The sequence below is a fragment of the Podarcis filfolensis genome, assembly GCF_964270895.1.
Source record: "Podarcis filfolensis genome assembly, chromosome: 3".
In the NCBI taxonomy this organism is placed as follows: Eukaryota; Metazoa; Chordata; class Lepidosauria; order Squamata; family Lacertidae; genus Podarcis; species Podarcis filfolensis.
Window position 1 is genome coordinate 44,592,604 of NC_139606.1, and position 144,179 is coordinate 44,736,782.

At 40.9% G+C, this 144,179-nt stretch overlaps 1 long non-coding RNA gene across 1 annotated transcript; it reads left to right on the top strand.

Annotated features, from left to right (window-relative positions):
• Window positions 1-7,204: 7,204 nt before the first annotated feature.
• LOC310760257 lies at window positions 7,205-99,714 on the top strand. The gene is made up of 4 exons (XR_014546858.1): window positions 7,205-7,292; window positions 35,730-35,890; window positions 96,154-96,253; window positions 99,067-99,714. It is a non-coding gene; the product is annotated as an uncharacterized lncRNA (long non-coding RNA).
• Window positions 99,715-144,179: the final 44,465 nt, after the last annotated feature.

Here is a 144,179-nt window from a genome sequence, read left to right on the forward strand (position 1 = left end):
AGCAGGCTATATTCATGCAGTGGCACACCAAGGAAGTCATAAGGAATCAGATACTGAATCTGTATTATATTGGTGTGCTATAAATCATGTGTCTGGATCTTGATAAAGGTATTCCCATGGTGTGATTTTGCACATTATCAGCTATGACAATAATTATTGGTTTTTTATTTTTATTAAAAAAACCACTGCTTTGAAATATATTTTACTGTTGTGCTGTGTTTTATTTAGTATTGTTGTAAAACTGCCCTGTGATTCAGACTGGGGGAAGGATGGGATATAAAACATTTAATAAATAAATCTGGATTATTTTTTACTGTGGGCCTGATCCTGTGCTCCTGTGTTGCCTTCTCTCCATTCTGATATGGCTGGTGCTCCTTGTGTGCATGGCAGCTTTTCTGACTCATCTTGCACTCCCCAAAGCTATTATTGATGGTTGATGGATACGCTGGAACAGTGTGGAATGGGAGGCTGTAGCAGGATGGGATAATTTGGTAAGACTCCCTTGCACAAGCAGAGTTCATACACACATCTTTGGATCCATAATATTCACTACAGTTCATTTAAGGAAGTGTGGTATTTGCTTCTCTTTATTTTCCTGATTTGGAAGATTACACACAGAAATTCTATTTGCCACAGCAAGCAAATTTGCATGCAGGAGTTATATGAGCCTTTCAGCGCAAGATGAGATGCGAGATGAATAATGTGATGTATTTATTGTATTGAAGCTAAAAGTTTTAGTTACTTAGATCTACAGATTTCATAAACAAAAAAGTGCCACTTACCTAATGAATTTGGACACACTTCTCACTATTAATGGAATCACACAGCCTTTGCTCGAGGACATTGGGAACTACACATTCTTGTTGATGTTACTCAATAAAACAATTAATGCAATCAATTTGGTGTGATGTGTGTCTTGTCTTGTAAACCACTGGGTCGTTAACTTTAACAATGTCACTGTGCTCTCACTATCAAATTCAACTAAATTAATGTTCACGGAATAGGTATGAAGAATTCATTTTGCAGAGAGAAAATGTTTAATGCACTGATGACATTAAAGAAACAAGTCACCTAACCTTCAATTTGTTTGGAAGGGTTTTGGCAAGAACTGCATATCAGTAGAAGGCAAATAAGAAGAGCAGAATGCAGACCTAATGGCAGGCAGAAATAGCTCTTGAAGAAAAATGGGTTCTAACAAAGAAGACTCTTCTTCTACACAGTCTTGTAAAGTCTGCAGGGAGGGAGGGTGTTGCTGTAGGTCAAGGGTGGCTAGCTTTTGTTCCCCAATATATTGTTGGGCTTCAACTCTCAGCATCCCTGAATCCCATTTGTCATACGGGTAGGAGCTGTTGGGAGTTGGAATCCAGCATCCTCATAGCCACAGGGTAAACAAAACTGCTGTAGCGATCAGGCTTTGTATTGGGAGGTTTTGTGGCAGTTGCCCGTAGTTTCACAATACCTGAGATTTGGCCATGGGCTCCTGTGAGAATTCTAATGAAAGACATGAGTGGGACCTACAAAAATTCTATTTCTACCTTGCCTTAGTACAGTTGGGCAGGCATACTCAGCCAACAGCTTTTGTGATGGAGTACTCTGGGCTATGGCTGCTTGCTTTTAATGGGGTCTGGAAAGGATTTTTAAAAATATGATCCTGATTGCCTGTTGGCACATTTCTGACCTTTGCTTGGGTCTTCTATCTCCCAGGTGGCCTATATTTTGGGCTATTTGGATAATTTACTTGCTATGGATATGGGAAAAAACACCTGCTTAGATGTGTGCATGTGGGAGTATTGGAAAGTATAAGAGTAGAGATGGCCCCCGACTGGGAAAGTCATGGTGGTGAAACTATGAATTCCCTGAAATGGGAAACCTGGAAAACCCCAAACTCTCTCCATGAGGAAAATGGTTAATTTATCAGATGCAATTCCTGGGTGAGCTGAATTGCATTGGAGAAACATCTCATTTGGAGGTTCATACTAGTTTCTGTGGGCACAGGCTCAAATCACTCAATCCACACTAGTCTGAATAGCTACTGGTCCCTCATGGCTCAGGTGTATCAGGAGCCATGTCGTCAGTAGGGATAGTATTCCCCACCTCTGTTTTGCACCTGGAACTATATTGCCACCCCACAGTTTTCCATGGGATGCTCAAGCTCCAAATATGCCCCAAATGAAGCCCCTGTGTTTCCTAAGACCATTTCTATGCTGTGCAACAAACTTGATTAGCCATGCTTCTCATCACTTAGCATCTTCACTTCGGTCTTGGAAATTGCTTTCCCCTTGAGTATCTTGCCCTTCTCTTCAGCCATATTCAAGTTTATCTATTGTTTCAATTACGGTAATTTCCCTGGTATGTGCTTGGGTCCATGTTGTTCAGTCTTCATACCTCAAGCTGTTTTAGTCTTTGTGGAAACACTGTGTGCATTGCAGCATTGCTCCAACTCCAGCTAGTTCCTCCCTCTCATTCCCTTGTCTCTTCTCCATGTTCGCTGTTTTCTTTTGGATAGTTAGGAACCTTAAAGGAACATGAAGCTGTGCTCTCTCTTGCATTTCTGCTTTTTGAACAGTTTTGCAGTCAAGCTTGCTGACTAAGAATGCAAATATGTGCAAAAGAAAGATTTGATCTAAGCATAAATGCTCCTCTATCACACTGGCAATACTTTAAGTATGCACTGCTAACATTTTGCTAGCTTTTGTGAAATAATGGCACTGCGTAGTTGATTTCTGTGATACATTTCTTTGGTTCAGCAACCTTGTGCAGAATTCTCTTTTCACACTGTTATTTCCTTTGTCTCCCCAGTCTGATTAATCATTGGTTCAATGTATTTGTATTGACTGGGTCGAAGATTTAATAACTCTCCCATGTCAGAGCTATGTACAAGCCCTTCCCAAGGGCATTCACTGTACCATCTCTGCTCGCACTGTTTACCCACCCAGCTACATGGTTTAATATTAAAGGGCAGACGTAGCATCCCTTTCCATCTCCTCCAGTGCACGAGAACTTGAAAAACATAGTAAACATTACAAAGAAACTTCAGGATAACTTGGTATATCGTTCAGAATTCTTTCTGACCTTGTTTAATAGATAGCTATGTACTCCAAACTTGCTCAGAAATCAAATTAAGTTTCAGGGGTCTTCTCTACACAACAAGTTTGCTGCAAGTAAGTGCTAAGTTAAAAGTGTTATGTAGAGTCCAAATTGTGAAACAGAAACACCTGGGACATGATGAATACTAAGGCTGAAAGAAAAAAAGGGGAGAAACTGCTCCTCCTAATTCTTCTCAAAATACTCCTTTCTGAAGTTTAACAGTGAAACTTTTCTGGATACACACATTTGGTAGATACTCTCTCAATATTTAACACTGAGCATTAGCATTTGACACCCAAAGACTTCTTACAATAGGGAGCCAGCCAGACTGACTCTAGAATTTGGAGGTTCCTTGACATCCATCTCATTGTGAAAAGATCAACACAAAATTGTTCTGCAAAATTGTTAATGGCCCCATGTTTCATCTACACATCAGATGAAACTAACTCCCACTGTTCACATTGAAAAAAGGGGCTTCTGGAGGCAATAAGAATGTTGTGTAGTGCATTACAGTGGTGTCGCTTTCAGTGCTGTTAGCTGCAGTGAGGCTTGCTGACTTCATTTTTGCGGGGGGCGGGGGCGGGCCTGAGGCCTGAGCATATAATAAATGCTTCCACTACTACCACCTTCACCACATCTCCTTGTCTAGGAAGTATTATCAGTTACTTGTTGCAGTCTTAAGTATTCAGCTTCTGACTCAAAGTGGCAGCCTTAATGTTCCATTATTATAATTTTCTTTTGGAATTGTTGTAAAGTAATCTTTCTTTCTCGTATTCAAATATTTGCAGACAATTAGCATGCATCACAGAGGTAGCTAGCTCTGCATAAGTAATAGCCACAATGTCGACTATGTCTTTCATGCACCCTGGTTTTTGTGTAAAAACATTGTGGTACTTAGAAGGCTATATTTATAATAAAACTAGTTATTCAAATGTTGGCTCTGTCTTTAGTGGAAGTGATGGCCTCTTAGCTGAGGAAGTGTCTTGTCCCAGTACAAAGCATCAAGGTAACAAGTGAGTTTTTCAGTAGGGCAAGGAGCCAGAAACTCATTAGACAACAACAATACATGCGCAGGTAGAAATGTGGCAGCAGGAACGTGGGAGCTATTCTGTATATTGTGTCTTGCTGGACCGAAGTTGTAAGCTCTTGGCACTAAGGACACAAGTTTGTTTTGTTGAGTCAAGATAACCAGAGAGAGTCAGTGAAGTTGCTGGATGAGGTCTTAGGGAATTGAGAGTGCTTTCCCACTCCCAAGTCAGAGTGCTATCACAGAGATTGAGGGTCTTGGGAATGAGCGGACTTTGGTCTTTCAAAATTCAGCGGTGCTCTGTGCAGGGCCAAAATTCGGTGCACACTTCCACCTCTCCCCTTCCATTCTGCTCAATTCACTAAGTCATAGTTGTGACACCTTGTGGTTCCCCCTAGGCTTGGCGCTCAGTGCAGTGGAACCTGTTGTGTTGCTCAAATCCACCTCTTTCTTAGGAAACAAGGTCATCAGTCTGAGGAAGATGGAAATGATCCATTAGGAAAGAGGGACCCAGTTCACAAGTTCCTTTCTACCCAGGCATCTATTGGGTACAACCCACAGCCCCCCAGCTCATTCTATTTTATAAGTGGTGGGCTGGGGGGGGGATATCATCTCAGTTTTACAAGCCTAGCTGGTATATTAGTATGTAGTAAGAGCATAACAAAAGACCTGCTGGATCAGGACAAAGGGGCATACAGCTTAGTATCCTGTACCCAGAGTGGTCAAGCAGATACTCATCGGAAGCCTGCATGCAGGACCAGTGCAGCAAAACCCCTTCTTCCTTGTGATTTAATTTCTTTAACCAAGATTATAATATTGTATACAATTATATATTAGTTACTGAAAAACTGAAACACATCATAGTAAATTGCTGTAATTTCACAGCCTTCTTTCCTGATAGGGGTAGGATCCCCTATTTTCCCTTTCCTCTCTTTTCTTGTCATGGTTGACAGCTGCCATTGGCTTTCCTGACAAACTGTTGAAACAAAAAAATTGCTTTACATTTCCGTCTGTGAATTAATGTGGAGATCAGGTCAGCGTCTGCATCAATATTTCTTACTGCCCAAGGGATAGGATAGTACTAATCAAATCTGGAAATATACCATCACCAGAAATTGAACATGGCATGTTGGTCTCATAATGCCACTGTCATATGAGTGCTTACAAATGTTACAAAGTTGCTTTGTGTACTGTAAAAATTGGCAGAGAAAATAATTATCCCAGTAAAAATGGCTTTTAAAAAGCAATGAGTAAATAAATACATATATTTATATGCAGTGGGGTTGCTGTTAGTCAATTAGATTTGGCAAGATGATGACATCACAGATGATAAATAAAGCTAAGGGGGCAATGCCCCCATTCCAAATAGCTTCAATTGACTGCAGTGACATCATCACTTAACCAAATGTGATTAACTACACCATGGCCTCACTGTTTCCAGAACGAAAAAGGTCACTACAAATGGGACTGAAGCAATAGCTATGCAAATCTGTGACTAGCAGCAAATTGGCTCAAAAATTGTGAGTGTGTCTGTAGCTCTCAGGAAACTTTTAACTTCATCAAAAAGTCCCTTTTTGCACTAAAATTCAAATCCTGAATTCAGCACAGCAATCTTCTGTATTGTATTTTTATGTATCTTATTTAGCATTTTGCCTGCTTAAATGTGTAGAGGTTCTCAGTGCACCTGACCTCTAGCTGTAAGAAGTTCTTTAGCATGAAAGAGCTACTGGTCACAGGTTCACAGTTTTTCTCTGCCATGAACTTAACAGATGGCCTTAGGTGAGATACTCTCAGCCTCGCTCCCCACTGCCTTCCCCATTCTGGATAATGATACTGACCTGATGCAGCTTTTGCAAAGATTGTGGCAATAATTCATGTGAAGGACTTTGAACACTCTAAAATGCTATATAAATGTCAGATATTATTATGCTGAAAACCAAATGTGTTTATATATATATATATATATATATATATATATATATATATATATATATAACAACCTGTATCTTCTTTAGCATGTGAAATCCTTTAAAAATTGTTTTCACTTAAAAAGTAAGTGGTATAAGTTTTGTAGCTATCATGCAGAACCTATTAATGCAAGAAGTGCTGACACACACAACAAAACAGGCATAAGCCAAGCTAGTTTACTTCTGATTAGAAGTAAGACTTTTATTCCAGAAGTCTTCTAAAGCAGAAAAAGCTGGGGGGGGTTATATTTACCTAGGCTATAGTTGTGCAGGCCAACCCTACAAATGTCTACTCAAATGTAAGAACCTCTGAATTCCACCAAGAGCTTTCGTCAAGCATTTATCCTGATTTACTTTCAAAGCTTATGTTGAGGTTAGATATGCTTGTTCTTTTTAAGGATTCATTCCAATTTGTTTGTAGATAAATTAATGAGTGTCATTCTTTATACACTTGCATGACATCCATACATAGCACCTTAGGGTGAAGGGAGGGTAGGTGATAAAATAATAACAGTGCTTCCTGTCAATCATTAATTCACCTCAAACTTTCCAGTGCATTTCCTCATCACTTTCCTAACTGCAAAAAATGGATTTGTTGTGCCTGGGTGACAGAATGCTTTAATCCACTTTAATTGTGCAAACTGTACAACTGTACATTGTATGTACATTTTGCTTCATAGTTTTCCTTCCAAGAGGGGACTTCCTTCCTTCCTTCCTTCCTTCCTTCCTTCCTTCCTTCCTTCCTTCCTTCCTTCCAGCTAAGAATATGGGGCCCTCTTATAGACAAGGATCATTGTGCAGTTGCTCCAAGTACACCATTATAATCCAGCCATAGAAATACAAAAAGAATTGTGGGACAAATAAGACCGAAAATGCAATCATATTTTCCTCTTTCTTCATCTGGTAAGCTCTCAGCTTCCTTCCTACTTTGAGCGTACCTTGAAATAACAAACAATTTGCTTTCCTAATGGCTATTTGTTTATTGCATTTGTTACTTTAAAAAAGAGGAAGCTAGATTTAGAATTAGAACACAAAAATACCTTTAAAAGCCCTTCTGATTTAGCTCACTGCAGTCAGTTTAAAGATAGGCATTTGAACAACTCTGGGGTATCTTTTTCCCTTTAGGAATTTCTACACAAGAGAAGAACAGAAGCCACATATTGAGGGAACCATCAGAGCCATTTGGGTGATTGCATTTCTAGATTTGACAGGTAATTTTGGACATGACCATAAACCTCTATATTTTATTAATCCATTCTCTGCAGGATGGGATTTCTTTTTCAGAAAACTGTGATTACAACTGCAGACCTACTTTTTCATATCTTTTTGTCTGTGGCACTTAATATGCTCACAGTAAGACACCATGTACAGCCAATACACCCATGGGCTCAAATACATTGCTTCATTGAGCTGTAGCTTGGTTCATTCAATGGTTTTTCAATCTCTTGGTGAATTTGTTAAATAAAGCGTGCAATCTTTTCCTTATTTCCTGCTTTCCTCCCATCCCAATATAGCGATAATACAGACAGCTGCTAATACTTTAAATATGGAAGCTTTTCTTTTGAACAGTTATTACCGAGAAAGCCAGCCTCAAATGCCATTTAATTCTTCTGATTGCTTAACATGGCTCTGTAAAACAGGCCATCTTAGATGTTGTGATAGTTATAATTGAGCGTAAAATTCTCTGCAAGGATAATACAGTAGGTTACTGGGATTCGTGAGGAGTTAGCACAAGATAAAGGGGTCAATGAAGGGTGAGTGGAATTTGATAGGATGCCCAGTATGAAACTACAGCTAGTTACTCAGTTCTTGATATCATGCCTTGACTGGTGGGGGTAGGAATCCCCCTCCATCAGGCTGTTCAAGGCTTTAAATAGTCATTCATAATAAGAATTGTGATAGAATGATATGATTTCACCACACAGAAGAAACAAATCTGACAGCTGAAAACAGGCAAGGTATTAATCTCAGAACACCACATAAGGCTTTCTTTTCTTCCCATTCTGCAGTAGGAACAAAACCAGCTTCTCTTGTTTTTATCCCAGCTCAAATGTCATTGCTCAAGGAAAGGGTGATGAAGGAAAAGGAGAGAGAGAGAGGATGAGATGTGACAGGAAAACAGAAAAAAATGGAGCCCGTTTGTCCCTCTCAGTCTGCCTGAGGCCTAACATAGTAGACGGCTTCACAGTGATTACAATTCAGCCAAAAGAGCCCAACAGAACAGCTTGCATACTGCATTTGATCATATATCATGTGGGCATAACTGAGTGGAAAATTTCACAAAGTACAGTCTCATCACTGAGCGAGGCAATTATTATGTTTTTTGGTGTCGCATTTGGCCTTTGATATTTTCTGACATGAGGAGTAGAAAGGGACAACTCTATTGTCCATAGCAGAATGGGTCTCTGCTCCAGTTTCTTTGAAGAAACCATCTTTTGGCACGTGACACATGGAGTCAGGTTTTATTCTCTTGGAGAACTCTTTTAAATACCACCATAAGGTTACAAGGGCTAAGTCTCCATTCTGACATTCCTGGAATGGGAACATTAATGGAAGAGGACTCTCAGGACCCCAATTCATACCTTATGCCAACTGTTACCTTCTTCTTTTGCTGCTGCAGAAACCTATGCACCCTGACTTTGGTGTAACTCCCACTGAACTAAGTAACTTTATTCGTTTTCAATAATAATAGATTAAGTTTATTTTAATATCAGTTAAGCTAATATTATAGGGTGGATTAAGCTACTATTACAGTTAAACCGCTGGGTTTATCACAGTATATTTTTCTGAATAAATTCTGTTGGCCTTCATCCCTAGTTCTGATGCCATAGCAGACAATAGAAAATCTCTAATTTCCAAAGGGAAATATAAACTTCCCAGATGCTATTTAAGAGCCCTAGAGCACCATAAAATAGCCTTTCCGTTTATGTTGCACAGATTTACCAACCAAGATTATTTGACCTTACTTTTGTAGGGTACTACTAATCATGGATTAGTTTCATACATTTCACCTGTATGCGCATTTGCCTGAATGCAACTGAACTTAAAGTGGTGAGAGCACATAAGCCACAAGTCCACCAGTTCCACATCAGACCTTACTGTGTTGAAAAGGAAGTTCTGAGGGGAGATTCTACGTATGTTCACCTAGATGTCCTTAGAACCCCTTTCAGAACTTCTCTCTTGATGAGGATTGTGAACACAGTCCTTCCCCTTTCAATTTTTAGCCTGCATGCATTCTTCACCTCAAATGTCTGAAAACAAAGCCTTTATTCTCTCCCTATGCTTTCAGGATGTCCAAAGCTCAGCTGACATATTTCCCCAGGGAAATATTTGTGCATATGCTGTCTCTTCATCTAGAGGAGACACATATTCCCAAAGGAATAGTTTTGGATATTCTTTGCATGCAATCTCAGGTTACCCTCATTTCACTTTTTTTTTTAAAAAAGAATGGAGCTAGTCCTATCAACATTCTGAAGATGGTAGACACTTACATGGAATGGAGCTAGTCCTATCAACATTCTGAAGATGGTAGACACTTACAAGCATTTAGGAATTCAATTAAAAATGTCTTCCAATTGGAAATATTTTTCTGTCTTTGGAAGATCATACAGTTTGAGCATCAAGCACCACCATTAACCCAATATAGCTCTCCCCCACTTTGCTAGTTAATATATCATTTTCTTTTTGCTATATCAAGCTTGGATAGCTCATTTCCTATTATTATGTTCTTTTTCACAATGAGTCCTACTGAAAATTTGCATAATGGAATTGTAGAGCAGGTCCAAAGGTAAAAAGAAAAGAAAAGTCTAGGTGTCTCTGATTATGTGGAGTAAGATATTCACATAGATTAAAACAGAATTGAAAGAGCACGCCTTTCTTCTGGTTGCTTAAAAGTTAGGATTTAGATGATGATGAGATCATGGTAGAATCAGATATGACTTTTTATCCTGGGCTAAGTATAACTATCAGTATAAATTGGAGATTTATATTGAATGTATTTCAGAAAACAGATAAAGACGCTAAATCAATAGAAATGTTTTTAAACCTGAGTCTCTTGTAAACAAATAATGTCCAAATTCTTCTGTTTTAGGTATTGTATCACTTTATTCCTTTTTTTCCTTTCATTCAAGCCATTTGTATTCCATGTCCATAATTTTAAAGCCATGATGTCTAACAATTAAATAAATTCTTTTTCCTCTTTTTACTTCTCTTCCTCTTCCTTATCTTCTTCGCTTTCCTCTTCTTCGTCCTCTTCTTCTCCTCTTCCTTTTCTTTTCTCTTTACTGTCTCGCTCCTCTCCCTCCTCCAACTCTGCCGAATCTCCTTCACCACCTCTAGCTCCCAACACTTCTGCCTCTTCTCCAACTCTGGTCAGCTCTCTGTATCTTCTGAGAAATTTTCCCACATCTTCTGGTTTAGTCAGTCTGTGCCTCTTCCCTTTATATGCAAATGTCACTCCTTCTGGAAATTCCCACTTAAATTCTATTCCATTTTTCTTCAATGTTTGTACTAATTGTCTGTATCGATCCCTTTTTTTCAATAGTCTCACCGGCACGTCTTTAAAAATAATTATATAATTTCCATCAATATTTAGACGCTTCTCTCTATTTCTTTGCAGAATCAGGTCTCTCATTTCTTTGTCCCTAAAGATGATCAGGCAATCACCAGGGAATTTTTTGGCTTTGGTCGTTCTTATTTTTATCCTAAATGCATTTTGTATCGTTTTCTGCACATCTTCAATTTTCATATCCAGCCATTGGGCAATTTCTGTCGTCAATTTTTCTTTGATCTTTTCTCCCTGAGTTTCTGGCACCGATCTTAATCTCAGATTAGACTCCCGTTGCCGAAGTTCATTCATCGCAACCGCGTCCCAGAGCTCTTCCTGCGTCCTGTTCACTTCAGACATTTCTGCTCTTATTTTTTCCTCTTCCTTTCGCACCTCTCTCACTTCTAATTTTGTCCTTTTCATTCCTTCTTCCAGGTTTTGTGTTCTTTTGACAATCTCGGTGTTTTTCTTTGCGATTTCCTTCATTTGGTCTTTCAATTCATTCACTGTTAAGTCAATTTTATTATCCATTTGTTCTAATTTAGTTTCCATATTGCCCAGTTTACTCTCAAGATTTTTCTCACTGCTTTTTATGTCTGATTTAAGTTCTGAAAACATCTTTACAATATCTGCCTTCCATTCCGATTCTTGTTTTGAACCCTTTCTCTCTCCTGGTGTTCCTCCTTCTATCTTTTTCTGGGTATGCGACATTTTACCTTCCCCTTCCCTTTTTATCTTTTACACAAATAATTAATAATATAAACAGCAAAACCAATACTTTTGTTTTACCCAACCTTATTAGCTATCAACAAACTATTTTTTGTTCAATATACAACCGGAATAAAATCCCTAAACTCAATATCATTTAAACAGTTTCCGTATCTTATACATCTATATCGTACACCAAGTCCAAATATTTTCAATTCTGGTAGGGGAAAGAGTTAATTAGTGTGTAAGCAACAGTCGAATAAATCAAAAGACCCTTCTGTAACTTCTTGCCACTTGCTTGGCTAAATCCCAGGAGTTGGTTGCGTAGTTTAGAACAATAACAATTCTTCTATCTTTCCCAAGAGTCACTTGCAAAAATCTTTAATTCCAATGGCCCAGGTTCCAAACAAAATGAGTGACGTAATTCCCAAAAAAAAACCAAAAAAGACCCAGAGAGCAAACTCACTAATATTCCTTATATAGGGAAAAAGCAGACGAAGAAGGGCATATCCACAAAAATCCGTTGCAGAGGAGTAGAAGAAGTAACTTCCTTTGGTAACTAATTAGCCACCAGGGTGTTCTCTCTTGGCAACAAAATGGCGTTTTGTATCTCTTGCTTGTAGCTTCAAAGAGACGGGGGGGGGGGGGAGACTCAGCAGTAACAAAAATAATAGCTTTACTGTCCCGCAGGTTCTTTAAATATCCCAACAGAGAATTTCAAAAGAAAAGGGGCAGGTGTCCATCATCATTTACTTGAATTACATATATTTAAATAGTTTCAAATCAATGTCTCCGAGTCCGCAACTTTTACTACGCAGTTTTTTTAAAAGTGAAAGTAATCTCACAGTCTCCTTTTCTCCTTCCCCCCGCTCACAAAGAGTTCTCCGAGCGTCTGTTTTTAAATGCTCCACCACAGTTCCTTTCTCTTTTCGCTTATTACACAGTCAGTATTATAGGAGACTTTCCTCTTACAGTCTCTCCGATATATCTTTAAAGAAAACTTTACCGCTTGTCAAAACTTACAGTCTTTCCGCTCCGTGAATTCTTCTGTGCCCAAATCCAATTCCCGGCAAGGCTAACCTCCTTTTTAGCACCCTGCCTCCACGAATTAGTCCAAATTTGTCCGAATCAATCATAAAATTCGCCGTTATAAAATCCCAATTCGTTTTCTTCTTGTTTGAGAACGGATCGCTTTGTGCGCAAGCTCGGGGCTTCGCTATGGGGAGATAGAAATGGCTTCCCGCTGCCGACGTCTCAACCCCGCCACACTCGTCGCCCCCAAAAGGGACTACTTGGTGGCCGGGGGAGAATTTAAACGGCAGAGCTGGGACCCCTGCCTCTTGGATTCCCTTCCAAGAGTGTTTGGGGGGCTGCGGCGCCCTTGCAAACCCCCCTTTTTCCTCCCGATAGCTGGATACTCTTGCGAGCAAAAGATCCCGCTTGCTTCCACTTCGCGATCCGCCGGAACTCATGTTAAAAAAGCACATAGAAAAATTTTGGTTAATAAAAAATTGGGAAATGAATTTGTTTCATCGGATAAAAGCAAGAAGAGAGGGGTGGTTTTGTATATAAAAAGTAAATTAGAGGCACAGCAACTATTCAAAGACGAGGAAGGGAGGATTATAGCAGCACAAGTCAATTGGCTAGGCGAAAAATTAATCATTATTGGAGTTTATGCACCAAATGGATGCAAAGCAGACTTTTTTAAAGGATTGGAGGAAAAACTATTTGAATATTTGGATCAGAAAATAATAATAATGGGAGACTTTAATGGGGTGGTCTCAATGGAAATGGACAGACTTCGGGCTAAAGGTAAATCGAAAGAGGGGAAACTACCAAAAACCTTTTTTGATATGGCGGAAAGAATACAGATACAGGTATCTGACGAAGTGTGCATGCACATGAAAGCTCATACCAAGAACTAACTTAGTTGGTCTTTAAGGTGCTACTGGAAAGAAAAAAAATTTTTTTGTTTTAGCTGAATTGGTAGAGCATGTTGGGCAAAAGATTCCTGCATTTGAAGGGTTTGGACCAGATGGCCCTTGTGGGCCCTTCCACGATGTCAGGTGATTGATAGGTGTATGTGTGTGTATGTATTGGGGGGGGGGTCCCATCCACTGGACAAAGTTGGCCCATGGGTTGGGGGGATTGAACACTACATGCATCAGTTGATATGCAGAGTTCAATCCTGCTTTCTAAGGTTGGAAGAGTTCTCCATGGGGAAGGTGGTCTCAAACAGGACCAAAGGCTAGAGGAAAAGACTTCACCATAATTAAATAAAATAAGTGTATTGTGGAATCTAGTTGTGGATGACCCTGGAAATCTTGGGCACATTTTTAAAACTGTCTGACTCTTCTTGTTTTCAAGTCCAAATTAGGGTTGAGCTTTCACAGTTGTTCTCCCTCTGCTTTGTTTTACAGTGGATACAATATTAATCACCTTAGAACACAGTTACCCTAATAGCGAAAAGGGAACTATTATCTGTTGTAAGGAATGCTTTGCAACTCTATCTATCTATCCCTTTCTCATTCATTTTAATTGCAAGGCAATATTTTACATTACTGGATAAGGAAACTTTAGGATGTTTAATTATTGAGCCTATAAAACTACTTATGTTGTAATAAGGTTTGCCTGGGTTTGTATTCAGGTTTGTAGTATTTGTGTGTAGGTATTTGGATATAAACTAGGCAGCTCTGCCCTGTAGTCCTGCAATTCTTGTTTCCTCTTGGTGTCTTAGTCCAGCCTTAGGCAGCCTCCACTGTTGCCATTACCATACTGGAAGTTGTACGGTACATGTGCAGTATGATTCCCCAGATAGAAACAATAAACTTCATAAATGTACCAGAAACAAAGGGTGGGACACAATGTGGCACAAAGTAAGAGGGGCTTTGAATTATCAATAAACATAGGAATGGTTTTTTTTTTGAGGGGGGGGTTCTGAGACCCCAAAAACTCTGCTTAAAAGCTTAATCTGCATCCACAATGTTTTTTTAATGGTACACAGGTGATATAAAGTACACAAAAGCCCTATTCACACATTTACTCACACGAAGCAGCAGAAGTGGGGTGATGCCTCTGGCTCCAGCAATAACATTATATTGTTGTTGCCACGTTACCTTAGATCTTCAGGTATTTACTGTGGAGGACTTTGTGTGGACAGCTACTGATGCAAAGCTATCCCTTTTCAGACTCCTGTGTTCAGCATGGGAAGGCCATGGGAAGCACGGCAATAGGACATAATTTTGAGGACGGGGCCATTGCTACTATGTGTGAGTGTCCTGCATAAATGCATGAACAGAGCTAGAGTTAAAATGGGCTCAAAGCAGGCACATAGATAGGAAGCTGTCTTATACCAAGTCAGACCATAGGTCTTATCTAGCTCAGGATTGTCCACACTGACTAGTAGTGGCTTTTCAATATTTCCAGCAGGAGATACTGGGGATAGAATCTGGGGCCTTCTGCATGCACAGCAGACACCCTGCCACTGAACTGCAACTTAGTTCATCCATCAGGGTTTTCTCTCAGGGTTTAGCCTTAGGGAGCTGAAATGAATACAATATGGAGTTTCCCTTGGCAGCTTACCTATGCGGGCACAAGAAACCAACTGCTGAAGAACCATAGACAAAAACCTTCCTTTTTGAATCCATTAGTAGCTATTCCTCAGAGTGTGCTCCCTTCCTTCTGTCTGGGGTTATATCATGACACATGGGAGGCAGAAGGAAGTGGGAAGAGCAGCTTCTGGAGGGCAGGAGGCCCTCGTCTTTCAAATCTCAAGTCCCACTGACACGAGTGGGAGCTGAAGGTGCCTGGTACCTTGCAGGACCGCAGCCCTTCAGAACGGCATATGATTAATACATGTTATGAATATCTATTAAATGTTACAGCAGGTTGGTGACACTCAGCCGTATCGCTCATTTATTACGAGCAGCTCTTCAGTTATAGGCTGAACAGGGGGTGAGAGAGCAACTGCACTGCAGTCTTAGATTGATGACACTTCTAAAAATTGTCCAAGCATGTGTGCAAAAATCTATCAAAATAAGAGTGTAATAAATGAGAAGGTAACTCTTACAGTGCACAAAAGCTGCAATCATGCCTCATTTCTCCTCCTCTATACAGGGGGAATAAACAATAGTCTACATAGGTAAATAACGATCTTGAAAGAAAAGATGGTATAGAGGAGGAATGGCACAGCCGTGTCAAGAGTCGCTTCTTTGTCAGGGTCAAGTTCTCAGCCTGGTGTGAGGAGCTGAACTGTAGCCACATCCAAATTGGGCTGTTAGAGGATTTCTTGCCTCAGGCCCCTCAAATTAATGTGAATAACTTCCATTAATCAGCAGGGAGCTATTCTGAAGAGTTAACACTCTGTAACGAAGGTTGTGGTCCTGCAGGACAACTAGATTGACAATAATGGAGAAGAGGCTGGGTTACTTACACCTGTCAGCAAGATCATTATGAACCAAGCCTCCAAGCCATATTGTCTGCTAGGCTGGGTACATGTCATATATTGAAAGCATATTCTCCTCTCCCCAAGAATCCTGGGAACTGTACTTCACCCCTCATGGAGCTATAATTCCCAGTACCATTAACAAACTACATTTCTGAGGATTCTTGGGGTTGTGCTTTACATGTTTGGTATTTGCACAGCCCTAGTCGTGATGTTTATAGATCATCTCCAGAATCAGAGACAGCATGCCTCTGAATACCAGTTGCTGAGGAAAAACAGAAAGAGAGGGCTATTGCTCTTGTATGCTGCTTGTGAGCTTTCCATAGCCATAGGTCTTTGGTCTGACCCAGCAGAGCTCTTCTTGTGTCTTTAGGGATGTTTCAATATCAAAGCATCTTACCTATGTTAGATAGAAGCACTGTACTAGTTGGTGAAAGGATTGTGGCACATTTGCAATGAAAACACCCTCCCAAATCATTACCAGCCAGTCTCTTTGAAAACTTGAGATAATCTTTGGAAATGGTAATGGTTTGGAAGAAATGTTGTCTGGATTCCCTGCAATAAATGAGTGATGAATAGTGTCAAAGCCAGTTTGATGGGCTGCTACACAAAGGCTAGTGCAGAAACACTCAATTAACACGTTTAGCATGGAACTGTGCACTGCTTGGTTGCCAGTTTGACAGTGTCATTTAATAGGCAGCATATGTGGCCTTATGCTGTACGCTTTTGCCATGGCTAAAATGGAAGAAATAGATCTTCACAAGCAATTTAGCACAGCAGAAGGAAGGAAATGTAGCTGTCTGGCATTTGTTTTCATTTCTGAATCTAATTGCAATAGATTTTGGACTAATGACACAGACTATGACATCCATGTTCTATACGTTTTGCAAAAACCTGACACCATTGGGGAAGAAAAGCTACAATGGTTTTTATGATTACACATGATAATACACACATAATAAAATACCTTTCTAAATAAAGCTGATCTTGCCTTTGACCATTAATGCTGTAGTGCAGGAGTGCAGGGCTGAGAAATCTGTGGCCCTCTATGTAAGGGCCAGCCAGTATGGCCAATGGTCAGGGACGGTGGGAGTTGGGGGTTCAATAATATCTGCAGTCATGTGGGCTTTAGCCTCACTTTATGCTGATGGGAAGAAGAAGTGGGAAAGGGAGTGGCAGAGAGACAGAGAGAGGGAGGGACGGAGGGCAAAGGGGATGACTTTGGACTCAGTTCCTGCCCACCATCTGCATGAGGACCCATCCTCCACTGGCATGCAGACCCTGACAATTGTCTCAAGATAATGCAGTCCTTGATGGGCATGGGGGAAGATTCCCTACCCTGCTCTTAGCAAGAAGCTATGTTTGACACACTTGAAATAGCATACCTGCTTAGTTTTGGCATAGTTTCCCCCACTCAGTTACATTTGTCCCTAGACTGCACCACTGTGCCTAGAATGCATATTATGTCACTGAACCCTCTCTGGCATACAAAGTACCTCTTCCACACATATGTGGAGGAAAAGGGATTTAGCTTATCTGTCTTGGTAAATTTTAGTTTTCTCTTTGCAGATTTTGTCTATCCAACAATCCATAGCTTCAAGTGATAGAGCTCCGAAACAGGTCTGTCACCACAGTGAGAATATGCCTTTATTTCAATACAGGCGCATTTGTTTCCTCTTTAAACTGGGCTTCCCTTCTTTAATGCTGCTATAAGATTGACATTAAAGGAAAAGCAAGAAGTAAAATAATCATTTTCATTCATCTGTTTGGTAAAAAGACAATTAAATAAATGCTCTGGCTGATGAGATCTAAGTACTTACGCTTCTTCATGATGGAAAGTGAACACCCACTTCAGATTAATATTTTGTCGTGCAGAATGAATGTAAAGGTGCATCAATTTGTCTTTACTGTCTGTAATGGAACAAAACTCGTTTGATCAAAAAGTACAAAACCTACATTTACTAAGCATTTTGATCCATTGCCCCTCTGCCTATGATGAACACAGTATTTAATTTTAAATGACCCAAATAGCAGAATAAACACCTCCTGGGTGCAATTTGTAACCATTTCCTGTAAATGCACATGCCAGAAATATAAGCATCCATTTGTATGCTTGAGTCTTGCCCATTGTGGCTAGTAAAATCTAGAAGAGAAGGCATGGCTGGTTGGGCCAAGGAGCTGATTAATATCTCCTTGTGTGAGGGGGGCAGTCCCAATGCATGTGAAAAAGGTGCTAATAAGACCATTCTCTGGATCTGAATAATTATAGACCAGTCACAAATGTTCCCTTCCAGGGCATGATTCCCAAACAGGTCCAATCACTCTGAAATAGATGAAATTGATTTTCTAGATCCATTAATCGGGTTTTGGCACTGAAACTGTCTTGGTCACCATGTATGATGAAGTTGTATGATAAGGCACCTGTTGATTCTCCTTGGTCTCCCAGTGACTTTTGATACAATTAATCATGGCATCCTGGAGTGGCTGTCTGACTTCGGAGTGGCTGCTGCTGCTTTGCAAGAACAAGACTTGCTGAAGCAGAACCAACATGGTTTATGCAAGGGTGAGTCCTATCTCACTAATCTATTAGAATCCTTAGAGATTGTCAACAAGCACATAGACAGATGTGTTCGAGTTGACACTGTACTTGTATGAAGTATACTTGAGTTCTGCACCAGATATGGGGGAATCCTGAGTGAATCAGGATTCCTCTTTGTGTGAAGGAGCTTAGCACATGTGTATGACCCCTTCACACAGCTACTGAATGCACAACAGACAGGGGGTATAGCAGGTGGTTGTATCAGTTGTGGAGGATGGGACTAGGTATCATGTTCCTTCAACAACATCAAATGTGTTTTCAGAATGTGAAGCAGATCACCTGAAGGCCACTTACCACATCAAAGCGAGCTTCTGTTTTCCATGCTTACCTTGACACTCAAAATATCTCATTGTAGTTGCTCACATTCCAATTAAATAGTTATAACAGCAACAGCAACAACCACACTGATGTGGTGAAAATAATCTAAAAATTCATGGTGAGTTTTACATGCCGAAAAATAACTTAAGTAACTGGCCTGAACTGGTTAGTAATTGCAGGAGTTTGCAAAGCTTTTGCTTGAAGCTTTCTGAATAGTCTACTAAGCGTGCAACAATAAGTAGGAGTTTTATTTTTTCTGGGCTTTAGTGAGCCCGTTTCACACCTCCATGTGTAACTCTATGGAGGGTGAAGTTACTTCAGAAACATGGCAACATCATATGATTTTGTTGCAGAAAAAAATGCATGTATGTGGTGAATGCACAGGTCTATTGCACCACAAAATACATGCCAGTATTTTTCCAGTGGAATAGTTTACATGGGATACATGGGAATTTTCCTACATTTGTTTATTTGAGTCACTCTTGGCTTCCTCTTCATTACATTCATTCCCAGAGTGGGTTGAAACATACATGGAACTCATATATGGCATTGGTGTTTGTATATGGCAGTGATGTCAGGCCTGAGATGTCTCCCTTTCTCTGTCCCTCTTCCTCTTTCTGAGCTCTGGCCTTCAAGTAGCTTGGCCCACAAAAGTTTAGTGGACTTGGTCTAGAAGTTGGCCATCACACCGGTAGAGTAATAAGGACTTTATTTCTATAGATAACCTTCACCCCCATCTATTTTTGGAATGCCAGAGAATCAATATGTTCTACCCAGAACCTTCTTATTTAAACCATCTTTAGGACGCTGATTGTTCAATATCAATTACAGCTCTTTTGCTTCACCTGGGAAGAATAAGAGATGAAAATAGTGTCTAGTTGAGCAATTACTGGGCTATTTTGAAAAGGTATGTTGAAGGACCTTTTAAAATTTAATGGAAGTCATCACTGGAATGCAGATTGGTTATCAAGATATCAACCATCTAATAAATCAGTTACCCCCCAGCTGGCATCTTTTAGGTGCATTACTCATCTTCAGCAAGTGTAATTGAGGATAAAAAAGCATAACACCGATGGAGGCCTCTTCTTCATCTTCAGAACTCTTGTTTTAATTCTTGAACCGTCAATGGAAAGAGAATCTTCTACATTTAATTGCACATCTGTTGGACATCTTAAGAAGAAAAAGCCCTCCAGTTTAGTTGAATTAGGGTTGTGTGTGTATATGTAAATGGAAAAATCCTGTTAAAATAACTCTACCACATTCATTGATTGTATTCCTAAAAACTTAGATCTACCAAACTGTTTTAATAAATTAATTCAAAACTAATGATGTAGGATCAGTGAAGTTCGGAGGTGTCAGCTGAAAAAAGAAGTGCTCTCTAATAGAGCAAAGCCATACAACCCATATCACCTGCTCTAAGTTTCTGGACACCAGCGGTAGCCCATACAGTAGCCGCCATATATTGTTGGACTACAACTCCCATCGTACCTGGCCACGTTGGCTGAGGCCGATGGAAATAATAACTCAGCAACGTCTGAAGAGCACCATGTTAGCTATGCTAAAAAATATTAAAGCTCTCTAAGCAAACATGCCACTATAATTCCTACTTGAGGCTAATTCATCTTGAAGGTTGGTTTCAAAGTTTGTTGAAATAGTCCCAGCTGCTTCAGTTCTATCTTCTTTTTCAGAAGAGCTTTGACATTTGAGGAAAGCATTGCGTTGTCTTCCTTTTTTCGTCTTTTCCTCCCTGGGGTTGCCTGTTGCTCCTGGGAACTCTTTCTTCTGTTTAATGAGATATTTCTTGTCAGTTGCAAGGAGTAACCTTGATGATACCTTGATCTCTGTGTCTGTCTCCATATATCCTTTTGTTGCTGCTGCTGTTGAATGGTGAAGATTTCTCCCAGAAATCCTTCCCTTTCATAGAACCTTTTCTAGAGTGTCAAGGATTGACTTCCAAACATCTGGTGATCATTGATATTTTTATTAGCGAGACATCAATGCTTTTTAACCTGACTATAGAGTATGAACCAGGATGCAGTCCCTGGAGCTCTGGAGGGAACCCCACTTCCTCTTAAACAGTTTTCTGAGTAATTATGTTTGAATATTTTTAAACATATGTGAATCTCAAACCAATGTTTGATTGTTTGACAAATAAACATCAAGGCTTCCAGGGTACTGACATGGGGCTCATAGCACAGTGAGTGCATGTTTATTGACATTGAAGGCTCCTCACTTCCATTTTCTTCAAAGGTTCTGAAGAAAAGTGAGTGCAAATAATAATAATAATAATAATAATAATAATAATAATAATCCATGCTCATTTCGCTCTGTACATTCCATCCCCAAACCTGTGAGTGAATGCATTAATGCATTAATATAATGAACCTGCAGCGTAATGTCTGAATCAAAAGCAGAGTTATCTTTTGGTATATTGCTCAACTCTTTTGTTTGTAAAGTTATTTATTAAAAAGAAGGCACTCATGAAGCTAGTGTCTCGGATTGGCCATCTCCTTATGTTAAGTATCCTTGGATTCAAGGATATTCTGGTGAAAAATATGCAAGGTTCCTTATCAAAAGAAACACCCAGTTTTTCTTCAGAGGCCATACTGCAGTTTCAGTATCAAACGTGGGAGTTAATGCTAATAATTAGAACCAGAATTTCTCACCCATTTTCTTTAGACCTTTCTGCAAACAAGGACTTCCTTCATTAATTAAAAAAATATAATCACTGGGCCTTGGCACTCAATTATGTCCAGAAACATCTGAATAATGAATTTTTTTTTGCCAGTTCTAAATATGGCTCTAGTTTTGAGCCCTAAAAATTCAGATGTTGCATTGTAAAATTGTGTTAATGCAAAATCTGATGATATTTGAATTTTTCGTGTATTTTTTGTTTTCACATTCTGAATTCGATTTGCATTAATTTTACATTAGTTTAAGATTGATGGGGCACTACCACAGGATATACCTATTTAATTATGAAAAAGAAAATGTAGTCTATTGTTTCATAGGTAAACAGAATTTTAGCAAGTCTGACTTTTCAAACTCTATAGCACTTTGCCAGAATCCCTGTTATAGCCAGCAGTTAAAGTTATAGGTTCTACAATGTTGAAAAGCTGGCTATCCTGGCATAGAACTATACTTTAAACCTTGGGAAGGGAAACTGGCTCTCCAAGTGTTGCTGGACTACAACTCCCATCACCCATGACCATTGGCCATGCTAATTGGGACTGATGGGAGCTGGAGTAAAAAAACAACAACCTAGAGTCACAGGTTCCTTACTCCTAACTTAAGCAACAGTTTGAGCCATTTTGAATGATTTATTGTTCTGGGTTAGTACAACATAAATCATTTGGCTGAATCAAAAGCATTATTTCTGGTAGCAGCGCATAGGTTCAGAATAGTACATGATATTTCTTCCTGTACATCATAATTAATTGTACCAGCCACACCTAATGATGCTTACTGGTTTGATTCTTATTGATGTTATCCACCTTGGAGATTTCTAATGAAATGGAAAGGATGGTTTTAAAACCTCTCAATCAATAAGAAATAAAAAATAAAACACTTCTATAACTTACTGGTCTTTTCTGTGAATAAAATAAAAGCACCTAGATTATTTGGTGTAGAAGAATGTAAAGTAGCATCCACTTAGTGACCTGGCCATGCACATCAGCAGATAGTTTCCTGAACATGGTGAAACTGACTGCATCGAGCATTTCATAGGTGATAGCAGTAATATGTTAAATTGAAATCTGTTACTTTACGGATGTTGTTAGTGTTGTAGAGAAGCTTAAAAGACCCAGCTGAATGTGCAAGGCAGCTTTTAGAATTTAAATTGCAGACATGAGAAATGCAAAGATTACAGCATCATTTGTGCAAATGACCATAGAGGGTGACTGGCAATACATGTAGAACAATTGCTGCGAGAAGAGCTAAGGGGTGTAAGGGGACACAACAATTACATGGAGCCTAAAAACATCTGGCAACTATGATGTGTACATCTATCAGCACAGCAAATTTGCAATTAATTGTCCTAAAGATGGATGTTTGAGGAGGCGGCAAAAATTGGCCTGATATGCTGTGTCAAACATTTCTGCCAAGCTTCCTTTAATGCTAATAAATCATAAAATGTGGCCTAGACAAGCTTTTTCATATTTAAAATGCCCCCCTTTTTCTACTTGTATGGGGTATTCTGATTTAATTTCTGTATGATAATGTTACGGTCTAGAAGTTGCCATCTGTGACCCCACATACTTGTGGATCATGTAGTAGACAGCAGTACAGGCTTAACAGGAAAGCTAAGATTTGGAAAGGGTGGATGGAAACATTTTTATTCAATATTTCCTCAGAGGCCCCGGTTTAAGAACAGACTTCCGGAATGGATTAATTTCGTAAACCGAGGTACCACTGTATCTAGAAAATTTTGTATGGATTTTTAAAAAAGAAAAAACCAACAGAGACTGGGTGAAATGTGGTTTAATACAAAGTGAAAGCTTAGTCTGAAAAGCACAGCTTTTCACCTTTAGGCAAGGTTTATAGCTAAGATGACTACAAAAGCAAATATATTCTGTGAGCCTGTTTGTATTGCCCTGACAGATTGTAATTTGTATTTACCAGTTCAATATATTAAAATAAAATGCAACCTTCTCCCTTAAAAAAAAAAAGATTTTGAACAGAAGAGGTCCTTTAAGTAGGTGGAATATTGAAATGATGAAAAAAGTTTTTAAATTCTTCATAGAATAATCTAAAGGAGTTTTATCAGAAAGAGATAACCCATGGTCTATGCACATATTTTAAGAAGAAACATTTGGAGGAATATTGCAATAAATGGCAAAGAGTGCTATGCATTTATTCACTTCCATTGGAATAAGCTTTCTCAATTACCAGAATGAATATGTCCCCAGTTTCACTGTATCTTTCTCAGCCGCTAAGTGTATTCCAAAGGTTATTGAATGCATGTAAATGCAAGCTCTGAAACACACAAAAGCTCTAAAGATATTCCCTCTTCATCATTCTAAAGTTCCCCAAAGACTTAGGCATTTTAAGGCAGAGAGACTCAATTTTAGTCAAAAGGATGCAGAGCCAAAGCAAAGACCCCGAGCTAAAGCAGAGAGTGGGAAACCTGGGGTGGGGTGGGGGTGTGGCCGGATGCGCCCCTCTAGGAATTTCTATCCAGTCCTTGGTACTTTTCCCAGGCCACATCCCACGTCCCTAGTCCCACTTTCTTTCCCCAGACCAGCCCTCCTTAGCACCCTCCTTAAGAACTCTGGCCTGGCTGGCATTATATCCTTGAGTTGTGAATGTGAGTCTTGCTTGCCTTGATGGAGGGTGCTGAACAGTGTGTGTGTGTGTGTGTGTGTGTGTGTGTGTAAACCTCTAACTTTTGCATGGGTGGAATGTAAAAAAAACATATCTGTTGCTCCTCTCTCTCTAACCTCTGGCCCCCACCCCCCACTGGTGGTTGCAGGAAAGTTGTCCTCAAGGGAACGTGGTCTTCAGATTGAAAATGGCTCCCCATATCTGTCTAGAAGTCTTTCTGTTTCACTGTCTTACAATGGCAATCACTCAGTTTAGGTAAATGTCGCAAGTTAGCAATCCACAGCAACAAGGATTTTGTAGCTACCGTATCTAGAATGCTGACACGCTCTTCTCAAGATGGTACTATGAAGTTTTCAGGTTGCAAAATGATTGCCTTTAATCTTTAATATGGTTAAACAGCAGGAGGTAAATAGACATTTGAACATAGCTTTGCTTTTTATAAGTGGCATTTAATATGTTCAGAATCTCCTAGACAACGTCTCTTCTGTCCGATGCTTTTGGCTTTTAGGGTTTTAATTTGTACTGTATGCTAGTGGAAATAATGGAAAGTTCAGAAGATTTCCTCAGGGGGAAGCATGGTGTCTTGAGCCGGACCATCTGCTTCCAAAATGCAAAAATAATTAAAGGACACATTTCACCAGGACCTTCTCTCATGAAGGTCCCATTGAAATGAATGGGAGGTGCATATGAAGCAGCATCTCTTGTGCAAGTGCTTGCTCAGAAAGTGTTATCACTGGATTGTGGCCAATAACAGATCTTTATGAAAGAGAACTATGACTTAAAAAATTAAAACAAATGTTATTTCCCCCTTCACATTTGTGTTACAGCTGCCATAGCCGCCCCCTCGCAAACTGCTTTAACAATTACTTCCTCTGCTCTGGGAAACCTGGGAACTGTAGTTCTGCGAAGGCAACTTGGGAATGCTGGGAATTCTTAGCATCCTCACTAAACTCCCATTTTCAGAATTGGAGCTGATTTGTAGATACGGCAGGTGATTTAGAACTTCCCCTATGCTGCTGGAAAAACAACCTGGGATGGTATTACAGAGATTTGATCACCTTGTGAAACTAATACTCTGTTCTGAAACATCTACTTCTAACCATGACATTTTATATTATTCCATGTTTGCTGTGGCCATACAAAAATGCAGTTCTGCAGGTCAGAGCTGGTGGGTAGGAACAGAGCCGTCCCAGCCATTAGGCAGGGTGAGGCTACTGTCTCAGGGCACTTCATTGGTTATTCTTTGACCCTGACTTGTGGCTTACTCCTTACACCTGCTTCCTGGCTTGTCCTTTGGTTCTGGCTTCTTTGCATGTCCTCACAATGAGTGTGTGCTATCGTTCCTGGCTCACCTAAGTCAAAAGTACCACTCATACCTTTAGTATGTACCTTTAGACTCATGCCCTTTAAAACATTGCTCTTTTTATTTTAAAAAAAGCAGGATGAATTTCTAGCCTTACTATTCAGCTGTAAGGCTCCCAAAACTTTTGTTAAATTACTGGTTCATTCTGAACTGAATGCCCATGGGCTCTTGAAAACAGTGTGTATCTATTTTTTTGTTCCTTTGTTTCTTCATTAAAAGAATCAAGGTCTCTTGCCCCTGAAATGAAAAAGGGAAAAAAAACCCCACAACACTATCACAGTCTTTCTCTGCACGCCAGTCTTGTGCTGATAGAGAACTTTAGCTATCATGCTGTGTCGTTCTGAACTAATCCTCCTTGCTAAGAAAACTTTGATAGATTTCAGCTTCCTTTTATTTCCCACCCAATAGCGATCATTGTGGCGCAAAATAATTTTGGAGGTTCTCGGGTAAGAAAAAAAGTGCTATTAAAGTAAGCTTTATTGATCTCTGTTGCAGGAGGTCTTATCACAGCTGACACCATCTGCGACTGCAAAAATGGCTTTTAACCAACCATAGAATAGTTAGTGCATTTAAGTGAAGATGGGCTTTTTCCTCCTTTTAAAGAATCAGATACAACAAACCTATCCTGGTGTGAAATTATAGATTCAAATGACTTGAAATTTATTTCTTTAAAGTTCATCCATTATTGTATTCATTTTCTCTCTCATCTTATTTTGATTTCTGAGGCTTCTTAAAAAGAAAAGAAAAGAAAAGAAAAGAAGAAAAAGAGGATGGGAAGAACTTAAAAAGTTAATTCCAGCTTATTGCAAACACATGGGATGCCTTTGTTAGGATGAGGAGGGTGAGCATATGGGAATTCTTCAAGGCTGCACTATACCATATGGCACATTATGTCTTGTGCACTGCATTATACTTCAATATTCTCCACCTAAATGGAGTACTAAATTTGCAATAAGGACGTCTTTGCTCTTTCGGTTCCTCAAGAAGTTGTCTTGCCTTAACTCTGATATGCATTCAGGCTTTGTGAAAGGGACTGCTGTGGAACACTGCCATGCTCTAGGCACTATGCAGAACATAGGTGACGTGGCACGCTTCCATTTTGGAAGTGACTTCTGTCAGACAAGGTTCACAAATCTTTTGGGCCCTGTGCGCACATAGGAAAACCAGAGAAACTGTTGCCGGCACCACACACCCCTCACAATGAAGCACACACTGCAGCCTGTTCCACGGGCTACAGCTGAATACTGCTTTCACTTTGAAGTTCATCTGGAGGGGGCAGTGGGGAGAGGACACTGGGGGCGGCAGGGAGGCCTCTATATTCTCATGTGTGCCTGTTGATGCCATGTCAGTGATGCCTGCTGTAGGCCACTGGCCTGTGAAATGCAGTTTAGAATATTACGGATTCACTCAACCGCATTGCCATGGCAAGTCATGTAACTTTTTTCCATTTTCCATGAACCAGAAGGCCGCAGATGTTGTCCGGCAAAACAAATCTCTAGGCTAGCTTAATGAGACAAATGACAAGTCGTTATTGAGGACACTAAAGTTCCCCAATAAAGGTTGGATTTCTGCTCAAAATCTATTAGGGCACTTTACGTCCTTCTCTTTCATAGCCTTCAAAACCTTCCATAAAAAATGTGTTTACTGCTGTCTCAGATGATGAAGTCAGATTTAAAGGTGTTAAAAAAAAAAGTTTTCCAGAGCATTTTTCCTCTGTGTTTTTGTTTCAGATTTTACTGCTTTGAATGCAAACACAGATGAAACTAAGTATGAGTCGTAACCAGAAGGCTTGTCTTAAAAGATGATGCAGTTATACCTTCCCTTAATGAAATAAGATGTTACTTTCTCAAAGATAGATGGCTTACATTAGAACCATAAAATCAATAGGAAGGTCATGAATCCCAGTTTTCTGAATCAAGGTAACTTTCTTTATGTTGAAACATCCCAAAGATGTAAAAAGAGCCCCGTGGGGGTCAGTCCAAAAGCCTACATAATACAGTGTCTGATACCCACAGTAGCCAACAAACAGGACAAAAGCCTTCTCCCACTGCTTGTTTATTTATTTAATTAATAAACTTATGCCTACTTTTTCAGAAATCTTCTTTACAAAGCAGCTTACACTGTGTTTAATTTTTTTAACAAGCATTATGATACATAAAAGACAGATGGAGAAGAAACTTTTATTCCATAAATTAATCAATTGAATAAAACAGCAAAGCAACATTAAAACCCAGAGCCACACAAAATGAGTTTCTCCAGATATGTTACCCACTAAAAGCCACTGAGAGGAGCTGGGAGTTCCATGCTCTCTTAAACATTGCAAGAGATGAGGCCTGTCACACTTTGAAAGGGACAGAGTTCCACAAGAGAGGTGCCACAGCGGAGAAGACTTTACTACAGGTGGTCAGCAGTCTTAACAGGTGGACACCTAAGCCAAACTTCTGATGTTGATCTTGTGGAATGGGCAGGTTGACATGACAGCACACCATTCTTCAAGTAGCTTGGGCCAAAACCATCTAGGGCAAGGTGGTGTCCATATTTGGTAGACTATCATAAAGAACTATAATTTCCAGAGTTCTCTGGGAAGAGAAATTCATTGTTAAACCACTCTAGGAACTGTAGTTCTGTGAGGGAATTGGGGTTCTTCTGTTTTTTTTTTTTATAATATATTTATTAAAGTTTTCAAATAAAGCATATATTAGATAAGCACTTATCATTGTCCATTTAACATCTCTCAATTGTTACATGGGACTCCCCCACACCTCCCGCATACACTTACATCATTATTAAATTAGTTTCAAACAAATTATCATTTAATTCATCTTAATTAATAATCTTAATTTGGTTTGACATATAATTCAACCTTAAATCTAATTTAATGGTAGACAATTGTCTGCACTGGCATCCAATTCAGCACTCAGCCAAATTACAATATTTTTGTAAATAAATCTTAAATTTCCTCCAGTCTTCTTCCATCCTTTCTTCTCCCTGGTCTCGAATTCTGCCGGTCATCTCGGCTAATTGCATATAGTCCATCAGTTGCATCTGCCATTCTTCCACAGTGGGTAGCTCCTGAGTTTTCCAATTCTTGGCAATTAATATTCTTGCTGCTGTTGTTGCGTACAAAAAGAATGTTCTGTCCTCTTTTAACACACTCTGGCCGACAATACCCAGGAGAAAGGCCTCTGATTTCTTAGTGAAGGTGTATTTAAACACCTTTTTTAATTCATTATATATCTTCTCCCAAAAGGCCTTCACTCTAGGGCAGGTCCACCAGAGGTGAAAAAATGTTCCTTCATTTTCCTTACATTTCCAACATTTGCTATCAGACGAATGGTATATTTTAGCCAGTTTAACAGGGGTCATGTACCATCTATACATCATTTTCATCACATTTTCCTTCAACGCATTACATGCAGTGAAGTTCAGCCCAGAGGTCCACAACCTTTCCCAATCTTCAAACATAATATTATACCCAATATCCTGCGCCCATTTTATCATTGTTGATTTTACCATTTCGTCATGTGTGTTCCATTTCAGCAGCAAGTTATACATTCTTGAAAGTACCTTAGTCTTAGGTTCTAACAGTTCAGTTTCTAACTTTGACTTTTCCACTTGGAATCCTAGCTTTTTGTCATTTTTAAACACTTCTTTAATCTGAGCATAGTGTAACCAGTCTCGCACTTTGTCTCTCATCTTTTCTAAACTCTGCAATTTCCAGTTGTCACCATCCTTTTCTATTATCTCCCAATATTTTGGCCAGTTGGCCTCCATATTGGCTCTTTTCCGAGCCTTAGCCTCCAGGGGTGACAGCCACCTCGGAGTTTTATTCTCCAGTAAGTCTTTATATTTTGTCCAGACATTAAAGACTGATTTTCTGACAATATGGTTCTTGAAGGCCTTATTTATCTTAGCTTTATCATACCATAAATATGCATGCCATCCAAACGCATTATTAAAACCTTCCAAATCCAAGACATCCGTATCTTCAAGAAGTAACCAATCTTTTAACCAGCAGAAAGCTGCAGCTTCATAATACAACTTTAAATCTGGCAGGGCAAAGCCCCCTCTTTCTTTCGCATCTGTTAATATTTTAAATTTGATTCTGGGCTTTTTGCCCTGCCAGACAAATTTAGAAATATCTTTCTGCCACTTCCGGAAGCACTCTGTCTTGTCTACAATCTGCAGTGTCTGAAACAAAAATAACATTTTTGGCAATACATTCATCTTGATGGCAGCTATTCGGCCTAACAAAGAAAGTTTTAGTCTTGACCAACTATCCAAGTCTCTCTTAATCTCTGACCAACATTTTTCATAATTATCTTTAAATAAACTCAGATTTTTTGCTGTTATGTTTACCCCTAGGTATTTAACTTTTTTAACCACATTTAGTTCTGTCTCTTTCTGAAGCTGTTCCAACTCAATATCTGTCACGTTTTTCCCCAAAACTTTAGTTTTTTGCTTATTTAACTTAAATCCTGCCACTCGACCAAAGTTTTGAATCAGTTGTAGTACTCTTTTCAAACTAGACTCCGGCTCCTGTAATGTCAGAACTAGGTCATCTGCAAAAGCTTTAAGTTTATATTGTTTCGCTCCGACCTGAATCCCTTCCACCAACCGGTCCCCCCTAATCATATTCAGGAGCACTTCCAGAACCGAAATAAACAGTAATGGGGAAATCGGGCAGCCTTGTCGTGTACCTTTTTCAATTTTAAACTCTTCTGTAACCACATTGTTAACTATCAGTTTAGCCTTTTGTTCTGAATATATTGCCTCAATCCCGTTCTCAAACCCCCGTCCCACTCCCATTTCTTTTAAATTCCCCTTCATAAATTTCCAAGAAATGTTGTCAAAGGCTTTCTCCGCGTCTATAAAAATTAAAACTGCTTTAGTGTTTATGTTTGTTTGTAAAAGTTCCAATATGTCTATGATGTTCCTTGTGTTAGTAAACATATGTCTGCCCGGGAGAAAGCCTGCCTGGTCTTTATGGATTATCTCACTTAAAACTTTCTTAAATCTTCGTGCCAAAACATCTGCAAATATTTTGTAATCCACATTTAAAAGGGAGATGGGACGGTAATTCTTGAGTTGTGTCTTTTCAGTTTCTGACTTTGGAATCAATGTGATAAATGCTTCTTTCCACGATTCAGGCGCCTTCTTCCCCTCCATTATTTCATTACTGACCTCCAACAAAGGTTGTATCAAATAATCCTTCAATGTCTTGTAGTAGTTAGAGGTCAGTCCATCTGGCCCTGGTGATTTGCCCTGTTTCAGACACAGAATGGCCTGTTCAATCTCTTGTCGTGTTATTTTGCCATTTAAAATTGTTCTATTTTCTTCTGACAGCTTTGCTAATCCATTTCTCTCCAAAAATTGTGTAATCTCTATTTCATCTTGTGGCCCTTGAGTATATAACTTTTTAAAATACCTCTGGAAGCACTTTCTAATCTCTCCCGGGTTCTGAATGTTCCTTCCTTCAACCTCTAAATTTGTTACTGTATTTAATCTTTGTCTCCTTTTCAACTGCCAAGCTAGCAGTTTCCCACATTTATTTGCCGATTCAAAAGTTTTTTGTTTCATTGTTTTAATCTTCCATTCTATTTCCTGATTTATCAGCTTGGAATATTGCGCCTGATAAAGTTTAATTTCTCTCAGAATCGGTTGGGACTTCGGGTTAGATCTTAACTTCTTCTCCAACTCTTTGATACTTTCCAGAATTTTATCTTTCTTTTCATTTTGCAGTCTTTTCTTTAAGGAATTCTGTTGAATCAAGAACCCTCTCATCACAGCTTTACTTGCATCCCAGATAGTTCTTTTTTCCACCGTAGTGTTCAAATTAATCTCAAAATAGTCCTTTAAGGTTTTTTGGGCCTTCTTTACAATTCTTTGATCTCTAAACAGGCCATCATTCATCTTCCATCTAAAGGAGCCGATTGGGATCAATGTCATATCCATTCTCAAGGCGTTATGGTCGGAGCATGTTTTGGGGCAGATTTCCACCTTCCTCACCTTAGGTGCCAGACTTCTAGTTATCCATATTTGGTCGATTCGTGTCCAAGTCAGTTGAGCTTCAGAAAAGAATGTTCCTTCTCTTCCCAGGGGGTTTCTAACTCTCCAGATGTCAACCCAGTCCATATTGTCAGTCATTTCAAAAAAGGTCTTAGGTAGTCTTCCCTCTTTAGTAATGTTCTGGTTCTGTGACTTATCCATATTTGTTGATACGACCCCGTTCATGTCCCCCATCATGATGACGTTGTTGTAATCCAGATAATCCAGCATGATCTCGTGCAACTTCTTATAAAAATCCGATTTTCCTTCATTTGGAGCATAAATTCCTAATATCAAAATTTTTTCTCCTTGATACTGTACTTCTATTGCGAGGATTCTTCCACTTTCATCTTTAAAGAGAAATTTTGGTGAAAGGCTCTCTTTTGCATAGATCACTACACCTCTCTTTTTAACTGTATCCGATGATATAAATTCTTGACCAAGCCTTTTATTTATTAACACCTTTCTATGGAGCCTAATCACATGTGTTTCTTGTAAGCATATAATGTCCAATTGTTCCTTTTTTAGAATATGAAAAATTTTAGACCTTTTTTCGGGACTGTTACAGCCATTTATGTTCCAACTCAAAAGCTGCAGAGACATCCTGGATAGATCTGGTTATTCTTTCTGGGGTGGTACCTTGTTCTCCGGTCCTTGAGGATCCGAGGGGGCGGGCTCCCCTGGAAGTTCTGGCGCTGGCAATCCAAGTCCTTTGTGGAGGTCTTCTCCGTGTGCTCCCAAAAACTTGTCTCTATCTTCCACCGTTTTGATTTTGATCTTTCTCCCTCTGTAGGTAAAGGATAATCCTTGTGGAAACTCCCACCTGAAGATAATTGCGTTGCTTCTCAACAGTCTTGCCAATTCCGTGTAGTTAGATCTAAGGTCCAGCAACTGCTTAGGAATGTCCTTGTAGATTTCAATTCTCTTGCCCAAAATGTCTAGTGACTTTTCGTAGTGCAGGCCCAAAATCTTGTCCCTTTCCTCCTTTGATCTCAGTGTTATCAAACAATCTCTGGGCTTCTCTGTCCTTCTGACTCTGCCAAGCCTGAAAGCAGATACAATTTTAAAGTCTTTTTCCTCTAACTTCCAAAACTTGGCAAATTCCTTAGTTAGAAATTCAATAAAATTATCTTCTTCCACCTCTGGTATTGACCGTATCCTCAAGTTGGTCTCCCTGTTTCGCAGTTCTGTCATCAAAAAGTAAATCTGATGTTCTCCAACTTGTTTGCTGAGTGGTCTTACTTCTTTCTCAAGTTCTTCCAATCTTTGACTAGTATCTTCAGCCAGTTTACGATTTTCACCTACAGCCTCCTTTAATTCTCCAATAGACTGGGCATTCTGTGCAACTTGTCCAGTCAGCTTATTCAAGCTTTCTGTGTTCTGTTCAATTTTAGCTGTATGCAAATCAGCCTTCTTGTCCAGAGCCTCCAGTTTCTCCAAAATTTTCTCCAAGACAGAGCTACTTGTCCCTGAAGCCATATCTCCCAGGTGCAGCTCCTCTGTCTCACCCTCCCCTGCCTGTATTAGGGAGGCCGCCTCTATGTCTGGAGGCAAAGTGGAAGGCAAGGCCGGCACAGAAGATCTACGCTGTGAGGCTGCAGATAAAGTTAGAGTTGTTTGTTTAGTCCTTCCTCTTCTCCTTGCGCCACTCATTCCAAAGTTATCTGTAATCCAAGGTCAATCCAAGTTGTTCCCATGAGAAAGCAGAGTCCCAGATGCAATAGTCAAACAGAGGCCGGGAAAGGGAAAGTAAAACAAAGTCACTGCTGTAAGTCCAAAATCCTCTAGAGGGAGCTTAATACGTCTTCAGGGAAAAGATCAAATCCAAGTTAAACTTATAAATTTAAATCCATGTCTATCGCCTCCACAATGTATTATTTTTAGCAGAGTAAAACTTAAAGCAAAACAGTGTTTCTTACAGTGCCTTGACTGCAACAGTTTCAAAGTATCCAGTTCCAACTCAGAATGTTTCAAAATCTGAATTCAATATATCCAAAGTTGCAAACTGGTGCTCATCCAGGCAGCTCCAGCACCAGAGATTCTTATTTATTTTATAATCCACTGGTGCCACAGAAGAAGGATATCAGTGCACCCCGAATATAACCAGCAAAAGTCAATAGCTCAAAGTCTTTCACTCAGAAAACTGCTTTAACAGGGTGCCAGCATTTAGTTAACGCATAACTTTTTGTCTCCACTCCTCCTGCTCTTTGCTTAAAGTTCAGTATAGCGGGAGATGGGCTTCCTGCTTATCCTCGCTCCGTTTTCAGCCAGATTTCAACTTTTTTAAAAGTTTTAAAAGTTTCATAAAGTTCTCAAAAAGTTTCAGAAAGTTGACAAAAGTTTCAGAAAGTTTTCAATGTCCAAATTTACTCACGGGTTGTAGTTTCCAAAGTTCAGAAAAGTTGCAGGAAGAAAGGACAGCGCTGACCGGCAACAGCAATGCGGCTTCACTTCGCTGTTTGCGCAACGACCCACAGCGCCGCTACCCCCTCCGCGATCCGGAGCCCCTTACGGGGTCCCTTCAACGTTTTGGGGGCTGCTTCTGGCGCCCGCCGGGTCCCGAGACCACAGGCTTCTGCCACCTGTGGTTTTCCTGAATTGGGGTTCTTCTGAGAACTCCCAGCATCCTTAATAAGCTACAGTTCCCAGGATTCTTTGGAGGAAGCCGCAACTATTTAAAGTGATATGCTGCTGCTTTTGATGTCTAGTGCAGATGGTGTCCATGTCTCAGCATCTAGCACCTTGCAGTTAGACAAATATCAATATTGTAAATACATTTGTGATCATTTGCTAGGCCAAAATCCAATAACCCAACTGACTTACACATGTCTTTGACATAGTAAAGTCTTCAACAGCTTGCCCAGTTTTCAAGCATAAAGCCACTTGTGTGAAATTCAAACTGAAAATTCACTCCAACACAGAAAACAGCTTTCACATAAGCACTTCCACCTCTCACCAGCAAATACCTGTAGAGGTATGACATTTAGCTCCATGGAAGACAATGGAAGGACCTGGTTGACTTAGCTGGTGCTGGTAACTTAATCAGTGAATTGGGGCAACATATTTCAGAGATAGGGTGGTGCTTGCTTCCGTGCAAGAGACAAATAGCATGGACAATATAGGTATATTTTGCTCACTCAAAAGAGGCCAGCTGAAGAAGAGATCAATATGTATTTGTAGAAGATGCTTGCCAATACAGCACTAGTTCTTCAAGGGATCCCAAGCAACCAGATGCTGGGTGCCCTCAGAGTTGCTAATGTCAGTTTCAAATAAGCAGCCCCACCTCAGACACCCCCCTATGTTAAGGAAGAAGGAAAAGCATGTTGCTAAGCAACCACAGCACCCTGTTCTACTTACTCAGCACCTTGGCGAAATGGATGAGCTTAATATGGTACACATTTTATGAAAATGCTATAGGTGGGAATAGAAATTCCCTTGGGACAGTGACTAATCTGGTGTGTCTGTGTGTCTGGAGCTTCCCTTCCTGTCCTCATAAGGCCATGGAAATTGAAGTGCAATAGCTGATTTTCAGTCATTTTGAATTTCAAGTCCCGAACCTCTTGGTTTACCTCATTATGAACTATTATTATTTTTTAAAGACTCATCATGCTGGTATTTTCCATGTGAAATTGGCTGCTTAGTTGGGCATACAGCTATGGGACCAAAATTTCCAATTTCTAATTGCACTGTGCGCTCCAATTATGCTTATAATAGTGCATATATATATATATATATATATATATATATATATATTCATTTGAATGTGAAGTTTTTCATTTGTGATAAAAACAGAAGCCTTTAGAAAACTAATGTGTTTATTTATGTAGATGCCAGGATGCATTTATGGAAAGTGCTTTAACTCCAGCGATGCCAAGGCACTCTGCCTGAATGAGCCTATAGCAGTCTGCGTTCTGAAGCTGCCATCTCCCAAACAAAATATGTCTCCTAAGAACAGTGAAAATGAAATAATGTTTCACTAACCCCATGTGGAAGAGGGTGGGCAATAGCTCAAAAGAAAGATATTTTGGAATTTTATACAGTTCAAATAGTAAATGAACCTGACACTTCCCCAGAATTCCGCAGATAATGGCTCTTTAAGTACCTTCCTTATGAGGTCCTAGAGCAGCTCTTTCTCTTAATGTAATTTTCTTAAAAGCCATATTTCGAGCAGGAAAAATTATACTATTATTTCATTGTTATGACCATCAGCTTCAGGATAAGCTTTGCTGCCTCCCATAAAACTGCCTAGAATAAAGTATATTAACTCCTGGGGAAAGTGTAAATTTTCTTATAATTACAGATTGATTCTGGTGTTCTCACCTGCTCTAAGGCACTGGGAGTCAGCAGGGGAAAAGAAGAGGATGGCGCGGCCAGCGGTGACTTTGCAACAGCGGAAAAGCAGGCAGCCACAACTCTCTTGGCGTTGTCGCCTTTCTTCACAAGCAAGCTGTTGAACTGAAGGTACAAAGAGATTTCTCACCCCCAATTTCTTGAGGCTCACAAAAGATGATGCATCCTATGATCTTGCCCCCAGCGTAACCCTGGAGGAGGCTAAGTACAATGCTAAGCAGCAGCATAGCTCCTGGTAGTAGTAAGAGTTATGCAATTCCACATTCTTAGTGGGAGTGGTGCCAGAGTTCGTGTTGCTGGGCATCTACTGCCCATTTCCAGGGGCCTCCTCTGCCCCTGTCCTCCTTGCTATTGCTTCTTGTTCACCTGCCCTCTCCGAAAAGGCAGTAAGGAGAAGGAGTACAGTGGTACCTCGGGTTAAGTACTTAATTCGCTCCAGAGGTCCATTCTTAACCTGAAACTGTTCTTAACCTGAAGCACCACTTTAGCTAGTGGGGCCTCCCGCTGCTGCCACGCCGCCGGAATACGATATCTGTTCTCATCCTGAAGCAAAGTTCTTAACCAGAGGTACTAATTCTGGGTTAGCGGAGTCTGTAACCTGAAGCGTATGTAACCCGAGGTACCACTGTAGTAGGTTTTGCATGCCTTGTCCTCTAGCTCCATGTGCTGGTACTGAATAGGCCCAGAGTGGGAGGCAAGGAAAGAGGGCATGGCAATAGTAGGAAGGAAAAGGGGAAAACTCAAGGAGATGGCTCTTGAGAGTATTTTGCTCAAGAATCAGCAAAAACCTGGAACCAGCAATATGCTCTAGCATGCATCCCCCAAATTCACACACTATGCAATCATTATGTACCATGACAGGGGAAGGTAGCCCATCTAGGAGAAGGAAACTCTGATCCTAAACTTCTGCTGCCTTGTGGCTGTACTCATTCATGATAATTTGCAGACTTAGGCTGCATCCAGACAGCACTTTATTCTGTTTTCCTGCTCTCTCTTTACCTGAGCATTTCTGTGTTTTATGTGAAAGTCTTACACCTTGTAAAAGCCACTTCCGGAAATCTAGTGGAATCTAGTGAAAGGCTAGCATTCATTTCTGTTTTAATTATTTCCAGGACAAAAGTCCATTTCCAAACCCATTAACATGGGAAATTGTAGAAATTTTGCATTGTAATTCCATGTGCTGAAACTTGGGACACTATTCAGGCATACAGTTATTTCCCACCATTTAAAACTTAGCATGACATGTTGGTATAGCGATCAAAAAGCCACAGTTGCATAATGCAATGCTTGCAACCAGCTGGGATTGCATGACAGAGCCAGTTGCACGAACTGGTAGTGCCACAAGAGGATAGGCGTGTTGCGATGAATTTTCATGAACACTTAAAAAAATAAATTGCAACCAGATTCAGAAATGTGGCAAACTGAATTTAAGATTTGGAAAATGAGAAATGGAAAGAAACCAAAATGGACAGATCCATCCCTGATCTGATCATTCTGACAACCTGTGAAAGGATCCACGACCACCCTGTAATTTGGCAGCAGCTCCACCTGGAGGTGCCAATTCATACACAATCCACACTCCCACAAGCCGCCACGTGAAAGCCTAAGAGCATCGGAGCCTCAACATTTAATTCATAACCTACCTCATCAATTTAAATACCGACTTTCCCTGCAGACTTTGCTACTGTGCAGCAACTTCCTGTGCAGAAAATGAGTTTTTGCCGTTCTGAACAAGATTAGCGAATCTTCAATCAGATATGCTTGGCCTATAATGGGCTTGGAAAGCTTATAAATACATTTTCATTGCAAACATTCCTGGCTGACAAATGTCAGTTTTGCAGCAGATTTGTAGGGAAATGAAGAAAGTATCATACAAGGAGGGCTCTGCTGCTGGTATGATCAACTCTTAAAAGCAAGCCGAGACCACCTTATCTGAGCCCTTTTATTTATTTTCTGACTGGGCTCTCCCAATCTGTGATTTTCTTCTGGAATTCTTGGTATGTACGTTATGAGTTGTAGCAAAGGTTGTGTTTTCCTGAGTATGTTGCAGGTTGATTGGACTGCAGAAAGTGCTACAGATAGAGGGTGCTCTTTTCCTAAATCAAGTTGCATCCAGCAAATGTATACCTCTGACTGTCAAGGAAGTGAGAGAAGCCCAAAGCAGTGCATTCTTGGGAAGTATTGTAAACAAAAAATGTTGCCTTTCTTCTGTGTAGGAAGGCAACATAGTAAAGTCTTAATCTCAGTTAAAGTAAAGCTGCTGGCTTAGCATGTATGCAGGAGTTTACCACGTAAGCTGCACGTTTCATTGCAAACCTGCAAATATTTCAAAAGAAAGGCTTCTGTACCGAGTGTTGTAATAAAAGGGCTCTAGTGCCTAATCTAAAGCATTTTAGTGGCCAGTTCAGTTGAATGAATGAATGAATGAATGAATGAATGAATAGAATCTCAAAATGTCAGCAACACCACTGCCCCAACTAGTATGTCTTTCGAACCTGATCAGCAAGCATATTTCTAAAGAGGGGCACAAAGACTTCACTTACTCCCATGTGAGCTAAGGGCGCGTTCAGACGGTCACTATTTTCCAGTGTGATTCAGTCACCTGAAAACATTATTTCATTACTAGGTTGAACAATTAGAGTCACCTAATTAACTTTTTTTTTTGCAAAGCAGTATGCCTTAATATGCTTTTTTGGTATGTTACTTTAGCCAATACATGAATTTTTGCACACATTACTTGGCTGGAGAACAGCATTGCAAAATTCAGAGAAGTATGAATTTCAAAGGATGGCTGTGTTTCAGTCTGCCTTTTGTTTGGAAAAGTGTGTATTACATATATGTGAACTGAGTTCAGTTTCTCCCCTATCCCCTGTCCCCTCCCCAGGACAAATAATAGTTCTTCTCATGTGCAAAGTCAGGCTGTAGTAATCTGTCAGCCTTATGACAAAAGAACCTGAAAGGAACTGATGGAATATCTCATTTTAAAGTTGATAAATGTACAAGTTGATCAGGAAGGTACCTGGATATTTGAGGAGAACTGATAAGATGCATAGGAGTCTTCTGATTACACACAGATTTCATTTAAAACCTTGTTTGTTGCTGGGGCTGTTTACAAAACACAGCGGGATGCCAAGGAACAGCTTTCCAGTCTGAACAAATAGATCAAACAAGCCTAATAGTAAACAACATTTTGCGTGTGCGTGCGTACACACACACACACACACACACACACATTACTGACAATCTCAGAAGGATTACAGCAGGAAGTTTACATCACTAACCTTTTCAAACATTTATCTTGACAGTACTCCTTTTGTCAAATTTTAGAGGGGGTGAGTGGCCCTACTTTGTAGAAAGGCATTGCAGCGTACTGATAAAAAATGTTATTATTGGAGGATAATGACCATTGTTGGCGCCTCTTTATAACAGCGGTATAATGTTAACAACATAAAGGATTGCTTCAGGATAAATGAGCTCTGGTAAGGTCTGTTCAAATGTTTGTTTCCCTCCTACCTAGCTGCTGGCATTTCCAATCCGTCTACTTTTTACTTTCTACAAAGTTCTTGTATTCATATGCAAAGTCCTGAAAAAACTGGGCCTAGGATATAAGGACTGCCGGAGGCCTTATATCTCAGCCCAGTTCCTGAGAACATCCAGAGGAGCACTGTTTGGTATCCTCCTGTGTTGCCGAGGTCCAGCTGGCCTGAACTAGAAGACAGGTATTTAGTGGTGCTGCTCCCATTCTGGGGGACTCTCTTCCAGCAGAGATTCAACAGGCATCTTTGCCTTTGACTCTCAGGTATCTCTGGAAGACCTTTTCCATTTGGTGGTTTGCATTTTCTTAATGTGAGTTAGTGATTTATTCAATGATGTGAGCAGAAGTGATTCAGTTGGTGGAGCAGAGCTAAAGCAATGGCCTTCCTGCAATAGTATTGCTACTGCTTCCAGAAAGGGGAGATGCAGCAATGAGGTTAAAGCCGTGTATGGTTGCACTAGTGGGAGTACCACATTGACTCTGCTATTGTGTCCAAGAGGCCCTGAAGTCCTTGCTGCCTCTACCTTCTACCTGATGTCTCCAGGAGACTATTGCTGAAGCTCCATTCCACTAGGTTTGGTGAGTGACCCTCCACCATCTCTCAGGGAGCTTCCAAGCTGTCCCTTTTTTCAGGTGGGATTCAATCACATGCTGGCAAATTCAGGTTGTGAAACTCAAACTGAATTGGTGCTGCTATGCAACAAACCCATTACCCCTACCTTGCAAACAGACATTTTGTGATCTGAAAAGTGATGGGGAAATGCATTGGAAAGTGCAAGATAACAATCACTTAGCACAACATCGTCTAACCTCTCCACAAACTTTGTGGAAACAAATCATAATGAATGCTCAAGAAGCAGCTCATCTGGAAGCAATCTTGTTCTGGAATCTGGAGGATTCTCCCATGTGCTATAGGATATACTGGGATGGTTTCTAAACCTCGGACTGAAAGATTTCTGAATCAAGCAGTAAATATTATTGAATAAGAGGCATTTCCATTAAGAACTCTTTAGGAAACTAAAACTTAGTAGAAAAGATAAATTATTCAGTAGGTTTTAAATACTGCTTGGAATTGTTTTGAGGTTTTGTTTTTTTTAAAAAAAACCAGTCATAAAGAAATGATGCAAGTATTGGCTTCACAGCAATGCATATGCCAACTGTGTACCCATGCAGACATGAGTGAGCATTCAGAGCCACACACCATCTCACAGTGGAAAGAAATGGAAAATTAAACCTCTAATTATTTCACTGGAAATTATAGGATTATATGCAACCACCCATAGCAGATAGCGGATAAAATGCCCAGCTTTGTTTAGTGTGCTTATAAAAGTGTGCCGGTAGAGTGAAAACTCAGGAGTTACTTTAATTATGCATGTGTGTTTTTAAATAAACAAGCCAATTACGGGAAACCATTTTCCTCCTGAGTTAAATTGTCAGGTACACTTTGCGACCACAGCTCCACAAACACCTGAAAGTTCCACTGAGCACAACAGTATTTACTTCTGAGTAGGACTAGAGTTGCACTGTTAAAAGACAGATATCAACATGTGCTCAAGGGAAATGAGGTTCTTAAAATGATGACTATATCCTTTTAAATGTCTTTGTGAAAGGGGGGTTATTAGTTTGCTTTGTTCTTTTTCTTGTTTATATTATGTATCTTGTGGTTTTATTATGTATTTTTGTGCTGTGAACTGCCCTGAGATCTTTGGCTGAAGGGCAGTATACAAATTTAATTAATAACAATGATATCTGATGTATGGTTGATTTAGAAACCAGAATTAGGTTGCTCTCCTTTAGTCAGGATATTTGAGCCATCTTGGTCCAGCTGATAAGCAAATGAGACTGTATAGAACAGGAATAATGAACTGGGGGTAGCATGTATGCACGTATGACTATGTATGTATGAATGTTTATTTTCTCAATTTTTTTATATAAATGAATCCACAAAACATCTTACAAAGCTACAGGTGTGCTTTTTGTAACTATCAGCTCAGGGCTTTGTATCGTTATATTTCTAAAGACAGGACCGTTTAAACTTGTAATGCCCAAGATGGCTGGGATTGTTCTCCTCTTAAGATCTTGGGCCTCCAGAAGGGTAGACGTGAGCTGTAGAAAGGGGAAGAAGCAGATTCCTTAGTATGGGGATGAAGTTAAAGGAACAGACAGGAACCAAAAAGAAGGGGTGGAACAGGGAGAGAATGAGGAGTAGCAGACCATAATTAGGGCCCGAGCGGTAGGTCCATCTTAGTTGGTCACAGGCTGTGCCTTTAACTTAATGTATAGAAAGATTAACAATGCATATGAGTTATGCATATTGATCCACTGTGAAAAGCACAGGTGCAAGCTGTCTGTTTTTCTGATCAGTTGGCAAGCCTAGTTGGTTGGCTGTTGTGTGGCCCGATGTTTGGGATGTTCCATGGCATCTGCAACCCTTACTCTGCTCTGACATCATTGCTGGTATGTGTGGGTACCCTGTGTTGTTGCAAGGACGCTGTTACCATGATGGCAGACACTGCTGGCAGACAGCAAGTTGGCTACCACTGCAAAGGCCATAGAGTACAACTAGGCTCAGTTCCCTGAAGATCAGGACCTAATAATGTGAGCTACTGAATCATCTGGGTCAGGTTTTAAGTCCAATTATGCAAACATAACTGAAGAGTGAATTGCAAAGGAGTGTAGTTCATCAAGCATTTTCTGCATTCCAGAGCCTTAAGAGATGTCAGCAGTGAATTATTCTCCTGCTGAAATAAACAGAATAAGATAAACCCAATTGACCTTTAATACTTTTGCTGCTCACAGCCTCCCCAGTGGAAATCATTCCCAAGTGAAGCTGGACTAGATAAAGCAAATGACCTAAGCTTACTATTAGGTAGAGTGAGGAAACAAACAGAGAGAAAACAGGTACTGGGGGTGCCCCCTAAATTGTCCCACCATTACCATACTTCGGAGCTGGTATGCCAGTAGTGATAATAGCATTTGCTTACTGCTGCCCTGCCCCGACTCTCAGCATATTATGCACAGCACTGTTGCGAAAGGCCTTAATGAGGCAAGCAGGCAGAGAAGCAGCCACTCTGTGTATGCTTGCTTGATTCCCACTGCCATTGCAGGAGGAAGCAGAAGGCAGAGAGGTGCCAAAGGAGTGGGAAGTGGTGAGGCCTCTTGGCTGGAGTGGAAGATAGTGAGGAGGGTGGGTGCAGAAAAGGTGTGGTGTACCATAAAAACAAAAATGTACATTAGTTGCTCTGCCTGCTTTTGCCTCTGGCTCTACCCATTCCTGGCTCTTAGAAGGCTGCCCAGAAGGGAATGTGGCTCTGAGGCTGAAAAGTGTTCCCCATGCCTCTTTTACTCACTGCTCTAACATCCTCCAATCCCAAAGCAACTTTTCAAGCACAAAAAGAGTCCACTCTTACTGTGTTGTGTAACTTTTTTGAGTGCGTTTGGGTTCAGTCCTCTCCTTCTTTAATGTAATCCTTGAATATCAGGGATGGGTGCTATATGGGTGACCCCAGCCAGTTACGGATGGTACGATTGATAGCTCAACAAAATTTGCAGGGCCACAAGTTAGCCACCTCTGCCTTACATGAACTGAACAGGACCGACAGTAGATATGCGCCCATTCTACTCTAGTTAGGTTGATGCCTGGTTGGTTTATGCAGAGAGCCCTTCTTCTCAAAATACTATTCACCAGGCACCTTTTGTTACTCACTAAAAGATAAAACCTGTTCCATTGTACTGAGAGTTTGCTTTAATGTTTTATTCCTAGACTCTTCTTTTTCTACAATGACTGTGAATGCTAAAAATACCCCGTCTAGACATTTATAGTATCCCTTGCAAGCACCATAAACCCTGGTGTGAAGAGCTGGAAAAATAAGTTTTGTCTCATTGAATTCCCCCTGGCCCTCCCTAATGCATTCCTATGTGCTGTCCAACTTTTGCATGTATTATGTTTTCAAAGTTGTGCAAATGCCTTAGAAACTGTTTTAATAATAAACTGATAACAAAGGCTGCATGCACACCAGACAATTAAAGCACCTTCGCAAAAGAATCATGGGAATTATAGTTTACTCTTCATTGAGCTACAGTTCCCAGGACCTTTGACAAACTACAGTTCTTATGATTCTTTGGGAGGGGTGTGTGTGATTTAATTGTACGGTGTGTGTGTAGAGTCGAAATCTCTGAATTACTTCATTTATGTAAGGATATAGAGGTAGGTAGCAACTTGATCTAACATAAAGTATTGCTTTGTTGTTAAATGAATTACACCTGCTTAGTGTGCCCTCCCTTTTTTATATAAAAAACACACACATAAAAACAGATGTGGGGGAAGAAAGATTAAAACTAACTTCAGGAACAGCTATGTTTGTTTACTATACCAGATGCGGATCTTATGTTGTTTATAATCCGGCACCTCTGAGAGAACTCATTGATTGTAATAAACCTGCTGTAGAGAAAGTGGTTACTAGGCTAAAACAAAATATGGTGGCTGTTGCCCAATGAATCTACTACTTAGTGAATCACTGGTGTCATATTTTGCTCCAGTCCTTCAGAAGCTTTTGTTGTTTTAGGTCCTTATAACCCATGCCAAATCCACCTTAATAAAGTAACAATATACATTTGAGGCTAGCATTAAAGCAACAGTCTCATTTAAGTGCAGCATCTAACCCATCGTTTAAGCACAGCATCTGCCAAGGCAAATTCCGTCCAAAATATAACAGGGTTTGCCTGCTTTGTAAAGATAGAGAGGGATGTGTATAGGCAAGCTGGAGTCTTGTGTGGCAAGGGTACTTGCAAAAGAGCCTCTTTAGTATCCCAGGGCAGATGTATGAAAGGAGGTCATCATCAAACCTTTATTAGCATCACTTACAAACATTCAGAATAAATAGGCCAATGCGATCTCATCAACATTTCAACAGTACAGTCGTTTGCCAAAGGGAAGAAGAGGCGAGCAATCTATTTCACCTCTGTGGGACACCAGCAAGGGCAGGGGTCCTCTAGTGTACTACGGCAGCAGAAAATCAAATAGAGGAACTTGGCTACTGTCTTGGTGAGCTCCTGGTCTCTCCCCTGTAATAAGAAGCGTATAACCTCTGTCTCTGGTTTCCATGTCTCAGAATTGTTGGTGGAGACCATCATATATTTTACAATTAAGGGTCATGTGAGCTAGAGTTTCCACCAGGTGGGCATCTCATGGGCAGATGCTATCTATGAAAGGAGGTCTTTCTTCAAGTGAGCAGGACCTAGTCTGTGTAAAGAGCTTTGAGAATTCAGGTTAGAACTTGGAATTCTGTCCAGAAAGCAACAGCTAACCTCTACAACTCTTCAAGGACATATGTAATGTGGTCCTTACAATCCTACCCTGACTGCTGAATCCTGGGTCAGCTGTACTTTTTGAACAGTCTTCATAGGCAGTCCTATGTAGAGGCTATTAGAATAATCTAATCTAGAAGTTACCAAGGCGTAAATCAAAGAGACAAAGTCTCAATTGCCAGTTGCCCAGCTGGATGACTTAGCCCAGTGCATTTGCTGACCTGCCTGTACGTGTCCTTTGCAGTCTATGGAAGCTGGACCCTCAGGGAAACTGCACTATACATTCTTTCCCTGCCTTAACTGGCAATTCACAAACAGTGCTTAAGCCTGAGTTGTTACTTCCAACATTTTTATAATGTTTGTTATAATAGGATGTATGCATCCCATTCTCCCTGGGTAGGCTGAAGTCGCAATTTAACTGACTTCAGTGTGGAGACCTTTCCATGACCTGTCCTGCTTCTCAGATTAAAAAAACAAAACGCCCCCGCAACAACTTGCAACCACTGAGAGTTAGAAATTTTGGTCAAATAGTGAAAACTTTAAGGGAAAATTCTCACATGCTCCATTCTGGGTGTGCAGAAGTACTCTGCACGAGTCTTTCTGGTTTTTAACCTATATGGGGTTAGAAGACCTGTAAAAGACCTGATTCTGACAAGAGCTAGATCTGACAACAGCTAGATCACCCTTGAACCTGCAAGTAACTGGTAAAATCCACTGGAATCTCAGTCTATGTGTTTGCAATATCAAGTTGCTTGTGGGCCTTCACTTTTATGAAGTTTGAGAATCTCTAATCAAGTTTAATCTGTTCTTAGTCTGTCAACATAACTCTCATTTACTTGCAAGGATGCAACCTCTGTTTGATCATATATGCATAGAGCTGTAGGGTTTTCGCTGTGTGTATATTTTAAATGCTTGGTTGTATAGCTCACGACAGCACCAGCTTATAAAATGTGCAGATTGTAGACCAAGAAGAAGAAATTTCCATTAACTGCTTATGCATGTGGAATCAAAGCAAGCGAACATATTCCTTTCTCCTGAACAGGGGCAGGCTGCAATAATTTGCAGGAAATTAAAGCCATTTTTCCTTGCTTTGTATGCTTCATATAATGGTGTGCCAAGTTTCAGCCTGAAACAGATTTTAATGGCTACATTGCAAAACTTTGAAAAAGGTTATAATGAAGACGCAGGCAAACACTGAACCATCTCTGTGTAGCCCACTTAGGTAAGACATATGAATCTTTTTGTTTGGCATACAAGGATAGAACAGCTTGATCATCTATCCTGCCTAGCACATGCCTGGCTACACTAGCCTTGCACAGAGCGAAGTAGGAAAGAGGCCACATTCCACAGCCATATCCCCCTCCTAATGTAGGACGTCACAGAGAGGAGAGAGAATTTGACATCCATTATGCAAGCTAGCCTCTTGAAACAGCCTTTCTTGCTCGAATCAGGTTAAATGTCAATGTAAAACCTACATTGGTCTGAATGGGAAATGCCTCTTTTCTCTGCTTTCTATTCTGCATGGGCCATGATCAGGCATTCATATAGTGCAGGAGAGGCTCAAAATCAATTTCAGCCTCACGGGTGGAAAATGCTTTCTGACTCCCCTATCCTGCCTTGCAGTGATCATTACCGGAAAAATAGGGATGGAGGATTCAGTTCAAGGCCTCTTCCTTTTTCTAGATCACTCTTGCCTGCCACACCCTCTGTGGTAGTGCATATGTTTTTTACAGGGGCAGATATATCATTTCACACATGCACAAATTGGGGAGATCAAGGACAGGGATTTGCAAACCTGTTGATTTCAGTTGTCTCAATTTTCTAATTCCAAGTTCAGTTTTCTACATTTCTGCAGCATTTTCTTTTAAAAACAGTGTGAATTTCTCCTAATAAACACATATTTTGCATTCAGAAAGGATGGGCAAAAATTGGGCAAAAAATCACACTTGGTCCCCGAAGGTAGCCAGCATATCCCTGCAGTACTGCACTTACAGTGGTGGTTTTGTGGGTACAGAGAAGAGCTAAAGTGGCTGGAAAGGATCCACCACAATGGGCAGCTTAAGGAATGGAGTGCTTTGCAGCTTTCTTAACATTCACAAAGTGGGCAAATCTAGTGAGGAGAAAATTACTCAGCCTGCTTAGCAACAGGTGATGTGAGCCCACACTGCTAAAGCTGAAGAGCAGCAAATCTAACTTTAAGCCCCTGCCCCTCCAAATGTTGCTGAACCATAACTATCATCATTCCTGACCTTGTCTATCCTGGCTGAGACTGATAGGAGTTGGAGTCTAACACTAACTGGTAGCCCACTGACTTCCTACTTCTTGTTATAACACAATTATATGATCCTCCTTTGCACTGGGGCACTGTATACATTCACCCCAGATATCACCCCTCAATTATTTATGAATCATTTCCCCCTTCTTCATGTAGCACTGAAGTTAAAAATACGATCCCCCCTGCCATCTGTTAAGAAGATTTTCTTTATAAAGGGAATATACTAAAATGATACCACCGATCATGAATTTATCTTCATGAGATAGGGATGGCTTCATCTTTCATAAGTGTCATTGTGAAGCAAAGTTGAATAATGAAGCCACCTTTATCAAGAATAGATGGATTCAATTTCCTCTGTACCAGAATGTCATACTTGAAGCACACCTACTTCTTAAAACTCGCCTGTGGGTTTTTGCCCTCTCTTGCTCTGATGCAGTTTCTCCACTTTTTCCTCCACCATCCCTGCTTATTTTATTTTTGGTTTCTGCCACATAAAGCAAGTCTCAAAGGTTAGTTGTTCTCTCTCTTTCTCCATGTTCATTCTTACATTTGTACATCACCTTTCGTTTGAGGAGCTCAAGGTAGTGTGTTCTCATTCTCATTTGGTAGTGTAGCTCAAGGTAGTGTGTTCTCATTCTCATTTGGTCTTCATTCCATCCTCACAACAACCCTGTGGGGTAGGTTAAACTGTGTGTGGCCCAAGGTCACCCAATGAACCTCATGGCTCCATTGGGATTTGAATTCAGGTTTCACAGATCCCAATCCAACACTCTCACCACTACACCATCTTGGACCAAAGGGAGAATAATGTCACATGGCTTTTCCATGCAAACTGAAATAGAGTTTGAAATGGCAATTGGGAGTGGCAATTATACATCTGTGAATATGTTTATAACAATATTCTAGCATGTGCGCATGCTAAAAAAAGTTCAAATGAGCTAAGGCAAAAAACATTCTTAGCAATAGTCCAGGTGGGGATTGGATTCAAAAGAGTGCACAGGAGAAACCCCACTTGATAGTTTGTTTTCAACCGTTTCCTCTGATGTCCCAAGGGCTGCCACTATATGGAGAATCTCTGTGCCTTCTGGCTGCTGCCAGAAATGTGGGCTGGAGGCATTGAGAGTCGGGACTGCCATGCGACATTGGTCCTTTACATGGGTTTTGGCAGCATTCCAGGGAATGTATCCTGTGTGGTCTGGTCTTGTGTTATTCATTTCCATGTTCAGGTGTAGTCAGTGCTTTTTCTCTCTAGAAAAATAGGTGCCAGTACTCACCATGAAGTTGTTGTAAGTGCCACACTTTTTAACAAGAAAAAAAGAGGTGTTCGTACTGCATACCCTTTAGTACCCCTGGAAAAAAGCACTGGGTGGAATCCAGAACTTAAGGTTTAGGCATCTGTAAGATGGTGCAGGTGGATGAAAAGAACAAACAGACCATTTTTTAATGAAACAAATTGGGTAGAATAAAAGTATGGAATTGGGATTGGGAGAGTATATCATGGGGAGGCTATGGAAAGACTTTGCTCAAACTGCTCTAGATTCTAGTGCTCTGGACAACAGGACTTTGAGGATACGGTTGCAGGAAATGAATACTTAGGAAAGTACTGTAGCAATTGTTCCTGTTTCTCAACTCTTCTGTTTATTTTGAAGTACCTCAGATCTGAAAATGGAAATGCAGAAATAGTGATGAGAGTTGAATCCTTTGTAATATATTTCTTTCTGCACCAATAGATGGAGCTCTTCCTTTTCATCTATGTTTCATTCCACCAAGTACAGCGATCTTTCTCTGGCTATGTCCCCCACAAGATATAACCTTCATCTAAACACCAGTCAATAGGCCGAATTATATGAAAGTTACAGAGGCAGTCTTTGCCACACCACCCATGTAGCAATGCCACTTAGCTTATTACACATGTGCGGTAGCCTGCTGAAAATATGGGGGTGTCTTCTTGCAACCTGTCTCTCAATCCAAGAGAGCCTTAATATAATACCTTGCTGAATTCTCTGCAATATTCATGCCTTTTGCCCATCTACACAACAGTTGTTCCGTCACAGCATATGGAGGTGGATCAATCACATTCTGCACTTTCAGCATTCACTTTAAGAGAAGGAAACACACAGAGACTCAATTTTCAACCCAATTATGTACTAGGAAGGAAATTCTGTGGGAATGACCTTCCAGGTTTTAAACTCCTTAGAGAAACAAGGAAACATTTTCACATTATATTTACCTAATTGAGGAGATTCAGGCTATTAGATGAGATATAAAATAAATTAAATTCTATGGCAGGTGAACACCCTAAGGGTACTTTGGTGCATTACACTATATTAATATTCTTCAAGACCGCTGCGTAAGCTTAGGAGAGCTAACTTCAAAATGAGCTGTATAGGCCACCTGCAGCAATTCCCCCCTCTTCTCTCGCTTCCCTAGTCAAGCTACAGCGCTAGATAATTTTGCTCCAATTATTGATTAAATAATTGGCTTGGAATATGTCGGGTTTTAAAGAAATCTCATTCTCAGAACACAAAAGCAAGCTATGCAAGCATATGATAGAATGTCATAACCTTGCAATTCTAGTTCCCATTAATGCACATATTGAAAAAGGTAAATACATTTTTACATATCCCTCTAAAGGCGGAGAAAGAGCAAAATATCTTATATTGGGAAAGGGATATTAATTCACAGGTCTTCTTAGAACCTGGTCAGAAGAAAGATAAAAGGTTTTAATGAGCAGCAAGGTTTTTTCCCTGGATGTGTGTGCGCATCCATATGCATTTGCTGATAGGACTATAAAACCGAGGGATTTCGTAATGCTCTTCCGAAAGGATGACTGGTGAAATGGAGCGCTTACTGAGATGATAAGGGACTAGTAGTTGGTGTTCCTTATTACTGCAGTTTGGGTTAGTGGGGAACTTTTAATTAGGCTCTAGAATTTTAAAACTTGCAAGGTTATCAAGAAGAAATAATCCCAGTCACTAGACAGCGTCTTTAGTGGGGAATAGAAGGCACATTTCTACTTGGAAGAAAGCAAAGCATTTCTTTACAATCCAGTTCTTCTTTCATGCCAAAGCTTGGCAAAGAGATCAAGTGAAATTATTCTCAGATGTCAGAATTTTGGCGGTTTTCAAAAGATCTTAATGATATTTTGGGAGCAGGTCAGTAAGTCCCCCCCCATGCCTATTTCTTTCCATCCCCCCATTCCTTGATATTTCCAGTTTCCACAGTTTAATCATTATGACTTAAAAGCCTGTGCCTCCTTTCCAATTATAGCATAATATAGGTATAATCTTTGCATAGTTTCAATAGATGCCCTACTTTCTGACTGTTTCTTTATAGTTACAGAGGCAGGCTGTGATTTCACCGTTGTTTAAGAGTTCATCTGCTTTATGCTCCAATCAATATATTTCCCTTTCTTCTCTGCTATATGATGAAATCAAGTTTCAAAAGAAGCAATGAGAAATGGGCTTGGCAAGTGCCACTGAGGTTATGGATTTCATCTTAATTCTTATTGCAAGTGCCTCTTCCGTGGTAGGGCTTATGTTGTTCGTGCCAATTTACATTTAATGCTACAATGGAATGCAATAGTTTTACATCGTCTTTTAAATTGCTGAAAATTTCAATATAAGACTGCTAAGAAATATGTCTTTCCTGGGCTGCCACATCCTATGCTCATTTTATTTTTTCACATTGCATTTTTACAGGTAAAACACATTACAAGCATACTTTAAAACAGGGGCGGGCAGAATTTGGACTTGATGGCTCTATTTCATTTTTTGGGCAGAACCCCAGGACCTGTCAGCTAGAGCCAGGTGCAAAAGTCATGAGGTTAGAATCAACAAACAGGCTGCCTCTGAGCACATTCTGAGTCTAGGAATTGGGTTTCAGTACAGTCCTTTCACATAAATGTGAGCACACAGTCCTTTCACACAAGTGTGCACTTCTGGCTAGCCAACTTATTTTAGCAGCCTAGCCTAGGTAGAATTAAAAAGTCATTTTGTTGTTGGCATTGTTCAACAACCTATATCTGCAAACATGCAATCGATTTAGAATCGGAACGCCTTGTCGATCTACTGCAAATCACCCAGAGCTCCACCAGTAGATCCCTATCTGCCTTCTGCCTTAAATCATTTAACACATGAATCAGATCTGGTCTGTGGCCTTGGGCTGTTAACATCACTCGGGCTAAGGCTGAAATTACCTCCAAGGTCAGAACAGGGGCGCTGATCCACCCTGCAACTATTCTGTGGCACGTCTTTGCTGGCTGCACATGAAACACATCATTTGCCAAAGTAAACACCAGTCAAAGTGCTGCTGCTTTAAGAAGAGCCAGTATCTCTATTGGAGAGCTTATGCTTTGCCTGGTTCAATCTCTAGCACCTCCAGTTAAAGAAAAGGATCAGGAAGTTGGTGGTGTAAAAGATGTCTGCCTGAGAGGTGCTATCAGCAGAGCAGACAATAATGGGCCAATAGTCTGAGACATGTTCCTATGAACAGAACTCGTTAATTTACTGCCTCCTGAAAGAAGCATGGCATGGAATGGTGGGTAGGGAATCCTTACTGCCCACTTGATAGGAACTTTGGAAGCTGCCTTATACAGAGTCAGACCATTGCAGTGGCTCTTCAGGGTTTTGAGCAGGGAGTCTTTCCAGCCCTGCCTGGAGATTACAGGGACTGAACCCTGGACATTCAGCTTCCACGGCAGATACTGTACTGCTGAGCTACAGCCCTTTTGTTTTAAGTCTGATTGCTTAGCCCGGTGTGCAGAACACATTTAGACTGATCCTACTTCCGTGAATGCTGAATGTTATTTGTATCTACTGGGTAATTTGTGTTGGCTGATTAGTTTTTCACTTGCACAGTTATTATAACTTGCACAGCGTTCTATGTATAGCTGTTCTACTTTGTGGTAGGCTTTAGGACTTGCAGAGCTCAGTTGTTTACTTGCAGTAAGCTAAGATACCTGCTTTATCATCCCGAAGCTCCCATCTGGGGAGACATCTGGCAACCTTGAGATGAAAGGGCGCAAAATAAAATTTAAAAAAGAAGAAAGTTTCCGCGACCTCGGTGAAACACGTTCCTGACTCCTCAAGGGCCTGGGAGCATCAAATTGAAAACCTTGATACATTGCAATGTCTTTAAAGCACTCTTCCCCCCTCCCCCCACTTACACCTTGGCCATACTGTAAAGCTAGAGAGAGAAAATGTAATAAATGACCAAAATCGAGTGTAGTGACATTGTATGGCGAATAAATTGAAGCATTTAGTCATAAGACTAGTAACAGAAGGAGAAGGAAATTAAGAAGCATAGGCAAGGGAGACAGAGTATCTAGCAGAACAAATGGATGCCATCATTTCTGAATGTGTCATTTTGAATTGAAGTAAACAATTGCTATCGGGATGCATGCTTGGACCTAGCAAGTCCCCCCCCCCTCCATTTAAACATTACAAGAAATCTAAGTGAATTATAAACATTTGGGAACATAACATCTATTTATCTACTTTTTTTTTAAATCATCACTGACACTGCAGTACTAAAATTAGCATTACTAGTTTCTCCAACCAGCTTCTGAAAGTATAACCACAAATATCTAAGGGTCACACAGAAACTCCAACCTCCAGCCTTGGAGCAGCAGAGCAATGCACCACTGCATCCCAAGTCCCAATGCTTGTGCTGGCCAGCATGGAAAGGGCATTTTTATGCAGTGTCATCTCTAGGCTGGGGCACCTGAGGGCAAACAGGCCCCTCAGGGGATCTGTGGGACTTTAGATCCCATGGATGCAAAGACTCTGGTGCCACACCCTAAAACACCCTGTTGCGGATGTTTCTCCCAGCTATGACCACCAGCAGAAAAACCAGCAGTAATAACTTCCCATCCACGAGGGCAATGCTTGGGGACTCCACTGTGGAAGACACTGCCCCATCAGCCACTCTCCCTTTCACTCATGGAGACCAGTAGAGAGGCATTTGCACACCATCTTAAACCCTCCTCCTTCTCAGGCATCAACATCAGGGAGTTAGACATGTGCCCTCAGTGTGCTTTCCTAATAGCTTGGAGCAAGTACAGGTCAAATTCATGTGGGATAAATCATGCTTGGATAGAATTTACCCAGATCAGAACTGGGAGTCTCACCTACCTAAGAAATTGGGTTAACTGATGCACATACACAAGATAACTCCGGTTTTCAGCCAAAGAAATAAATAAAAAGCAAATGTTCCTGGTTTACTAACTTTTCTCAACAATGATATGAAGCCAGCAAATTATAAGTTTTACAGGTTTGGGAGAAGCTTGGTCATTTCTGAAGTAAGAAATCAATTCTCCTCATTGCTCCTCTGGCAGGTCCATCAGCTTATATCCTACTAACCAAGGACAGCTAGAGTCACCTTTGCACTGTCTTTATACAGAGAGTATTTCTGAGAGTTAGCCCTGGGATTTGGAACCAGTAGCTGGAAAAAGAACAGCAAATATGGCTGGCTAGTAGCTGATCACAGCCACAAATGTAATTTTTGCATCCAGTAGGGACAGCCTCTGATCTGCTCTGACAGGAAAGCAGAGAATAAGTCTTCCAAAATGGTACCTGGCAGCATAGGTCAGGATGCGGCATTGATGTCATGGGTTGGAAGGGAGACATAGGAACATAGGAAACTGCCTTACACTGAATCAGACCTTTGGTCCATCTAGCTCAGCATTGTCTACACTGACGGCTGGTGGTTCTTCAGGGTTTCAGACAGGGTTCCCGTTCCTACCTGGAGATGCTGAACCTAGGACATTCTGCCTGCAAAAAAGATGCTCTACCAACTGAGCTATAGCCTATTTTTATTTTTGGACCCCAGAACTGGAGTGGCAGACCAGAGGATGTCACATGGAGTTGGTATAAGTCTCTTAACAAGGAGCAAAAATCACAGCTCATTCTGATAATACTTAGAACCTAATGGCTACACACAACTCAGAGACGGCGTTGAGGCAATCCCATATAATACATGGGATTGTGTTCCAGAAGAAGACACATTTAGTATTACTTGCAGGATATAGGGATGGGAAGTTGATTTGGCTCCCTTTTGACATTTCAATGTCAGCTGATGACAATTGGGAGCAAAAAGGCACTGACTAGACAACACTTCCCTTTCATGAAGTGATCCCCTTCATGGATCACTGCCTTGCCGTGGCGAAGGGGCTTGAATAACTCAGAGAAGCTATGAACTATGCCAAGCAGGGCACCCAAGATGAACAGGTCATAGTGGAGAGTTTTGACCAAACGTGATCCACCTGGAGGAGGAACCGGCAAGTCACTCCAGTATCCCTGCCAAGAAAACTCCATGGACAAAGACAACAGGCATATTAAAGTTATGACGCTGGAAGATGAGCCCCTCAGGTCGGAAGGTGTCCAACATGCTACTGGGGAAGAGCGGAGGACAAGTACAAGTAGATCCAGAGCTGATGAAGCGGCTGGGCCAAAGCCGAAAGGACGCTCAGTTGCGGATATGCCTGGAAGCGAAAGGAAAGTCCAATGCTGTAAAGAAAAATATTGCATAGGAACCTGGAATGTAAGAACCATGAACCTGGGTAAGTTGGATGTGGTCAAAAATGAGATGGCAAGAATAAATATTGACATCCTCGGCATCAGTGAACTAAAATGGACGGGAATGGGCGAATTCAGTTCGGATGACTATCATATCTACTACTGTGGGCAAGAAACCCGTAAAAGAAATGGAGTGGCCCTCATAGTCAACAAAAGAGTGGCGAAAGCTGTACTGGGATGCAATCTCAAAAATGATAGAATGATCTCGATACGAATCCAAGGCAGACCTTTTAACATCACAGTAATCCAAGTTTATGCACCAACTACTGGTGCTGAAGAAACTGAAATTGACCAATTCTATGAAGACTTACAAGACCTTATAGAAATGACACCAAAGAAGGATGTTCTTCTCATTATAGGGGATTGGAATGCTAAAGTAGGGAGTCAAGAGATAAAAGGAACAACTGGCAAGTTTGGCCTTGGAGATCAAAACGAAGCAGGGCAAAGGCTAATAGAGTTCTGTCAAGAGAACAAGCTGGTCATCACAAACACGCTTTTCCAACAACACAAGAGACGACTCTACACATGGACATCACCAGATGGGCAGCATCGAAATCAGATCGATTATATTCTCTGCAGCCAAAGATGGAGAAGCTCTATACAGTCAGCAAAAACAAGACCTGGAGCTGACTGTGGCTCAGATCATCAGCTTCTTATAGCAAAATTCAAGCTTAAACTGAAGAAAGTAGGAAAAACTACTGGGCCGGTAAGGTACAATCTAAACCAAATCCCTTATGAATACACAGTGGAAGTGAGGAACAGGTTTAAGGATTTAGATCTGCTGGACAGAGTACCTGAAGAACTATGGGTGGAGGCTCGCAACATTATACAGGAGGCAGCAACTAAAACCATCCCAATGAAAAAGAAATGCAAGAAAGCAAAGTGGCTGTCCAACGAGGCTTTACAAATAGCGGGGGAGAGAAGACAAGCAAAATGCGAGGGAGATAGAGAAAGGTACAGGAAATTGAATGCAGATTTCCAAAGAATAGCAAGGAGAGACAAGAAGGCCTTCTTAAATGAGCAATGCAAAGAAATAGAGGAAAACAACAGAATGGGAAGAACCAGAGATCTGTTCAAGAAAATCGGAAATATGAAAGGAACATTTCGTACAAGGATTACCATAATAAAGGACAAAAGTGGTAAGGACCTAACAGAAGCAGAAGACATCAAGAAGAGGTGGCAAGAATACACAGAGGAATTATACCAGGAAGATATGGATGTGTCGTACACCCCAGGTAGTGTGGTTGCTGACCTTGAGCCAGACATCCTGGAGAGTGAAGTCAAATGGGCCTTAGAAAGCAATGCAAATAACAAGGCCAGTGGAAGTGATGGTATTCCAGCTGAACTATTTAAAATTTTAAAAGATGATGCTGTTAAGGTGCTACACTCAATATGCCAGCAAGTTTGGAAAACTCAGCAGTGGCCAGAGGATTGGAGAAGATCAGTGTACATCCCAATCCCAAAGAAGGGCAGTGCCAAAGAATGCTCCAACTACCGCACAATTGCACTCATTTCACACGCTAGCAAGGTTATGCTTAAAATTCTACAAGGAAGGCTCAAGCAGTATGTGGACCGAGAACTCCCAGAAGTGCAAGCTGGATTTAGAAGAGGCAGAGGAACCAGAGACCAAATTGCAAGCATGCGCTAGAGTGTTCCAGAAAGACATCTACTTCTGCTTCATTGACTATGCAAAAGCCTTTGACTGTGTTGACCACAGCAAACTATGGCAAGTTCTTAAAGAAATGGGAGTGCCTGATCACCTCATCTGTCTCTTGAGAAATCTCTATGTGGGACAAGAAGCTACAGTTAGAACTGGATATGGAACAACTGATTGGTTCAAAATTGGGAAAGGAGTACGACAAGGCTGTATATTGTCTCTTTGCTTATTTAACTTATATGCAGAATTCATCATGCGAAAGGCTGGGCTGGATGAATCCGAAGCCGGAATTAAGATTGCCGGAAGAAATATCAACAACCTCAGATATGCAGATGACACAACCTTGATGGCAGAAAGTGAGGAGGAATTAAAGAACCTTTTATTGAGGGTGAAGGAGGAGAGCGCAAAATATGGTCTGAAGCTCAACATCAAAAAAACGAAGATCATGGCCACTGGTCCCATCACCTCCTGGCAAATAGAAGGGGAAGAAATGGAGGCAGTAAGAGATTTTACTTTCTTGGGCTCCATGATCACTGCAGATGGTGACAGCAGTCACGAAATTAAAAGACGCCTGCTTCTTGGGAGAAAAGCAATGTCAAACCTAGACAGCATCTTAAAAAGTAGAGACATCACCTTGCCAACAAAGGTCCGTATAGTAAAAGCTATGGTTTTCCCAGTAGTGATGTATGGAAGTGAGAGCTGGACCATAAAGAAGGCTGATCGCCGAAGAATTGATGCTTTTGAATTATGGTGCTGGAGGAGACTCTTGAGAGTCCCATGGACTGCAAGAAGATCAAACGTATCCATTCTTAAGGAAATCAGCCCTGAGTGCTCACTGGAAGGACAGATCGTGAAGCTGAGGCTCCAATACTTTGGCCACCTCATGAGAAGAGAAGACTCCCTGGAAAAGACCCTGATGTTGGGAAAGATGGAGGGCACAAGGAGAAGGGGACGACAGAGGATGAGATGGTTGGATGGTGTTCTTGAAGCTACCAGCATGAGTTTGATCAAACTGCGGGAGGCAGTGGAGGACAGAAGTGCCTGGCGTGCTCTGGTCCATGGGGTCACGAAGAGTCGGACACGACTAAACGACTAAACAACAACAACAAGACAACACTTGTTCTCATGCAGTTGAGTATGGACACAAGTACGGATGCAGATATAAAAATCTTAGCCCACAAAACCAGTTCAGGCTTTAAAACTAGTGAGTGAATGTATTAAGTTCATTGATTAAAAGTTTGGGATCCTAGTCTACATCCCCTGGTATCTTAGTACAGTTTAGACAATGCTACCTTTATAAGATGGACTTGATAGATAAGGTGTCTGCTAAGTTGATTGGCTATATATCATGTGCTAACCTTTAATCTTTAAGATGACATTTTGTACCTCTGAAGCTTTAACTCAGGCAAGGTGGGAAAATGTGCTTCTTGATTTATTCAGTTTTAGCTTGCTACTCTTACAGTATTTATAGACAACTTAAATGTCCTGGTTGTGATCTTCAATCATTTTAAACTGGCACCAATATAGAAAATGTTACTAGGTCTTACGGCAACCAATGGGACAAGTTAGTTGCAACTAATTTAAAGCCCAGGAATTTTGACAGGATTTAGGTACACCTACCTTTCTTTATATCTGACTATCTATATCTTACTCATTACCACTGAATAACTAGGACTTTAACCAGGATCCAGGAGTTCTGTTATCCCCACTAAGAGAAATAATTGGTGGGAGGTAAATGTTTGAGTAGTGAGTTAGTTATATGATTGGTTAATCAAGTATCTAAATAAATGTCTTTTAAAATGTTTTAACTGAATCACATTTTTGAAGTCCATGGGCTGACATATATAATTTTCCTTTATGAAAGGAAAAGTTCTAAGTTAGCTTTCCTGTATAGGAAATTTAACCTGTATATTTATATTTAACAAAGGCTGGAATACTGTTATACATGCTGCCTCATGTTATTGCTTTATGGCGGGGGTGGGGGAACAGGCCCATGCAGAACTCACCTGAGGCCCAGGGTGGAAATCTTGTTAGAATAAATTATAAACAAACAAAGAAGCAGCCAGTCTATGGTGGAGACCCCTGAGGTCTGGGGAAAGTATACCCGGCTTTCTGCCCCCCTCTTCATGGGTCTGGTGGGGAAGGAAAAGGAAAGGAAAGATCTACAAACTGGGAGAGGCTGACCATAAGTCATGAAGAAGGGATCTTCTCATTCTATTGCAGAGTGAAGACATTTTCCCCAGGGAAGTTCTTTGAAGCATCATAATAAGGAACAGATGAGAGGGGAATGGCATACAGCTATGGACAAAGTATGAGTGCATGTTAGAAACCTCAAGCTTGAAACTCATGTCAGAAGGGATGGGGAATCTTCCCAAGCACTGAAAGTATGAGGATTCCATCTCATAATGAGGTGCAGAACAACCCTGGCTACATGGCTATTGTTTCTGCAGTTGTCTAGCTTTCCATCTGCTTACTGTGTTTTCCTACCTAGAGCATTACTACCGAGACACTTTCTGCACAGCAAAACCCATTTCTGCACACCCAGTTGCTTTTCTAGAGTGCAGACATTACTGGTAAAGTGGTTAAAGTGGTTTCACATTTCCGCAATGGTTGGTTGTTTCTGCATGAAGGAGTGCTTCTGATATTATTATACATTGAGGTAAGTTGGGCTAGAAAGATTAACGGAGAGGAGAAAGAGTTACAGTTATGGACAAAGTGTGAGAGTGCTAAATGACAGAACTAGAAGCTTGAAATGAGCGTTCGCGGAGATGGGGAATCGTTCATGTGCTTAAAAAGAGCTGTGTCATAATCATGACATTGGGAGAGACAGTGATATGACTACCAGGCTTAAAGCAAATCTTTCGCTGGAGCAAATTTGTCCCATTTAGAATGCAGAAGGCCATTAGTGGGAGTAGTTGGCATATATCACTATGGAAGATGCATAGGTGAATGACCCACTGATGCTGTGGATAACATGATTAGGTTATATAACAGTGCAGCCAGACTAGACATAGGTATATTGCGAATGAAAAACTCTTTTGGCCAGCTTCAGAGATAACCGGGAATCACTATTTACCACTACATGTGCAAGAGCCAACAAGAACTTCAGGGTCAAAGATGCACTTTCTCTGTTTTTCCTCTGCTGCATTCCAGACAAGAAAACTGAAAGCTTCTATTTTTATTTTAAGCTAACCACAGTTCTGGATGCTTCAGAACTTTGGCTTGCTTTAGCTATAGTTAGCAAAGAACAAAATAGGATCAACTGTAGATATAGATCCTGGGTTATTCTTCAACCATGGTTTAAAATACAAACCTTCATTGAGGAAAAAAACTATGGTTAGTTTAAGACTGGAAGGGGAAGCTTTCGGTCTCCTCTTCATAGTTATGAAAGCTGAAGGTTTGCCATGGTTGATACATGTAGTAGAAAACCAAGGTTTCCTGCTGCACTTGAACCTGGCCTAAGTGTGAAGAAAAAGGTGAGATTTAACAACTGCAAACAATTTTAGATCTGGAAGTTTGTTCTTTAGGATTGTGTATTGTTTCAAGCCTTAATCATGCCTTATTTAAATATATTTTCATACACCCTGGTTTGGCTTTTGGTGACTATTGTCTTTTGATATTGCCCTACATGTGTATTTACAAATTTGTCACAGTGACCTTGCCAATGTACAAAAATCAAAAGAACTGGCACACTTCTCTACAAAAGAAAAACACATACAAATGAACATACCATGCAAGATCAGTGCATTCTAAATTGTTCTGCCACTTTTATTTCTAACATAAATCATTTTATCTAGGTCTCACAGTGTGATCCTGGCTAGATAATAGATTTGAGAATGTTTGATGAAGCACAAATTGAAGACTGAAGGGTGTAAAAACTTTTGCATTTCCTTTAAGTTTCTTGGAACAAACCTGGAAGTGTCCACATTATTGGGCGTTGCTGTCAACTGGCACACTGGTGATTTGAGGTTCTGATGACATGTGCCATATCATGAATCTACACAACGTTATGCAGCATTAACAAGTAGTGATATAACTGTTGCTATATGTTGTGGATGGATATAGTATAGGCACCCCCAAACTCGGCCCTCCAGCTGATTGGCATACTGGCATCATGATATTGGCATCCCCCAGTTGGATTTTGCCTTTTTTACAGCTGCCCCACCGTGGATTGATATCTTCACTAAGCTATCTACTACGACCCCAAGCTTTTGCTCCTCGTTAGTCACTACCTTTTCAGACCCCATGAACGTATATGTGATATTAAGAATTTTGGCCTCAACAAGCATCATTTTATACTTGTTTACATTGAATTGTATTTGCCATTTTATTGCCCATTCACTCAGTTGAGAGAGGGCTATTTGGAGCTCTTTGTAATTTCCCTCTCTCTTTAAGAACCCTGAACAGTTTAGCACATCAGAAGGCCTGACCACCTCACTGCTCAGTCCTAACTAGATCATTTATGAACAAATTAAAAAGCACGGGTCCCAATACCAATCTTTGGGGAACTCCACTTTTTACATCTCTTCATTGCAAAAAGTGCCCGTTTATGCTTACTCTCTGGCTCCTGCTACTTAAACAATTCCTGATCTACAAGAGGACCTCTTCTCTTGTTTCATGACTTCTAAGCTTTCTCAGGAGTCTTTGGTGAGGTACGCTGTGGAAAGCTTTTTGAAAGTCTTTGTACATTATGTCAACAGGATCACTTCTATATACTCTTATCTGGCAAAGCTTTTGCAACACAGTGAAGAGCTTTGGAAGACTGTGAAGATAGTAGGAGAAACAAGGGGATGATAAATATTTAAAACATGGGTGGTTTTTTGACACTGAAGGTGTAGAACACATGATTTTGATCCAATCCCATGATTTCTTCATCTTTTGTGAAATTCTTTAATTGGCATGTGGCTGATTCTGTGGCACTTTGATGCTGAAATGTTTAAAATTCTGCAGCATTCTCTCAGCAGATATACGTTGATACAGAATCCAAACCATTCAGATTGGTTGAAAGATCTTCTCAACTCCTTTTGAACTTTAGTTTCAATATATGGGAAAGCTGATGTTTTGAATTGTCTCTGATCCCTGTGGCCCAAGGGCTAGTTACGCATCAACTGCATTAATGAATGTAATCTGAGGGAAACATTTGTCAGAAGGGGGTAGAAAAAGAGATCATGGGGAGGAGGGAAGTATTATGGGGAATGGAGTGAAGGGGCAAGCCCTCTGATTATAAATCTAAAATATTTAAATGATGGATTCACAGAATCCCTATTAGACATCAAAGCTGCCTCCTTATTGAGAGTATGCTTTTAATTTATAGGCCTTGATTCAGGCCAAAACTAAGTCTGATAAACTGTGTGGTGAATTCCCAAGATGATTAAAAAAACCTGACTCTGGTTTGTTGCTCTCCACAAATATGTGAAGTTGGGAAAGCAAAACTTAAATGGCTAATTCCTGAGGTAATTCAATGAAACTTAATGGATATGGCCAGCAACTCAAGAAGACACAACACTCCTTTTGATAAACACCAATTAGGCCACCATATCATGCTATTTCGTCTTTATTGTTCAGTTTCGGCATCTCCAGCTTATAGCAAAACAGAAAGCAAGTCTGTCCAAGAGACAAAAGCAGCCTCCTCTTACAACTAATAAACATGACAAGTCCTTTAAAAGAAGGGTAAAAAGGGAACCAGAAAAAGTGTAGCAACTGAGGTTTACAATGTAGCTGAAATACAATTTAGAAACTTCTTTCATATATTAAATTGTTCAAATGATGTGAAACTCTAGGCCATGAAACTCTTTAAGATCTCAGCGCTATTAGTTTAATACGATGGATGATGCTTGTTAAAGGAGCAGTGCTGACCAAAATGGCTGAAAGCTATAGACATCTCTGTTCCTTATTTGGGGTACTTTCTCCTGCCCTAGGTCTTTGGAAAGCAATGAAGCATTCATTATCAATGTGACAAATGATGAATGTTTCATGTATGAAAAAAATTAAGGTGAGCTTCGTGCAGATGATTGATCACTAAGAGGAAGGGTGATGATACATGGGGTTGCCAGATGTTTCTTCTGCTGAAGGATCATCATTTTTTGCTACCACACCACAGCCCCAAAGCACGTATGAGATGCTCCATTTTTCCACACATCACACTTCCATTAGAACATAACAGATTACCTTTATTTCAGATACCACATCATAAAAATATTGCTTGCTTTTATATATATATAAAAGATGAGCCAAAGTTACGGTACTTCTGTCCAACTTCTGACCCACAAACACAGCCTACCCAGTCAAGTTAGTATAGCAACCCTCCAAGGATTCTGTAAAACTTGTTTTGGTGTCTGCATAAAAGAGCCACTCACCAAGTGTCTGGCAAACCACAAATGATTTGGCCAGTCACAAGTCCAGTCTTAAGTCAGAGTGTGAAGTCATTTGCCTCATATGAAACAGCTCCCACAAGGAAGTCTGTTTGGAAGGTGCCATCGGTGGCTGGCTCTGTGGTGCGAACTTTCTTTCTGTTTCTTTTTTGAGAATTTTAGTAGAATGGAGAAGATTCGCAAATTTATCTACAGGTTTTATGCAGCTCACACAGATTTATTTGTAGTGAGTCATTCTCACCTAGTTGCTACTTCCTCAGTTAAGTTTTTTGTCACCAGCACAGCAGAAACAATCAGAAACACTATTTTTATGTTGTATAATATATGCTTTTATTTTCTGCTGGAACATACTCTGTGATTCTTCTGTAATGAAGGACAGTCAAAGCATTTGGTAAGTAAATCAGTAAGTAACAAAATACACCAACTTTCCCCCCTCTCTAGCACCAGTAGACAATTCAGAAACAAAGGGCAGAGTCTGGTAATGCTCTGATACTATCTGCTTCTTGACAGATTGGAGACAGGATTTAATGCTAGTCAAGCCAAGCCATGGGGTAGAGGAGGCTGTACCAGGCTTGTTATTCCTGTCTGCAAATTTTATCCAAGAACATTACTCCTGTTCTGGGTTGGCTTTATCTCCAACTTCAGTTGCCTTCACCTCTTGCACATGTGGCAATTCAAGTTCAATGAGTTATGATGGTGACCATAGGAGGTCTAGCAATATGGTTTGCCAAGGCTGCCAGTCTGTTCATATATCTATTAGCTGCAATAGTTCTGATTTGGCACTCTAAAGATACGAATATGCTGATGACCCAAAATGGAACATATTTCTGCAACCTTGCCAACATTAGGCTTCAAACCAAATCAGTTGACCTCAGGTTGCCTTGCATTGAGAGCATCCTGGGAGTGAACAACTGATATGGGACTATTTATATGCAAAACAGAGGGAGACCACCAGAGATGAAATTAGGCCAAAGCTGATGCTTTTGCCCCAAAGGAACAATTTCTCTTTGCTAATGACAACTGCAGCACTGATGGAAAATTCCCCGTTCCTATGTTTTCAGAGTCAGCTCACTAGACTACATGTAGATCTTCTTTTTCTTCCTCCTTCTCTCCTTCTTCTTCCTCTTGATTAGCTTTCCTTTAACCTTGCAATCTGACTGTGCCTGCAGGATCGTGATGTTTTCATCAATTATATATTTTCATTTCATACCGGTAATCAATACTACTTCAGAATACTAATGTCATACAATATCTTTGTCTCGACTCCTAAATGAATTATAGCTAAATAATGCATTTTCAAGCAAGAGAACAAATGTACATTCTCCCCCCGAGCGCACAAAGAAACATGCAAAGAGAAATCACTGAACAATAAGGCATTGATTTTTCTGGTTCCAAAACTTTCATCTTGCTCAAAATAGGTAAAGACAACACACTACTGCAGGCAGTATAAATCAGAGAAATGATGTAGTGTATTATCCTCTTTCAAAAGCTGGCAAAAAACGCAGAGAGGGGAAAACTCCAATAATGTCTCTTGTTTCTTCAGCACCAAAGTCTGCAGTAGCATTTGAAAAAGAAGGCAACAAATAAAAAAGGGAGGCAGAAAGTGGAAAGACCCAAAGTGTACAGATTGTTTTGGGTTTTTTTTTTTTAAAGAAGCTGCTCATTACAATTGTGTTACATTGTGGGAATATTACAAAAGCAAGAACATTCAGATGCCCAAAGTGACACTACATTGAGACTACTCACCCAGTGCAATAGGACTGTGCAACTAGCTACGCACTGAGTGGTGTTCAGGGTGCAAAATCTAGGCATTTGACAAGTAAGCCAGTGTCGTGTAGTGGTTAAGAGTGGTAGACTAGTAATCTGGGGAACCGGGTTCGCGTCTCCGCTCCTCCACCTGCAGCTGCTGGGTGACCTTGGGCCAGTCACACTTCTTTGAAGTCTCTCAGCCCCACTCACCTCACAGAGTGTTTGTTGTGGGGGAGGAAGGGAAAGGAGAATGTTAGCCGTTTTGAGACTCCTTTGGGTAGTGATAAAGCGGGATATCAAATCCAAACTCTTCTCCTTCTAAGCATAGGTAGCACACTGTTACTAACATGCACACATAATTTCAATCTGTTTTAAGCAATCTGGTGCAGTATATCACTACACCTTGAATTAATATGGGAGTATTTCAATTTGGGGTTGATGCCTGTTGAATCAACAAACAAAAAATAGGATGATAATAGATAGAAATGTATGAGTGCAGATCTGTGAAAATATTCTCGCATATATTTTTTGCCCAAAGGATCGTCCTCACTCACAATTATTTCAGTGCTCCAGGTAAGTGTTCTGTGCGTTACCTTCTGGAACCGACATGGAGGGAGCCAAGTAGCTCAGTGAGAGAGCACATACTTTGCTTGCAAAGGTTCCAGGTTCAATTTCTGACATCTCCAGGTAGGCTGGGTAATACTCATCATGGAAACTTTGGAAAGTCAGTGCTAGACAGTGTGGGCCTGGGATAGTTTGCATGGGCATCTTATGGATGTTGCTGAACTGCAATTACCACCACTCCTGACCATTGGCCATACTGGCTGGGGCTGATGGGAGCTGGACTCCAACAGAAACTCTGGAGGGTACCACACTGGATACTCCAACATAGACAATACTTACATTGACCATTAGTATAAGGCAGGGATGGGGAATCTGTGGGCCTTCAAATATTGTCCATTCCAGCCACTATGGCTAATACTCATGTATGATGGGAGTTGGTGTCAAGAATTAGAGAGTCACACTGCTTCCCCATTTCTGGTATAAGGCATTTTCCTGTGTTCCATCCATACTGACAAACAGGATAGTCAAACAGAAGCAAAGGATGTGGAACATCAAATGAGAACTGTACCTTTTTGAGTCTTGTGGTACTCTGACTTTAGCATAAGGGGAGCTTGCATGTGGAAGACTTTGGCTTTCAGGGTTTTTTGGGGGGGGGGGAGTGGAAGTTGGGAGGCAGTAGAAGTTACCGCAATTACCCATTATATTTTTTGCAAAAATAGGTATTTATAAGAGACTATCCTGCTCTCTCGCCCTCTAAAATTTTCTCGCCATCCTTAATTGTAGGCAGATGCAACCCTATGCATATCTGTTCAGAAGCCAGCTGAGCATGACAAGACTTAGTCTTGGGTAGGTGTGTTGCAGCCAGAAAATGTTTCTATAGATAGGGTAAAAATCATGCATATATCCAGACATATGCTTAGTGGTATCTTCTAGAACAGGGATAGGAAACATTTGGGCCATGGCTGCCAAGATTTTTTACCTTGGACTGTGCAACACCATGAAGCTGCCATATGGAAACTCACCTGCAGGCCAATTGTTCTGAGAAAAAGAAGGGAGGAAAGCTTTTCTGAGAGAAAGACCTTGGCAGGCTCAGCGTAGCACATAAGCTGTGTGTTGATTACCTCTCTTCTATTTCAATATGCTTTTCTTTATGAAAACCATACTGACGGTTTTTAGCACAGCCACAGAATGCTTGGGTTTGATTCCTCTTAACACATGCATCTCGTTTTCACTTTGCAAACACACACACACACACACACACCTGCTCCCAAATCAGTATTTTGACAGCGGTGGTGTGTTTGCATAAATTTATTCTGCAATCTTATGGAAACAGTGTCTTAAAAGAGAAGTACAGTTGAGATTAATTTTCCTGTGGGCTTTCACTAAAATACGATTATGCAGTCAATATGCAGTAAAAGTATAGATGAACAGCTTACCATTATTACATCAAGAAAAGAATATGGGCTTTTGAAAGCAGGACTATTCATTTATTCTTTAGTCTTCTGACACATTCATGCTGTCCCTTATGTGCCTCTTGTCTTCAATTTGCTTGTAGGCCACAAAAGAAATGATGGCCACAAGGTGCCTTCAGATTCTTAAGGAATTGTCTGGGGTTTACAACTCAGCCTTCTTTTCATATGGACCCAATACTTCTCCAGGATATGTGCAAAACTGATGATCGAATAAGAGTCCTTAGGAATTCACTTAGAAATTTAACTGGATCTTTGGTAGCTAATAACTTGATTCAGGAGTTGTTGAAATGCACCTGGGGTGAGGGACTAGCTAATGTTTGCATAGATTTTCAAGACTCAGTTTTAGAAGTAGGAGATTACATTTAATAGGACTTAGGCACATGAGTGAAATCTGGACAGGTATCCCATAAGTACTAATTTATAATCCTTTAACTGTAATGGTGGAATCATACAAGGGGAGGGGATTTTGTAGGCCAGGTGTTGGGAACCTTTGGCCTTCCAGATGTTGCCAAACTACAACTCCCATCAGCCCCAGCAAGCATGGCCAATGGCTAAGGTAAATGGGAGTTGTAGTTTGGCAACTTCTGGAGGGCAGGGCCAAATGTTCCCCACATTTTGCTATCTGAGGTGAAAGACAGGAGGTTTATCCCTCCACAAGTCCATGTACAGAAGCTTTGGGGGCAGAAAGTCAACTGTCATTTGACTTTTAATTCAACACTGGCTGTGTTTTCTACTTGAGGGAAACAGTCTAGCTTATAAGGTGGAGCACAGGCTGTGTGAAGTGGTGCCATCAGGACAGGACTTTAGGGCAGATGTCAAGGGTCCTACTCTGGGGAATGAGCAGGGGGGCTCCCAAATGTAGTAGGACTGGCTTACCACATTTTGAAGTATGTATGCTACTATCAATTAAATGCAGAGATTAGAATTCCTTAAATGCACTACTGGCTATGTGGCAAACACAACTCTGTTCTCCAACCCCTTGTGCCACTCACAGTCTCTACCATCTGTTGCCTGAGGTGACTGCTTGACTCTGCCAAATGGTAGGGCCAGCCTTGCCTGAACTCTCCTTTTCCCACCTTGATCAACTATAAGCACCTGCACGCTATTGTTAACTCCCAGATATTCTTTGCACTAGACAGAGTAAGATTAGATAGGCATCAGGTGTGGTGTGCATGATTGCCCCATCTTCATGTGTAACAGAAATGGTTGGTCGTAATTCAAAACTGGCACATCAAGCCTGTGAAAGACCTGGAAACATTAGAAGTGTTGCCCTCACCTGGAGTGTCCAATTTGGCAAAGAACCTACAGCAGCTAATAGCCAGTGGAAGAATTTGTTTCACATGGTAAGTAATTCACATTGCCTACAAGGTTAACATCGGATTATACTTTCATCTTCAGTTTAAGTGACTTAAATTCTTGAACATATAAAACTATATGGAATACAGACTTTTACTGGAGAAAAGTGATCTCATTGCTGGGGATATGTGGAGCGGCAGCTGGTTTGTTTATGGCTTTTGTGTTTTTATCTCAAAGTGTGAGGTTGGGTTTTATGATTTAAGTGAAATGTTGGATGAGAATAACGAAGCAGAGACAGACCGACCCCCCACCTCAGTGTGTTTAAAGTTTAAAATTCCTAATGTCATTTCCCCAGCAACTATGATGAATATTTTATATAAATTACTCATTATTGGGCAGGGGAGAGACCTTAAGAGGATGGAATGTTATAAGGAACAGCTCTAGAAAACCCTGAGACATTTCTATATGATTTGGATGGTTCCTTAAATAATTAGCAAATATAGGTTGTGTTTTTCATAATCTGTTGTGTAGCATTTCATGCCTCGTTTACCTATAGGGCCATGCATACAACTGTAGTACACAAAGCATATATTTAGGAATACAAAGCCCCTATGTGCATAGAACTGGAGCAAGGCATCTGTTGTTGGGGTTGCTCTGTTTTGGAAATTGATGCCAGCTCTTGGGTCATTGCCCATAAATATTTGCAAGTGTTTGGCGAGCATCCGTTTGCACTTTAATGGATGCTTCCTGTCTTTGCATGATAATGGTAGTAGCACTACTTTGGATCATGGGATGAATAAATGAAAAACAGAGATAAACAAGGGTTGCTTTTCAAGTTGCAATTTAAAAAGAGATCAACCTCCCAGGGCTGTTTCTTTTCACGTGAATGGAATTGATGCTCAAGGAAGGTTTTCATTCCCTTCTCTTCCTCCCTGCAGCCACTGTGATCTCCCCCAAAGCCTCTCCAGAGTGAACTGGGAGGGTCTCCTGAACAATGTGGGATAGGATAGGACACAGAAGTGGGGGCTACTGGGAAGGAAAGGATAGGTGGCTACTTATGCATGGCCAAAAAAGGAGGAAATGCATCATAAAGAAAGATGGGGAGGGGGAGAGGGAAGAGCAAACAGATTTGCATAGAATTTGCATATGCTATTATATACATATACAATGTAAAAATAATCCAAAGAGAACTAACAACTTCATCCACAGAGGGGGAAAAACTGTGATTAAGTGAACTATAGACCTGCTTTGTCTGCTGTCTGTGTAGATTAACCATTGATGGAGACCTTTCATTACATTAACTAGAATCCTAAACCTACTTACCCGAGAGGAAGCCCCATTGAACTCAGTGGGGCTTACTTATGAGTAAGTTAAGACATGTATATGACTACTTCAGTAACACTGTTCTTTGTGAATTGACCACACGTGAGCAGGGGCTCCCAGGGCTCCAGAGAGGCTCAGTCCCTTCCTATAATAAAAATTTTAAAATGACAAAACAAAAAACAAAAAGCTGTTTACTTCAACCTCAAAGTAAGAAATAAAACTGATCCACACGAGAGTAACTTGTGAGAATTAAACACACAGATTGAATGTTGAATGTCTTTTAACAAATCACATCCCTTCTTTGCTTGAATTTGCAGCTATGACAGTGTCACGTTTTGGCTAGATGTGCATAAGAAGACATTGCAAATCTTATCAAATGCCCCAAAATAACAAGTGTCTTCATTTGAGCCCCCTTTTGAGATGATGCCCTGGGTCCAAATAGCCCTGTAGTGCCCTACCCCACCCCAAAAGGCCCTGCATTTAAGCCTTTGCAGAAGTTGGCCTCTGACATGTTATAAGTAACAGAGTTGTTATTTGCTATCCATCTTGAACAGTGTGTGATGACACTGTCACTTTAAGTGGATTCTGCAAGTTATTAATATGTATAAGAATAACACACAATCATAATCATGTAGCAGCCTTGTTTATTTGGACAAGGTTCAGTGGATTCTGTGAGGGAAACCTGCAGATTTTTATGCAGACTAAATACAGTTTAGCTATCAAAATCAGTATAACTAGGCCAGATGCTATGGCTGCCTGTTTTGGCACTTTGTCCTCTCCCCTTGGCCCAAGTGTATCCATATGAGCTACGTGTTATCAGGTAAATAATTTAAGTAGATGAATCAGTTATGAGGGGAAGAAACGTATTAACCGTTTTATCCAACAACCCTCCGTCCCAATTCTTGTGCTTGATAAATGAAAGGGGTGGGGCGAACCCTTTTACTTCAGTTTCATTTCATTAAACTCAATTGCAAAAATCTGTTCTTTAGTCTGATAAATTCCAGTAGATGTTTTCCAAAATTGAATTAGAATAAAAAGCAGATAAATGACATAATGTTTTATTTCCTTTCTTTTTTGAAAATTATAGCTGACATAACTGAATCTCATGTGATAGTTTATTAATTCTTCACTGGGCTTTCAGGACCAGGAATTGTTTTTAATCTTCTTGGTGTAAAAAGTAGTGTCATTCTTTTTTTTGTTCTCCTGCTAACCACCACAAAAGGTTTGGAGTAGGTCATTGGACTGGGCTGATGCATTCTGATAAGAAAGTCTGTTTGGCACCAGGAAGATTATTTTGTTCTTGATTAGTTGAGTCATCTGGGACACTTGTCTATACAAGTGTATAGGAATGTGGGGTGGTTAAGTGATGATTTGAGTGCTATGTAATGCACATCTGACTTGCATGGTCTGAACTGGAAACATCTGGAAATTAGTGCTGTTATGATGCTCAGAACTGTATCATCTGTGTGGGAAAAGGACAGATTAATGCACTGTAAAAGAAGAAGAAGAGGGGTATCTAAAAATTCCATTATTGATGGTGGGATCATGACTAATGAATGCAGAACTACACAGTTCTAAAATAATTAAAATAATAAGGCGCGGTAGAATGTTGGAAATAAAGTAACATCCATGCATTCCTATAGCCATAGGTCAGTGGTAGAGCATGAGTTTTACATGCGAAATATAGGGCTAGGAGAGACTCCTGTCTGAACCCTGGATAGCTTCTGTCAATCAGTGGGTGCCCATGGAACCTGTGGGTGCCTATGGAAGGTCTTGGTAAATATTGCCTCAAAAATTCACAATGCGTGATAGACCTTTTGGTCTTCCTGTTCAGAGCTTCTGTCTGTAAGCAAGTGCAGCAGTGGCTGATATAGATGCTTCCCCCTTCCAACTGATAGTGAGTTACATACCTGCACCATTTTGTGGCTCTCTTTTTCTGCTCTTTTAGACATGGTAACCATTTTGTGTTAGGCCATGTCCTCACAGCAGCTGTGACTGGCACCAGTGATACTTTATCAAAATTCCAAGTGTGTCTGCTGACTCCAAAAGGTTACAGCAGAGAATACTGAGCTAAGTAGACCAATGGTCTGACTTGGGATAAGACAACTTTCTGTGTTCCCTTTCCAGTAAATATATTTTATCATATTTGTGCCAGTAGATAAAAGAGGTACACCTATTAATAGGATACTGATAGGTATGGTCTAGGTCACAACCCAGAGAGTATCTTTAAAAGCTCTGAAACCTCATTTGCTTTTGTGTATTTTCATTCATTGAAGCCTTCTTTGGAATTTAACTTGCTCTCCTTCCTTTGCTGAACTCATTGCAACAGTCTATTGTCAGTATCCACCTCTGCTTCCTTCACTTTTTATGGTTGGCAAGCTTCTCCCAGACCCTGTTTTAGGAGATCCTTCCCCACCACTACCCAATTATGCTTTAATCTATTTCCAAACAAATATCTTCAGGATCTGAGGCAAGAACTCTGCATGCTTCCTACTCAAAGCAGTGATGGATGTTACATACTTAACATGTTCATTACATTTCAAAACCTTCCCTAATTGAAACAGCTCCTGAAACTTTCTTCCAGGGTATAATAAATGCTAGGATTTACCTGAAGCTTTATATTTTAATCCATTCTTGGTCTCATTGACTGTTTGACCTTCCTGAGAGATGCTGCAATTGCTGCCAAGGTCAAGCAGGCAGGAGGGACTCTCACATGAGACATGCCACAAGATAAACAAAGAGAGGATTACTCTGTAAGACCAGCACATTTCTCTAAAAGGTCATATTTTATGTTGAATAAAAAGACAGCATGGGCACTGCTTGCAAGGAGTGTTCAAAGAGCACTTTAAAGCATTTTTACACTTTTAGAGGGGAAATACTTATTCACAGACATCACAAACCAGGTTCTAAATCCAAATTCCAGGAGCAAGCTCATAATCTAAGATTTCAGTTCCATTTGCCAGCTCTTCTTGACACATCACAGCCTTTTCCTAACTCGCCAGCATCCCAGCCCTCTGAGTTTCACCTTTGTGTGTACATCCATAAACTATTTCTACCTACAGTGGTGCCTCCGGTTACGAACTTAATTCGTTCCGGAGGTCCATTCTCAACTCAAAACCGCTCGTAACATGAGGTCGCTTTCGCTAATGGCGTCTCCTGCTGCTGCCATGCTGCTGGTGCACGACTTTCGCTCACATCCCTGGGCAAAGGTCGCAACTGGGAGCATCTACTTTCGGGTTAGCGGAGCTTGTAACCCACAGCATTTGCAAGGGGTATGGTACGTAACACAAGGTTCCACTGTATTTTCAAATGGCGACATTGGGGTATTTCAGTATTAACTCAAATTAAATTGTATGTGTGTATGCATGCACTTCAGCAAAAAATAATTCCTTTTTTAATAAATTTATTTATTTGGTTTTTCAGATTAAAATTTATAATCACATATCCAACATACAACATAGAAACAAGATCCTAAAGAATCTTCTAGACTTCTCTCCTCCCCTTTGTGGGCCCTATTCTTAATAATTTCCTCCTGCATCTTTTATAACAATCCAAATCTTTTAACTCTCAATTGTGTCCAAAATTCACCATTAAACTACAAGTGTTATTCCAATCCTACTAACGATTTTAACTGTTTACAATGGTTTTTAAGATAGATTATAATTTTTTCCCATTCCTTGTTAAAATTTTGGTCTTCCTGATTTCTGATTCTTCCAGCCATTTTAGCCATTTTGACATAACCCATCAACTTGATCTGCCATTCTTCAGCAAAAATATTTCCAAGAGACGTTTTGTTTGAAGGCATATAGTTTACCCACACAACTACCTTTAGGATCAAGGTGCCAGATCAATTTTAGACTTATTTTTAAATGTGGAGGAGTTTTGTGTGTTTTAAGCTTCACAATCTGCTTCAAAGGCATTGCCAAGAAGTAGGGCAAGAATGGAGAGCTAGTGTAGAATGGTGGCTAAGAGACTTCTGGTTTGAATGGGTAGTGAAATCCATAGAGGTGCTTACAGATGGGTATTTATTGTGAGATCAGTGGCAGACCTTGGCATCTCAAATTTCAGTGGCACCCTGTGTAACACCAAAATCTGGCACCCTATGCCTCTCAATTTCTGTTGGACATTGTAGTTGTGGCAACTGCTGCAGTGCCCCAGAAGCTCCCCTAAATCTGCGTTTGGTAAGATCAGTCCTTCTCATGCAGGCAAGGGTGGTTTTTTTCTGAATCCACACAACATTGTTGGCATCAGAATACTACTCCCTCCACAATTTAATCCAGATGTATCCTTTCCATAGGAAACCCTTTAACTAAAAAAACCAACCTGTTGCCATTGACCCACTTGTGATATATGGATGACCTGGTGACTTCCAGCCACCATCTGAAAGAACTCAAAGTGGTCTTAGGCAATACCCACTCCCAGCAGTATTTGCAGAATGGGAGAATAATAATACTGATGTACCTTATGGAGTTGTTGCAAGAATTACAACTAGATAGGCATTTGATGTGCTTTGAACCTAGAAACCTAGGAAAGTACTATACAGTCGTACCCCGGAAGTCGAACAGAATCCGCTCCGGAAGTCCGTTTGACTTCTGAAACGTTCAACTTCCAAAGTTCCTGCAGCCAATCGGAAGCCACGGAAGCCCCATCAGACATTTGGCTTCCAAAAGAACGTTAAAAAACCTGAACATTCACTTCCAGTTTTCGATCGTTCAGGAGCCAGAATATTCGACTCCCAAGGCATTTGGGAGCTGAGGTACAACTGTACAAATACTACCTAGTACATTTCCCTCTATTTCTAATGTTTAGGCTGTGTGTTCTGTTCTTTATGTAGGCAAAACATTGCACCCATGCACAAGAGGAAGGTATCAGAAGGCTAGGGGGAACCCCAATGCTTACAAAAATACAAAAAATTCTGGTGAACACTTTCTTAAAATGGAGAACCCCCAAAATTGTCCAATGAGATTGGAGAATGCTCTGCAGCCTTGGAATGCTGATACAGGAGGGACAGAAAACCAGGACAGGGAGACAGAATAGAGCGACTAGAATCCTGAATTGTAGAACTCCACACTGCAACATTTTATTAAGCCTTTGAAATTGAACCATCCATCATTTTGCCATGTTTCTCCTGACACACTGACCATACTACAGTTCTTCTGCCAGAATCCAGCTTCAGGACCATATGGAATCTAATCAGGCTCACCTATCTCTACCTGGCTTATTCCAGTCACAATTGTACATAGCTTTGCATTGTTGAGGAAGCTGCAGGGAGGTAGCACCTTTGCTGTCAAGCTTTGAAGCAAAAGTATTACAAAAACCCTGAATGCTGCATACTTAGGCAAGCAGCACATCATTCCTCCTGCTAACCTTTTAAGAGAAGATCCATGATTTAGCATACAAAACGGATTACCTTTCACCCCAATTAATGTTATAATAATGAGTACCAAAGGCAGAAATAATCTTTTGCCACTTATTATAAAGTGTTGCCAGCACAATCCCTTAAATTCAAGGCGTAGGTCATCAGCAGCTCTGACACAGTGGCAATCACACAGCTGAGGTTTACACCCTCCCAAAGTTTTTAAATAAAATGGGTCAATTTAATTTCCGGCGCTATCGGTATGGCGCTTGGAATAGTGAAGCTCAAGAGTTGGAAATAGCTAGAGGTCTCTCAAATCTGTTGAAAGTCGCACACAAAGTTTCAGGCTTAAAATGTTATGGTTCTCCCCCCCCCCCTTTAAAAAAAAGTAATAAAGAGTATTTAGTAAAGAGCATTTAGCCTTGAAACAGAATGGGGACAGCTTAGGAGGTAAAATTAACAACAGCTTGAGCTTTCGTAAACCCCTTGCAGTGGTTTAAAGGACCCACGGTAAATATTTTTCTCCAATTCCATTTTCAAGCTTGCCAAGTCAATTCCTGTTGTGCTCTCACAAGCACCGGGAAGGATTGTACAGCCATTATCCCCGTTGACACAGTCTTTTTGTCCTGTGCAATTCTAAACAACACACACAGAGGCATCATTTTAATTGTTTGGCTTAATCTGATCCCCAGCCTCCTTTGCATTTTTTATCGCTACTGTTATTTATCTAATGAGTAATTATACTTGAGGGGGGAAAATAATGTTGGACGGCAAGCAGACACAGAGGGATACCTTAAATGCATTGACATATTGAAGCAAGGCTTTTAAGGAATGCCCTTGGACTTTCTCATAAAGGAGCAATTAGGCTGCCATTGGAGAGTCAGACTCCAAAGCAGAGGCATATTAGCCTCAAGCAGGAGTTCAGCAGTCAAGCCCGCACTCCCTTTGCTAATAAAAGGAATGCTGCTGCTTCAGAATATCCTGCAGTGAAGTGAAGAAATCTATAAAGGACAGCAGCTGCCCCATGCCCACTTGGCATCTCCAACAACTGACATTGTGTGGATTCAAGCCCCAAAGCCTGTCCTCCGTTCCAGGGCTCAGTTTGGGAGTGTATGAAGAAACAATAAAAACACATGTTAATGTGTCACTTATCCCAGCACTTTTCTCTAAGGCACTGGTTCCTATCTGGTGGTCTGCAGAACCTAGGGGCTCTGCATAAGCCACCGAAGGGGTCCGGGGCACCATTCACATAACAAAAAGCTACCATAGAGATATGGAAAGTTGGGGCTTAGCTTTTGAAAAAGAGGGGGTCTGCAGTACTTAGTTAATTGGGAACCACTGCTCTAAAGTAAGGATGGACCCTATGATGACGATGATGATTTAAAACCCTTCAGCAAGTTGTTTGTGAATGATCTAAACCAGTCTTTCTAACCAGGTGCCCTATAGATGTTTTAGATAGGGGCTATTTTTCAGCCAGAACTGAGTTCCGGCATCTCTTGGGGAGGCATTCATGGTGAGTTCTGGTACCTCTTTTTCCAGAAAAATAGCACTGTTTGGGACTACAATTCCCACCAGTCCCAGCCAGCATGCAGGAAAAGGCTGGTCTAAACTATTTGAAATGCAACCAGTAAGTTGTGGTAACCTTCCTCTCCCATTTGTGTCCAATGTCACAGAGCGCACAAAAATGTCAGGTGAATGCTATTGATGGACTGAAAATGCATCATTTGGCACTTCTATTTTGTCTCTATTTAGTGAAATGTAAAAGCATTCTATCAGTTTCTTGCTTCCAGTTCCCATCTCCTCTGCTGGTTGTAAACCATTGCAGAGGTCATTTTTTAAAAAGCAGGCCTTTTGCTCCCTGGCAGGCCTTTTGAATATTAGCCTTCAAGTTTTATCTTACCCGGTCAGCATTATTAACTACATCAATGACTGCTGCTGTTTTCCTTTGCCATTGCACTGAAACCTGAGCTACTAATTGCAGTGAGCTAATTTGGCAGTGGTATATGCACTTCCTTGAAGGCATTAGTTAAAGTCTATACCTTTCTGTGCACAAAGAGTGCTTAAAAGAGAAAGCATACTGCCAGGGCAGCAAAAAGACCGACTCCTGTACCTTAATACCTAATAACATATCCTATAATTAGCTGGAAATGGGGATGGATAGATTGCAGCAAATGGCAGGAGAGCCCGTACCTTCTGCAGTGGCACAGCTCTGTAAAAATTGTAGGTACAATATTTATGTTTAAGGATGTGCATTGGATATACACTGGACTCCTGATGAACAAGGCAATCTGTATCACTTTAGATTTGTTGGTTGGTTTAATTAGATTCTCCTCTGTCTTCAAGGCACCATATAGTCCTGTTGCAGCAATAGTGACTTAGTGTTTCCTTATTAAATAAGCGGACTCATTTCCTCACCTGCCTTCCCAGCTTCTGTTAAGGTGAGAGTAGATAGTTGAGTTTTAACAAACCTCTCAGACCAAATTGTATAACGTGTTAGCCAAAACAATTTCAGGGACAGCTGTTTGCTCAGGTTCTGCTGTGGAATGTACTCAAATGATTTGCACTCCATTGATGAGCAAATTATGTACCCTGTTTCAGTAAGGGCAGCCTGTTGATGGCTCAGCTGTTGGACTGGCTCTTCTCCACTACACCCACCCAATAGGGCTGTGGTCATCTTTGCAGCACACTGCTCTATCCTTAGGGTGTGGGGCAGGGCTCAGCGTTGTTGGGCACCTACTGAGGCCCACACCCCAGGTGCAAGTCCTCTGACTCTGCTCTTCTTTGTCCTTCACATCTCTCTCTTTCCATCTGCGCTGTATGAGTGTATGAGCATTGGGGAATGGGCAAGGGAAATGAGTGCAAGCCTCCATTTGGCTTCTTTTTTTAGGTAGAAATGTGGACTGGACACCAGGGGAAATGGCAGTTGAATGGTCAGTGGCAAGAGTGGTGAGAAAGAGGAGGGTCACCCAGGAAGGGCAGTCTTCTGAAAGTTTCTGGCCCACAGCAATGCAAACCCTGCAGCCAGGGGAGAATGATTGAACCAATTCCTGGTATGTAGAGCAACCCTTGGCTTGGTCCAGAAGCTGGTTCAAAATGCTGTGGCTAGACTGTTGGTGGGGACGAACTACCACCAGCACATAATTCCAGCGCTTAAAACCTTGTTATTGGGCCAAGTTCAAGGTTCTTGAATTAATTTAAAAGGTCCTTAACAACTTGGGTCCAGGATGCCATAAAGACCACCTGTTTCTTTATATGGTTCAGATGCATGGCTTGTATCCACCAGAAGCCATGCATTCATTGTTGTGGGTCTGATTCTGTGGAACTGCCTTCTGGCTGAGATCAGTCAAGCCCCCTGCATTCTGAGCTTCAGATGCCTGAACAATACAGCAGGCATCTTAAGGACAGTTTTCTGCTTTTATGATGATTTTGAATTGATCATATCCTCTGTATGATTTTGGTAATTTGTATGTACACCACTTAGAAACTTTGCCGATTAAGCTGTATATAAAAAGCTGAAATAAATGAAGTAACTGGTTTAAGTAATATTGACCATGAAGACTCTCTATGGATATGTACACTAGGTAATTTGTGTTTTGTGACTCCAAGTTTCTTAAGTTCAATGCTGATATCTCTCTTCCCTTTCCCCACTATGTCCCATGGCCTTGCAAACCTCTGTAGGCACTTCTGCATATCTGACTTTGTGACTATCTAGATCATTGTTGTGCTCTAAAATTTAAGGAATTGTGATTATACATTAATCTTGCAGCAGTTTGTGCTTTGAAATGGTTAAAACACCTGAAGTCTAATATTTGTGGTATACACATAGGATATGTAGGTATGTTGGGTATGTATTATATGTAATGTAATGTATTGTATTGTATTTGTTAACTGTTAATTGTATTTCTATGTAAATTGATGTATAATAAAGATTATTTTAAAAATCTGAATGTTTATCTAGCTGCAAGAGTGGATTCTGCTTATAAGAACAGACCATATATTGATGAATCACATGATTTGTGACATTAGCACATGCTCTGTAAGTTTTTATCATGAGAAGAGAGTCATTGGTACAAGAAAGAAGAGTTCCTTCATGAGCTCCTGTAATATATGTGACACACACAAGGTGGCAGAATGAGCATAGGGCTACCTAAGTAAAAAGAATGGAAATGCCGCAAAAGAAATGTTTCCCCCTTATTTTTGTTCATATTTCTCAAAAGCCAAGTGATTTCTAAATATGTAGAAAGGTGGATATGATTATTTAAGACTTCAGTCTTGCCAATCATCCCATCCTCTCCTAATAATTGGCAATTAAATGCAAATGTTCAGAGCTCACCGGCTACTTCTGGAAATTAATAACCCGGGCAACTACTCACACCCTCATTTTTATTGAAAACACGATTCTATCAACATATTGATTCTCTAAGTGAAGCTGAACTTTTCTCAGCTGAAGGACAGCTGCAAGAACATACCCCTCAATAACATTTCATTTTGCTTTATAGATTTATGGGCAAATTCACCCCTGATGTAAAACCAGAGGGTGTAACCCAAACAATCTTAATAGAGTTGTATTCGTTTACTTTGAGTATGAGTCTCACATTTATGATTAACTTTAATTCATCCATGTTGCAATCTACTTGTTTGGGCACAGCACAGTTGAGATTAAATCCATCCCTTTGTCATGTCCAATAGAGTTACATTTTATGGAGCCAGCCCTGCTACTGGCCAGATGGACATCTAGCTAGAATAAACACAGTGCTCTGTGTCCTGCTGCAAGAATACATGCCAGGTTGATGCTCTCTCTTCTACTTTCCCTGTCTAGTTGTTTCAACCTTTGGGTAGGAATGGGAGTTAAGGTGTGTCCAACTGCATGGATGTGTTCAAACACTTCTTGCCCTCTAATGCTGTTGGGTCCCTTTTCCCAGAAGATCTCAGCCCCTTCCTTCTTCTACAACTGGTAATTTCAGTTAATAAGGCTATATATTTTTCATGCAAATGTTGGTAGTATATAATGCATCCATACATTATGTTTTCATAAAAAAATAAATCTGAAGCGAAAGCTTCATGGGCTAGAGCCTACGTTATTGTATGTGTGAAATACTATCCTTGGGAAATATGTGTGTGTGTGTTGCAAAACAAAACAAAACAAAACAAAACAAAACAAAACAAAACAAAACAAAACAAAACAAAATAACAGGATGTCATATCCAACATGCAGTTAAAACTACAAGTAACCAGGGCACACATTTTAGAAACCACAAATCGGCACTTTAATTCTTAGAACCACAGTCTGCCAGAATTATCAATTATTGCTATAGGGATGCCAACATATCCAACAATGTTAGTAAAAAGAGAGAACTTCTGGATGCACACACTGGACACATTGCCAGTGCATGGCCTCAACCTCTTTGAGGATAGTACTTTAGCTTCAATAAGTTAAACCCTTCTGAACTTTCCACCCTCAAAACTCTATAACCACTACTTTGGAAACAGCATCATTTTTCTCAGAGCAACTGATAAAGGTAGAAGCCAAAATGTTATGTTAAAGCCCAGCTCTATTCTAAATATGTTGATGTTTCAAAAGCATTGCAGGGTCCACGATGCCTGCTACCTTGGCCTGTGTTGGGATGGCTCATTAGACTGCAACACTGACCTGTGAAGGAGAGAAAACTTCTTGCTGCAGTTGGTTGCAGTAGTCAAGAAATACTCTCAAGTCCAAGCACAATGGTAATATAGGGAGGTTATTATGCTACATTTTGTTTAGGCCACATGAATGACAAATGGCCCCTGTCTTAAAGGCGAAAGGGTTTTTTTCAAAGCTGGAAGCAACAGTAAAACTTTTATCCACTTACCGAGTCAGCCTTTGAAGGGCAAAATAACTCTCATTAGACAACGAAAAGTCCTTTGATCACATTGAGTAGTCATTCCTTTCGCTTGCTCTTTCACTGATGGGATTTGGATAAAAATGCCTTAACTAGATATGATAAATGTACTGGGGTTCAGTGGCCAAGATCTTTACTCACTGCTCTGAATTCAAAGGCTTTCTTCATCTGAAATGTGAAATTATGCAGGCCTGATCCTACTCTTACTAGAGAATATGTGGCCCATGGAATGTGCTCCTGAAAATATTAATGGCAAAAATGTCAGGTATGTGTTCTAGGAGCAGCGTCGCTACATGTCGCCTGTTTCTGAGGGCATCTTGGAAATGCATTTACCTGTGCTAATGAGTAGATTATGAAATTCAAATGTGTTCTGTGGATGGTTAAATTCCTGCTGACTGTCATTAGAAAGTAGATGCTGGGTTTTCCCTTCCCCTCCTTTTAGCAGTTCATCCTACGTACAGCCACACAACTGCTTAGGTAGCATGTAAAATAAGGGTAAGTGTTCATCAAATCTATCTCTCCCATTGTACACATTTTACTCCTTTTTCCTAAGGAGCAGGAGGGCTGGAGGAGGTATCTGTTTTAAATGGATTCATATATGGATTCTGGTAGTTCTAACACAATCAAGCTTTTTGTGTTAGAACTACCAGAATCAAGGGTCTAAGCTGCCTGTGCTTTGTCAGTTTTCCCCTCTTATTTTTTTAAAAGCTTGGCTAATAAGCTGGAAAATTCTATGCAAAACATACATACATTATACAAGCACCTTGCTGTACTGTACGTATGCAACATATCTCAATCTCAATCTCTATCTATATCACAGTTATTTGCATCCTTGTAGGTAATCTGTTTATGTACTGCATTGAATATGCGTATAATATGCATTGACTATTATACATATAACAGCACATATAAAATGCAATAATTGTTCATATTTTAAGAGAAACTGTGGGAGGGATGTGCTTCCAAGTTCACTGCCACAATGAGGACTATGAACAAGAGAGGCCATCTGGCATCAGACCCAGCTAGTACTGGAACGAAGCAGAGGTTTGTGCTTGGGGATTCTCTGTTTTATACAAAGGCTTCCTGGATGCCTGCCTGCTCTAGCACTCTCTCTCCTGACCTGGTTGGCATTTGGTGTTTGATGTACACCAGTGGCTGAGAATCACAAGTGAGGAAGAGTGCTGTTGGGCTCAGGGTCTCTTTGTGGGCTTCCCATGGACATCTGGATGTCTACTGCGAGAACAGCATGGTGGACAAGATGGGCCTTTGATTGGATTCAGCAGGCTCTTCTTATGTTCTTATGGGCATCACACTAATAAGGCCCAAATTTAAATAACATTTTAAGAATACAATCTATTAATTTATCTGTTTCTTATGTTCTCAATCTGAATTCAGTTTGACACATTTCCATATCAGTTTCTGAACAAGTTGTTTTAAACTGTTTTTAATATTGTGTTTTAATTTCAAAACCCACTTTAGGGTGGCGGGAAATAAAGTAAGTAAGTAAGTAAGTTCTTATGAAAATTTGACAACATTTTAAAACAAAGTTCTCCTAAAATACACCTTTTTGCATGCAATTTTGTCCAATACACATGTTTTTGAAAGCATTTTTTTCTTAATTTTTAATGCACACTTGGCCCTAATATACTCCCCTTTCACACATTTTTGAAGTTGGAGAACTGCATTGCAGCATGTATAGAAGTATGAGCTTTGAAGGATAGCTGTGTTTCAGTTCACTTATTGTTTTGGGAAGCAAACTGAACCAAATTTCTCCCCCATCCCTACTCAACCTAGTTCTCTGGGAAAGGGCATGATACAAACGTTAAAATAAGTAAATATATTTGTCTAGCTGCATTACAGAATTAAGTAGAAAGATGTGAGCATTTCAAGTGTGACTCAATAATCACAACAAGCACAGAGACCTGGGTAATGGGCATGAAATGAATACTGTATTTTCTCTAAGATTGCACTTGAACTTGCTTAATTTAACTATGGCAAGCAGTTTATTTTTAGATTATGGATTATTTCTCTTGATGCTCCCCACTCTTTTCTCACTGCATATGTACATGCTAGAGAACAGGCTGGCAGAATTTTTACCTCTGGCTTGATTCCTATCTCAAAACACAAGCTTATTTGATTGGTGTGGTGTATCTTAAGACTCTTTAAAAGATAAAAATAAGTAAGCACTGCATCAGACTTCCTTGTTTGTTTTGCTTCAGAGAAGGGAGGAGAGGATAACCGTGGAAGATATTTCCAAGCCAAGAGGCAATGGCAGTTCTAATTGTTCATGTGAAACTCTGCACATTTGTTGACAATGCTGCATTAATCTTTATCTGCAAATACATGTTTTCGTGAAATGCAGGTGAATGCAGTCAGGTAGATACTCCCAAGAGCTATCTTTTAATGTAAAGCGTTGGACCCAAAACAAAGCTAGAATAATCCAGCACCTCTTTTCTGTGCTCAGTATTTGTCATACTAATCCATTCATTTCATTTTATGTGAAAGGGTGTGGTTTGAGCAAGGAGAATGACATTGGATTGAATCTAGTCATCCCCTGAGATGGTGAAAGAGACTAGAGGGGAAAGAAGCAATGTTACTGGAATATATTCTCCAGTGCTGCACAACAGCTATCTTGACATAAAGGGGTGTCATGAATTTACCACATATATGATTTGTAAAAGCCACCATATGGCCAATCAATTCATCCTTAAGACTGTGCAATGCATGAGTTTGGTATGGAATTTTGTTGGGGAGGGAGTGGAAATATGACCAGCAGGAGAGGTACTGTTATTGTTGACGGGGAGAAAGAAAAAAGTGAAAAACAAATTCTGGGGGGGGCGGGGGGGGATCAATATCCCCTCTAGTTCCATTAGAACAGGGACTTCTGGACTATCTGTCTGTCTAAAAAGTTCAGGAAAAGGCACATGCTATAACAGATTATGACAGATTTTACTTTGAGCAGCAATATGTGATGCATGCATTATGAATAAATTACTGTGAAAATGTAGTATAAGACGTTAGCCTTTACAGTTTTTGAATGAGCCAGTCACACTTTGTTTTAGTATTGATAAACCAGATGCTTTGAAATATGGTCCAGAACCTGAACCTCTAACCACCAAGAAAATATCTCACCATTTCTAATATTTGCTCAATGTTGGGTGGGGAAAAAACCCTTCAACCAAATCCAGATTAATCTACTCTTTTTCACCCTGTTTCCTGCCTCTTTGGGAAAAACAGCAACATTTGGAATACACTCCCCCCCAATCTAATTTTCAGTTTTTCTGTAAGATGGTCTCATGTAGAATGGCTTTGTAGAATTTGGATTTTCATCAGCCAATGTGGCTTCACTGGTGTAATCTCATTGCAGAGGCTATAATAGGGTTGCAGGACTGGCTCAAGACATTGTGCTGCTTCAGGCAAAGGCTGATATGATGCCCCTCTAGCATTCCATGTAAACAGGATGATAGAACTGGTAGTTGAATCTTCCTTGAATACTGGTTTGTTTCCCTGCAACAACTGAGGGAGGCAGGCTACTTCAGAGGGCACAGAGGAGGCTGTGTTGCCCACACAGCTGTGGCCTCCAGCACCTCCAGCATCTACTTCTTGAGATGGATGCTTAGCTCAGGCCTGAGGGGTGGGAGTCAGTAGGAGGCGTGCCAAACCCATAAAATGAGTTCGTTCACAGAAAAGCCTACAGAATGACAGGGCTTTTTCTGCTTGTCATTAAAATGGCTAGATGGGTGCCGGAAGGTAAAAAGCTTTAAATGTTTTAAAATTAGATGATAATAGTGCCACATCAGTGTGCTTTACAGACCAGTGAAAACAGTATGGGAGTTCAGCGGGGTATGAGTTTGCTGTCCCACTGCTGGGAAAAAGAGATCCCTCTTGAGAGAAGATGCCGGGAATGCACGCAACAAACGTGCATTTATCACACTGAACACTGAAGCCTTTTCTTCTGGGCAGTAGTGGTCCAGGTGGCAGAGCAATTTGTCTTTGTGCTTGGTTTTGGCCTTTGTGTGCAGATAAAGCACATTTCTTGCTCATTTTCATATCCACGTGTCTTTCTTGGGTGGCTTGAAATGTGGACCTGTTGAACACAAATCTGTTTTAACTGTTTTTAATATTGTATTTTTCAATTGTAACCTGCCCTGTGACCTCATGGAGGGCAGATTAATAATAATAATAATAATAATAATAATAATAATAATAATAATAAATATTTCTTCAGCCCAGCTTCCCTAAACCTGTCTCAGGAAACCAGTGGTGTATGAACTCCTGTAGTTCTACAGGTTACAATTTTCAATAATTGTTAAAGGGAAGTCTTAGAAAAACCTGTGGTTTTCTCAGGGCTTTTTTTCAGCTGGAACAAACCAGAGTTCAGTTCCAACACCTCTCAGTTGCATGCCATTGCCATTATAAGAGAACTGGGGAGGCGTTCATGGTGAGTTCCAGCACCTCATTTTCTAGAAAAATAGCACTAGCTTTTCAAGCCCTCTTCTCAAAGTAGCTCCAAACAGAGAGGTAAACATGTAGAGCAGGGGTGGGCGGGCTGCATATCCTGCTCCTGCCTCAATATCATATTGGCGCTGCCTCAAAATTTGTGCTTGGGGCGGAACTTTTGCAATGGGGAGGCTATGCACAGCAATGGCATTATACAGTTCACAACTAGGCTAATTCTTCCTGGTCCCTGACAACTCTAGGATCCCTACACTGATAATGCTGGCTCCCTTCGGTTGGTTTCACCTTAGTCATCTTAAGGGCAGTTTCAAACAACTGTAATATCTGCTTCAGAGTCTTTCCTGGGATAGTACATTGTTCATTGGTGAGGATCAGGGATGAGTGAATCTATCATTTACTGTTCCTCTTAGTTTCCCATTTTTCCAATCTTTAGTTCCCCCACATTTCCACATCAGTTTAAGGTGTTTTTTTTAAGTCCTCATGAAAAATTGTCAGTATTTTAGTGTGAATTTCTCCTAATATATAATGTTTCACATGCATTTTTTCCTAATATACATATTTTTCCAAAGAATTTCCTCAAATACCAGTCCTTTTTGTATGCTAGTTTCATCAACATATGTTTTTATTTATGCGCTGTACCATAATAAACACATTTTTGTAACCATTTTTGGTTGGAGAACTGCATTGCAAAATTTGGAGATGTGTGAAATTGAAGGAATTCTTTGTTTCAGAAAGTGCAAGTTAGGTAGGTCCACCTTATATGTGAAATGAAATGAATTTCTTCTCTCAAGCTAGGATGCAGCAGCAAAGCCCAGCTCACCCTCCTGTATTTGCTACTGGAGAGTTTAGCCCTCCATCCTGCCCTATAGTTTGCTGAGCATCATTTATAGTCCACAGCAGGGGCAGAGAACCTTTCTCAGACTGAGGGCCCCATTCATTTGTATTTCTAAGCATGAGTTAGCCTTACATCACAATAACATATTTATCTCGGAATACAATTTGTAAATCTTTTGTATCGTGAAACAAACTTCAGGGGGATTTTGTGTATTAATGCAGATCAAATATGGAAATGGATGCACCCTAGGAAATATTTCTACTGAAGCATATGGGGAATGTTGTAATATTAATCCTGATTAGAGGCAGTTTCTGATACAGATAAGAGAAAAACATGCTATCCGGATTTCCTTTTTCTTTTCAGACCTACTTTTCTCCTTCAGCTCTGATCGAGGAGGACAGAATGAAGGGCAATATTTGCAATCTATGGGTGGGTTGCATTGTCTGGTGCTATTCCCACTGAAGGATGCTGGAGTGGCACTTTGTGGATCACATTCTGTCCACAACATTCTCTCAAAGCCTAACTCATGTGCCTTGAAATAAATCATCTAAGGGTGGAGCTTTTACAGCTATTTTTACAGCTCATCTACTTATGCAATCTCCTCACACCCTATCTTTAATACCTTAAATGAAATTTCTCCTCAGCAAAGGCAACAACGGAACTAAATAGTGCAGTATGAGCAAGTGACTGATATGCCAGAATAACAAAAACAAGAGCATTAGGAGAAGTTAATGGCTGAGAGATCTGCAGATATCTGCTCTCTGATTAATGGTGGACAAAGGGAGACCCCAGGTTGATGTCCGTTTGGAACAGAGAGGCAATTTTCTGTGATCCCTCCTCCCCCTACAGTCCCCCTGCCATCCCTAAATTTGACTCAGAGGTCTGAGGCAACTTCTAGAGCAGACTTTGGGGTGCACAGGCAAATTTCTGGGGTGGGGAGAGGGGGGTGGAGAGAGAGAGAGAGAGAGAGAGAGAGAGAGAGAGAGAGAGAATGACCTCTTTCTCTGTTTCTCTGTTCTGTTGATGGGTGTCTCCCATCAATTGAATGCCAGTCAACTATGGACTGAATTTGATAGCCTCAGACTGTGATGTGGTTTATACCTTTGTACAATAAGTAAGTAAGTACAGTAAATAGATCGATCGATCGATCGATCGATAGATAAATAAATAAAGCCAATGTGCATTAAAAAGGCCTATGTAGTCTTTTGAAATGATTCTACCAGAATATGGATCATTTGTTGCTGTTGTGGGCATCCGTCTGTCTTGAGAAACAATGGAGTGCACCTCTGAGGGTGAAGTCAAACTGCTGGAGAATCACAGTGCCTGCTGTGGCTGTAGAGACTGATAACTTGTAACTGCTGCCTCCTATGTTTCTGCTGCAATAGCAGCAGCTGTCTGATAAGTGTGATAATTTATTTAATTATTAAATAAATAAATAAATTTATATACTGCCCTTCATCAAGAGATCCCAGTGCAGCTCACAGAATAAAATACAACAACAACAACAACAACAACAACAACAACAACAACCCTTTATCAGGAAGTCCCAATGTGGGTTACAATAACTTAACACTCAGAGTTAAAACAGATTACAGTCATGGGAATAGGCTGGCCCCTAAAAACACACATCTTACGTGTCAGGCAGTAAAGAGTTGCATGTTCATCATTTATTGAAAGCTGTATAGTGAAGAAGCTAGATGAACCTCTGCGGGGAGGGAATTCCACAACTTATGAACCTCTGTCGGGAGGGAATTCCACAACTTAGGTGGCGCCACGGATAAAGCCCTTTTCTGGGCCACCCCTCACAACAGAAGTTGTGGAACTACCAAGAGAGCCCCTTCTGCTGATCTTAACACCTGAGGGGTGTGTGTGTGTGTGTGTGTGTGTGTGTGACTCTCCAATATTTGGGGGCTAACTTGTTTAGGGCTTTAAATGCTAGTGCGGCCCAGAAATGAACTGGCAACCAATTATAATAATAATAGTACAGTTCCCATGAATTGTTGAGGTGGGGAAGGAATGTGCTTTAAATGCATGGTGTGCACCCAGTGTAACACAACTACCCGTCTGAAATCTTTTTTTAATATCTTTAGCAGATGGGTGTGTTATTCTCCATATTGGGTGGAAGAGGATCTCCCACTGATCTCAGTTTGTCTGACTAGCATGAAAACTGTATAAACGGCACACTTAGCACTGGAGTTCATCTGCATGAACTAGGCAACAGCAGTATAATTTATATTCTAATCCACAAAGTCTCACGTCACGTTGGCATAGTGTCAACCCTTGGTGTGAAACGGCTTGCAACTTGCTCTCTTCCGTCTGGGCCTCATTACCCAGCCTCTTCTAAATAACCGGCATCTTAGCCTGCACATTAAGACATAGAAAGTCACTGACTGTGAATCAGAACTGATGTGACTGTTGCTTTGTGTAAGGCTTTAGATGTTTTCCTAAAGGGATTACCACTCAGCCATTAAACAGTGTTAGAAATGCTGATGTCACTCAGCAAGTTAAGGAGAATACATATCCTTACAATCCCAAAGAAAAAAAGCACACCATTTATTTGGCTCCATTTTTAGCTTTCTCTTCTTGTTAGGTGGGGGGAAATCCACCAGTATATTTCAACAAGGAAGAAGTAAAGACTGGATCTTTCTTTCTTTCTTTCTTTCTTTCTTTCTTTCTTTCTTTCTTTCTTTCTTTCTTTCCTTCTTTCTTTCTTTCTTTCTTTCTTTCTTTCTTTCTTTCTTTCTTTCACAATGAGTTCACTGAAACTTCATTATACTTTTCCTGATTGTTACTGGGGGAAAAACACTTTTGCTTTTGCAAAAAGCAACTGCATGGGTACGGATTGGTGCTATTCTTTAAAAATCCTGACCAAGCAAGAGCCTTGGTCAACTGTAGCATTCCCCAATGGATTGAACTCTTGCCCTTCACTCTATTATCTCCCCCTGCCTGCTGCAGTAAGCATGATTTCAGGTGTGCTGGTCAGCACAACAGAAAGGAGGAGGTGAAAACAGGCTGTAGAATAAACAACAACTGATCTCTCTCTTAATCAGGGAATGTAAAGAAGCCAATTTCTAGGTTGCAGCAGACAAACCTAGGTATGATGCATCAAACCAAAATGTCTGGGTCTGTTGGAAATGCAACACCAGAGATCAGCCAGTTTGTGACTTAAGGGTAATCTGTTATCAGTAAGTCAGCTAACCAAGAGCGGTGGTGGTGGTGGAACTGTTGCCAGGCAGAGTGGCCTGATGTTTGCTGCTGTACTGTATGCCCTGATTGCTGTGCAGTTCTGAGGGAGCGTCTCCTCTGTCTTTTTAGTTGAATGCCTACTTGCTATGTTCAAGGCCTCAAGACAAAACTTCTCTGTTTATTTCTTCTCAGATTGTACACAGCTTTTGTTTCATTTCCTCAGAAAAATGTTACTGGGATTTCTTTTCTCTCTGAACTCTATATTATTTAAGCACTTTTGCAAACATGGAGTTCTAGTTGCTGTATACTGCTTACTTGAGAAATAGTTTCTATGAGCTTCTAAGGTGGACAGATATAGAAGATTCCAGCATCTTCTGTAGGAATGTCTACTGGACTGGATATATGGTCTTTGTAGCAGTGCATTCCCTTCTGATCTAGTCTCCTGCAAAGGACTATATAGATGGTCCAGTGAGCACTGACTAGCCTCCTAGTTTACCTTCCCAATGGCTGCTAAATATGCATGAAACACTTCTAAGGAACATTCTTCCCTGTAAGCGAATGGGGTCATTTCCAGAGAGAGTAAATGATATTGCAAATGGGAATGGGATTTGGCTCACCAATCTGAACTCATGTAGAAGTGATTGTGGTGATCACACACAAAATGGGATAGAATTCATTAGACAGTCTTTCTATACAGTCTGTGGTTATATATAAAAGTGTGACTTGGCTCTGTTTATGGAAAAAAAAAGAGATTTATGTGTTTATGTAGCTGACAGAATCCAATGATGTGCCAATTTCTTTTCTTCTTCATCGTTTCAATTGCCACAAGTGCAGTTTCTTTTTAATTCCATAGGATAGCTTGAAAATGGGGGTAATATACCCAAGGTAACACGAGTACCATTATTTTAATTATGTTTAACTACAAACGAGTGCAATCATGCTCTAATGGGAAGCATTCAAGTATCTCCTCAATAAGAGATTTAGAGACAGTAGATGTGATCATAGTCTTCTGTGGAGTGAAGCGTTCCACCACTGAACATAAGCAAAACTGCAAAAAAGCTCAGTCCCCTTTCAATTAAATAGTCAATGAATATGTTAACTTATAAATATCATTTATTTACCACAGAGTTGATTGCACCTGAAGAGAATTTCCACAATGCAACCAATGCTTTCCTACTTTTTAAGCTTTTCCTCAAAACGTCAATAACACTATTAGAATAATGCAACTTTAAATTGTAGTTTCTTATTGCCACAGAACTCTAATGCAGCTCTTGAAGGGATTTAATGGGGTATTGTGTTAAACAGCTAATGAAACGAGTGAAAATGACTCTATACATTGCATACATATGCATGAGAAGCGTATTCCCTCACACTCGGTGCCTTAGCACAGAATTTCCTGAGCACACAATTCATTCTTAAAACAAGTGTGGAACTTAACTTTAAAAGGCTTCCTAGATTGCCCCAAGAATCTCACCCAGAATCATACCTTTGGCGAATTAAACAATTGATAGCTTTTTATGCTATGTGTGGGTTTTTGTTTTGTTTGGTTACTATGTTATGCATTTCTGTGTTTTTATATTGTAAACTGCCCTGTGATCCTTGGCTGAAGGACGGTATAGAAATGTAATAAGTAAAAGCTAAATAAAACCTCATAATATGTGCCATTCATTCCAATATAACACTTCAAACTAAGCATAGTATTTGATATTCTGCCTACTTATGTTTCTGGCCCCACGCGACACTGGTATATGATGCCCCCTAAAATGGTTGCCCAGAAGGAAACATGGCCCTCAGGCTTAAAAGGGCTCCCCATCCCTGTTTTACATTGCCTTGGTAAGTTTGTAAGTGAATATGATCTTATGCAGTTGCCTTAACTCACATTCTCCCTTCACCATTTAATATGCCTGTGTGCTTGGAGACAAGCACAGATTTCACCTGCTCCCTGTGTGAAACCCTGATAAGGTATGGGTCTCTTCAGAGTAGTGTCACTGATTTGGAAACATGGGCTTGTGGAAGAGCTGAGGGGATGGGTGACAGTCAAGACCTTATCAGGATTACACAGCAACCTCCTGAAATATGTTCAGCTCAACTCCAGCTGCCATAAAATACTCAACCTACTTTTTGACATGCAGTATAGGTGGCCCTCAATAATGGAATCATATGAAACTTGTAATGCTAGAGAAGACATAAGAAACACTGATTTTGTGCAATTTTGTGAGCTGGTTTTTGTTCACGCTTCTTCATCCAGAAAGCCTTCTAAAACCCACCCCCTCCCTTTCCAGTAGCAGGAGATTGAGAAATGAGAAAAAAAATATTTCACTGCTTGCTAACCATAACTGCCAGTCATTGTAATGTGTTGTTGTCTTGTGATTGGCACCCCACTACTTCCTCCCTTAGTTGAAAAGGATTTTGGCTGCCTCATTCCTGAGGGCACCACAGGGTCACTTTAAGAGTCAGGCACATGATAGCTATAGCGTCAGAATTCCTATACTTGGAGAAAAGCAACAACACCAAGCCTTTTCAGATAAATGAAGCAGTTGCCTGTGATGAAGATGTCGGTTTCCACAAGGTTAGCACACCACCCCCACACAAACTTTTTCTGTTTCAAACACTCCCCAAAGCATTGGGGGAGCCTACTAACATTTTACAGACCTTGGGAATTCATTTTGTCTTCATATGTTCTTCATTCCCTAGGCATAGGATGGAGCTCTATAAATTAATTGTCTGTTTCTGTAAGCAGCCCCCAGTGCAGATGGAGGTTTGATTAGCATGTGTGTATCCTGCTGACGTCTGTCCACTGCCCCAGCCACTTTGACAAACCCAGCCACCGAGTGGCATAGGCTTCGCGGTCATTAACATTCTTTAGCTCTCCAGGAAATATACATGAAAGGCTAGCATTTCCATTAGGCGAGGCAATGCTTGCAGGAAATAAAGACTGACATATTCTCACTGGTAACTGAAGCAATCCAATGTCCTCCAAACAGAAAGTCATTTAATGAGGGAAGGCATGACCTGGCTTTAGACAGCTAATGACTGCTCTGTGTACAGAATATCTCCCAATGGAGCAAAAGTTTATTGGCATGAAAAAACAATCCTCCAGGTTGTGTGTATATATATATATATATTTTAAGGGTTATTTTGGTGCTTCTCATAATCATGCTTTCATACTTCAGAACCAGAATGTTGTTTGTAAAAGTAATTGAAAAAATGGCTGCCCACAAAGTGCTATTATTTTACAAAAACACAAAAGCATTAAAAAAATAAACAAGTCCAGCACAATAGTCTTGTACATTGATCACATTTTAACTTCAGTATTGTGTGCTAATATATTGTTGTTTCTCTACCAGATTTGAAAAATGACAATTATTTGTACTCCTGACAACTCTTCCTTCCTTCATTCCTTCCTTCCTTCTTTCCTTCCTCTTCTCCCCAAATGGCCTGAGTATGTTAGTAATTGTTTTGATTGTTAGTGGTCTTATTGTTTAATTGCCATTTGTTGTGTTTTAAGTTATTGAGCAGTAGAAAGATATAAGTGTTTAAATAAATGTTTGTGGGTATCTATCTAGCTACTGCCTGAAACCCACTCTACACCAACTGAAAGCAGTTCTGGGTTTCAGTCTTTCTCAGCCTTACTTGGAGATGTTGGGGATTGAAACTAGAACCTCTTGTGTGCAAAACGTGTCCTTTAAATGTTATTACCTCAAATGCTTTTGAAGAAACAAAGTCATATTTGGAAGTGCTCTTGTGTGAACTGATGGAGTCTTAAGCCATATTTGGATAGTTCCCTTCACATAATTACAGTGCTATGATGGGTGTGTGTGTGTGAAGGCATGTTTCCTGGCCCCACAGGGGTGGCATGTCCCATTTCACCAGCTGAGGCAAAATGGGCATGTACTACTTCCTGCCCTCCTGCTACACTGCAGCCCCCACTTACGCTGCATGCCGGAACACCCCCCTCACCAAACTTGGCAAAAGAGGAAACGCTTCACAAGGAGTGAAGAAAATGAACAGCAACGCTGTGTGCTGGAATGCCCCATGGCAAGAGGGGGCTTTCTGCTGGCAGCAGAAGCAGTGGGGCAGGTGGGATGGGGCCTCTTGTTCTTCCACTGCCTGAGGCAGCCACTTCACCTCGCCTCATGGGCCAGCTCTGTGGCCTCAGCTCCTCTGCCACATGCTTGTTGGCCAGTCCATGCGCCTCTCACTTGTGTGATGGGGGATGCCGTAATAGGGCTTTACTTCTGAGTAAATTTGCATGGGTGGGGGGATGAGATAGAAAATAGCATAGGGCTCCTGCATCTGTAATAGTTGTGTAGAAGGGGGAAGTCGAACGGGTGTAGCTTGCCATGTTGGCTATACCAGCTAAAATTCTGTCTTCTACAAAAATATTAAATTTAGTGCCTGGTCTCTTTTACATCTGGCCACTCTAATACATGGGGAGATAGTAACATATATCCTGGTCCTTGGGATGTAACATCTCCCGTTTGTATTCTGTTTGACTACACTATTCATGTTAAATAAATGCAGTATGCTAATAGAAGCAATGATGGGTTTGCCAAGTACTCTGTTCAAGCGTTGCAGGTTTAACATTTTTTGGGTTGTTTTTTTTTTGGGGGGGGGTAACTTGAAGTCCTACAACTATCTGCAGTCAGCTTGAATTTGTCCCATCTTACATGTAACTGAGAAATCCCTTTGGTTTTCAGTAGAGGACTAGATTTGCTTGGAAGATTTTGACACTTATTTTGGAAAAAAGCTTTACAAGATATAGTTCCAACATGATGTATCTAATTCCTGGTTCGCCAGCTTGCTCCCTTTTGCTAGGTCTTTAATCTGCTCTATGTGAGTGAACTGTGTTTTACAGATCAAGTGAATTAATGCACTAAGTTCTCTGGTGGTGGATTTCAATGCCTTCATGTACAGAGAACTTGCTCGTAAAGTGTGGCACATAAAGGAAATGTATAACAGACCTCCATAAAGTTAAATCTCCTAGTACAAGTAAACTCTTATCAATGGTAAGCTTTAAAGAGCCATCTCCAGAAGCTGGACTGGATTGAAACTTCAGAATAACTCTTATGTTCTAAGATTTACAGTCCATTAGGAGATCTATTTAATATTTCCTTTCCTTGGCGCCTAATGGCCCTTTAAAAAAATGTGAATGCCTATTAACCACAAAAGTGACTCATAGCACTTTAAAAAGTGGATTATTGCATGCAGTGGGACAATGACAACTCCTGGTTCTGCTTCTCTGTTATAATACCCCTTTGAAGTAGTGTTCTAGCGATTTGTATGTTCACAAAGGAAATCATAACTGACATCTTGTTTGAGATAGACATACCTGTTTAGGGCATGGTTGGGGAAACTTTGGCCTTCATTTTGTTTGTTTGTGCAGCTTTAAGCATAACAACTACGTTAGCAATCTGGCCCACTATCTTGCATCCTCCATCCACAGTCATTGTGGGGCAAGGAAATGGTGGAGAATATTCAGGTAAAATTCTGCAAAGTGATCTTCTTGGGGGGCGGGGAGAAAAAGGAAAGGTCAGACATTTTCTCTGAGGAGTATCATCCTGGAAATGTTGACTCGGCTTTAGTAGTACCAGAGAGGAGAGCACAGCAGATCCTGGTTCACAGGTGTGCTTCTTAGGTTGCAGTTCTTAGGTTTTCCGGCAGTCTCAGCTAGCGAAAAAGAGCATCAGTGGGGGAGTCCTCTGCTTCAAGCCAGCTGAATGCCCTGAATCAGGGTGTTGTGGGGATGGGGCCTCAAAAACCCTCAGGCCTCTCTGCTGTCCCAGCCCTGGAAGTGATGCACCCCTTCTGGGGCTATGCATGTGATGGTGGTTCTGTCACTCCAGTTTTCCACAACTGCTGTTAGCATGCCAAGTTATGCACACCTTCATATGGGTAAAGTGCATGGATTACAGTGAGACTTGCATTTGAGTTAGTGTGCAGTGAAATTGGGCTGTCTTGTCACTACACTGCATTGGCTTCTTAGTGGCCCAGCACAATCATAAAACCAACTTCTGTCAGTAATGGGGCCATTGCATTGTTTGACTTTTTTGCCATCACTTTCATTTTTTTACAGCTGCAATGAGGCCTGTAAAGAAGGAAAATTGAGTTGTAACAACAACTTGGATGAATCATTATGTAGCAATAACTTGTAACACTCCTATTATGGCTCTTTTCATGTGCCGGGTAAAATATTGTTGCTGAAAACCCGATTTCCAAATGCATACACTTCCATTATTAACACATTGGTTTGTTTCAAACAACTTCCCTATTAAAAAAATACCATTTTGCAAGATCAGACTTTGGCAGAAGTTTTGAACCCCCAAATCTGAACTGAGACAAATAAAATGAGCCTTCTCATTTGTTTGATTGTGTCTGTGACTATGTATATTGTGTTTTTGTTGGATCTAAGTGATGTTAGATTAAGGCTTTCGATATTGGCTGAAATTCCAGCTAACTGTAATACCCAGACTGAAATTCTTTTTTCTAAGAACTGAGGAAAATAACTCAAATGGTTGCCACCCTTCTTTCATAAGTGAGTTCTGACTAACTCTTGTCTATCTGTATTTGTGAAGCCCTGAAAACATAATGAAGCTATTTCATTAAAATGCATCATTTGAGACTAAAGAGATGTCTGAATCTCTTTGAAAAATGTCTCTTTTGAACATTAAGAGGACAACAGGAAGAAATCCTTCAAGATTTCAATACAAAGAAGATGCTTGAGCCTGAAGGATCAATGTTATACAAAGGTTGGATGCAAGGTATTTTTTTCCAACTTCATTAGTGACTTGGAAAGATGATATTGTTATAGACACATCTGAAGTTGTTAAGAAATAGCTTGCATTTATGTATGGTTTGTAAGAAGAATAGGAATACATGGATGTGTTTACTTTGTACACTCTGTAAATAAAAAAAAGTAAAGTAAAAGAGAAGGAGAAGCTCAGCTGGTGGTAGTTGCTTTGACCTGTTTTTGAAAACATCTGGAGATGCTTCACATTTTCTTCTTTAAAGTATAAGATGAAGGCAGGATCATTGTGATGACTCAAAGAGCTGCCTGTCTTCTCTGGAGTACAAGGAGGAACATGCCTTTTCTTTCTTTTCCTTTTCTTTTTACAAATAGCAACTTGAAAACATTTGTAGCTATTAAATGCTCTGGGAGCATCTGTCTCCATCCTGCCAACAATGATGACTGGGGAAAGTGGTATCTACAGCAGTTTGATATATGCCCTTCCAAACTCTTATTGGCTTGTTAATAAAATATTCTGTGCTGCGCACTGATATCTCAAGCAGAGGTCACCTAAAATGAACAGTGATGGGCTGTGTGTGTGTGTGTGTGTGTGTGTTCTACTCAAAGTTGGATTTTAAGTAGAATACCCTGTATTCTACTCAGACTTGGATTTTAATCTAATTTTTCCGAATTCCTCATTTATTTATTTTTGAATGATAAATATACTCTCCCCACTCTCTTTTAATGCATTTCTGCTTATATCTAGACTATTAAACCTTGGAATGTCTCCTCTTTTCTCTTTCTTAGGGACTGGATTTGGCCAATTACAAGCTGGTGCTGGGAAGCCCGCAAACAGGACATGAGTGCAATAGGTCAAGCCCCCTGAAAAGTGACTAGAAACTACAACGTAAGTCTTTCATGCTTCCATTAAGTTTATGATGGTCACTTGAAATTTCTGTACGTTTTGGCAACCTGTGTATTGACTGCAAGCTGTATGCAGTCACTTCCAGGGATAGGGTTTAGCTTTTTTGCCTGCCATTCAAAAGCTAAATTTTTGGTCAAGAACATAAGAAGAACCTTCTGGATCAGGTCAAAGGCATATTTAGTGCAGCATTCTGTTCTCACAGTAGCCAACGGGTTGCTGATGGGAACGTCGGACTTGCGTTTGACCGAGCGACTCCTCCGGAATCGCCTCTGACAGTGTTTAACGACCTGAGCCTCTGATAAGGCTCCAAGCACATTCCCCCATTACGCAGAGTATCCAACACACAGGGAAGGACGAAATAGGATGAGCTACATGGCTAATTTTATTTCTCTCTACGCAGACAGAAAAGAAACATCCTCTCTCTGTGAGAGCAGAGAGCAAACTGGAAAACAAAAGAACAGGAAACCAGTAACATTACATCCATCTCCTGTCTTCCGTGAGACTGCCAATAGCCTGGAATCTCTGGAAAGCAAAACAGAGTCTTGTGACTCCAAAGCACTGCACAGTGGCAACACACAGAAACCTAACATGGAAATCTATTAGCAGGACATGAGTATGATAGGCCTCTTCCTATTCCACAACAATTGGAATTCAGAGGCAGGAAGACCTTCATGATAAGAAGGCTAAGTTATGGGTATGTACAACAGACTTAATCTTACATACAACAGCAGATTGCTTGGCTGTAGGCAGGGAAATGACACACATAACAACTTGAAACGGCCAACATAAGCCCCAAGGTTGTGTGAGTTGGCTGTGGAACAACTGCACAAACACCCAAATGCTTATTTTTTCCAGATATCCTATTTGGGTGGTGTATTGCTAAATTGAGAACAAATTACTTTCTGCTCTGTTTGCTGAGTCCTCTCCATATGTACTTTGTTAGTTGTTTATGTTCTATGAAAGCTATGAGCCCTTAAAGATGTGAGTGATATGTTTTACCCTCTAGGTTAGTTCACTGTATATAAGGTGTACCTACTAGAGAAGGGAACCCACAGGAAATCCACTACAGGCATGCATTTTCAAAGTTCTTGCAGATTTTTATGGTTAACCATATTTTGGCTGAATAAATATGCTATATTAGTGATGAGGCTAGAAACTATTCATGCGAAATGGAAGAAAGATCCTTAAAAGTTTAAAGATCTTTAATAAAAATCTATTTAATCAAAATACTGAAAAACAACAACACACCAGAGGCAGAGAAACAACAGATAAAACACAACCTTTAAATAAAATGTCAATTATTTAGCATGACAAAAGCTTTCTGGAATTAAAATGTCTTCAGCAACCAATAGAAGACAGCTTCATATGAATGGAGGCCTACATATGAGAATATGTCTACTGCAAAAATGATGTAGGTGGTGCTCTCCCCCCCCCCAAACATTTCTTCATATTAAACATTGCATATGTTGTGTCTGTACTGGGCTGATCCAATACATTATGCTCCTTGGAGTGAATACATAATTCAACTACACTGGCTGTTGAATCTTACTAGTGATGGGACAACATTTGCCAGTGTATATGAGGCCAGCAGGCCAGCTTATGGGACACAGGGCATGCTAGCTTAGGAGGTGCTTGGTGAATAGTGGGAGCTATTGGCACCTTCAGCATCTGCCATCTGAGGCAGCTGCCTCATTCTGCCTTATGGTAGGGCTGGCCCTGTGTGTGCGTATCTATGTGTTGTGGTTCTTTAGCACCAAGGCTCGTTCCCATGTCCTTCAGCACGACTTGGCTGACCTTGCATGTGAAAAATGCACAGTTGCGGAAGATTACATAAATTGGGTTCATGCGCGTACACGCCTCTGTATTTGTTAAATTTCATTTGTTCATTTCACACATTATTATTATTTTATTATTTGTTAAATTTCTATACCACCCTTTATCTGAGGATTGCACAGTGGGTTATAATATAAAAACACAAAAATACATAACATATTAACAAACAAAAACAACCCCCACCCAGTTTAAAAGGCCATAGATTGTTTAATTAGCCAAAGGCCTGGGAGAAGAGCAATGTTTTTGCCTGCCACATAAAGATATGTAACGAAGGTGCCAGGTGGACCTCTACAAGTGGGGAGTCACCACAGAAAAGGCCCATTTTCAAGTTGCCACCCTCCTGACCTCTCACGGAGGAGGCACATGAAGAAGGGCCTCAGACGATGGGTCTGGGTAGGTTCATGTCATGGTTTTCACCCCCACCACCATACACACAGAGGGAATTACCAGCCTTGTAAGAACTGAGTGAAAAAGTCACTTCTTCTTCTTCTTCTTTTTTACAAATAAATTCTAGAAAAGCAATAGAATATAGAATAAGATCAAGACCAAGTATGTCCTGCAAAAGAGAATTTGACTTTGCAGACAACAAATGGGAAGCCAAAGTTTTTTGTGACTTTGAAGCTTTCTGTCTGCCAGTGGGGTGGTAGGGACAGGACTCATTTACAATTCAAATGTGGCTTGGTTAATAAAGGATAATTTGGAGCTGGATGTGCATCAAATATGTCCTCTGGGTTGTAAAGATGGGACCACCCAGGCTTCAGCTAATATTAGTGTTTACATAATGTTAGAAGGAAGCTACTCTCCAATTAAAAACCCACTGTCTAACTAGATGCTAACTGGTTATATACCCTGTAGTCTAAATGTTAATAGCTTTGACCTCGTTCAGCTTTATCTTAATCTGCTTGACAGAGCAAGTGAACTCTTGGTTACACTATCCATGACGATTCCCTTTCCTCTCACAGCATTTTTCTAACAGTGACAGAGCCACCTATTGTAGGCTGAATGAAAGCCTGTCCTCCCCCCACTCCCAGTCCCTGCAGCTATAAGGCTAAGTATATGAATGGCAAAACCCTTGTGATTGACGCTCTTTCAACAAAGGCAGATCCCGTTGACTGATGATAAGAGGCAAAGTTATACAACAGTGTTTACAGAACAGTGCAGGATAGCAAAAAATGAGTGATAAAAGCACTAATCTTATTGTTTCTCTAGATGAGACAGTGACCTTTTGTATTTGCACTTGCACAAGCCCACACATTGTACTCCCCACCCTCTATCTGAGCTTTTGGCTGCAGAAAAAAATTCCAGATTCTGAATGCAAATGTGAGCCAGTACCTTAAGCCACACAGCTTGACTATACTTTAGTTTCGGAAAGCAAAATGCTCATTCTTTAGGATTGTTGTGCTTCTATTTGCTGTAAATCGCCTCTTGCAGAAGATTTACATTAAAAAACAACAACAAACCCTCTACATGTATAGTTGTAAAAGTAATAAAACATATATATCCCTCCTTTCCATCCTCTGATTCCTAAGTTAGACATAATACTGGGCAAGGTGGACTGCCATTAAAGAGGCAATAACATTTTCCTATAGGAAACCAATGGGGTGGGTGTTTGCCTTGCATTGAGTTGTCACCCTGGTTATGGGATGCTGCGTTCATTTCTGGACTTATAATAAAAAGGATAGGGTTTATATATGTTCCACTCATCCTCCAGAAAGACCAAAGTTTTCATCTAATAAAACCATCTACTCACTGCTCAGGCTGAGATCCGACATAATTTCTCACCACCATCAGTTATGTCCACCAATACAGTCTTTCCACTGCATCACACAGGCAGAGCAATGTGTGCAGTGCCTGATAAAGTTCATGGACCAGGTTGGTGCTTCCCTGCCTGCTTGTTTGCTGAGGGTTCTTTTCAATGGTGCTGTCTGTGATGCATTGGGAGAAGATGGGAGAAGATGCATTGGGAGAAGATGGCTAAGTAAAACAGCCTGCCTTCTCAAGTTAGCACCAAGCAAACATTGCTAGTGTTAGCTTAGGAGGATGGAAGTAACTGGGGAGAGGATTCAGGGAGTGGCAGTTATTACTATTTCTGCTGCCCCTAGCATTTGCCCTTGAAGTGGCTGCTTCATTCTTCGTAATGGTAGGGTCAGCCCTGCTCCTGATGCAGATGTGAAATTCCATCCAGATTGCAACATATACCCAAAAGAACCTAGAAGATCATCACTGCGTACATTCAGAAGTGCATAATCTGCTGCAATTGTTCTCCTCACCCAATCCTACTTCCACAGGTGGGTTTCCCTTGCTGGTTTAGGGTGACTCTATAGCTCCTTTCAGGGACGCGGGTGGTGCTGTGGGTTAAACCACAGACCCTAGGACTTGCCGATCGGCGGTTCGAATCCCCATGATGGGGTGAGCTCCTGTTGCTCGGTCCCTGCTCCTGCCAACCTAGCAGTTTGAAAGCACGTCAAAGTGCAAGTAGATACATAGGTACTACTCTGGCAGGAAGGTAAACAGTGTTTCCGTGTGCTGCTCTGGTTCGCCAGAAGCGGCTTAGGCAGGCTGGCCACATGACCTGGAAGCTGTACGCCGGCTCCCTCGGCCAATAAAGGGAGATGAGCGCCGCAACCCCAGAGTCGGTCACGACTGGATCTAATGGTCAGGGGTCCCTTTACCTTTACCTTTATAGCTCCTTTCATACAGTGTTCACATGTTCATACTACTTATGGAGCAGGTGCAGAATCACAGCTCTGGCATCACGATGCCCTGCTGTCTCGGCCCAACACCTCCTTGTATGGAGCTGAAGGTCCATATGTACAGCTGTATGCCAGTAGATGTTCAACACAACATGCTACAATTATGATTCCCAGTTGCATGGTCCACACATGTGCATAAAACTGTATGCCTACAGGTTGCTTCTTTCCAGATCTTCAGTGCTATGTGGGGCAGGGCCAGTGGGACATGGCAGTGTCAGGGCAAGGTCAGTGGTATGATACCACTCCATCAACACGTAAGGTGGATGCATGTAAGATAAGGTATGAAGGGGGCTTATATAATTCAGTGGTGTCTCTGGTAGCAAACATACAATATGGTAACTCTGAAATCGGGCTAAAATGACCATTAATTCTGTATTGCGCCCCTTCACCTTTCTGATCTAAAAACTTACAAAATCTCTCTCCCCCCCCCCCCCGTGCTTATACTGGCGATTTCCTCACAGCTTGTTGCTCCAAATGTGTCTGAGCATTGAAGGACAATGCCATGCTGGCAGGCAAATGCTTTGGTCTCAAGGAGAAATGAGTTGGCAACACTCATGCAACAAACTCACATGATCTGTGGCAGGGCAATTCAACTTCAATTGCTGAATGAACAAAGCTGCTTGCCCCTGCTAACTAGAGATAGGAATTAAGCCACAAAACTAATGAACAGTATGGCAACAAGGATACATTGTCCTTCACTGATTTTTTTTTTTTGGGGGGAAAACTAGCATGTATTCACACTCTGATGGTCCAAAATGGCCACCACAAACCAGATTTTTTCAGTTACCAAAGGTCTGACTTTTATGAGCTGATTTCATCACTGGAAAAAATCTATCTTCACAGAGCCGTACAATTTTCATTAGTTAGAGATGTCCTATGCATTCCCATGTGTTGGCCATTTTAGCCTGTACAGGGGGGTTGGTTGGGAGGAAAAATCTCCCAAGAGTGAAATGCTACATGAAAGAAAGCTTTCCAGTGGGCAACATCTGAGGGACAGAAACAGATGCTTCCATCTGTGGCCAACTAGTTTTAAGTGTTTAGAAAGTTTCTGTGTTCTGCCTTGTTCCACTATATTTAAGGGTCTAGTTCAGGGGTAGCCAATGTGCCCCCACTAATGTTGCTGGACCAAACTTCCATAGTCTCTTACCAAGTTGGATGAGGCTAACGGAACAACGTTCGAGTACATGGGAATTCCATAAGGAGGTAGGAGCAGACACAGGTCAATCTTTTAAAAATACACTGTGCAAATTAGGCACAATTCAAGTGGTGACTTTGATGTGCACACAGTGATGTACCTGTCGGCATGTGTGCAAGCTTTTCACAGAAGATAGAAACGAAGCCCTTAACTATGTGAAACACAGGATTTCTATGCTGGAACTGCTGAGTCACAGCCATTGTGTCAACTTATGTACTGTAAGTAACCAACTGGCATGAGTCAACTCACATAGAGATTCCTCTAGCAATAAAGTAAGGCTCAGATGCTATATAAAACAGTACAGGTCCAGAGCAAATCCACCTGGATTTTGGGCTGAAAGACCAAGGAAAATGTAGGTGCATGGAAGTTAAGTTGTAAGCAAGCACAATTTGTGACACTGCACAACATTATTGCTGATCTTGGGAGATGTCTGTCAAGGCATCAGCCTTAGCTTGTTGGAAATTGCATTAACTCTGTTCTTAAACTGGCAAGTGCTCTAAAATAATAATCTAATAAATGTATATCTCAAGGCAATTCATGTTAAAAAGCAATAAAGTACCAAAATGATCAATAGAACAACGATAAAGCTAATGCATTTCAGCTGACGCCTGACAGAATTCTACATGGTGTGTTTAGGACCGATGCGCCACTTTTTCAAGTTAAAGATGATGAGCCTGGTCCCCCATACCTGTAGGGTCCTAGATGGTTCTGGATTACAGGACACGAATGCTTTATGCTGAACTGTATTCTGGAATCCTGTCTATGGACCACATAGGGCATCTCATCCACATTTACAGAGAGAGATCAAAATTATCACACAAGCACCTTTACTTGCTTTACTGTGCTTGCTGTGTTCCACTTATTATGCAGGTGGCTGCCATTTTAATTAATTGTAACACAGAACTCTGCCATTTAATCAACATGTCTGGAGTTTTAAGATAATGCTTTCGTGATGGCCAAATGCCTTTCAGAACTTTCTGAGGAACTGGCTGAACACAAAGTCTCTTCCTCCTGCCCATGCTGTGTGCTCCCAATTATCATTTACCAGAACCCACAGAGACTCCAGGAGAAGGTCTTTGTATCATAGTCCTTAGGTGGGTGGCAGTGTCTAAATTCAGTGGGATTGAAGGGGCAGCTATTGTGATGACTAGAGATTGATCCTTCCCTGGGAGTGGGGTTGGACACAGGCATAAAAGATCTGAGATTTGGTTCAGGGAGTGTGGTTGAAGTAAACTGCAGTACTAGATAGCCAATTATACAGCCTGTTTAAATAGTTATCACCCTCAGTGGATAAGCTCATGCATTGTGTTTGAGGTCCCATTCTCCTGCATGTTTCCTTCTCCAGTGAGAAGCAGTATAGACATATACTTACAAAGATCACATAATCTCCTTTGAGTGGCAAGACAGACAGTTCTACCCTTGATTTACTTAGATTGGCTAGGTGTGTGCTTATTTACAGCATCAGAAGTTTAGTTTGCAGTTGTGTGAGTATACACGTGTATTCAAAAGTGTTTTCTTTTTTTAATTGAAGGGGGGCCCCTGAATTTTCATGGGGATGATGGGTAGGAACTTGATACAAATGACACTATTATAAAAAAGGATAAAATAAGTTTTGCAATCATGACAATTTCATTAGATTTAGTCTACGTTTTAATTAAAGTTAGCAACATTTGCATCCTTCTCATTTTGCACAACTCTGTTAATGAACTTTTAAATGAAGGAAATTCAGTCTTGACTTGTGCGTCTCAAAGTTCCAGTCCATTAATTGATATGCTTGTTTATTTATTCACTTGATCAATCAGATGGTTTTCAGAGAATAAAAGTATATTTATTGCTGAAATAGAATTGTGTATGTAGTGTTTGGAAGCAGCAAGAGATTAATTCTGGCTTCATTCCAGGTAACATGGCACCAAGATTTGGTTGAAATTCAATGTTTTCAACTCTGGCAACACTGCATTAGAATAGGGGTGGGGGATAGGCCATTCAAAGAATTCATAAAGGATTTGATGTGTTGAGAGTTCCCTTAAACCCACAGATCTTCCAGAGATCACTCATGGATACACAGAGAATATGCCCAGATGCTACTGGAATTCAGCTGATTGTGGCCATAATTCAACCATTCCATTGTGCTAGCAGAAGCCAGTGCAAGCATTCCCACAAACACAGTGGGACTCCACTACCATCCTCCCACATGCACACTGCCCCATCACCAGATCTGCTCTGGAAGGTCGGGAGAAGCCTGATAACAGATTTAGGGGGTATGCAGGAAGAGGAACAGGAGAGAAGGTTTTGTTGCACAAGCAGAAATCCTTGCACTGATGAACTCTTAGTCTTGATGCTATGTTGCATGCAACCCTATAAATATTAAGGAACAATTTAGCATCTTGCAGCAGCTGGATATTTTGCATTATTGTCTATCAAGTATATTTCTTTTGTAAAAGTTGCTATTTAAATCCCACACCTTCTATTTTCTGTACTGGGAAGATGTCTTCTGGAATGAGTATGGAAGCGCCTCAAAGGGAAATGAACAGGGATGCATCTTTCTGCTTCCTTTGCAATGTGTGTGTCTGAAGTATAGCCAATGAGAAGTAATTAGAGCTGTAAGCTTTAATCTGTTAATTGGTGCGATTAACTGATTAAAGCTTTAATCACAGATTAGGGGTTCAGCAGGAAGCAGGCAAGCAAAAAGCTCAAATTTTCACACACACCCTTCTTGGGTACTCTCAAGTACATTATTCCTATGTTAACTGAGAGTGTGATTGTCATTGCCACCTGTAGCCACCTGTATTCTAAAAGGGCTCCTCCAGACTGCTGGCTTTAAGGGGGGAGTATTTTGAAACATGTCACTGATGCAGTAGTGGACTGTCCACACGCCATCCTAATAGTTGTTCTGCAATGCTTCCCTAGTGCTACCCTGTCACTGCTGTTTGGAGGTGTAGTCTCATGCTATAGTGCAATGAATGCTGGACAACCCCCACCCACCCACCCACCCCGGAACATTTGTGGTATGAAATATTACAGGATTTCAGCAGGGAGCTCCAGGACATGCACCATTTGGAAACAAAGCATTATGTCCAGCCCAAAACTTTTTGCAGGTACAAACAGTAAGCACTATTGTAAGTTGGATTGTTTATAAGCATACCAATGCCATCATGAGCTAAGGGCATCTGGGGCAGGGGAGATCACCCCTGAACCATAATTCCCAGCTTGTTTGTTTGTTTGCTTGCTTGCTTAGAATAGAGAGCAAGTTCCAGCATTTGTGGAACTTGAGGTATGAGGAAAAAAGTAGAAGCAGTATTCTTCACAATTTTGGTGAGAAACTGGCCTGCTCCTCCTTTTCCATGTTTTACTTTGCTTGTCCTCCTGGAAAACACCCCATGGAAACCCATGATGTGAACACACATTATTAGGAATGGACACAAGGGAGCAGGCATAACAGTGTTTGAAACTGCCAGGTCAAGTGAGATGGAGGGATGGAATGTGAAATTCTCATGCCAGTACAACTTTTTCCAGGAACGGTGATGTAAGAATTTCTCATAAGTTCTCTTTTTGCATGCGTTTTGAATTTTTTAATACTGCTTGAGTAGTGTATTAATTGGGCTGATCTCCCCATTTTTCACTAATATGGAGTTGGATCCAATTGATGCCCTTAAACTCATGGAGGGGCTTTTGATCTAGTGGAGGTATTCACTAATGGAAGAGGAGGGGGAGCAGTTTTTGAATTCTAGACATGTTCTACAATCTCTTTTTTTTTTACACCAAAGCAAGAAATTTGATCATCTAACCCTGAAACACTGTCCTCTGCCAATAGTTACAGTGTTTCTGCTGCAGATAAGATGTTGCAATTTTGGGGGGTTGGACTAGAAAGGCCTTTGGAATGATCCAGGAGGACTCTTCTTATGTTTGGACCCAATATTAATATTCCAAGAGCCAAAACGGAGCATGGCTATGAGATGGTAATGATTTCTGATGGACATTTCCCTGCTCATTCCAGTGAATAAGTAGAAGCACATAAAAATGCCGAGACAATTACCTGTGGGGATATGCCATTCAAGTAGAGAAAATGAGTAAGTGTTATTGACAAAGTACAGGGGGTAAATGTGAATTACACCACTTCCAGGTTTCACTGCTCCAGGTTGCTAAACAAATAATATACAGAAAACACTCTGAAAGCAGGCTGTATCATTCTTTGAAAGCCAATTCAGCTGTAAGGCATCTCAAAGTCTCCTGGGGGCCCAGCATCATCCATCAGGAAGAGACCTGGCAAAGTGAGAAATGAAATTGTGGGGAGGCCAATGTGGTAACTGCAAGTGTCATTGCTTTGGTTTATTATGAAAGCACGAATTAGTTTGCTTACTGAAAAGCTTCCTAGCTTCCAAAGAGAATCTAACCATGATGCAGTGTAGCTGACACGCTGATCAGCTATTTATTTATTTCATGCCCTTAATGAAGTCCAAGAAACCTTATAAATTTGCTAGACTTTAAGGTGCCACTTTAAGCAGACTTTAAGGGCTAGAGCAGATGTGGATGATGGAGGTCCCTACCACTTCCACTACACACTGTATGTTCATATGTGATCTTCTGAATGCATGAAGCAGGTGTTAATGACTACCAAATGGCTTTGTTCCACTACTATTCATTATTGAAACTAGTATAGGTCATTTGCTCAGGGTCATTTGATGAACTTATAGCTGGACATGGACTTGAATCGGTGTCTCTTAGGTCCATGTCCCTACTCTGGCTATTGGACCACATTGTGACTGCCTTATGTCACAGCAAGTGATTTGAGAATTGCAACAATAGTCATAAGTTAACAATTTTATAATTACAAGGTTACCATAATACCCTCAAAATGTACAACAAACACAAAATTATATACTCTCTATATTAGCTAAAACCCAGACAATGCATATTTTCAGCCAGCATCTGTGGTCTGGCATCACTGCCATCATCAGGCAGTCATGAATATGGTCTGCACCTGTCCAGATTCAGCTGAACTTCTAGTCCATTGTCTTCAATGCCACAAATATAGTTTCACTCAGAAATGGAAATTCCACTGCTCAGCTAATGACTGAAAACCTGGAGCAGATTATCTTGCCTTGATTGTGCATCTGTTTACAGAGTTATGATTTCCATTCTGTGTCAGCTGTGTGTATATTAGCAATTGTGCTTATTCACCAATGATGAAAGGGTTAGTGAGAAAATTGACTGCTGGCTTGATATGTGTGTAGTCCAAAATCCTCTTTCAAAGTTCTTACAATCTTGTCAAGCTATTCAGCAAAGTGTTATCAACATTTACGGCTTCTTTAACTTTCTTTTGAAGATGGGAAATGATGAAAAGATTTTTTTTTGATAGCGTGGAGGATCATCCACAGCTGTGGTTCTATTTTCAAGATCCTTACTGATCCAATCATTTTGTGTGACAATTTCCCCTTTTGCCTTGAAGTTTAAAATTATAGTCATTAATTTTGTATGTCAGTTTAGTGATGCAAGCCGGATCAGCCAAACACCGTGGATCACTAATTTCCACGCAGTCGTCACCTCTGAATTTCAAACGCTAACATATTTCTCAATGAAAGGTTTGGAATCTTTTCAACGTTCTATTTTGGCTGACCTTTGCATAACTCGATGTGAAAGATAAGAGAAACTGTACTTTGGAACTGCTTCGTGTAAACACATTTGAAAAGGTGCGAAAGGATTTGTTATGTTTCTGAATCTTGTGCCATCGGAAATGCATTCATAGCAAACTGGATAGTGTCTAAAGCAAATGGATAAATTATCAACACAAATGAAATTCCACTGTCATTTCTCTCTTTTCTTTTCTTTTTTAAAAAAGTGGGCCTGTTCTATTCACACATGAAAAAATATTTCTTTTCTTCTTCTTTTGAATAAAAAAATCAGGTAACTCAATCAGGGTATATAGGTGAAGGAATTTATATGAGTTTTGCCTTCAGTTTTTAAAAAGTTTTATTCCAGATATTTTTCATTTATATACAACATTAACAAGAAAGGAAATATATTAGAAAACTAAATCCTAGAGAGACCCATAAAAAGGTGTATAATCAAGGTTAAAGATGGGTAGACTGCAGTTAAATCAAAGGGGGGGGGGGTGAAAGGGATTGAGAAATTGTGAGTGATATCCAAGTCAACAGTTCTGTTAGTGCAAGGACTTCAGCCCTCCCCAGTGCTCCCGGCACTCCCTGTACATCTGCCGGGGAAGGTTGGGAAGAAACCTAGAGCAGATGTAGGGGTGGGGTGGGGTGGAAGGTAGGGTGGGGTGGGAGGCAGCGGAAAGGATGAGGAAGTTCCATTGTGCAGTTAAAAGTCCATGTACTAGCCAAACTGTTGAACTGAATACCATCCAGTGTCAGGAAAGGGAAAGAGATGTTTCTTTTTTCTTTTTCAAAAGATGAGAAGGAAAGGCAAAGGGCTGACAGGAAGGAAAGGAATTCGAGTTGGATGTACACAGTTCCTATGGTGTAGTCACTCTCAGTTCCTCAGTTCTTGTTTTGATGGTCATATTATTTGGAGAATTGTTTCTGTTTGGGTAGGTTTATTTCAGGTTTCCTTATGACTGTGTTTTTGCGAAGAGACTCTTATTGCAAGGCTAGTAGATTGTGGTCCATTTTTTGCTTTCATTATCCTCCCCCTTGTTTGCTAATTAGATGCTATTAGGTCTTCCTTTCATTGCTCAATCCTGGATGGGAACATCTTATGATATTGCAGTCTTAAGTGCTTTGCAACTAGGCCTGCTCATCATAGTAATTATATCTATTGTTTATCGCTCACATTATCAAACACATTTCCTCGGATTGAAGAAACTGATGGAAGCAATGGAAGGAAGAATTCAAATTCCTTTTGTGCCTTTGCTAACCCCTCTGTTTTATAGACCACAAGGTATGAATGAACTTATCAATTATTACCAGTATTTATGAATCACATTTTTAATCTACTTGTCCACTAAGGAGCTCAGAATAGCATACATGGGATCTCGTTCCTATTATTCCCACAACAACTCTAGAAGATGGCTTATGCTGAGAGATAGCGATGGGTCTGAGATCACCCATGAGTTTTATTCCCAAGCAAGAATTTGAACCAGTGTCTCTTTGGTCCAAGTTTGCTGCTATATCAGCTGGGCAACTGAAAAGAATGCAGAATGTGGATATGTTTCAGTGACCTGAATGAGTCATTGGAAACATATAGTCTAAACTGAAGAACTAAACTGAAGAATTGGTTCAACTCAGGAAGCTAGCAACTAAGTCCAAATTAACGTGAGCAAATGCTGATAGATACACCAAATATTGATGATCAAAGGAAAACGGGCTATTTGCAGGAAATCAGATGTTGTCCTTGGCATTTCATGATTTGTATGATGTAAACTTGTAGGGAATTGTTCTCCAAACATAAGAAGATCCTGATGGATCAAACCAATGGTCCATTCTGTTGTCACAGTGGCCAACCAGATGCCCATGGGAAACCTACAAGAAGGACACAAACACAGGAACTACACCTATGCTTTCAAGCAACTGGTATTCAGAAGCACTACCAGTCGTGGGTGCAGAGCAGAACCATCATGGGCAGCAGCCACTGGTAGCCTTGTCCTCCATGAGTTCATTTAATTCTCTTTTAAAGCCATCCAAGTTGGTGGCCATCACCACTTCCTGTGGGAGTGAGTGTCATAGTTTATGCACTGCATGAAGAAGTGCTTCCTTTTATCTGTCCTGGTATTCCTGGAGTAGATGTGGTCAAAGCGTCATGAAGTACTTTGCCAACTTTTCCATGTTCTCAGGCAATTTTCATCTGGAGTGGAACAGGTTTATGGTATATCTGCTATTCCGAAAGTCTGTAATGCCAGCTGGGTCTAGGGTGCCACAATGCCATAACAAAAGCTTCGATGTACGTCAGCATAACGTTTAAAAATTGCTGTGAAATTTGGAACCGTCACTTACTGCTAGCGAAACATAACAATGCAGAAAGGTTAAGGACTTGAATGCAAAACCAAACAATGAAACAAGCAAACAAACAAAAAAGCAAGCAAGCAAGTAAGCAAACAAACAAACAACTGGGTGTGTGTGTCCTCAATCTCTGTTCTAGTGAAATACATGACTACTATAATTTGTACCTGCTTATAATAATTTTAGGCTCATGGGGCGTTTGACCAGTAACACACATTTATGCTTCTTGAACCAAAGGCGCCACAAAGAGCCAGACTTGATTTGAAAGGCTAATAGAGAATTTGGCTTCTTTCCCGTACAAGAGGCAGGTATTTTATCCACTGGGTGCTAATGAAAAATTACAAGGTACTGTGTCACAAGCCTACAAATGGATTAGAAATTAAGAAAGGAAACAAACTCCATAGCACAGGAGGGGAGAAATTGGACTCTGGCAGCAAATGTGATCTAGTAAATGGAGAAATGGGATTAGATCCTGGACAGTAGCATTTAAGTCTTGCCCTCAATAATTCAGTGTGTGACCTTGATAAACTTGTCTCTCAGAGTATTGTTGTTGTTGTTTTTAATAATCATTATAACTAGTGGTTGGTTAATTTACATGGTTTATGTATTGCCCTTTGCATGGGATAGAGAGCAGTTTACAATAAAAACAAGCAGGTAAGAATACATAAAATCAATAAAACCAGAATCCATTTAAAATGTAGAACAACAAATCACCGAAGGACAGCAATCAGGTCTCTCCTCATCTAAATGCCCATTGAAACAGATGTGTCTTCGTCAGCCATATACCATCAGTGTGCATTGTGCTTTGGGAGGTTACAATCTCAAATTTGACACAGAGGAAACAACAGAGAAAGGGGAGGGATGTTCAGGCTGTGGGCAAAACAAGGAAGCAATGTGCAGATTTTTGGTTGGTTGCATGTTATTAGGCTTATTTACAGACTGAGTTACAGTAGGGCATGGGGATTAGGGAGTTTGCCCAAAGGCTTCACACGGGGGCGGGGGGAGATTTTGAGGAGTTTAACTTGCACAATTTCAACTTCATGTGTATCACTGAAAATAAAAGGGGTGGTGGTGGGTGGTTTTTTTGGGGGGGGAGGGGAGATGCCAGCAATTCTACCTGCCATTGCACTCACCTTGGAAGAGCATTTTAAGGTGCAGGAAGAGTGTTCAGCAGAATTGGGAGAGTCTCCAGAAGGTTGTTTTGACTATATGTGATTTTGGCTTTATGCACTATCCTTGGAATGTAATCCCTGTGTACGTTGAGAGTCAACTGGACCAGAATTGTTCCAAGAAAAACTTTGTGGCATAGGAGAACCCCACACAAACATTGTACGTTTGGATCAGAAAGAGTGCCTGCAATTAGTCCTATCCTCTTTGCAACTGGGATGGGTATGACTCTGTTGATGTGACTCAGCACCTCTGCAGACTGTTTTCAGGCAGTGTGAGATATTTCACCAGGGTGAGGAGGAAGCACTCCATGAAAAGCTAAGTAAAGAGGCAGTGGAGGATGCCAGACAGTTGAAGAAGTAATGGGAGGAAGAGAACTATCAAGAATGGAAAGCAAACTAATAGTTCATTTTATGCTGCCTGAAGAAAGAAATCTTGCTGGCAGCACAAAGGCTGTTTTTTTACAAACTGGGTCTGTGTTTGGATGATAGCTGGGAGATAAATATAATGTGGAACTTGGCACAAAGGAATCAAAGCCTGCCCAGCTTCTGGAATCACATCTCTTTTAGTCTTCATTGTAGAGAAACAAAAGAAGCCTTTAAAAGACCTGGTAAATGTGTCCATAAATTTTGCTAGCTTAGACGGAACAAGTAATGGTTTGAACTAAATTAAGCAAAACAAGCAGAGAATTCTGTTCTGTTTCCTTGGACTGCCTTTGAAATGAAATACAATTCAAGCCCCCCATCTCTAGGAATATGTTTGTCAGGTGCATTGCAGATTATTTAGGCAAAGTCAACTGACAAAAGTCTCTGAGATGCTAGGAAACCTGTATATTAAACAGAAGAAAAAGCCAGCTCCAAGGCAGCAATCATAAACATACTGGAGTCAGATTATCCCCAAGTGTGCTCCATAAAGGCCACATACCTCCTAGCAGTTAGCCTCCAGAAACATCCATGGTCATTAAAGGTGCCCACAGGTGCTCCCCAGTTTTCCTTATTCCCATGTAATTTTCCACATCTTCCTGACAAAATGGCTTAGCCTTGCATGGACTTAAATGACCTAAGGATCTTCCTGGCATCAACATGTGCATGCTGTATTGTTTTTAACACTTGATTGGGAGCTGCCCAGTGTGGCTGGGGAAACTCAGCCAGATGGGCGGGGTATAAATAATAAATTATTATTATTACTATATGTACATGTCAGACCAACCAGTGTCTGTCCTGGCCCAGCCACAAAGGATGCTTGCCAGCTGCATCTTTGCACTGACCAGGGGACCAGCATTTTTGTTCAGTTCCAGTGCTCTGACCGGCCTCTTCTATCCTAACAATGCTGCCTGAAAGGGATACGGAAGGAGCTTTTGGTACTTACCATTTTTACTGGGCCGGTGGCCATGTGGCCTGAGAATTTCTGCACGACTTCTCATTTATCAAAGGGCTTTCTAGATAATCCAGCTCAAGTAATATCCAACACAGGGATCCTTAGTGATACTCCCCATCATATTCTTGAAGCATCTTTTCCTTAATGTTTGCAGTACTGAAAACGAATATGAAGCTAAAATTCCTCTGTAATTTCATTATCTTGGAAGTGATTTGATATACCCTGCTGAGAATTAAACACTGAAATACAGCACGGTGTACAAAATAATTCCTGTCTTAATACATTTTATGGCCCTCAAAGGAGTTACCACACAGTTCAGATCATCATTAGCTTCTGTCTTATTCAGATTTCTGAGTCTTTAATTTGAAAAGAAAATTAAACAATTTTCATTTGACCCACGATAAGGTAAGAGAGCTTTAACTCCCCACTCCAAACACCACAGATTTCAAAAGGCTCCTACTCAGATTATTTCAGGACTCCTACCCCCATCCCATCCCAGCTGTTTAACCACAAAATTGAACCCACAGAACACACTTGAAAGTGAAGAAATTGGGTCTCTTTTGCATTAATTACACAGCTGAATCACTGTTTCTGTTTCATGCATGCTGGTTAACCTACTACTATGTTCTCATGCATCAAGAACAACACTGGAGTGGGGAAATCAATTTGATACCACACTCCATTGAATAATTCAAGAGGTTTTGCTGGATCCCGACACTTCTTTGTACAAAATGTTAGCATTAAAAAATTGCTCTGAAAAATGCTATTGTTGAACCCAAGCGAGTATTATTTTGAAAAATTCAGGTTGGTTCTTTAGGGATTTGATCATGATTCTGCAAGCGGCTAGTGTGCCAAAGGATTCAAACTGAATAGGTTTCTTCTGCTGATCTATATGTTGTGAACAAAATGGAAGACTTAAGCAGAAGGTGGTCTATAAAGACAGAAATGGCAATCTCTATAATTTTGCTTGCAATCCTGAGGTTCACTTAAGGAGGCAACAGTCTCTGAAAAATGTAGAGTTTTGAGGCAGTCTCTCATACATGATGGAACAATTGAAACCCTCCTGGATGGTGGTGGATTGAGCAGAGGGCTCTTGGCTGTTTCACTGCTCACTGTATATCACTAGATAAAAAACAGTAAAAACAAAAACCATGGGTCCCAATATGGATATTTTATTGGAAGGTTACTTCTTACATCACTGCATTGTAAAAACTTCCTGTTCTTTAACCAGTTACTGATACATAAGAGGACTCGTCTTCTTACATCATGACTGCTAAGCTTACTCAAAAGTCTTTGGTGAGAATGGTATCAAAAGCTTCTTGAAAGTCCACATACCTTGGAAAACATCATTGCCATTTCCAGACCTTCTTCTCCCAAAACAGGTAGCATCACTTACTCCATGACATCACAACATCATGCATTTCCTTGCCCCTGTTCACAACAGTGGCTTATCATGGTGAAGAAATGGTCAGCATTGTGATGGAATGGTACAGGGCAAAATGTTATTACTTGTTAGAGTGCTGCTGTAAATTCACTCTCCTTATTTGTTACCCATTTCACAAGTAGCATTATTATTATTATTTGGGGGGGCGGGCGGGCGGTAACTTAGGTGGAGCTTTAATATATATTTTTACACCACAAGAAAAAGTGGTTGCAGCATATTTTTCTTTCAGGAGTCTCACCATTTTCTCTTTCCCAGAATGCACATGATAAAGCTTTGCTTTGGGACATTCTGAGGGAAAAGTAAAAGGGAAGCCTGCAGTCAAAAGGAGCTTTGGCGCCACCAGCGCCTCAGGAAGTGGCAACAAAACAAAACAAAACATTTAAAAAATGACTCACTGTAACCATTACTGCCAACAATGGTAAGCCAAAAAACCTGTTATGAAATGTTGGTCTCCCTCTAGATTCATCTTTTCTGTGAAGGCCCCCCCATGAATCCCCCTCCCCAATTTTCAAGCTGGAAGTTCCTGTTTGAAAATTTTTGAGTCTACTAAATCTATGAACTGGAAAACCATTTTCAGCAACATTCCTGCGTCCTCCAGACGTACAGTTCCACCCTTACACTAGATTTCCCTTTACAAAAGTTTAGATGGAAATGCCTTGGTTAGAAATGATGGGAGCTTCCACATACTATGCTTTACAAGGGCTCTAGGAGGATAGCATTGCTTTCAGGAAGCTTTGGCAAAAATCCAAAGAAGTTGTAGAACTGAATACTCTAAATGATGAAGAAAGGTTAAGGATCTTGAGTTTATCCTCATTAAAAATACAAGACTTTGATGTGTAAAAATTACCAGAGAATTATAGCAATGAGAAATAAGAAAGAGAAGGCCAATTATTCTAGGGTAGTCCTTCTTTCCACCAATGTAGCCTTATTCCCTATTGTACAGTTAGTGGTGCTTTGCCTAGACCGAATGTAAATGCTGACGGATTGGGGCTTTTACCACTTCCTATGGGAAACTGTTGCACAGTCTAATAGAAACTTAACTTTCATCGAGCTTTTACACCCCTGAATTTCATGGTCCTTTGCCTTTTCTTAATTTCATCCCATCAGACCTAGTTTTAACACTTTGAATAACTCTTAAGTAATTCCGCTCCCTGGGGTGTACGCCTTCAAATACATTATACCATTTCATTTGTCATTTCTTAGTCAAGCTCTCTCATACATATTTAATTCCTTCACTTCAAATTAATTTTTCCATCCCCCTAATAATATTTCCATTTGTCTATATCCTTTGGATTATAGAGTACCTAGGCAGAAACTTAATTTCCGAGAAAGAAGTGCTTCAGAATAAATAAATAAATAAATAAAGGAACAAAGAAATTGGTTAGGATGGCTGCTTCGTTATATCATGATATAATAGGGGCCGAGCAAGCGAAAAATATTTCAAGGACCAGCCCTCAAAGCACTTAAAGAAATTTAATTGCTCCCATATGAAGGAGTCCTGGTATAAGTGTGCTGAGAATCTCCTGTTTATTCTGATTCTCAGTTTGTGCTCAGTTTTCCAAGTAGTCCAACTGGAAACTGAAAAATGCTTGAGGGTTTTCACAGGTAGTGGTTGGCCACATTTAACAAGAACAGAAAGCTAAACTGGATGAGCTTTTGGCCTGGTCAGGCAAGACTCTTATTAGGTTCTTAAGAATATAAAGATATGGTATATGTGTGTGTGCGCGCGCTTTACATCCTTTCTCAACACAATGAGCCGACCAAATGAAATGTGAAACTTCACCTAGATTTAAAGGCGTGAGCTTCCTATAATTATAGTCTAGGATTGTTTCACAATATGACAAGTGTGTTAATTCTGGGCCATATGAAGCTGGGCAGAACATGAGCTTAATGCAGTGTGTGGAGCAGAGCTGTGCCTTCTTTCATATGGTGTGAACTGAGCCAGGGCTTCTGCCATCCACTCTGCCCACTGCCCACGCCGTCGCTGCATCTTCTTCCTCCTCCCACCATCGCTGTAAGGCTCTTGACAGTAGTGGCTGTGGTGACCACAGTTTGAGTTGGTCCACAACTGGCCAGCCCTCCTGCGGCTGGGAAGCCATGCCACAGCACTCCACTGTCTCCAACCATGGCTGCTGTGGTCAGTGCACTGGGCTAGGCACAGGGCCACCTCCTGGCATTGTGCAATGTTGGGTTCAAGCCAGTGCCTCTGGCAGTACATTATGGCAGCAGCAGCAGTAATACCCTTGCCTACAGCTCATAGTCTTTCTCTACTTCCAGCTTGCCGCTTCCTGTTTACATAATGTCCTTGCCATGTCACTGCCGTTTTTTATGTTGTTTAGGTGCCAAGGCTGGTATAGTCTATCAAAAGCACATCTCAAATTAGGACCATGACAGTATTTTCTTATATAAAGTTTATATAAATAAGGCATGCTCTGCTTCCAATTACATGGCTTTCTGATAAAATATATCGGCTAAATTGGCCTTTCCCCTGTTTCTAAAGCCTCTACTTACTGTAGCTAAGCTATCAAGAAGTAAACAAAGGTTATCAATGCCCCAAAGCATTTCTATGTGATTCCGTTGTAACCCCATTTAATCTTGTTTCTTATCCTAAATTCTAAGCAGATGGGTGGTTGTCTCTTTTATCTGTCAGGTGCAAGAGTGTTGGAATTAGCTTGGAAATAAGCCTCTGTAAATTCATGCTTTATCCAAGTTGTAGCCTCATTGGCGCACCAGATTGGCATTTACCAACGATACCATGACACCCTGCAAGAGCATAAACAGTTTCTGCCTGGAGTTGCTCCTTGATTATATAAGTAAAACTCTGTAATGAGTTCAGATTGTTATGAACTGCTTTTGTCTTGCCAGAGCAATGCAACCTTTGGTTATCAACAGACTAAAAGCTGTTTAATTGTGGTGATGTTTCCTTACAGCCTGGGACCTGGAGTCCCCAATGACTCTCTGCCAGTTGCACAGAGGAAGGAGGAGCAAATTGGCTTTAGAGACTAGGCTTCTTCTTCTTCTGCAGCCCTTCACACAAAGTCCCCTTACCAATGTAAATATTCAGAAAGAGGGCAACTGGCAGGAAGGCCCAGTGATGGTTGTTGGTTTCCCAAGACTTGTACTTCTGAGCTTTTCCAGAAAGTTTGTGTACTTTCCCCAAGAACAATGGTGAAGTGGAATAGGAAAGTGAGGAGTGCAGCTCTGGTAAATTTTCTTTTATGATTTGGTGGCCTTTTATTTCATATACTAATGACAATCATGGAGCAGAGCTATTGTCATCCATTCAATGGCAGATATGGCTATAATAACATCAGTGCTTCTGATTATTCTAAGTCTTAACTGAGGGCTAGGGAGGTGGGAGGGCAGGGTATACAGAATGATTATTAATTTTTCTTATTATGCCTTACTTATTGTTTTCATTTTTAGTTTTGTAAACTTATCAAATACATTTTTTTAAGCAGCTGATTTTATTTACCCTCTAGTGCACTTTTCTGCCCACAGATTCAGATGACAAGAAGAGATAAACCTCAAACACCACCAAGTCCTCTTGGAGGCTGCTATTGCCATTGTCTCTGCAACTGCATATCCCTGTATTTCTAATATGTTGTGGAGACAGGGTTAAATTTGCCTCAGGGCTGGACGCTATGGGCAATAGGTCTCCAAATCACCACATGGAATTGTGTTTATACGCTAGAACTGAAACAAACCAGTCACATAAATCCTTCACAAATTTCTTCTCTGTGACTTTTGATATCAAATATTCACTGACTATTAGAATGTCTGCCACCTGCCAAATATTTGTGGCTCGAGGTTAGTTTGTGATATCTGATTTCAATATGCCTTATTTGACAGCTAAGAAGTCAATTTTATTCAATATTTGGCAACATTTGACTGTTGACAAGCATGAGTATTTACTGTTTGAGGGGGGAAAGGCATGTAATTGGTGTTTGACAGTATTTGACTTGACAGGGAATAATATGAACAGGAATAAATGTTGACATTTCTTTGTATTTAGCATTTGCCTTTATTGATTGTTTCTACCTTTGTGGTGGCAATAGCTATTTGATACCTAACATCAGCACCCCAGCATTACTGGCCTTTCTGCACTTACCTTTTATAGTTACTTGGTGTTTTTTCCTTTGTTGTTACATGCTGCCACATGATTTTATTCAGCTGTTGTTCCAAAATAATGTTCTAGAGCAATCCTTTTTTCTCCTACCATAAAAACCTGACATTTGGGCCTTTCTGTAGTTACTTTTTATTGGAGTATAGTTGTTGTGGATCCAAAAATTCCAAGAGTGAATTTGTAAGTGACTGTGTAAGCTTTGGGCACCTGCTGCTGTTATTAGAGAGTGAGTGTGGGGTTTTCCTTTTCACACTAATGGTGGGTTGTGCCTGAATTGAGAAAGGTTCTATGGCTGTAGTCATACCCCTAATGTACCCTTGCATTCCTCCAGCCTGTAAATGTCATAAATTTCCCATGAAAATTTAACGAAATAGATTGTACCACTTTTCTCCAAAGGTGGTATTGTGGGACAGTGTCTCTGTGCATGATACTATCAGTTGCTAACGAGCCATTAGAGAGTTCCCTTAAGTGAGGGCTCGTCCTCAGTGTTGGGGAATAAATCCATATGCATATTCCTCTGTGCATAGGGACCATGTCCCTTCACTGCAGTAAATACAGACCTCCCACATGTACAAGTTATCTAGTGTGAGTGCAAAGGGAGAGGATGGACTGAGAACTTATTCATCATCCCAAGTTGGGTCACACAGAAGTGTTTTGCAGATATATTCTAGGTGGACATTCCTCATAACTGGTCTCCATGTGCATTATTCTGTTGCACAATGCACCGGTTGATGCTGTGTGGATCATCCTGGAGAGAGACTCTGATTTTTTTTGCTTCCCACCAAGCAGCTGATTGGCAATATGCAGTATTTTAACCATAGGTTATTTTGTGTGAAGTCTTGGATATGAGCCTCCAAAAATATCAGTAAATTGTATGGTTTGAGAAGGACAACCAATGTTGTGCCAAATAATGATAAAAGAAATTGCATTCAAAAATTACCAAAGGGGCAAGAAAATGTTGCTGAAATTGTAAAGCGTGGGGTGCAAGATTTTTGTTGCTATTACCTGACTTTCAATGTAGCTGAGGGGTCCTGTGAATGTGCTTTCTTTTATTTTACAAATTGTCCCTCTGGTGGTCTGTATTCAGCAGCATAGAAAACCTCCTGAAAGTTCAGTTCTGTTAATATACACATTTTTGTATGTTGCTTTCACTAATATTGACAAGTAATATTTCCTGACATAATGATTTTTTTGTATGTTATTTTCATGCACATATGCCTCCCCCCACAACTTCCCCTTAATGTACCCATTTTGGCACACATTGTTTGACTAGCAAACTGCATTGCAAAATTCAGGCAATTGTAGATTTTGAAGGATGGCTGTGTTTCGATTCATATATTGGTTCGATAAATGCCAGTTAGACCATTTCTCATTACAATGCAAGCAAAATCAATTTTCTTCCCCACCCCTACCTGTGTGCGCTTTATTTTATTCCAGAAATCATCTCTCCAGTGGTCTACATTCTGCAGGGCTCCTTGGTGCCCCTGTGCTTCCTCCCATGGATAGACATTTCTGTGAGTGAATGAAGTTCGGAAGGCTGTAGACCATGGTCATGACAGCTGTTCATTCTTGTCTTTTAAGTGAAGTCCTTTTACTTTTAAACAAATCAGTGCAAAATGATTGTTTTCAAAGGTAAAAGGAAAGACTTCCCTTGAGAACAAAGTCAATGAACACACGAATCTCAGGCCCTTGGTATCCAACCCCTCTGGCTTCCAATATGTCAGTTGAAGCCTGGGGAATGACATCACAAGGTAACTCCTACTACTGGGCTTTTGCAGATCAGAAAACATTATCAGTGGGGAGCAGCAGAGATCACTGGAGAAACATATCATTTAAATAAAAAATGCACACGACTCTTGACCACCTTGCAACAGTACAGGAAGCTCCAGCCTGAATCACAGAACTGCAGAGTTGGAAGTGAGCAACTCCCTGCAATACAGCAATATGCAGCCATTGAATATGGGGATCGAAATTTTTATGTGCCCTGGGAATGAGTCAGAAAAAAGGAAAAATCTCTTGGATGGCAGATTTCAGCATAGCACAAAAGAAGACAAATCAACAAGTTAATTTAAAACAACAACAACAACAACAACTCCTTTTGTCTATATTTCTAGCGGCATGATTGTGCCTGCAGTCTGTGCTGCAAACATCAGGGAACTGTTTCCTCCCTGATTCCCTTCTTGGATGTTATGCAATGTGTCAGCAAGACACAATTTGCTGTACTAGAAATATCATTTACCTTAAACACTGGAACCATGTTCCTCTAAAATAAAGTAAATAGAGTTAGAGAAGAAATTAATTTCGCTCCCTGCACATTATCTAAAATGGGTTTGGGATTGCCGACTGTGTGTGTGTGTGTGTGTGTGTGTGTGTGTGTGTGTGTAAGCTGATATGATTGATTGCTGTGATTTCTTCAGCTCTGGCATTGCACAGAATGTGATTTCTGAAGGCAGTTCTACATTCTTTCATACTGCTTCAGTACAAGGGTGAAATGTGATGGAGTCAGTACCGTGAAAAATGCAAACCATGTTGTGAAGCAGGGGTGGGGTCAGGGCCTTGTGTCTCTCCCTAGTCCAGAGCCTTCACCATTATTTCTCCATCCCCTCCTTAAGTGTTTCTGCCAGACTAGACAGTCATGGTAAGTGTGTGTGTGTGTGTGTGTGTGTGTGTGTGTGTGTGTGAATATGTGTAGAAAATCTGGCTTTTGTATGGTTAGAATACAGGGTAAGGGGTAAAGGGTAGTGTGCTTCAAATAAAGTAATATGCAGTGTTATTTAAACGCATTTGGGGAGCTTTACTGTACCAGACCAGAGATCTTTCTAGTCTAGCATACTGTTTCCCACAATGATAGGTGCTTCCAGGAGATGCTAAACTAGGCATGAACATTAGTGAGTCTCCATGAGCGTGATGTTCCACAACCAGGGGGAAAGGTCGTTTCCTTTCTGTTATCTCAGATTGAAAGGACATCTGATATTCTCAGGGCTGGAGAAGGTACATATGGGAAGAAGTGATTCTTCATGTATTGAGATTCCAAGCCATGCAGAGCTTGAAAAGTCAAAACCAGCTCTCTTGAAGTGAGCCTTGAAACAAGACAGGGAAAGAAGGCTTTAGCCTTTCCTCTTAACGAGTGTGCTCCAATCTCTTGATCAAATCACTTTACACTGAATGTGCAGTGTGTAGCTAGCTTCATATCTTGTTTTTCTTAAACTGATTACAGTCATGAACAGGATTGTTGCTTTGGGGACAGCAGTTCTAGGGGAGTGGAGCTTTAGCATTCCCTTCCCAGCTCTGTCCCCATGAAGCCCCCCTCCTCCTGCATAGCTACAGGCTTAGGTAGAAGAAAAGAAAAGAAAAACCTGGCTGATGTCCAGCTAAGTCATACTCTAGAGCAGGCACATCCAACTCCCAAGAGACTGCAATCTACTCCCAGTATAAAATGACTGGCAGTGATCTACCCATTGTCACTGGAAGGGCCAGAGTTTGGCCAGAGTTGTGGAGCTTTTTTGGGAGGGGTGTTGTATAGCTATTTTGGGGAGGGGGTGGCCAGAGTTGTGGAGTTTTTTTTGGGGTGGGAATACCCTCGCTAGGAAGTTTCTTAAGACCATTGCTTTCAATAGGCCTATTGTGAGTATGGCTAATGCTGCATATCAGCCACACAGCCAGTGTGATGTAGTAGTTAAGAGTGGTGGACTCATAATCTGGTGAATTGGGTTCGCGTCTCCGCTCCTCCACATGCACCTGCTGGGTGACCTTGGGCCAGTCATACTTCTTTGAAGTCTCTCAGCCCCACTCACCTCACAGCGTGTTTGTTGTGGGGAAAGGGAAAGGAGGTTGTTAGCCACTTTGAGACTCCTTAGGGTAGTGATAAAGCGGGATATCAAATCCAAACTCTTCTTCTTCACCCAAAATTGCCATAGTGTTTACTGCTTCATAAGTAACTTAACTTTTCTCCCCCCCCCCATTCCCCCCCCAATTTCTCATTTTAGCTGGAATTGAGCTTTTCATGCCATGAATACACTGAGGTTTTGTTATCCAAGGGTCTTAACTGATTGTAATCTTGGTTAAGTCCCTGTTTACCACTCAAATAATAGATATTTAGATTGCATTTTTGTTACCTAATCCTTATCCCTTTTCCCTCTTAGCAAAGCAAATTAATCTAACACTTTGCTTTGGTACTACACTTGTCATTAATTTCTGAAAAGCAGGTCTGGTATTCATGATTTCCTTCTGTCATGCGAAACTAATAGTCTACTTCTTTTTTTTTTTAAAAAAGTTAAAAATAGGTTGTGGGGAGGGTTCTAGTGGGAATACTAACAGGAACTACTGATAGTATGACCCATACTTTTAAATAGTAATAAAAGCAGGCTAACAGCTGGTTCGGAAAGCAATGACCAACCTAGACAGCATCTTAAAAAGTAGAGACATCACCTTGCCAACAAAGGTCCGTATAGTAAAAGCTATGGTTTTCCCAGTAGTGATGTATGGAAGTGAGAGCTGGACCATAAAGAAGGCTGATCGTCGAAGAATTGATGCTTTTGAATTATGGTGCTGGAGGAGACTCTTGAGAGTCCCATGGACTGCAAGAAGATCAAACCTATCCATTCTTAAGGAAATCAGCCCTGAGTGCTCACTGGAAGGACAGATCGTGAAGCTGAGGCTCCAGTACTTTGGCCACCTCATGAGAAGAGAAGACTCCCTGGAAAAGACCTTGATGTTGGGAAAGATGGAGGGCACAAGGAGAAGGGGACGACAGAGGACGAGATGGTTGGATAGTGTCTTCGAAGCTACAAACATGAGTCTGACTAAACTGCGGGAGGCAGTGGAAGACAGAAGTGCCTGGCGTGCTCTGGTCCATGGGGTCACGAAGAGTCGGACACGACTAAACGACTAAACAACAACAACAACAACAGCTGGTTCAAACATTGCAAGGAAACAGAAGGTAGAGGAGACATGCACATTTTACTTGTCCTTTATCCTACATTTCTGGGGCTGATACAAAAGTGAACAAGGTCCATCTGCCCTGCGGTGATCCTCAAACAATTAATAGAAACATAATGCTGGAAAACTGTAGCACAAAATGGATATTAAAATAGGTGTTAGAATACAAAACTCAACTTCTAGGCTGGAAAGAAGGCATTCAGCTTTTGGAGTGTTACAGAGAAGGGCTATCAGGACTAAGAATACCTCCGGACTGTGAGGATTTTGTAAGAGGGATTCAAGGGCAACTGGAACTTCAGCTTTGCACAGAGCTCTTTAGTAATAAAATCACTTTAAAAATAACAACAAATGGGACTTCTTGCAGTTTTGAAAGTGATGGGATGAATAAATGATTAAAGGGAAGCATGTAAACTCCCTGCAAGCAAATCAGGATGAAACATTATAGTGGTATAACTGTCCCATAAACAAATCAGAACAAATGCACAATAAAGACTAGTCATAGTTTGACCACCCTGTAAACTATGTGCAGCAAATCAGAATGAATGCTGGAGGAACAGATAATCTGGAAGAACTCTGGAAGACCATTAGTTCATCAATCTTCATGTTATCAATTGTTTTGTTTGTTTATTTATTTATTTAAGATAGTTATATACTGCCTACTTATTCACATTTCTAATTAACATACATAAAAACAATCTACAGAAAATGGGACAATGAGACATTAAAGAGTTATCATAAAATCAAACACTACCTTAAAACGCCTGCGGAAACAAGAAAATCTTAGTCATGTGCAAGGAGGGTGCTTGTCTAATCTCAGTTGCGATGGAGTTCCACAGGCTTGGGAACACTACACTGAATGCATGGCTTCCAGTTGTTATGAGCTTGGCATCTGAGCTATGTGGACCAACAGCCAAGACTCCCACAAAGAGGTTAATGATCAGGTCAGAATATTAGACATCAGGTGGTCCTTAAGATATCCTGGATCCATGTTGTGAAGGGCCTTGTAAATTAATTCAAGAAGCTTAAACCTGGACAAGTAGTGTATAGGCAGACAGCCAGGGCAAGCATGTAATTGATTGATCAAATTTATATCCCACCTTTTCCTCCAAGGAGCTCAAGGTGGTGTACATAGTTTCCCTACCTCTGTAAACAATCCCCATAATAACCCTGTGAGGCAGATTAAACTGAGAGGCAGTGACTGGCTCAAAGTCACCCATGGAACTTTACGGCCAAGTGGGTATTTGAACCCTGGTCTCCTCAGTCCTGATCCAATGCTGTAACTACTATGCCACACTAGCTCTCTTTTAAGGACTGGAGTTTTGTGCAGGCAGAAGTCTGTCCTCATCAACAGTGTAACTGCAGCATTTTGTACCAGCTGGAGCTTCCAGTCCTGTTGTTTCAGAGGGAGACCTAGGAACCAGCCACCCACAGATCCTTTGCCTTCCTTGGATTAAAAAGCAATCTAACTAACTGTGTCCAAGCACTGGTTCAGTTACTGCACACCCACACAATCCAGATGTTATAGAGAAATAGAGTTGGTGTCTGCAGTGTACTGATGACACTGTGCTCCAAAACCATTCAAAGCAAAGCACCTTGGGATTCCAACAAGATTCGACTTCTAGCTGACGGGCTTCTGTATGTGGAATTGTGGGGTGGGAAGCCTCATCTTGTCCTTTGCTCCAGGCAGCAAAACATCTTGGGCCAGCCTTCCTCAACAATAGACAAGATAGCATGACAAATATAGAGCAATGATGATCCACATTTAATTCTCAGAGTAATTGAAGAGTCAGGCAGAAGAAAACAAGGGAGTTTTTGTTTTTGTTTTGTTTTTTAAACCACATGGATAGAACTAGACTATAGAGAGGAACACAATAAGGCACTGAAGTAATTTTCCCCAAATAGTCTCTCTCACGTTTCAAAGAAACATTTTTACAGATTCTTTCAGTGGAGTCTGCCTTTAGTAGCAGATTTCTATTTCGCTTGTAGCTGAGCCCCATAATTCACTGAGATGAGTATTTGTGTAGTCTGTATTATTTGGGTGATGCTAAAGAACATGAGCCAACTTCTGACATTTAAATGTCTTGGTTCTTTTTTATGTATGTATGTATTTTAATAGCACAAAGGTTAGCCGGGCCAGTGTTAGACTTGATGAAACTCCAAGAAGAGCGGCGAAAACTCTGCCCATAAGAAATATCTCTTTTCCAGCTTATTATCATCCTATCTTATATTTCATATCGCTGTCATCACAGAGTTTCTGGTTAAAGAAGACTGCAGAACTAGATATATGAGGGAAGATCAGTGTAATACAAAATGTCTCCTCTGCATAAAACCCAAAGACCTTTTATAGTCAGTGGTAGATATGGGGATTGTGAACTTCAAATCCAGAGAAGGTAATGGAAATATGTTCATTGACTTCAATCAGGCACAGAACATGGGGTTACACGACTCCAATCCAGAATGTTTACAATAGATGGGGCAGGGCATCTTCAGTCATCAGTGGAGTCGCAGATAAGATGGGGCTTTGGATAATTCTGGCAAGACTTCCCTAAAGAAATGGGTTGTGCAGCACAGATTGGGGGCCTGGCATATAGTTATGGGGGCATCCCTGCAAAACCTTTGCATTCGGATAATAACTTGAGTTTGGTGGGAAGAGAAATCACAAGTTTTATTGTAAGGACAATTTACAATATGCCATAAAGTTATGCAATTGCCAATCCCATTTTTTAAAAAATTTGCGTACATATATTTCCCAAAGGAAATGGAATAGGTTTGTAAGCTTAAGAGTTACAAACTTTTGAAGCATGCATTAAAGAGTTTATTTAAGAACAACCTAGCTGACCTGCCATTCACACAATTAGCAATTTTAAAAGAAGTAAATATCAGGCATGGGGTACCAATCTAGATCAGGACCCTGATGTTACTTCTACTGTTCCAGAAGGTAGGACCTGAACCAATGACTTCAAGTTACAAGAAAGGAGATTCTGACTAAACATCAGGAAGAACTTTCTGGCAGTAAGAGCTTGTTGACATGGAACAGACTCCCTCAGAAGGTGGTGGACTCATCTTTGGAGATTTTTGAGCAGAGGCTAGATGGTCATCTGCCAGGGATGCTTTAGTTAAGATTCCTGCATTGCAGTAGGTTGGACTAGATGGTCCCAGGAGTCCGTTCCAACTCCACAATTCAATAATTCAATAATTCTATTATCATCTCGGCTGTCCTCTACTACTATTTTGTTACTAGTATATAAAAGAAAGCATAGGAAGGTGCCATATGCTGAGCCAGACTATTGGTCCATCTGCCTCAGTATGAGGCAGCTTTCTCTGTTCCTTTATTGGTCACTAAAGTTATTTTCTGTGATAGTTTCTATGTGGTTAGGCTGAATCCTCACCTCTGCAATGGGATCAGTGGTGGAGCTTCATGCTCTGGGACTGGGAGCGGAGAGAAGGTGGGGGTGGGGCTGGCGCGCGTCCCTGGTTTATACAGCAGACCTGACAAACCCAGGCTCTTCTATGACATTTTGAAGGAACAGACAATTTTCACTTGGTTTTGTGTCTGGACTAATCTGTAAAACAAACCTTGATGTGCTGCATTTGAAAATCAAACTTATTTTGTGGAATTTGTGCATTGTCATTTCCACAGTAACAAAAATAAGAACCAATTTAGCACTAGAAGAACCAATTTAAAGTGGAGTTATGAGGCTGTATTTGTTTTGGTTGCTCTATGTCATTCAGACTCCACATGGAAAGCTTTGTGTATTTAAAACAAAACAAAAGCAAGCAAACAAAATCAGTTATTTTTGCTATCTTGGGTTATCCAAACTAAACAGGAAGTTAAATATAATGTGCCCCCCCCAGCAAATTCCACCTTTAAAATGTGTCAGGGAAATTCTGGGTCCCTTCCATCACAGAACATGCTATGTATAGGCTTCCCACAATGAACATCACAAGGTTTCAGACTGAGACTCAAAATAGACTATGACTTTATTCAGAGACTAAGGGGTATATAAAAGCAAGAAAGCAGCAGGATGAACAAACATACAAAGCCTGCATTCTCCCTTAGATGAAGCATCACACAGAGCTTATATCATCATGGGCTTCTCTTTTAAAAGTACAGCAGCCACACTCAAGCTATAGTCCCGCCCACCCATTGTTTTACAGTTTTAACTAATGGTTTTGTTTTAGTTTTGCCTGAGGACAACACAGATCTCAGCAGAAATAGGTATATCTGTTGAATCTTGTTCTTTTTCACTCAGTTCTGCCCTAACGCTATTAGAGAGTCAGTAATGGTGTAATGGTTAGAGTGTCAGATTAGGACCTGGGAGATTGTGGTTCAAAACCCCACATTGCCATGAAGTTCACTGGGTGGCCTGGGCTAGTCACTGCCTCTCAGCCTAACCTTCCTCACAGTGTTGTTGCAGGGATTACATGATGAGCCGGAGAACCATGTACACCACCTCGAGCTCCTTGGAGGAAAAGGTGGGATATAAATGTGATAACAAACGAACAGATGATAATTAATATATTCCACCTTTCAGTCCGAGAAGGAATACCACTTGGTTTATAAACAAATAAAAGGCAAAGGCAAAATAACAAAATAAAACCAATTTAAAAAAACATAGCTACCTGTCGCTGAAATATATTGTAAAACAATATCCATTATTAAAACGTATAACAAACAAGCCCATTGAAACAGCAGAACAGTTAAAACAACAGTCTGGAACCCTGAACAATTAGGTTGCTAATGTGTAGATACTGGGAAACAGGACCAAGGAATGGCATGATCTTGGGAGTGGGGACAGTGCCATGCCCCCAGGGTCTCATTCTGTATGCGATGCATGCACAAAGGAGGCTAAGATTCCTCAATACAAGAATAGCTTGTTTCTGGGTCCTCACATAGCTCAGTTGGTAACTTCTGCTTGTGGTTGTTGGCATATTCTTTTCTGGATGTCCTTAAGTATCTCATATAACAGGGGTGGGGAACCTCGGGCCTGAAGGCAGAATGTGGCCCCCCAGGTCTCACTTTTGGGGTCTCAGGAGTATCCCAGGCATGTACCCTTCCCATTCTCCTCAGGCCACACCCCTCACCATCCCTGCTGTGCTCCATGTCCTACTCAAATGCTTTTATCTGGCTGGAATGTGTCCTTGAACTATATAATGCCTCTTGCTTGCCTAAATGAAGGATGGAGAGGTGTGTGCTTGTAGAACATAGCCTTCTGTACAGATTTGTCATTCCAACCACTTTTTCATCTGCCCCCTTTCAATTTTTGCAGGTTCATTCTTATAGGTGCATAACTGCTTTTTGCACTGTTTGTTGCGATACCACAATCTGTGTTATCACTGTTACGATATGGATGCAATGCAGCTGCAAACTCCTAGCTTGAAAACAAAACATGATGGGAATGTTGGGACTGTCCGTGGGAAACAGTGGGACAGTCAGCTTACAGGGCAATGCACCGGAATTAGCTCAGAGTGTAATTTGAGCTCTTCCTCTTGCTCTTGTACAGGAAGTACAGGAAGTTTTTGTCACTTGACTGCTGGAGTTTGAAGAGTGCAGTCATTTTTTCTGTAATGCTGCAAAGACAGAAATAAAAGCATGTAAATACGTTTCTGTCTATCTCCTTTTCCCTACCGGGGGAGCAGGAGGGAGGGGGTGTGTTCTTCCCACGTTTGGGAAGAATCACCTATCGTGACCTAGCCTGGATCTTGCTGGGGAATGCAGCCAGGGAGGTCAACAGGAGACCAAGCCGGGTGCCTGGGAGAGTTGCCAGTTTCTCCAGATAAAGGCTTGATTTCCGACAATCACCTCCTTTGCAATCTCCTCTTTCACCAAGCCTGTTGGCAGCAGCTTGCTCTCTAACAGCAGACTGTTAATTTTCAAGCATTTTGCAACTGTAAAAAAGTAAAGGTAAAGGGACCCCTGACCATTAGGTCCAGTCATGTCTGACTCTGGGGTTGTGGCGCACTCATCTTGCTTTATTGACCGAGGGAGCCGGCATACAGCTTCCGGGTCATGTGGCCAGCATGACTAAGCTGCTTCTGGCGAACCAGAGCAGTGCACGGAAATGCCATTTACCTTCCCACCGCAGCGGTACCTATTTATCTACTTGCACTTTGACGTGCTTTCGAAGTGCTAGGTGGGCAGGAGCAGGGACCGAGCAACGGGAGCTCATGCTGTCATGGGGATTCGAACCGCCAACCTTCTGATCGGCAAGCCCTAGGCTCTGTGGTTTAACCCACAGCGCCACCCGCGTCCCTCTTAGCTGTGCAGAGGCTCCTTTTATTAGCAGAAGTCAGCAATTGGAAACAGTAGTGAAATCACTCTGAACATGACGTGTCTCCATGTAAGCACATTTCCAGTGTTGTCAAATACACAAGTCAGCAGATGTTTTGATGTGCTTTTGAACTGCTAGGTTGGCAGGAGCAGGGACCGAGCAACAGGAGCTCATCCCATCACAGGGATTCGAACTGCCGACCTTCTGATCAGCAATCCTAGGCTCTATGGTTTAACCCACAACCCACAGAGCTCTCCGCAATACCCTTTCCATTGGCTAAACCTAAATTTGACACATGTCTAAGGGCCAAGCTAGGCACAATGTGCAAAATCCATAATCAGCTGTTTCAATGTCCTTAAAGCTTAAAAACAGCTGAGGAGTTGCTGAAATTATTTTGGAGGGAGGGAGCAGCTTTTCCCTGTTCTGCTCCCTGAAGCTGCTGATAACCTCTGCCGGCGGGAAAAAAAAAAGAGAATCAAGTATTTATATCTGTCTGGTGCATGTGGATCATAGTTATGACGGGAGTAGGGAATGGCTTGGAAACCCCAAGGCAGAGAAAGTTATAATTTAAAAAGGAAAATAGCATATACCTATTTTAAAAGGAGGAAATCAGAGTTCATGTTTAAAAGTAAAAGGAAGAAAACGTTCTACCCTGATGATAAGAAATACTAGGTTTCCTAGTCCAATGTCTTTATATACAAGCTGCCATGTTGACTTGCCCAGGTTGGGTCCCAATATGGCTCTGACAGTTCTTTGTTCTCAAGCCATTTCAAAGTGTTCTCAAAATGGGACCAACCACTTGTTACCTGGTCTGATGGCAGTTCTAGTTAAAACTATGATATGTAAAACTTTGTCTTGTACAAAGGTAGGCATCAGTGAAAGTACTGGTGACTGACAACCTATTAAGACTCACTGCTCTCCAAACACTTGGATATGTCAACAGACTAATTCTGACTGGAGCTATGGCAAGGGGCAAAGGTTTGTACACCCAAAACAGAAAAATCCACAACCATCCCTTACTTGGCGGATGGGGGTGGGGAGTTACAAACAGAAATAACATAACAATTTGCTTCCCTTTTGTGGCACCCAAAATCAGCTGCCTGAGGTGGCTGCCCTAATAGTAGGGACAGCCCTACATATACTTTGGCCCTCTCAGGTCTCTTCTCTGGTTTGAAAATTCATCCAGTTAGGACTGGCCAACAGGGATCCTTGCCCAGTTAAGAAGATGACCAAGAACTAGCCAATCATAGCTACATAGGTGAATAAGCTAATAAACTTTCTAACCATCATACAGATAAATGGTTTTTTGGGTGTGCAAGTTTGAAAACATGGAATCCACAAAAGGAAATTCAGCACAAATATTAGAATATGCTTTGCTTGAGAAAATGGTTGTTGGCCTTAAAAATAAGGAGGTGGTTAGGCTAATGTGATCAAGCCTTACAATTAAAGGCTATTTTCACAGGGCCAGTCCTACCATTAGGCAGATTGAGGCAGCCACCTCGAGTGGCTGATTCTGGGTGTCAATAAGGGGTAGGAAAGGATAGGAAATGGTGAGTTACTGAATTGCTTATGCACTCAAGGGAGAGATACTTCTGACTTTTTAATTTTTTTTGGTCTGACATGCCAAAATAAGTTGTCCAGCCTTGGGTACAATGTACCTTGACTTGCAAGCAATGCCACTTGCAATGTCTTGGGTGAGTCCTGCATTTTCACCACATACCCACACTATCCCCTTTGCTCTAATGGCAAAGTGGCAAATAGGGGAGCATGGGATCAGTGCTCACGAGCACAGGAGCTCACATGAATGCTAGAAGCACAATGACTGCTCTCAGTTCCCTGCCTATTAAAAACAACAACTCTGGAATATTAACATTGCCTCTTCTTTCATAGCTTCTCCCTGTCTTTAATTAATAGTTAGTGCCTAAACCCTGGGACTGCTTAATGCTATGCCTCTCTGTACTGCTGAGCACAAAGGGGCCTTGATCTTAGCTGAGAACTATAGATAGTGCTGTCATATGGTGAAAGGATAATGGCAGTATTCTAATGCTAATAGATGTTTTTCCTGCATGCAAATGCAAAATGCAGTGCTTCTTCATGCGCGCGCAAACAAAATCTTTTTTAAAAAACTCACATCAAAATCTAGCAAACAACTACTACACTATAAATAATAGATCCGAGTACAGATTTAGATCAGAAGTGAACAATATATTTAAAATTAAACTCTGACCTTATGAAAAGGAGAACAGCTCAAAAAGGGTGGTCATTATTTCGTAAGTTTGTACTGTAATCATGCAGATAATGTCTTGGTCACTGTGGAATGTTTAACTGGTTAGAATAGAAGTAAGCCCCCCCCATCATTATTTTTTTAAAATAGCCTTACCGCTACAGGTGCTGAGATTGCTATATGGCTATTATCAATTATTATTATTGAATCACTTCCCATGAGGTATCCCAAAGCATTTTACTATATATTAAAAACAAATGTAAAAATTACAAAGACAAAAACACTTAAAATGTATATATAAAAACAATTAAACAATTACACATATAAAAGGAGTTTAAAACAATGGTAGCCCATACATGAAATCAGTTCATATCCAAGACAAGTAACAAGTGAGATAAGGATTTTAGAAGGCTTGTTTAAAGAGGAATAGCTTTAAAGGTAAAGGACCCCTGACAGTTAAGTCCAGTCGCAAATGACTCTGGGGTTGCGGCGCTCATTTCGCTTTACTGGCCAAGGGAGCCGATGTTTGTCCGCAGACAGTTTTTCTGGGTCATGTGGCCAGCATGACTAAGCCACTTCTGGCGAAACCAGGGCAGCGCACGGAAACGCCATTTACCTTCCCACCGGAGGAGTACCTATTTATTTACTTGCACTTTTTGGGGGGGTTTGCTTTCGAACTGCTAGGTTGTCAAGAGCTGGGACAGAGCAACGGGAGCTCACCCCATCGTGGGGATTCAAACCACCGACCTTCTGATCAGCAACCCCAAGAGGCTCAGTGGTTTAGACCACAGCGCCACCTGTGTAAAGGAATATCTTTAGCAGGTGCCAAAAAGACAATAGAGAAAGTGCCTGCCTGATTTGGAATAGGAGAGTGCATGTGCCAACACACTACAGGCCTGATTCTGACATTGTGCAGAATAGACCTCGTGACAGGATGGTATCTACAGGAAGCCCTCTTCTGAAGAACACAGTAATGGTTTGGTATGGAGGTTAGCCGATTAGGGCAAATAGGGCACTGCACCCCAACCTGTCTGCCCTCAGCCAGCCATCACCTTACTTACTTACAGGAGCTGACACTGGCTGTCAGTTTTCTCCTCCTCTTCCTTATTATTGAATTCCATGCCTTCTGCCACACCAGTCACAATTTCCACCAGCCACCACTGGTAGAATGTGAGATGATCTTTTAGCCAGCAGGCCTGTGCAGCTCCCTAAGAGAGTCACATGAAGACACAGAGCCTTAGATACCTGACCATACAAGGTGTAACTCAGTTGCCATAGTGATGGGCACGCAGGTAGGTTCAGCATGTTCACAGGTATTTAGCAGCTTTCATGTTTCATTTTAAGCAAACCTACATATTATACTTACATTTCTCAAAAAATGCAATTGCAAGGGCCCAATTCTTCCCTAATCACTGCATTCGTGTACTGTGCAGAGAACAGGAGCAATTCAAGCACCCACCTGCACAATGTGCAATTGAAGGGGAAAAAGAGACTGTATTCTGTGTTCAGGGATCTGTGCTCGAGTGCGGCACTGCATCTTATAAGAAGTGGCCCTCAGGCATACTTAACTTTGTGTAAGATATGCTCATTCACCTTGGCTGAGAAATTGCTCTTTGCCTCAGAAAAACCTTTTCACAGGTGGATCATTGGTACAGCTGTAGATTAACTCTGAAGTTAACATTAACACCTGCACCCGATACTGAAGTAAGACTCTCCACAGGACCACAACAGTATGTGTGTTACTTGGATGCCTACTTCTAATATAATTAAAAACAGATTGAGCAAAGTTCTCTTCTGTGCTGACTGATTTACAAAGACTGAAAGGTGAGAATAAGTGTTCATTCTAACATTTGTATGTCACCATTCCTCCATTCTAAATAAATAAATCACCGAACTATGAATAAGACTCCAAAATAAATGCAACAAAATCCCAAAAGATTAGTAGGATACATTAAAAGTGGCAGCTTGTTGAACAATATTTGGGGCAGTTAAATCCATTGGACAGATTGGAGAAGGATGTGAAATACTCCAGTCTTTTGATTGACAGCCCACTCCCAAGTTCAAAAGCAAGCAGCCAAACACTCTGCATGAGGAACAACCAACTAGAGAATTTTGCTCAAGCTGTGGAAGCTGTTTTTCAAGGGAAAATAAATATCAAATGCAATGTCTCTTCTTAGGAAGGTGGAAGAATCTGCAGAAATAATTAAGGATTCTCCCCTACCCTTTTTCTTTCTGCATATCTCTTCTAATCATGCCAACAGCACATAACCCTGCAGAGGTCAGAGGAGTTTGCAGGAAGAAACCTCAGCTTCAACCGTCATGGTGGATAGATTTTCCTTTTTCTTTTGCCGGTTTCTGACAAGAAGGTTCACATCCTTGAATCAGAAAGGGAGCTACTTCAGACTCATAAATCAGTATTACTAAAGTGTATCAGCAGATCTGAAACACTTTTACTGCAAATATTAGTGATAATATGGGCCTCTGGATTGCAGTGGAATATGGATGAGCACAAACCATTTAGGAACAAATATTCTTGCTGATAACTGACAGCCAGCCAAAAGAAGGCCCTGATAAAGATAAATAACCTGTACTCAGGGAAATTTTTTGCATCATTAAACATGGTGAGCATATTAGCTAGCAGGGGGTGGAGCTGAATCCCTAAAGAGATAAATCTAAATTATGTGCACTGCAGTGATCATAACGGTAATGCACCATCTTGGCTAACTAGCTGACATCAACGGGGAAGGGAATTTCAGATTTAAATGAACCAAACTAAAGAGCATTGCAGTGCATGCATACAGATTAATTGGAACATATTCATGAACTTTGTAGCCCTTGGTCTACCTTTTATTTCACTCAGTGTCAAACTCAAGGAGCTTAGAATTTCCCTGTCCGTTCCTCTGCCCTCCCCACCATGCAGGTTGATTAATGACTCTTCAATTTGCTTTCTATTAATCACCCTTCATTACATTTGAATCAGTTTCTGCTGAAAGAGCCATTTGGGTGTGGGTAAGATGGATTCTCTCAGAATTAACGGAACTTTCAAAAACAGGTAAGCTTTGTGTCTTGATGATTCCTCTCTCGTCCTATATATACACATTAAACTTTTGGGGACTGGAATAATTACACTGTATGGTATTTTTGCTCGTAGTGCCATCTAAACTGCAGAATCAATAGTGTTTGACTATAGCCATGCACCGTAGCATTTATTAGTGGCAGTAGCAATAGCAGCAGTGTTTTATGACTATCCTGGCAGGTCAATAGAGATACCCATTGAATAGGGAAATGGGATTTCCCTGTGTACCTGACAGCAATCAGCTGTCAGGCTGATGGCTGAGAGTGTGAGCATCATTTGGTACTGATATTCAACAGGGAACTCAGAGAAGAAATGAGTATAGGAACCAACATGGATCTGTAGCGAAAATTGAGGGGTCAATGTGGTACAGGCAAACTATTACGTTTCAAGGGGATGTATGGAATTCAGTGAGTCTGCTTGGGCAAGCCTCTTTCTCTATGGGCAATAGGACTTTGAGGCAGATGTTGAGAGCCCCATGCTTACGAGCAACTATTGAAGAGAGCATAGGAAAGCCCAGCATCTCTAAAAAACCTTTAGCCTCTCCCTCCAAAGAGGACAAACAGTGGGACTCTTTCTGAAGGAAATAAAGATAAGAATGATAAAAGTCTGGCCATACAATTGCATTCCAGCTCACACTTCCCCAACACCTTTGCTCTACATTCTAAATAATCTTCAGTAGGTGTTAATAAATCACATTGACCTTTGAGGTCCACAGAAAGTTTGAAATAAGCACACAGAGATTAACCATATTGTTGCTTCTGCTGCTACAATATGCAAACTATTATGTGCTAGGTCATGCCAGGGCAGGATTGATATTGCTTGCCAGCCAATTTATTAAGGAAACCTTTGGACCTTTGGTTTACTGTGTATCTGCACAGAAAAATCCCACAAGAGCCTCTTATCTATAATCAGTAGCAACCTGGTGCAGTTGTATTTTCCTTTCCTATCTGTTGGATGTCTGGAAATTCTTTAGATCCATTGTTAAATAGTGCTGGAAAGCAAATCTACCACACATTAATTTCCATTTGAAAAAATCAATCATATATTAATTTCCTTTTAATTACGAATCTGCATATTATGCAAATACAAAGACAGGAATCTGCATCAAGCAATCCATACGTAATTATGGGGATACAAAAAAAGGACAAGTTTAACCAGTGATGTCAGCGGCATACGTTTGGGTGCATCCTTAATGGTGCGCATATACTATCCATCATGCACCTTTCCCCATAGAACAACCTGTCCCAGGTTCATGGAAGAGGAATACTTGGGTCTGGTTCATCAATGCTATTGAAAGGATGTAGCTCACCACATGCTTTGCATGCAAAGGTCCAAGTTTAATCCCTGTCCTCCAGTATCTTCAGATGGGGTGGGGAATGTTGTTGTTGTTGTTTAGTCGTTTAGTCATGTCCAACTCTTCGTGACCCCATGGACCAGAGCACGCCAGGCACTCCTGTCTTCCACTGTCTCCCGCAGTTTGGTCAGACTCATGTTTGTAGCTTCGAAAACACTGTCCAACCATCTCGTCCTCTGTTGTCCCCTTCTCCTTGTGCCCTCAATCTTTCCCAACATCAGGGTCTTTTCCAGGGAGTCTTCTCTTCTCATGAGGTGCCCAAAGTATTGGAGCCTCAGCTTCAGGATCTGTCCTTCCAGTGAGCACTCAGGGCAGGAAGCAGGAACCGGCAAGCCACTCCAGTATCCTTGCCAAGAAAACTCCATGGACAAAGACAAAAGGGGTGGCGATTACTCCTGCCTGAAACCCTGGGGACCCACTGCTAGACCTGTATGCAGCCTTCCTTGTCAGGTGGGGCAGCCACATTTCTTAGTGGGGCATTTGTGGATAACACAAGCCAATCCTCCTGTCACTCACTGGTGGGTGGAATGTGAAGGCCAGGCCGAGGGAAGGGAAAGGCCCTGGCCTTCCTCTTCACTCCTCCTCCATGCAGAGGGTGTGTTGACTTACACAATCAGCTATGTTAAGATAAAAATTAGTATGAACACCATGAATCAAACAACTTGCATATTTAAAAAAAGGATATTAAGGATGCAGTGAACAAAGGGATACTAAAATATATAAAACAGACAACCAGCTAACTGTAGTGTGTACAGCAGTGTTTGTATTCCTCTAGGGCTGTTTTCATCAAGCACTCAAGAAAAAGAATAGAAGATAGCCACTATGTGAGTATAGTGAGTTCTTTAAAAAACTAAAGGGTAACTTAGGGTAAATATTTTTTCTAATCACTTTAAGTTATCTCTTTATTTCACCCTTTAGCAATAAGTACTCAATCCTTCTCTACTAATAATAATGACTGCAAAATAAACTAACTCTTACTTCTTACTACAGGCAAACATACTTCTTTATTGCACACAGCTGAAACTGAAAAGCAGAGCAAAGGAAACTCCATGCCCATAATGCAAAGTTCTAATAGCGAACTCAAGGGTCATGTACTGTACGGATTGTTTCTTTCCAGGATCACTTAAGAAATCATAGGGTAATTGTGATCATGAAAAATGACCCACAGTCAGGGGAAGTCTTGAGTATGCAGATCTTTGGGGGCTCCTCATATGTGGCTTTTGTTGCACACTAGACCTGCCTTGTTTGCTGCATTTTTCAGAGGGTCTTATTCTTAAATTGCTCCTGTTCTTAAAGCAAGTTGTGACATAAAAGACAATGTCAGATTCCATTTAATAATAATTATTATTATTTGTACCCTGCCCATCTGGCTGGGTTTCCCCAGCCACTCTGGGCGGCTTCCACAAAGAGCAAAAATACACCAAGATGTCACACATTAAAAACTTCCCTGAACAGGGCTGCCTTAAGATGTCTTCTGAATGTCAGGTAGTTGTATATCTCTTTGGCATTTGATGGGAGGGTGTTCCACAGGGCGGGCACCACTACCGAGAAGGCCCTCTGCCTGGTTCCCTGTAGCTTTAAAAAGGATACACACACACACACACACACACACAGAGAGAGAGAGAGAGAGAGAGAGAGAGAGAGAATGAATCTCTTATGGATGGATGAAGCACAGCCCTTGTTCAGTGCATCCTGGCTACATGACTGCCCAACATTGTTGAGCAGGAGAGACCAATGACCTGACTAAGTATACATTCCACCTCCATCCCTATGTTTGTGCTCACTGCTGGAGCAGGTTGTTGTAGCCAAGGTTGCTTGAGAAATTCAGTCTTTGTGCACTCAAATATGAATGAGTCTGATCCACATCTCATAGATTAATGTGTGGATTGGAAGTTAACATGACTCTCAGGTATGACACCAATGTCTTGGCATAGTTCTGTCAGTGAAAGAACTTCTCTGACAAGTTCTTAGCATGTCAAAATAGCTTGCAAATATGGATTTCAAGAGACCACACATTGAGAAATGTGTACCTAGGGACCAGCATTTGAACCCTCCACTAGAGGCATGATAGTAATCTCTAGCCCAGAGTGTCAAAGGAATAGGGTGGGGAAAACCCAGTTCACCCTGTCGGAATCAAGCCTTAATCAGTCAGAGGAATTGGCCACTCTCCAGGTGCCCGGCTTGGATTCCTTGTTGATCTCCCCCGTCAGCGACTCCCGGCAAGACAAGGCGAGATCCCGGCGATCCTCCACAAACGTGAGAAGGACACACCATTCCTCCCCCATCCCCAGGGAGGGGAGAGAGACAGACAGAAATGTATTTACATGCCTTTATTTCTGTCTTTCCAGCAGTACAGAGAAAACGTGTCTGCACTCTTTCTACATCAACAGCAGAGAGCGAATAACTCCTCCCATGTACTTCCAGTACAGGGTCATGTGACACTCTGAGCTAACATACCTTGTTCCCACGGTACAGTCCCAAAACATCAACATCCTGTTTGGCTTTCCAGCCATCTGGAGCACTCCGTTCCTCCCTCCCCCTGTCCTTCACCTCCAGTGCAGCAAGCCTGTCGTGTTCATTCAAAACAACGGCAGACACCCTCTCCGCGGTCAAATCGTTCGCCGGAAGGGAACCAAGCTGACTGGCAACGGTTTTGTAAGTCCGATTTAGGCTGTTTATCATCATGAAGCAAAACACTTCCTCCTGTAGACGGAAATTGCGTTCCACCATCTGTTGGCGCAGATATTTCATTTCCGTCAGGTGCGCTTGAACATCTCCATCAGGCGCAAGCCTCAGATTGGTCAGCTTCTCAAAATACAACAACGCTGAAGATCCAGCATCCCTCTGATGTGTTCTACGCAGCGTTTCCCAAATCTCTTGCGCGTATTCCAAATCCTGAATATGCACAAGTTGATCATCCGAGACACACAGAATTATAGCCGTCCTGGCCTTCACATTCTGTGATTCCCAACCTCGGGTTGGTGCTTGAGGGATGGGGTTCTCAATCACCCCAAAAATCCTCTGATTCTGTAGCAGGGCCTTCATCTTTACAGACCAAGATGAATAATTGTCATTAGTCAGGGGAGGCGGGTAAGGCAAAGCTCCCCCCTTCTTGGCATCCATTTTGAATCCAAGTCTCAGCTCTCACTCTCGAGCCAGTAAAATCCAAAAGTCTCTTTCGGGTTGTTTTTCTGCCTTCCTGGCAGGCAAACTGCAAGCTGTTTCAATGTCCTTGCAAAGAAGCGAAGACTAAACAATTTTCGCTTTCCCAGGCTCTGACTGAGCCAGCCCCACGTGTCAGTAACTTTCCACTGTACTGACTGTCGTTGCCTAGCAACTGTGCATACCTTCCTTCTTTATCTACCACAGGAATGCCTGGTATGCAAGCCTTTGCTCTCAGAGCTGTTTTTCCAAACGCAGCTCTTATGAACCAGAGAATGATCAATCTGCATTCACACTTTCACCCCAACATTCAGCATACCTTTTTTGGGGCTCCGATGCTTGGAAAACACCCCCTCTCGGTGTCCAGCCGTCTGTTCAGCTTCTGGCTGCAATGCAGACGTTATCTTCTTTCCTTGGTGCAGAGGATGGCACACGATCCATCAACCTCTCACCTCTCATGCTGATTCCCATGGATCAGATAGCCATCCTCTGCTACCATTTTGTCAGAGTCAAGCCTTAATCAGTCAGAGGAATTGGCCACTCTCCAGGTGCCCGGCTTGGATTCCTTGTTGATCTCCCCCGTCAGCGATTCCCGGCAAGACAAGGCGAGATCCCGGCGATCCTCCACAAACGTGAGAAGGACACACCATTCCTCCCCCATCCCCAGGGAGGGGAGAGAGACAGACAGAAATGTATTTACATGCCTTTATTTCTGTCTTTCCAGCAGTACAGAGAAAACGTGTCTGCACTCTTTCTACATCAACAGCAGAGAGCGAATAACTCCTCCCATGTACTTCCAGTACAGGGTCATGTGACACTCTGAGCTAACATCCGGTGCTCAGTGCACATAATAGACTGTTCCTTGTTCCCACGGTACAGTCCCAAAACATCAACATCCTGTTTGGCTTTCCAGCCATCTGGAGCACTCAGCTGCAGCATTGCTCCTTTTTCGTAACACACCCCTCTCTTCCATATACTCCTATGAGGCCAAAATCCTAGAAAAGGAACAGGCACTGAGCCATTCACACATCTGCCTCATGCTCTTTTTGTTGGGCTCTTCACCCAGATAAGTCACCTCCCTCCCTCTCTGCAAGGAGCATCTCAACACAGGACCAGGAAGGTTCAAGCTGAAAGCAAACAAATTCTTAAAACACAGAATCTTCGGCCTAGACACCTAGTGCTGGTATTAACATACACATACACCTGCAGACAAACACCCAAACCCACAAACACACCCACCCACCATTGCTTCTCATTCACAGCTGCAATAGCTCCTCTGAGCACTGGCTAGGTGAACTATTACCCCATTTCCTGTCTTTCACAGTACCATGTCCACTGTAATGATCTCTGGCAGGCAAGCAAGCCCCAATAAGAAGTAATGACTCCCGGGAAGTTTATGTACGTTTATTTACAAAAAGACATATCCAGAGCCTGGCTTCTCGCCAGCTCACATTTACATTTGTTGGTCAGTCTGAAGTTTCACCCCTCCCACAGCAGGAAGGATGTCAGACTCCTGCCTTTCTCCTCTTGCCCTTCCGTTGCCATCTGATTTTATCCCAGTTTTTAGATCGGGGACTGAGAGGCTGACATCCCATCTCCTCCCCACTCTCACTCGACACAGCCTCAGATCCCTGTTCATCTGCTGATTGCCTAGCAATGCTCTGGCTGCCTTCCAACTCTTCCTCTTCTTGAGAGATAAAAGAGTCTTCGCCGTGAAGGGTGTGTGTGTCACACAGTCCTTTCTCACAGTCCTTTCTGTCAGCCAATTCTCATCCATAGAGTAGATCCCTTGTTCACTTAGTTCAATCTCTGAGTCTAACTCATTCCCTGTGCTCTGGGGGGGCCACATTCCTGACACCCAATTGCCTTGCTTCTACCTCTTTTCAGCTCTCTCTTTTCTCCACTTTAGGAGTGTGAATGCAGTGGGTATTAGGCACAAGTGGATTTATGTTTTATATATTGTACCAATTAGTGCATTGTATTAAATAATAATATGGGGGGAGTTATTGTTATTGTTTGTTATTATGGTAAGTATTTCTGTGTTTTTCTATTCTATTCTATTCTATTCTATTCTATTCTATTCTATTCTATTCTATTCTATGTTAAAGTAGTAAGTATCCCTTCCACATCCCACTTTAATAAATCTGGAGCTTTGGCAATCAATGTAAGACCTTGGTATGGGTGTGAATTTCTGGATCCTGAAGTCTCTTAGACACATGCCTATGGTGATATGGAATCGACCCACAAAAAGATTCCCCTTCTTGCAAGCATATTTAAGGGTCATTTGTGAAATGCACACACACACACACAAGTTCCCAGAGACACATGTGACAATTGGATTTCAGAGGTAGCTACGTTTTTTTTAAGTGTCAAAATAAGTCAGTCCAAGCATCTTGGCGCAATAGAGACAGTTCTGTTGGTGCCTCTTCTACATAACCTATTGATACGCAGTGTAAAAGAGTGGGGAGGGAACAACAGTGTTAAAGGTGAATGGAAAGCAGACAGCATAAATCATGGCAAAAGTTTAATCTAACATGCTTTAAAACCAATTATATTTTTAATGCACTCCATCCTCAGCGAGCTCTCAGGAGGCATACACATATTGCTAGTGCTTTCGTTAGGATTCAATAAGTGACTTTAAATCTTTCAGCAGCAAATATTTCTAATCATTTGTAAATTTAATTAGCAAGAACCTGGGTTTTATTAGCATAGTTTTGACTTGTAGACTACAAAAGGGTATGCCAGCCATTTGCCAGATATATTCTACCCTCTCTTTAGTTTTCTGCAAAGCTCGGCTCTGATTTTCAACCTATTTATGAAATACCAGTATGAAAATTACAAAGGTATATTCTTTGTACATATATTCTCTCCTGACCTCCTGCTTTCATGTGTTATGAAGGATGAATAAGTCTTTCTGAATCTCAGTTAACATAAGAACCCTATTCAAAGCTCACAGTTAAGTAAAACCTTCAGTGGGGCTAACTCAAAAGGCATAAAAATGTGGCAAACTTTTCAGTTCTAGAGAATATCAGGTAAGATGTTACACAAGGTAGGGACTGGTTTGGTGAGGAAAGATAATAAACAAACAAACTCTGAAAAAGGCTGAATGCTATAGCCATGATGTCTGTTTACAAACTAAATCCAAGATGGATATCGGAAAGTAATTCTGAGCTTCCAAATTCAGAGAGAAATTTAGATGGGGAAAATTTCACAAGTGTCCTTAGTGCCAAGGAGTGTGGAGAAACACAGGAAACTGGTATGCAATGAACTGTATTTGAGCAGAGTATGGTGGTACCTGCAATTTGCTCTTATTTGTGGCCAAGGAAGAAGAGCTGCAGAATGGGAGATGTGGTCTTTGTCCAATCCAGACTATGTTCAGCTTTTGGTGTTTGGGGTGGGGAGTTGTTTTGACAGGTGAAAAGATTTGGAAGGCAATCGGAGCCTTTGTGGGAAGGGGATTAAGAAAGGGAGGGAGATGGGATGTACACAGATCTGGAATGGGGGAGCTTGCAGCTAGTGATTTGGGGAAGCTGTCATGTGACAATGGAACTGGATGATGGCACACTTTAACAAAAATAGCACTGTGACTTTAGGATGAAACTTTTTGATGCAGCTTCTGAACACCTGGTGGGTGGGATGTTTGGCCCCCTACCATGTGGCCATTGGAACACCAGGACCTGCAGAAGTTTATGAAGGATTTCCCATTCACTTCAATGGCGAGACAAGTTTTCATGCAGAAAGGGCACAGGTGTTCTCTCTGTTGAATTGCATGGGGAATCCCATTCACTGGTGCAGGAGGACTGACACATAAGTGCTGATGTGCATGGGTGGCAGTTAATCAGATCACCAATCTAACAAGATACCACTGTCCTTCCATGCTTACTGAATGTATCAAGCTGCTACATCACATGTAGTTTTGTCTTGAAACTGATTTGAACCCAGTCAGATTACTTACCAGGTTCCTTTGCTTTAAAACTAAAGGTAAATAGATTTAACAAGTAAAGTCAGGAAAATTGAGCATATCTAAATATCTGCAAACTTTTCATCTTTTTAAATCACATAGTATGTTCAATATTCAGCAACATTCCTTTCCAAATTTAATATTCTAAAGAGAAGATGAAGATTGAGGTCCAGAAAATGCTAATGTTCACCTCCGATGAACCAGTCAAAACCCAAGTACTTGAGCATAATATTTAGCTGGCTAATCGGAAATAAATAATAGTTTTCTATGATTAGCTGCACTGGCATGAGTACAGATTTTAAATGATATTTACTATTTTTGTATTAATCTTGTATTATTCATATGAGAATATATATAAACATTTCCCAAATTGGATGTTTTGAATAATAAAAGTCATAATAATATGAGAAGAAATTATTTTAAAAGACACAAATGAAGATTGTTATTATTTTAATGTGCTCCAGTAATCTGTGTGGTGCTGCTATGCACCCATAAGGCCATTCCCATTAACAGCTCGTATAAATATTAGCTTTGTGATTGGCTCAAAAAGAAAAAGAAGGAACCTTTTATTTTGGTATGTCTTCTCATCAGCTGCCTATTCTTCACAAAACTGGAAAGAGTCACTCTCGCTTTTAGTTTTAATTTGATCAAGAAAGAGGAGCAAATATAAAAAGGAAATTATAATTAAGCAGCTGCTATGTCGTGTATCTGAGCAAAGTTCTCTTGGCTCCACAAACATTTTTGTAAATGTAGAATCATCATAACCAAATCAACACTCAATATGTGAGCTTTTTCTGTGAGAAGGATGTTCTGGGTATATGACATAGAGATGTCTGCAGAATTTGATTTCTCTGAATTGCAACACAAACTGACCTTATCTGCAGCTCCCAAATGAAGCTGCAAATCCTTGGATTTGACACACCTTTTTAGTGATACAGTTCTTGGCTCAAAGACATGCCCAAAATGCATTTTAAAATATGTATTTAATGATAAAATACATTGAGATAAAAAGATATATATTTATGTATGTATTTAAATCACTATTTTGCAACAAGTATTTAAAATATGAAT